The 106106-nt window shown below is 40.4% G+C and overlaps 5 protein-coding genes across 7 annotated transcripts; 2 read left to right on the top strand and 3 right to left on the bottom strand.

Moving 5' to 3' along the window:
- Positions 1-2508: 2508 nt before the first annotated feature.
- homer2 (homer scaffold protein 2) lies at positions 2509-33935 on the top strand. 2 transcript variants are annotated; one of them, XM_070918684.1, is made up of 9 exons: positions 2509-2850; positions 13374-13530; positions 21852-21983; positions 22261-22353; positions 23086-23225; positions 26332-26488; positions 27077-27187; positions 30219-30299; positions 31991-33935. In XM_070918684.1, exons 1-9 carry the CDS (start codon positions 2846-2848, stop codon positions 32177-32179), a joined length of 1065 nt encoding a protein of 354 aa, XP_070774785.1. In that variant the 5' UTR covers positions 2509-2845; the 3' UTR covers positions 32180-33935. The 2 variants fall into 2 exon arrangements, with proteins under 2 accessions (XP_070774785.1, XP_070774865.1); XM_070918764.1 differs by lacking the exon at positions 2509-2850 and adding an exon at positions 5991-6010.
- Positions 33936-36325: 2390 nt separating this feature from the next.
- On the bottom strand, positions 36326-51031 carry LOC139282470 (WASP homolog-associated protein with actin, membranes and microtubules). The gene is made up of 11 exons (XM_070902205.1): positions 50438-51031; positions 48617-48790; positions 48184-48334; positions 47368-47537; positions 45637-45844; positions 41528-41712; positions 40830-40916; positions 40602-40697; positions 39298-39700; positions 38626-38768; positions 36326-37729 (listed from the first exon to the last, which is right to left on the bottom strand). The coding sequence occupies exons 1-11, from the start codon at positions 51011-51013 to the stop codon at positions 37574-37576; spliced, it is 2349 nt and encodes a 782-aa protein (XP_070758306.1). The 5' UTR covers positions 51014-51031; the 3' UTR covers positions 36326-37573.
- A 1072-nt stretch (positions 51032-52103) lies between these two features.
- On the top strand, positions 52104-58511 carry LOC139288027 (fibronectin type III and SPRY domain-containing protein 2). The gene is made up of 12 exons (XM_070909267.1): positions 52104-52379; positions 52774-52869; positions 53211-53444; positions 53596-53618; positions 54049-54170; positions 54865-55029; positions 55188-55322; positions 55518-55671; positions 56354-56487; positions 57122-57254; positions 57344-57520; positions 58249-58511. Exons 1-12 carry the CDS (start codon positions 52104-52106, stop codon positions 58496-58498), a joined length of 1899 nt encoding a protein of 632 aa, XP_070765368.1. The 3' UTR covers positions 58499-58511.
- A 159-nt stretch (positions 58512-58670) lies between these two features.
- On the bottom strand, positions 58671-66783 carry LOC139284944 (KH homology domain-containing protein 4-like). Its single transcript, XM_070905333.1, has 14 exons — positions 66649-66783; positions 65376-65646; positions 65151-65270; positions 64945-65018; positions 64516-64568; positions 64161-64366; positions 63017-63225; positions 62571-62631; positions 62239-62296; positions 61791-62026; positions 61224-61328; positions 60518-60603; positions 60315-60433; positions 58671-59901 (listed from the first exon to the last, which is right to left on the bottom strand). Exons 1-14 carry the CDS (start codon positions 66675-66677, stop codon positions 59771-59773), a joined length of 1758 nt encoding a protein of 585 aa, XP_070761434.1. The 5' UTR covers positions 66678-66783; the 3' UTR covers positions 58671-59770.
- A 4251-nt stretch (positions 66784-71034) lies between these two features.
- On the bottom strand, positions 71035-90521 carry pde8a (phosphodiesterase 8A). Of its 2 annotated transcripts, XM_070920553.1 has the most exons (21): positions 90483-90521; positions 86863-87053; positions 85604-85660; positions 85338-85392; positions 84964-85052; positions 84677-84755; positions 84115-84255; positions 83321-83409; positions 83115-83166; positions 82977-83019; positions 81241-81318; positions 80967-81037; positions 79278-79442; positions 76184-76232; positions 75887-76022; positions 75574-75772; positions 74168-74385; positions 73113-73278; positions 72005-72154; positions 71740-71869; positions 71035-71141 (listed from the first exon to the last, which is right to left on the bottom strand). In XM_070920553.1, exons 1-21 carry the CDS (start codon positions 90507-90509, stop codon positions 71035-71037), a joined length of 2292 nt encoding a protein of 763 aa, XP_070776654.1. In that variant the 5' UTR covers positions 90510-90521. The 2 variants fall into 2 exon arrangements, with proteins under 2 accessions (XP_070776654.1, XP_070776731.1); XM_070920630.1 differs by lacking the exon at positions 84115-84255.
- Positions 90522-106106: the final 15585 nt, after the last annotated feature.

Below are 106106 nucleotides of genomic sequence, written 5' to 3'. Positions count from 1 at the left end.
TACCCACTTCCATGCCCCCAGTGCCTGTCTCTGTCTCTGTCTCTGTCTTGGTCTCTATCTCGGCTTCTGTCTCTGTCTTGGTCTCTATCTCGGCTTCTGTCTTGGTCTCTATCTCGGCTTCTGTCTCTGTCTTGGTCTCTGTCTCGGCTTCTGTCTTGGTCTCTGTCTCTGTCATACCCACGATGGCCCCCTCTCCAACCCCGGTCTCCTCCCCAACCTCGGCCTCCTCCCCACCCACGACCTCCTCCCCACCCACGACCTCCATGTCCATGATGGTCCTGGTACCTAGATGGAGACCGATATAAATTAACAATCAATTTTCACCCACTGGTACAAATGCATGCATAACATGGAACGTGTAATAAGACAGTTAGAAATGGAGTTACACATATAAAAAGGCCAAGAAATCTGGTTTCTTCCAAATAAATCTATCAATCTTCACTAGGTTTCTCTAACCTCTCATCCCAATTAAAGAAACCAGATTTCTCCTTTACATGATGGTTAAGAAATCAGGTTAGTGGACAAAGTTGACAAGTACCTGGTTATTCCTCAAGTGCATGTAATAGCAGTTAAGTAACTAAAGATGACTTCGGAAACAGAGTTTCTGTGTGTTTAGACTTGACTTTTAGTCTTATTTTTTTTATTTCTTCACTTTAATATTGTGTCTTTATTTTATGGCTGTTGCTTTAGTCTTTTATCGTGAAGTACTTTATAATGTCTTCTATAGAAAGATGCAATATTAATCAAACTTTCATTTGTAACCTATTAAGATGGTTTTAGCCCCACAATATACCACAATTACATCTCCAAGATATATATAGCGTCCCTTAAAAAAGGAGCACACCATGTATTTCACAAATAAAAGCCTGTCTACTAGTCATGGGGAGTGCTACTCAGCCTGTGAAAACAATTATAAAATGGCTCCCATGGTTCTGGTGGAGCTTTTGTTAAAACTATGAATTATTATACCTAAACAAACCCCCTGGTTAGTCAACCTTATCTGGAATAGAAAACAAAGGCTAACGGTAAAATTACAATCTAATCAGTCCATTGTAAAAGAGCCCTTTTAAACCAAAACATTAAACAGCATGTCTCATCCCTCACAAGTTCCGCAACTTCATGGTGCAACACTAAATACCCCCTTTAACTGTAATATAGCCTTAAATACCTGCAGAATACATTACAGTGTTGCCATTATCAAATCATATCACTAACTCTACAAAAAACTGCTCCAAGACCACCTGGTTATCAGACAATCTTTCGTATTTACCATTGCAATAAAACATACAGCATTAAACCTAACCATGAAAAAGTATGTAAATTACATATCATGAAGTAGCTATCTCGGGCCCATTTTGAGAGCTAACGTTACATTACCTGTTATCCCTGCCTCTATGGTTTCCTCCTCCACGACTCCTCCAGTCCTCCACGATGGGTGGGGGGTCAGCTGGCCGGTTCACATACTGCTGGTATTCATGGTCCTCCGCTGAATATCTGTGGCCAAACAGTTCCTCGTAGCTCTGCGGCTTCTCCGTGGTGTCGGTCATACTGCAATAACAGATGAAAAGCTACAGAAACACTGGATATCACGGCAAAGCTGACAACACAGCTATAACAGTTACACGTTTTTATTTTGTTTACTGGCGGATAACGTGACGTCTGTTTTTATGTCTCGTGTTTGCTATGTCAAAATTTCCCATGCGGAACAATACAGTTAGCTTTAGTCAAATATACATACAAACAAATTAAGCTAGTGTTAAAACCATTTTTAACGCCAACTTTGAATACAGACCTTTATTTGACGTGAATATTGTTGTCACACTAACGTTCATATCTAGTGAAACGACTTCTCTAAGGAGATCCCAATAGTAGCTCGTCGCTGAAATGCTTCCCCCGGAACAAATGAACACATATTAATGGTTCCGAGAGCGCGCGCACCTGAAAGTGATTGATGGCTGTTACCTGCCAGTTAGACCAACAGTCATTGTCATATCGTTTAACCTCTTTTATTTGATACCAACAGTCGACTTTAAACCCAAGTTATAGAGATATATTTTGAGCTTAAGATGCTAATGAGTGGCGCAGCTAATCGCATACATTTGCTATAACCGTTATTTCGCTTAGTTTATGAGAGAGTGCCAACTGCTGAGAACCATCGCAGTCACTTTAAACATGTAAGTAACGTTACACCTGACTTTAGAAAAACAATAATCGTTGTTGGTCGTTTTGTAACAGCGTGTTTTTTAAAATTTATTTTCGGTATTAGTTATTTCGTGGTTTCAGACCACAGTTTTGGGGACAAAAGTCCGACTGAAACCGCACAGACACCACAGGTTTATGAAGTGTGGGCGGCTCAGACAGAAGCGTGAGCAGGTGGAAGCCGCTCCGTGTCGCTGCTGCTGCCCTTTTAATGAAACACAATCCCGTTGGGGAGGAAGAAACTCTGCGCAGCGAGCAAGCAGGGAAATGCAAACATTAACTTAATTCATCAGCGCCGGTTGACAGACACCGAGGAAGAAGCGGCCATTCGGAAGTGGGATTTAATCTCTTGCGTATCTGAGGAGGAAAAACAAAGAAGCAAAGAGAAGAAACTTCCTGAAATGACCAGGGTTCTGCGAGCCTGAGCTTGACAACCCGGTGATTCGAGTTTACGAAGAAGTGCTCTCATATTTCAGTTGTCTCTCAGCAGCAAGAGGACTTGTTCGAAGCTGGCGGACGGGAAACGAACTCTGTGGACCGCTAATCATCTGTGGACTTTGACTGCGTTTTGAAACACAATTTTCCTCTCAACCCACCGCCAACAGAGCATATATATAAAAAGGAGTTGTTCCTCAAGTCAGCGGCAATGGGGTGAGTAATCCAGAAAGCGCTGCCCTTCAGAGCGCCTCTAATGACACCTGCACTGACTGACATGTTATGCGTGTGTGCGGTGAAAATACGGCAAAAATACCTCTACAACTGTCCAGTTTACCTGTCAAGCCTCTGAATAAACGTGATTATCATAGTCGCTGTTCCCCAGCGTTTGCCTATGATATGTTGGGAGCTGAGCAAGACCCTAATTTACTTTTATACAGCCAGATTATTTGGCAGTGTGGGAAATTTTAAGAGGTGCCTTCAGCTGCTCTTCGCTGTCTGTGAGATATCCCCATTTGTAGTAGTAATGCTTGATGCCATATTTCTAATTATTATTCTTAATTTTTTAATAATATTTGAGCAGATGGGTCGGTCTAATTCCTCTTTTGAATACTTCAGCTGTCTGTAGGAATATGGTTTTGAGAGTGTTGTGATATGGTGGTGTCAAAGTCAACACTGCCCACAAATAAGGAGAGATGGTACTTCTGGGAGTGTGTGTATTTGTGTGTGTGTGTGTGTGTGTGTGTGTGTGTGTGTGTGTTGCTACAGGGCTGGAGGTAGTGGTGTACTCCCACAGTTGTTAACAGGGTACAGTACATTATTTTGCCTCCATAGTCTACTGTGGTGTGAATGTTGACTCTGTGGCTCAATGCCATAGTTATGCAATCACCGGCCCTCTTCACATCTACATATATTACTGAGTTTTCTTTCTGGAGTACCTGTTCCTGTTTGCATGGCTTTTATTTGACTTAGAAATGGCAATAATAACAGCTCAATGTAATTAATTCCTTTCAGATTCAAACCTGTCCCTGAATAATTTATGTAAACTTCATGAATGCTTCCGTTTGCGACATTAAGAAAGATTTTATTTCTGTACAAATATGAGGCAAGGTATGAATAATAACCCGCATTAATGTTCAGTAATTAAGTCACTATTATTAATTAAGTGCCACCCCATGCCACAGTGCTTGTTTTTCCTCAGTAGATGAGTTTTGTTTTTTTATGTGTAAGAAACCAGTTCAACAGTCCTGACTCCTTCTCAAGAGTTTGGCTTACTCATCCGGCAGGTTAACTGAAAGGAGTCAGTGGTGTTCATGTGTCATGAAACTGGCCCAGCAGACCAGCAGCAGCAAGCCAGGAGGTCACACCTACTGACAGAGACATGACAACTAGTTTCCCTTATACATTCACTGGTTTCAGTCTGTGCCAACCAGTAGTGTCACTTGACAGCTGAATACTTTTTTGGAAGGCGGAAACAAACGGCTCCCAGGAAATTTCATCTGGCCCGCCATTTTGTAATGGCATATCTAACTGGTAGGATTTGTTTAGGGTTGCAACTAATGGTTATTTTCATTCTCCATTAATCTTCCAATTATTTTCTCAATTAATTGTTTGCAGTATTTCACAAGAAGATTGTTGAGCCCATTCTCAGATATTTTTGCTCAAGAAATTACAAAAACTGTTAATCGATTGATTAATCGACTCATTGTTACCAGAACCTAAGGTGACATTGCTTTTTTTGTCTGACCAGCAGCCCAAAATATTCAATCTATTTATCATAGAAGATCAAGAAAATCAGCAAATATCCACATATAAGAAGCTGGAACCAGCAGATGTTTGACATGTGACTAGTCAATTGATAATAATTATAATGTCTAGGGCTGCAACTAAAGAGGGATTTTAATAATCAGTCAAAAAAGTTAATCATAGTGTTTTAGAGTCATTAAATTGCAGCAGCACTTTAAAAAAAAAAAAATTCAGTTTCCTATTGAATAAGACAAATAAAGCTGGAAGTCATCACAATTAACAAGCTGAAACTGAGTTGTTGGCACTTTTTCTTGTAAAACAACTTGAAATTATAATTATTGCCGACTTTTTCTCTAAATCGATCAATTGTTTCATCTGTAATATTTTTAGCTCTAAATGTGTTAAAAACTGTTTAAATAATAAACTTTATTTACTCAAACAAAAGTGAAAATCAAGATTCAGTTCACATGCGTGTTTAATTGCACATTATATTACCTCCTGATTACACTTGGTAATGATACAATGTGTCCTGCCCAAAGTGACCAGTCAATAAAGATAAAAGTGTGTGTGTGTGTTTGGCAGTAGGAACGATAGATCGCTTGTTGTGTTTTTTGCAGGATTTTTTGCAGGTGCGCCTTTGTCCCTGAAGCTCTTGGCTCCTGAATGGAGTTATAGATTAACTATAAATCACACACACATTAACACCCTCAGTATCTTGTCCCTTTCCTACCATAGGTCTGTGATCATGTGATCTATCAGTATCCTCTTGACCTTGACACATTTATTATTGATCACGACATTTCCACATGCTTTATAGTGCACAATACTGTATGTATTAGTCCAAATTATGACACTGTATGTGTGCAGCATGCCCAAAAAATCAAATATGTGTAATTCAAGATTACTAAATTAAAATAGGTTGAGGATATTATGATAATAACAGTGGGAAAGAAAGTGATGGTAATTGTATTTTTAAGCACAGTTTCAAGGCTTCTCTGGAATTATTCCAAAATAAAGCTCAGATTGCCTGAAAGCTCCTTCCCACTGAATAAGCAGTCACACAGACAGCAATGCAATCAGCATATTGCTATTTAAACTAAGCCATGCTGGGAGCAGCCCTAACACAGGGATAGATGATAATCTCCTGGCTGACCAGAGAGTGACAGCTAAAGGCTTAACACTCATTGATTAGGCTCTGTGACATGTGACGTGGCAGTGGGTCTCTTGGCTGCCCGGGCAGGAGAGTGGACTGAAAACCTAATCTGAGTGTGTTCTCTGTCTGTGGTTGAAGGCTCGAGGTGAAGGTGTAGCAGTGTAGTAGGGGAGTAGAAGCAGGTCTCACTGTTAAAGAAACATGGGTAAATGAAAGGGGACAGACTGACGGCGGATTGGACATCTCCTCACCAGATGGTTGAGGCCTAGGAGGCCATCTGCTGCCATGCTGTGCTTCTGTGGAGACTTCCTCACTTCCTTTTTCTCCGAGCTCTCAGATTAAGTTGGACTCTGCATCCTATTCCCTCAGTGTGATGGAGGAGGACCTGCTGTGGTTGCTGGTTTGAATCTGGCCTTCTGCCTTTGTCGCATGTGATTCTCTCTCCCTCACCAGTTTAATGAGCTGTACTGGCATGAGGTACAGTTCAGTAAACTGTAAGCCAAAACAAGGGTAGTAATAATGAAGGTCACCTTTAACAATGGCAGTTAAAAACAGTATCATACCAATATAGTAAAAATGTAGAATAACAATGAAATTAGGCTGCAGCTAATAATTAAATGAATCATTGATCAATCTAGCAATTATTTGTTGATTATTTTCTTAGTCCAGTTGTTCCTCACCTGGGACATGATGAAGGGAACAAAATATGTCTTATTAATAAAAAATCCCAGTCGCTCCTTTACTTATTAATAACGTTTCAGTCCTCAGACATCATGAATTTTACCTGATGAAGTTCTGTGGACTGGAACGAATGTTAATAAAGTGGGCACAAGGGATCGATATCACTCGTGTGTGTGTGTGTGTGTGTGTGTGTGTGTGTGTGTGTGTGTGTGTGTGTGTGTGTGTGTGTGTGTGTGTGTGTGTGTGTGTGTGTGTGTGTGTGTGTGTGTGTGTGTGTGTGTGTGTGTGTGTGTTTAATCTGACACCACTGTCAATAAGACTTTCTGGAGTGTAAGAAGTTTGTTGTAATGGGTAACTATCTAATGAAGCTGAAATGCCAAAAACAAACATTTAAAATCATTAAGAATACCAGTCATGAAATAGGATATTTGAAATGGGTCTTTTTTAAATGGTAAATTAATTTGTGCTACACAGCATTTCAGTATAAAGTATGTGTCTCACTCAGCAGGGATCTTAGAGTCCAGGTTATTGCATGCTACAGTATCTGTGGGCAAACCTGCCCTTCTTTGCCCTCCTGACATCATTAGTAGAGCACCGTGTTTATTGCGATAAAAGCCCAGGTGTTGTAGTGATGATCCCACAGAGCTTTCCTCTCCTGCCTACTTTGCTCATTCACTCAGACAAAACACTGCTCTCACTAATAAGGCAGCTCTGCTCCCCAGCAGTCCTCGCAGGTTAAAATGATGGAGAGCCTCATCTCTGTTCATCTGACATAAGAACAAGATACGGCTAATGAGAATTCAAGTTATTAAATTCAGTTTTTTCATGTTCACAAATGAGTGCCATTCTAGTCGTCACAGCACATTTGTTTCTAATTTGCCATTTTCATACCTACATGCCAGAGTCACGGGATCTGTGCACCTTGCGACCTAGATATGAGTTTCTCATTTTCCCTCTTTGACAGATTTGGGAGAAGATGTTCTTTTGTTACTCGGCGCCACAGAAAAGTCAATTGTAAGTTACTGCATTGCTGTCAGCCCCAGCAGAGAAAGTGAGGAAGGATAAGTGTCAGTGTTCCTCCCCCTACTGTACTGTAGATATTTGACAGGTAATGCAGCTTTTGTTACTTAAGTTCTTTGAGTAGCCAGAAATGCAAATTCCTTGTATTTGTCAGACCACTTAGGTTCAAGGACAGCATTTTATGCTGCAAGTAGTATAATGATAAGAAATTGATGTAGCCTGGTGATTGTCCTCCTTTAGTGCCTGTCTCATTGAGATAACTTGGCCGTCGTGAATTTGACACTTGAAGTGGTTGAGTAATGTAATGTGTTCACTGCCCATACATTATGGACATCAGCATGCTAAAGAGACTTCTAATGCTCCCAAAGTTGTGCTTTTTTGTTAATAAGACTGTTGTTGCTGTATGGAGTGTGTTTTCATTAGGTCACTGACAATGTGGAACATTTCACTGAAAATGGTTCATGTTTGTATTTTGCCTCTGGAGGATCCAAAGGGGGAAAACATATTTCTAAACATGCCAGTGACCTTATGAAGTCCCACTGGCAGAGAGGCGTTATCTCGCTAACGAAGAGATCCTATTATAGCATTATAGGCTCATTCATATCATTGTGCCTGTGGGTCTTCACCCAGTAGTACCTGGATGTACAGTTGACTAGTTTATTAATCCTCAGCCCATTTCACACTCCCAACATGGTGTAAAACCCAGACATTGTGTGTTGATGCTATCTCTCTGCTGACCCATTTAGAGGGCGACTTACCTCCGTAACAATACTGCCAGTTAAGAAAAAGCCTGCACTTACTCCACTAAAGAGTTTCACTGTGCAGCGACAAGTCAACTCATCGCATAAAAGGAACAAAAGTAATCAAATAGACGGCTCTATGTTTCATTTTTGAGCGGTACAGCATTGTGAAATTCATCCCTTACACTAATTTATGTATATTTGCGTCATTACATGTGCTGCCTCACATGTGTGACAACGTTATGTTCACTCTCTGTAGGAACGTGAAGAATGTTGCAGTGTGCATATCTGAAGCTGCTGAGACTGCTGATTCCTGTTAAACGGCTACAGAGCCTGTTTGAGATTTGACATGAAACTGTTTGACCTCTGATTCCCAAATCACTCATCAATATCCAAACCGCTGACATGTGTCTCTTTCATTCAGACAGAGAGGATGACTGATTGATGAGGAATGTTTGTTTGGGGAATGAGCCTGCAGTGGATTCTTGAAACTCAGGAATGTGGACGAGGCTGTTTTCTAATTCAAAAACATACCTGAATTCCACAGGTGTAGCAGAACACAAATGCAGCGTGACTGCAACCTCTCACATTAAAATCACCATTCAAACTCTCAGTCAAAGATAGAAGCCGGCTGCTGTTCTTCTACCTCTCAGGACACGGTGTCATCCTGCATCATCTTAAAATGTCGTCTTTAAGCAGCAGGATTATCCCTCTCTCAGCAAACTTCACTTTAACTCTGGAGAATATGATGTTAAGGTAAACCCCAGGTGGTGATCAAGCTAACATTTGAAAGGATTTAAGAGAACAAGAGGCAGGCAGGCTTAGTCGTGCATCACTCACAATATTGCTGCTCCATATTCCTGGCAGCCTTTTATGAACACGTTTCCTCCTCAGAATTGAAATAATAGTTGGATTTTGTGTGCCATCATAGCTTTTAGTGATTATAGATTGATTAAATGAAAAAAAAAATCCATATTTATAGGTACAGTGCAGAGCTTTCCCTGCAGGTTAACTTAGTCCTCAGGTATCCGGCTGTCAGCACATTCCTTCGTTTTTAATTTATTCTTTTGCTGGTACACAACACGATTGCTGCATCAACAATGTGGATGGGCCTGAGGTGGGTGTGTAGGTGTACGTAGGCATAGACAGTGCGGACTTACTCAAACCTGCTCCCCCCCACACACAGTAACACACACACACCTGTAAATTATTTAAAACACCAGATGGGGACAGAGCACCCGACAGTCAGCGGGAGAAAGAATTTAGCGGTCACAAAGTCCCAAATGTCGCCTTCTTTTTTTATCCAGTAAAATCAATCAACCTAATGCTTTTTAGCTCGGAAAAGCAGATCACTGGATTTCACCAACAGTTGTGTGAGTGCATCCATGTGTTCAGCAGTGGCCTTTCACTTCTCTTCCCCTGCCAGTGTGAGCTGGCTCCAGACACCACCACTGCAAAGGTCAGCGTGTGTGTGCTCGCGTGTGTGTGCGCTTGTGTATGTAAAGCGACAACAGTGATCTGTATAATGGGTTTTGTTGTTCCCAAAACAGATGAAGACTGAGATTAGGCTTAAAGGGGACAGTGAATTTATTAGGCTTTCATTTCTGTGAGAACCATAATCCCAATGGAAGTAAAAGCTTTATTAGCTCATGAATTTTTGCTGCCTGCCTGCCTGTCTGACATTATTGTCACCTGGACCTCATAGTAGTACATTAAAGTAATACTGAACTGAATGTCCTCTTGACAACTTGCTTTTGCGAGTTGCCGTAATGCATAACAACAACAACAATGGTACCATCTGTACCCTGTTAATGAAACCTCTAGCCTCGCCATACAGGAGGAGGATGTGTTTATGTTTCAGCTAGCTTTAACAGCCGTTTGGAATAATTTTAGTGACTTTTTAAGAACATGCTCTCAGATGATTTGGATTTAGGCTTATTTTTCTGCACACATCCCTATGCTCTGAAAAATGCAATATTTGTAATGGTTTTTTTGTGCATGAATGATTTTTTGCTGCGCCAAGCAAAGTGTGGCTGTACCACTGTGTCCAGCTCAGCACCCTTGTGCCCACTTCACACATTTTGTTGAAACCCTTCATGTCATGAAAGTAAACGGCAGGCCAGGAAGGGAAAGCAAATAGAGGAAGAAAGAATACTAGAAAGCATCAGGCTTTCACAAGGTTTACGACACAAAACTAATGTTGCAGAAAGTTGCTGGAAAAGGTCTCTCCTGGGAGCATGTTTGTAACCAAGTGGGATTAGTGATTAGTGATCTGTTATGTCAAAACGTTTTCAGTAGCCCCTGATCTGAAACATACAAGCGACTTTACAAAGAATGAGGCCACCTAAATCTAACTAATCATTAATAAGAAGTGAAAACTGAAAAACAAAACAAGACAAGACAAAAAACTACATGACATCACACAGCATAACCAAGACCACCAGCCTTAAGGGCTGTTTATATCAACATTTACAATGGAAAAAGTTCAGACCAAAATCTGTTAATTTCAATAGAATCACTGCGATCAGTGGATTTACTCACAGAGGCAAATTAAATACTCATGATCATCATCATTCACACCAAGTTCAACTTTGCACTGCCAATTGAAAACTGTCACGACAGTGCTGACTTTTGAGGGAATGTAGAGGGAGTCTACAATAAAGTAAGTTATAATATTGGTAAACCTTTTTAATTTTATATAAATACATGTCACCATACACATTCCTGTCTGTCAACAGTTAACAGAAACATAGTAATGCGCCAACAATGGCAGTGAGGGTCGAGGGCACGTCGACAGCAGGGGGCAGGTAGCAAGCAAACATGGATATAAACAATGCATGGTTCTTAAAAATGTTCAAAAAACATTATTAGGAAAGAAATACACTCTGCACATTTTTTAGGATGCACACTGTGTTTTGGTGACAAACACTGAATATAAACATAAGCTTTGTTTTGAAAACTCCAGAGTGCATGTAGTCAATACATCATGAATCTTCCAGAGCTACTTACATATTGCACGAGGACACATGAATGACTTTCCCAGTGACACTTTTTGGTGTGACCTGGCACTTAGACCCATAGAGAAGACAAAGAAGAACATCCAAGAATATCTTTTCTAAAAATAAGAAGAGACCAGGGCGACTGGACATGCAAAAGATGCCAGGACAAACCAATAAAATGTATTAATTGCGTAGACATCAAGATAAGAAGACAAAGAGGAACACACAGAAACGCAGAGGTGATTTACCAACTTTTCCATGTAGGCTGTAAAGAGGATTGTTGTACTAAGCAGTGTCCGCCAAGTAAACTTTGCCCTGTCTGAAAGACGCATTCACTTCACATTTTGATTCCCAGCGAGATAAGTGCTTCCCATCTGTCTCCCCCATATTCTTCATTTACATCCATTATTGAGTTCTTGAGGTGTCCTCTGATCCCTCTCATCCAGCCACTCCACTTAATTATCCCTCGCTCTTGGAACTTTGTAGAAGAGCATCAACCACCTGCCCTCACCCTTTTTAAATGAGAATTTCCAGTGGCTAATTTAAACCCGTAGGGTCCAGTCTTTGTAAAGCACTTCCATTAAAGGGAAGTGCAACTTGCAAAATGTTCTTTTTGTGTCAAGTGCCTGTATAGTTTGTATGGAACTGAGAATATGCGTGTGCTGCATGCAGGTGTGGTTATTTTTACCACAAGCTGCACTTGAGCGATGTCCTAGAAATATTCTTGGATGTGACAACGTGGCTGTTGAATCTGGTAAAAGCGAGAAAAGTAATAAACAGACAATTCTTGTCTTTTAAAATGTCTAACAGTAGTGAAGCTAACATGGATTTTTCTTCTGTCATTTTTTATTAATCACAACTAACACAATAGCTGAAAAAAAAGACCAAGCTTGTGGCCTTCATCAAGATAAATATTCTCAACTGCACAATCATACACTATACCAGGCCAGTTGTGGTAAGTGTATAATATATAGTACGCTGTGCGCTTTGATGCTTTAAACAAAACATAGAAAGAGGAGAGGATTTTGTGAACATATTTCACAACAGCTTTCAACTCTCGACATCCAAGTCAGGCTATGGTATTAGTGTGTATGTGTGTGTACAAGTGATAGAGAGAGAGGATAATCACAGTGTCTAGAGAGCGAGAGAGATGTCTGTGTGTTTGTGTATGTCATGCAGAGGAGGAGCATTTTCACTGTATTTTTTCAGTCTGCAGTCATTCAAGTTTAACAGGCGGTCTGATCCTGCTCCTTCATCCCCATGTTGATGCTCTTCTGAATCACACGGGCAGCGAGCTGCTCATTGCCGGGAGGCAGATTACTTCACCCTCTCAAAGATAGATGACATGATCACAATCATTGTTGAGTTGGGGTTTCATTGCTAATTCCATTCCACTTTGGTAAAATACTCATATTTGTAGCTTTTTTACTTGAAAATGTTTGTAAGTTAAACCAAAATAGATTGTGTAAGGGACTTAGAAGGATTTGGATTCAGTAGGAAGATTCGATAATGTATTTGGATTAGATAAAATGACCAGATATGGCAGTACCACTAAGGACAGAAACTCTGCTTGAGTCATGTGAATACTGGCTAAAATTGGTCACTGACATGACTGAGGAGCTCAGCAGAGTTTTCATTTACTTATTCCCTAGATGGCAGGAAGTCATGTTAACATAATATTTCCAGACACAGTTGTAGTTTTCTCTATAAAGGTGATGCATCATTGGTTTTATTACAGGGTTCATTTCAGGGGTTTAATTGAACCATTGAGGTTAATAGCCTTTAGATTCCCTTAATCCTCCATAGTACTCGTATATCACTCATTACTGTGTTGGTGTTGGAAGAACAAAACAGTCAGTGGCTGAAATAATAACATGATGTTAATAAGAACTTTTATTGAGATGCAGATCACAATGATGGCAAATGTATACAAACATTGGTGTTTTTTTGCAAGACAACAGCGAGTCTTCTCTTGTTTGCCTGTGTTACCACAAGTAGATAACTGTCTCGACTGTATTTGGTGCACATGGGAAATCTTCCATTAGACAATGCAGAGTGCACAGTCTCACACAAACACCTAGATATGTGTTACTGTCACCTTTGGGAGGGGAGGGGGTGTTGATGTGCTAATGGCTTTGGGTTGCTATAAGGATTTAGGGTTTGTGTTACATTATCACCTGCCCGTCCATGCTGAGACTCTCAGGTGTCGGCATCTCTGGAGACGCAGCACAATGTCTCTGCAGGCATGATGTGATGGAGAGATATTAAGAACTCAATACACACTGTAACTGTGTGTGTTTGGCTAAATATTGCGAAATGTGGCTTTTTGATCTGTGGATATTGTCTTGCTCTGTGGTCCGTCTCTCATATAGTCCCTCTCCACTGTCCTCTGCTCTCCAGGGAGCAGCCGATCTACACCACCAGGGCCCATGTCTTCCAAATTGACCCAACCACCAAGAAGAACTGGGTTCCTGCCAGCAAGCAGGCTGTCACCGTCTCCTATTTTTACGACAGCACACGCAACAGCTACCGCATCATCAGCGTGGATGGATCCAAGGTATGTGTGTGCGCATACTCTGTGTGTGTGTGTGTGTGTGTGTGTGTGTGTGTGTGTGTGTGTGTGTGTGTGTGTGTGTGTGTGTGTGTGTGTGTGTGTGTGTGTGTGTGTGTGTGTGTGTGTGTAACCATATCAGAAAGAGATGATGGGAAACATTTACCTGCTCTCAGGAGAGACAGTTGAGGCTGAGGAAGAGCACTCAAAGCCAGAACAAAAGGAATTATGAAGCATATTAATGTTACATGTGCAGCATCAACCTAACCTGGACCTTTTGATATTTTGGTGCCCTCCTGCTTGTGATGTGAGGAAAGTCATCTATGGCTGCCTGTTTTCCCTTTAAGCATCTGACTCGTTAAAACATTGGAGGAAAAATGGATCGAAATCAAGGCTTGGCGATATGATTTGAAATCAATATCATGACACTAATAAGGATATTTTTCCATTATCAAGATATATATGTATGGCAAATGTATGCAAAATCACGCATTAAATAATAACACCGTCGTTCAAAGCAATGGACTGTGTTCTACAATCGTGCAATACATGAAACCAAACTCTTCATATGTGTAAAACAACAACTTAACAATAACTTAATCAGAATCATTAATCAAATCATTGTTTAGTCTATAAAATGCCAAAAAATAGTGAAAATCCAATCCAACATAGTCAATTTACATTTGTAGGACGATAATGATATAGAATCATCATCATGACATGATTTGGCTAAAAGTTCCAAAATGGTAATAATTATCACTCAGCCCTAATTGTAATGTTTATAATATAAGATAATTGTTGTTCCCATGCAGGGAAATTAGTGTCACATCAGCACAACCTGAAAAACAAGAATACTACATATATTGTGACCATCTGCTATATGCATTAAGAAGCACAACAAATAAAAATACTATAGATACTAGAGCATATACACCATACATAATATACAATTTATAATGACAGAATATGTACACAACTACACATATTCATGTTTAGGCTCACAAAGCATCACTGTATATGTGATTTAACCTGCTGTGTAGCTAAATCGGCCTCCATTAAGATAGATATGAGTTCATGAAAGGCTTGCAAATATGCGTTCATAGTTCAGCACAGGACAGAGCAGTAATATGAATGTTGAAATCAAAGTCTGAACATCAGCAAACTTCCCCTTAACAAGAGCAGTCAAGAGCTGCATACCTGTTGAGTCGCAATTAAACTCCATTATCTATAATTTAGTGTCATCAACAAACAGCCAACAGTAGTCATACTTAATATGGAGCTTTTAAATAGTGGTCCTATTGGATCAGGTTTTCTTCTTTTCAGTCAAATCCCTCTGCACCGATTTTCTAACTAATTTTATGTTTTTCTTTTGAATTCTGTATCACAAATGTGTGTTGAAGAGCAAGGAATTACTTGGTTATAGAACAGGAACTGCATGTGAACATTCGCAGTGTCTTTACAAGTAAAAACAGCAGACTTATTTTCCAAAATGATTTTGATTTGTCATCACAAGAGCAAGTGAAGATTTAATCATGCATGTGATAATAGACACCATATGAGCGTGCCTGTATCTCATATTCACACCTTCTTCCTCTGCTAACTGAGAGAGTAGATTATGTGTTTCCATGGCGATCAGAGTCTTCTCTCTGTGTGAAAACTGGAGGAGGGTTATGACAGCGGTATCCCTCTGCTGACACTGCCAGGCAATCACCTTTTGGTACAATCTTAAATCACACAGATTACCTGCAGAGCCGCTTCAGAGACTGAACGGGTTGACAGTTGTTTGGATGTGTTTATGTCCTCATAGTTGGTTCTTTTACAGCACACCTCTCTGTTTGGGCCTGCTGAGTTCAGTGTTAGGATTACCAACCTGACAGCTGAAGGGTGGGTCTCACAGGAACTCAACATAGACATCTGAATGTAGAGTATTTGCACAGCAAGCAATTTCTACTGTAGCTAAGGGGAAGCTCAGTGACAAAAAAATGCAAACCGCATATGAGATTTTAGTTTTGTGTGTCCCTTTGACCGTCTGGCTCGAATATAAAGAGCTTCTGTTGTGATTTTTAAATAAGGAACACATTTTCCTGTGCAAGTCGGAGCTTTTCACTGAAAACATCTTTTTAGAATATATTAAAATGCATCATTTGTCTGTTCCTGCATAGCATTGTTGAGTCAAGCTCTGTTAGCTTCAAAATAGCTCTCTTCCCACAGCTAGAAACCAGAGAGGCAAGACTCTAATCTGTTATGTCATCAAGCAGCACTTATGGAGCTACAGCCCTGACAATACTACTTGTTTTTTCTTTCAAGTCCCTTATCAAAAAATCAGTTTTCTTAGTAACAAAGAGATTGGAAATCTACATTATTTCTGGCTAGATGCATCTATATTTTTGTATCACTATATCCTCGAGGCCAGGGGTCCACTCTCTGCTCTCCCACTCCTGTCATCCTCTGTGTCCTCCTTTCTCTCCACTCTCCTGTAGCCTGGTGTAACAGAGCAGTATGTGTCATAAAATGTCTGCAGGCAGCAGCTATATGTAAGTTATGAGGATTAAAATTGACAAAATAAGATGTTTTCTCAATTTGAATAGAGATGACTCCTGCTGATTTCAATTTGATCCGTTCCCAGTTAATTTAAGTAAGTCAAAGTGATGTCGGCATGAGCAAAGTAACCGAAAGCGAGGAAATGTTGAGTCATATCAAATAAATGTTAAATATAGGTTCTAGTTTGTACACTAGCTGCGAGGGAGACAGGTCTGTCTAGAACAATAGTCTGTGCTGCTGTACACACTAACTATGACAGACCGTCAGCTTATATTCGTCCATCCGTGATGGCCGGGCAACTCGCCGCTGATGATATGGCAAGTTGAGGACCATATCAGCACTTTTGACTCTCGCTCATCCTGAATCGTGCTTCTCATTCAGAGATGTACCAAGCAGTATGACAACGCAGTGAAGGGTTTTCTTGCTGTACTTTATGAATTATTCCAAGTGTGATAACTTCCCGAGCGAACATGTAAAAAACTTTGCCTCGTGTTTCTCTCTTACATCTTATTCTCTCTTCAACCACCTATTATATCTTTATTTCTTACTACTTCTCTCACAGCCAGTGTCCAACATTTTTTTGGCTCATGTGCCGAGGGCAGGTGAGCTAAAAGACAAGTTTCTGCCAAGAATAAGAATTCAAATTCCAGCATGAGCTTGTTAAATGTGTTGGTAGGTTTGCCAGATGTTCAATTTTAAACTAGTTAAATGTATAATCCATTATTACAACCAAGTTCCCTGTGTTGTCACTTTGCTCCCCTATAAAATTGTGGCTGCACCCCAAGTACACCGTGTAGTTTCTCTACCTGTGTGTCATAAGCGTTAGCTGCACTGGGGATGAAGCTGAATCCAGTATTTGCCCCCCACACTTTTAATTTGTAGTTAGGGTGAATCACTAAAATCAAGCTAGATGAGTACTTTACTGTATATCCATACATCATGATGAGAGAATGCTCTGGGTCGATACAAGTCCCAAAACAATCATCCATTAGGATTATGGTGCACTCACACCAAAGCTGGTGTGCTTATAAACAGTGTTGCATATCACTATTTCATGAATGTCATCTAAAGCATGATATGTATTTGTTAACTTCTTCCAATGAAAATGTTGCTGTGCATCAGCCGACATTCAACACATCAGGCAGAATCATGTTTTGTCTTGTATGCTGTAATGCTGTTTATTGCGACTGAAACTGCCCATTCGTTCTTGAATTATAGATGTTAGGGCAAACTGTAGACTGCAGAGGAGGCGACATGCAGACCCTCCAAATTTCAACAATGCTTAGTGGAGCCCTGTGTGTCAAACAAGCTGATTAGTTGATCCAATGTCCTGTCCTGGACAACTTTTTCAATACGTTTATATTCACATTACCCATGCGTGTTTGCTTATGTGCAGCTTAGTTAGTCATGAAACTAAATGTAATGTTATGTAAGAGCCTTAGTAATAGGAAAACACATTTGCACCCCGGACTCCAAATAAGTTAACCCCATTCCTCCTTTCGAAAACCAAACCTGCGTCATTGCCACCAGGGAACACTGTGTTTTCACTGTCCTTGGTATATGGTGAGATGAAATGCATCAAGTTGTTAAAGCAGTTGGCAGACATACAAAAAATATTTAACATTTCTTCATCTACATCACACCTCTGCTTGATGAGCAATCACAATCTTCCAGTTTGCTGTCTGCTTTGATGAGGGGACGCAGTAACCATCATCTCTGCCAGTTCCTCCTGTTCATCATCATGACCATCCTTGCTGCCCATTTGTTGCCATTATTTTGATATACACCCTTCACAATCCAGGCTTTGTGCAGGACCTCACTGAAGTCTACAATTGTTGACCACAGTAAAATAGTTATCAGCAAGTACAGAAACACTGACCCATTTACTTTTTTTTTTTTTTTTTTTTAAATAAACACAATATTTAAGTAACATTAAACATTTAAGACTTTTCCTTCAGACAGTAAAAGTCATAGAAGTTGATAAATTTCCTTGGTAAGCCTGGGAAACTTTAACAAACAAGTGATTTTTTTTTTTATAGGAACACAGCAGAATTTCATATTTTATTTGCAGTATGTGCAGGTTTTCAGCTGCCCAATGTGGTATATAAAGACATGGAAAGGTCATGTAATTTTTAGACAAGACACTTTTATAATATGTGGAATGGAGTCACAAGTTAGCCATGGATTTTGGCTTTCTAGAACACCAAGATTTTTCATCATCTTAAAAAAGGCTACCACTGTGTGTAGCGGTTGTGTCTTTTCTTCCTCAGCTATGACAAAGTCTTCTGGCATTTGGTGCTTGACAAGAGATCACAGCCCTTTCCCTCCCATGTTCTACATCTTCTATCTTACTTACTGACTGACTCTGCAGATTCTGTGCGCTCTGCAGACACATAATCAGCAGAGGAAGATTTCTCCTATAACCTCCTGGCTGTCTCTGAGTTTCTAACTGACCCTCAGGCCACTGGCTAGCCGAGCTTCGCTCTGCACCTCATGTGCCACTTGATCCGCAGCCCGGCTCACCACCGGCACAGCTGCCAGCGTCACTCTGCCCTCCCTCCTTCTGTCACTCCCTCCCACTCTCACTCGCTTGCTCATTGAGTCGTACAGTCATACATGCCAGCATACAGTCACAGGGCCCACGAAGATGGGGGCAACCAGGTATTCCTGTGTGATCATTAGTTGGGATTCCACATCATTTGTCTATAGTTATTTTTTTTAATTTGTTACTTATGTTTGTGTAGGTATTCAGCCATAATACAGGATCAATAATCTGTTCAACAGCCTTGTTAGGCGTAAGGCTGGGCAGTATGGTTGAATTCAGTGTCACAATATTTTTCTTTTTCAATATATATCACAATATTAATCATGATATGGCAAAACTATTCAAAATTACATAAAATAATGAAATAGTTGTGTCTAAAAAAAGTAAATAATGCCCATCACATTTTTTTAAAGGCCAAGGTGATGTCTTCAAATGTCTTGTTTTTTCCAACCAACAGTCCAAATCCCAAAGATATTCAAATCATAACAATTCAGAAGCTGGAAATAGGGGATGTTTGGTATTTTTGTTGGAAAAATTACAATTGATGAAAACAGTTACAGATTTCTCGCCGATCAAGTTAGTTGACTTCATTCAGTTCTACATCAATCAAAACGCTTCACATGTAAAATAAAAACTTCAAAGACACATTTGTTAGCTTTTCATTACTATTAACTAACACAATACAATTCCTCTAGAAGTTAGTCATCAGTGACATTGAATTATTGCCCAGCCCTATTTGTGAGTGATGATGTTCGAGTTTTGAGTGAGCTTTAGGTGTTCAGAGCAGGTCACTGATGCAGGCTTTAGGTCTGTAGTTTGTGGTTTCATTATCCTGTTACACACCACACAGAGGTGGCAGGTTCACGTACTCACTGAAGCTTTACATTATACCTTTCCACCTATACGTTATTGAAAAACAGGCTTATCTAGTCTTATTTTACCAATTTCATTCATTTCTACAGAGACAGTTACATTAGTAAAATCTAGCGATATCAGCCCAACAAGGTAGAGGTTAACTACCTCGGTTCAATGTTAAATAGAACTTAACATAACAAGTCTGTCAACAAGCAGGAGTTCTGAACATGATGTGTAGAGAAGGCTCTGAGTTTCTAGCAAACAAAGGAGATAAAATTGAGAAGAAATTTGGACTCTAATTGGCTGATTGACAACATATGATAACTGATCAATTTGAGGGTAATCTGCGTCACTTTTCAGAAGAAAACAGTGTATTTTGATTCATTTGACATGTTCTAATGTTTAAATGGTTGGCTACGCATGTTTACCGTCTGTTTACCTAATTCTTTTGCTTTATCCTGCAGCAACGGCCCAGTTTCTCCACAATGATCATTAAAGTTTCATCTTATCTTAACACCTCTCTTTGAGACAGCGCGGTGAGCTCTGTTAAAAATTCACTAAGCTGCTTGAGATGAGACATGCGAGTGTTGTTCAGGCTTTGACCGAGTTCCTCTTCTGAGGAAATTAGGTAACATTTGTTTTGATGAAGCCTCTGAAAGAGTGATTATTTTAAAATCAGATTACAGGCACCTTGGTAAATTGCCACTCTCCTTAAAACCCCTTGATGCGGGAATGCAGCCTGAATCTGAGGTTGCAACTGTAATCTTTCCAGTATGTGACACTGATGATGTTTTTTTTAGTTTGTGTATGCGCAGTGATCTCTCACTTTAGGAGCTGTTAGCATTGTTCTTAGTTGGACACAAATGTCTAAGAAGGTATTGATTGTGTGCTAATGTGCTCATTTTGTTAGCTCAGTCTCTGATTTTTAGGTCTCTGTGTCCAGTAATGATGCAGTGAAAAGTGTTTTAACACCTCAGCCACTGAAAAGATGGAGAGAGAGACGGTGGGGGCGTAGAAAAGGACACGAGTCTGTCAGCAATTTGAATTCTCGAATCCTGTGTTCAGAGCCATGTTGCTATGAAACAAGGGCTGCACTGTGATTAAACTGTCTTCTATTGTTTCTTAATTGTTGGGGTAATTTGCGCGTGCTATTTTTAAGTTCTAAGAGATTGGGTTTGTGTACATGCACAGTAGTAAATTAAAGCTGCTTGTGTTTACATGTACATCTAGCTGTTCATATAGGATTAGACACGTCTATATCAACAATAAACACACACAAATCAGAGCCGTCTGAAATACTGTTTGAAACATTTGTTGGTTTCTGCTGTCACTGCCTTGTGCGCTAGTTACAATTTTAGACTGCAGCAGATGTTTTCTGGCAGCTGATTTACTGCATAGCTACAACAGGTGAATGTGTAATGTAGCAAATGTGGAGCTTGTAATTCGACTACTTAGAGGTTAGTAGGTCAGCAGTCACCGTGTGTGTGTGTGTGTGTGTGTGTGTGTCTCAGTGTTTATATTTTGTGAACAAATCTTTATTTGCAATTTTGGAACAAAATAACCGGTACAAATAATTCAAATGTAATGCTTGCACTTATATACCAGCCCCTACTCCCTGCGGCCTCCCATGGACTGTGTGACCATAATGAATTGAGTGAGGTATAATGTGTGGCGTTTCTTTGTTCATGACCCATGTTGCTCAAACTTTATTTGTGCTGTTTCGTGTGACCACATCTCCAAAGTGGAGGATTTTGCATTATTAATTTGGGCAGTAGACAGCCCAAGTAATACAATGTTATGAAAGTATGTCTGTGATTGTGAGGCAGCAGCCGTCTTTGGACTAAAAGCCATCCAGCACCCTGCATCACAAATGTATATTTAATGTCTTTGCTTTTATTGTATAAAATGTATTTCCTGCTATAAAGAGGGTAGAGAAGATAATTACTCTTTGAGTACTTATCAAAGATTGCTGTATACAACATTGCTTTGTGTTGTTGAGAGAGGCTCTCAAACCTGCATATGAATCTGAATCTGTTTTTATGAAGTGGATCATCAAAAATAATAAATATGCCAAATGTAATCAAACTTGTCAGTGTGGGCATCTTGAAAGACATGGGCAGGGTATTACAGATTTACTCTGCTATGAATGGAGCTACAATAGGGGATTGTCCTTTGCTAAATCAATAGGACTATTCATCATGTGAATTCAGCAGCTGGAGCTCCTTCTCTAAAATGTCTTCGCTGAACGAGACACAATTTTCAAAACCCAGCAGCAGGCATCTTTCTGAGGGAGGCTGCTCCTCAGTTGGACCAGAGACATATGTTGGAAGTCTAGTCTGTTGATTACCAGTATGATCTCTAATGATAAGTGGTTTTGTCCTAACAGGTGATCATCAACAGTACCATCACACCCAACATGACGTTCACCAAGACATCGCAGAAGTTTGGCCAGTGGGCGGACAGCAGGGCCAACACTGTGTTTGGACTGGGCTTCGCTTCAGAGCAGCAACTGGCCAAGGTGAGAGGAAACGTTTCTGCAGCATCACAACAAGTCACAAAAGCATCCATATAGCTTAGAGTCAGTGCACTATTTGTTATTAATATAACATCAGATGGGGAAACCAGGCAATCATAAACGGATTTAAGGATATATCTGATTCTTAAATCCTGACTATCACTAGTGATAATTGGTTCCATGATCTCTTAAAACTTTTTAAGATGAACTGAAATTCGATGACATCTCAGTTTGTGTTGCCACTTATCACAGCCCTTTCACGTCTCTCTTATATTTTCAGTTTGCTGAGAAGTTCCAGGAGGTAAAAGAAGCAGCCAAACTAGCAAGGGACAAATCTCAGGAGAAGGTGGAGACGTTGAGTAATCACTCCCAGGTAAATGACATCTCTCTGCTGTTTGAAATTCTGACTCTGCTGTTCCTTCACAAACGCCAAAGGGTACAGATGGTGTGTTTAGAACTATCTTCTCTGGCATAGTCAAGTACTCAAATAGTAAAGTTCAAATATTTATATGAACACAGGTCTATGAAGCTTGTGTTGAATATTACATTGCAACACAACAGAAATCAATAGTGTGAATCATCATGAATGACAAAGGTCATCCTCAGCTACTTGCTACCCGGCAAGCACCGCAGCAATTAAGAGGATAAGAAAGTCAGCAAGAGTAATAAAACAATACATGTTTCGCTGTCCTACACACATGATCTCAAATCGGTGATTCTGTCAGTAAGTAAACAGCATTGATCGAGGTAGATCCAGCCGTCACCGCCCGGTCACCGGCTGCCAGGCCCGCTCTCTGCCTGCACTGACTCCAGATGGCAGGAATCAAGACTCAGCTCTGAGACACAGAAAGCTGCTGGGCCATATGACATGATAAATACTGGCAACAGTTTTTTCCTCACCCCTCTGCTGTCATAGCTGACGTGTCCCGGGTGTTTACAGTGTTTCACCGAGAGAAGCCCAGGGCCAGGGCCCTTTCTTCACAGTCAGAGCTGGATTTATGAGACTGATTTGAACCCATCAGACCTTTTAGAAAGCTGCAGGTAAGCTCTGACTGAAACAAAACCTGCCCTGAACCATAACAAGTCTCCCTTCGTCCCCTACCAGGAGTCTGGACGTGAGACGCCCTCATCCAACCAGGCGTCCAGCATTAATGGGACAGATGATGAGAAAATCTCTCATGTCGGTCCGGAGGCTGCTGTGTTGAAGAGCGAGAACGATCGTCTCAAGAGTGCCGTAGAACAGAGGTAAGTTTTCATTTCATGGAAACATCACAACCTCTTTTAATGTGACGTATATCGAATTTGCTCTTAATGTGTTTCCCCCTTCATGATAAATTAACATAACATAACTACATGTGATATATCAATGCAATATTTAAATTAGATTAAACACAAAAGTTTACATCAACCTAAACGAAGAAGGAGTATGTTGGGTTTTTTTTGATAAAAAAATGCCTCCAATTCTAACTCTGACCCACATTACACATAATGCTGATGTTCTCTTAGATTGTTCTTTCATTCTGAAATTGTCTCCTCATGACCAAATAAATTAAAATTCACACACAAATTAGTCTGCGGCTGGTGATTAATCAATCAAACTATTTATATAGCACCTTTCAAACAAACAAATGCAAATTCAAAGTGCTTTAGAAGTGATAAACAAAACTAAAAGATAATACAAGCAATAAAAATATTGAAATAAAATTATGAAATACTATACAAATAAATTGATTATAGTAAAACACTAAAATGTTCATAAAATAACATAGAATAAAATGATAATGATCAACAGTACAATGTTGATAGAACAAATAAAAATAAATAAGTAATGATAAATAAAGTATAAATAATAAAACACTACATAAAATCCAGAATAAATACAATTGTTTCAGCTCCTCCCTGATCCTCTGAAGGCTGTTTCAGCGGCTTGGAGCGTAATAGCTACAAGCAGCATCAGCAAATGTTTTTGTTCTGCTTTGTGGAACAGATGAAAGAGAAGAACCAGAGGATCTGAGGGGTCTTCCTGGTTCATAAACCAGAAGCATTTCTGAGAGGTTGTCTGGTGCAAGGCCATGTAGTGCCTTATAGACAAAATAATTTAAAAAATAAAATAATTTTAAAAGCAATAAGAAAACTAATAGGTAACCAGTGTAAAAACTTCAAATTGGTGTAATGTTTGCTCTCCTTTTGATCTTAGTCAGCACTCAGAATTTTTAATTAATTGTAGCTGATTTATTGTATTCTTTGTTGACGAGCAGGGACAGCGTTACAATAGTCTAACCTGCTAATTATAATGCATCAGTCTCCCTGTGTTGCTCCGAGAGAGAAATGGCCTCACTTTGGACTCTTCAAATGATACAATGCTGTTTTCATGACACCCCACAAATTAAAATCTGAATCAAAATTCAGTTGAGTGCCAGTGTTTTTAGTTTGGAGGCCAGTTTCTTTCTCTGAGCCTTTGAACCAATGACCACTACTTCTGTTTTATTTTGGTTGTGCTGTAAAACATTCTGTGACGTCCAGGCCTTTACATCTGAAATACAGTTTACAAGTGAGTCAGTTGGCCTGGTGTCATATAGAGCTGAGTGTCATCAACATAGCTGTGGAAGGAGATGCCGTGCCTCCTGATGACACTGCCCAGGGGTAGCTTGTACAAATTAAATTATGATGTGTAAGCTGTATAAACTTCTTATGGAGTAGCGACAGAAAATGCATAGATGTATCTGGTTATTTGAATGTACAACTAAAAAGAGTGGATACTGTGTAAGGAGTCATGTATCAATGCTGCACTCACTGTGTGACATCTGATCACAATGCTTCGTCAAAATCAAATATACTACACATAAAACATGCTTATTTACCACCTTTCATCCTCACAATCATTCAAGTTATTTTCTAAAGTTAAAAGGATAGCAATTTAAAGGTATCTGACACATGGGTTTTACTAAAGCATGTGGACAATTTGACGTTACCAGTGCATATCATTAATTTTACTGAGTCATCCAAAAGCTCTCACAAATCAGAAAAACGCCCTTCAAGGGGCATCATATAATTTTAACTCCAAACACAGCAGCTCCTCATCGCTTTCACACGTTTTTTCTTGTTCTCTAATTGTCTCTGCACCAAACTGTGCTCAAATGTTCTCCCTCTTCATTTTTATTGCTGCTGGGATGATATCACATCCCCAAAGGGCTCAGAAATCATCTGATCTAATCTAAAGAATGATGCTGCTTTGCTCCACCATTTGATTATCTGGCCTTTTATAATCCAGATGCTGAGTGTATAAATTGGTAATTGCGTGAAATGCCAGCTGTGGTTCCAGATGGGATTAAAATGACCTCAGGGCATCCAAGTCAACTAAAACGACAGTGAGAAAAGTTAGCCAGAATTAGTACTGGGTAGCAAAACAAAATCCCTGACATAGCTGATCCAGATGGGATGAAAGACCCTGAGGTGAAGAAAATACCAATTAGCAGACCTTCCCTGGCAATACTTAAGACTTCATACACACAAGAAAATAAGAATTAAATGAACATCTGCATGAGTGGCGTGGATAACGCTTTATTTGTACGGGTCCAGTCATTTCCCTAGAAAGGAACTGAGATATATATATGGCTAAATATTTCCTAAATGGCTTAGGAAACAATTCAGAAGATACGGATTTGTAACCTAAAAATGTATAACATTGTGTGTTTAAAACTCAGATTCTAAACAAAACGTTGTTAAAGCAAAGACGTTGGTTTCATAGCAGTGCACCAAGCTTACATGTGTCGTTAAACATCTGCAGGTTGTAAAACTGTTTTGTCCACCATTGTTCCCTGTCTTTGTTGGCCCTTTTTCATGCCTTCACAGGGCTTTGGGGTTTTGTTTAGTGGAAGTGTGTCACAGCAGTGAAACAGCCGAGGACTGCAGAATGCTGCGGTGCAAGTCTGTCCACATTTGATGGAGAGCAACACACTTCAACCCAGCCATGCATAAGGAAGGGCACAGCGATGCATACTAAGCATACATCACAACCTCTCCAACCTTATTGATAAGACAGAAACACACACTGAAAGAGTGTGAAAAGATAACAAATTGTATGTTTGTGTGGATCAGAGCTGCAGCTCATTAGACCTCTGAGACTTCTCCCACTTATTTTTTTTTATGGTCTAAATATCTCCTGACAGTGTGATGTACATCACTGCTAATTAAACAGTTATGACTGGAAGGATTTTGTAGCATTATGTGTCATGTCAGTGGGCACAAGCCCCAGGCATTTCAACACTAACCTGTCTAAGTTTTTCTTCCGTTAATAACTCTCCTGGATTTCTCCCTCTCTCTCTGTCTCTCTGTCTCTCCTGTCTGACAGCAACACCAACGCCAAGAAGTGGGAAACAGAGCTGCAGACTTTAAGAGAAAATAATGCCAGGCTGGTGGACGCACTGCAGGAGTCCTCAGCTAATGTAGAAAGCTGGAAGAAACAACTTAGTGCCTGCAAGGAAGAGAGTGACACGCTCAGGGAAAAGGTAATACAGTCATGCATTCCTACAGGGAAGTTAAATGTACGCAAATGCATCAATCCTGCTGGCTGAAAAGGTGTCAAGTTAGAAACTCTGTTACCTCTTCTATAAAAGGAACAAAACTGGACTCAAATGAATGGATTCTCTGTCCTAGTTTGGTTAATCTATTACTTAAAATCTGTAAAGAGGGATGAGTGAATCCCTTAACAAATTTGGATAAATCTCAAGCAAGTTTGTCGAGATTTTCCGCTCTAGAGCAAAGTACTGGACATTTTATTAGCTTCTGTGTTGCCTGCACCAGAGTCTCAGCTCTAAGTCCACTATAAATAGAATAATTTTAGTTTCATAATCAATGTGGGCTGTTACTACAGCTGGGCTGGTGTGCAATGATTTTTTGTAACATGCTGCAAGTCCAATTGCTAGTGTCAGTTTTCAAGATGCCACCACTTAATATGCAGCATATTTAGGATTTCACAAATACCAATTAACAGATGTATGATGGGTAAACAAAATGGGAATATGTTCCAAAAATCTGTTGACCACTTTTCACAGTAGAAACTTCTCCGTCTCCTCTTTCTTTCGTCCCATGCATAGATTGCAGAACTAGAAGCTCAGTGTAATGAAGCCGATCAGGAGAAGCAGAAAAACGCCCAACTGACTGTACGAGTGCAGGAGCTGGAGACTGAGCTACGCGACAAAGAGCAGGTGGGACATCTCCATTACATTCATCTTGATGCAACAGGGCCAGTGTTGAGAGCAGGGTTGTCTGTAAGAGTTGGTAAAACAATGTTTTTTTGTAACGTAGGTGTATTTTTCCATCAAAGTTTATAGTTCACTCAGTCTCCTTCATTCTTTCTTCATCAAAGAAATCACAATTTTCAGGCTAACACTCCCACCCCTTCACCTCCTAAAGTTATAGATCTACTTTCTCTTCCTCCAACACTTCAGTGCATCTCTTCACTGTATGCTAGCTCTCCGCCTCTTGTTCTTACTCAGTACCACCCCTCTCCCTCAGGAGGTGATTATACCTCAGTAGGAAATGATAGGTTTTGTTGTGGGATCCTGGGTTTTGTATGGATCGGTCTTGTTATTTTCGCCTACCCAGCTAAACTCAGACCTTTACAAGCCCACTGTTGATTTTTTTCTCCCAATTTCCTTTTTTTCTTACTTTCTGTGCTGCATATTTATTTTCAGTAATTTTCTTGATATTTGCCCTGACTAGGTACAATTGAACTCTACTGTGAAAATAGTCAGACTGGGGGACTGTAAATTCATCCACTGACTTTGTCTCTGGTCAGAGCAGCAGGGAATTTTGGCCCAAATACCATTAGCGGCATCGCCTTATGTCTACTGCATCAGTCATCCATAATCCAAACTAGCTGACTGTCAGCTCAGCGGAGCCTAACGGTGCCGTTATTTCTAATGAGAATGAGGATGAGCCCTGCACGGACACACAGTCTTTTGACCTTTGCTCATTGCTGGTTAAATGCTGTTTCTGTCTGCAGACAAATGATCAGGACTGACTTCTTTTCTACAGTAGAGTGACTGTGTCTCCCCATCAACATCATGAAAGAAACAATCAGCCATGTGTGAAGCAGAGGAAAATAAGAGGAAGAGTAGGATCAGAATACATTTCTGTTTCAACAGCAAAAGACAGTATTTTAGTATTTTTTCTGTTCACAGTGGCTTTTCAAGTATAGGATGTAGGATATCAGGCCAAGTCCCTTTTATATATATTCTACAGTATATTTTCTTGAAGCAGGTTATAAACCTGGACACTGCAGGAAATCAAGCTTTACACTCTCTCTAAAATGTATATGAGGGTTGCAACTAATGTTTTCTTTGGTTATCAAATAAAAGATAGGAAAATTAAGATTAACTGTTTTGTCAATAAAACACCAGAAAATCACATCACAATTTCCTAGAGCTCAAGATGATGACGTTTTTGTCCGACCAACAGTCCAGTTACTATTAATTTACTATAATGCGAGGAAAAGCAGCAAACTCACATTTGAGATCCTGAAACCATCAAATGTGTGGCATTTTTGCTTGAATGAAATCCGTATAGTTGAAGATACATTTTCTGTCCATCCACTGATCGTTGAAGCTCTAGTCTTCACATTGCTTTTTTAGTCTGATCAACAAATCAGGAGATATTAAATGTACACATTGAAACAGAGACGAGCAGTACGTCCACACATCTCAGTAGCAGGAACAAGAAAATGTTTGATACTTTTGTCTTATAAATGACTTAAATGATTAATCAATCCTCAAATATGTTGTTGATTAATTCTCTGTTGATTATCTAATCAATTAATTATCTAATCATTTACTTTGAACTGAACGGCTTATGACAGTGTGGGAAAAAAATAACATTTATGACTGTGCTGTGTAAAGACCCTTTTAAATTCCCTGAGGTAAACTGTGTGTCTGGGATTTTCTAGTTTAGCACCTGGCAGCCTGAGTATTAATAGAATATATAAATCTTTTCTTCGAGAGCAGTATATCTTACACAACAACAGGAAGGAAGTAGTTCAAAGAGCTGGAGCTGATTTTGAAAGATTATAAGCAAAGAATCACGTCCTCTGGGGGCTTCAGCGTTTCCACAGTCCTATGCATCAGCCATAATGCTCCTGACACTGACCTGAGGGGCCTGCAGAAGGAAGTCTCATTGTTTGCAGAGCACTGATACAGCAGACAGCCCACATAGGCTCATCTGCCGAGTGACTCACCAGCTTCTAGAAATACACATGCTCAACTCCTCCAATTAAAAACGTGCTTATGAATTATTAAGCGTTGAGCGTGGTGTTGACCCCAGCGCTGGCCAGCAGTGAACTAACAGAACAAAGCTGCTGCAGGTGACTGCAAAGACTCGGCCAATTATAACTTGCCGTGGAAGTGCTTGAAGCTGTAACGTCTGCTATGAAACTGTATGTGGTGAGTTTGGCTTAAAGCAGGAAAAGGATGACATTTTTGATAGCGATAATATGTTTAATGGAGTAGAAAACAAAGTAAGTACAAAGGCAGAAAAACTGAATCGAGGCATCTTCAGTATTCATTCTAGTCTGTGATTACTTTCTTTACCTTTGACATCTTTGTTTATAGTTCCTTTATTCATAGAGGACAGCACACGACCCGGGTCACGGTGTGTATCGACCTTTTAATGCTTTTTCGGTACCACCTAAAATGTGTCTGTAGCATCTAGTATGAAAAACTGTCATCACTGATGTGCTTATTGGCTTTCTTGTCGAGAGTTAGATGAGAAGATCGATGCCACTTTCATATCTGTCCAGTGAATGTGAAGCTGAAGCCAGGAGACAGTTAGCTTAGCTTAGCATAAAGACTGGAAACAGGGGAGAGCGGCTAGCGTGGCTCTTTCCAAAGGTAACAAAATCTGCCTACCAGCACCTCTAAAGTTCATGTTAATCCTCATGTTATATCTCGTTTGTTTAATCCAGGAAGTCACTGCTCCTGGTCAATAAATAATCTGGCACAAAACCCCTCGTAAAACCACAACTTGTTGGTTTTACATTTTGTTTTTTGTACGGATTAAACAAACAGGATACAACATGTTAATTAGTGAGCTTTAGAGGTGCTAGTCGGTAGATTTTGTTACCTTTTGGAAAGAGCCATTTGAAAAGTTTGGCTTGATTCTTAAGAAAACAATGTAGAAGGAATCAACCTGAAATTATTTGTTGGCTATTGATTAACTGGTTTCTGAATTTATTTTCCCCAGGAGCTGGAGAACCTGAGGAAGCAGGCAGAAATAATCCCTCAGCTCATGGCGGAGTGCGAGAGCGTCACCGCAAAACTGCAGGTACGTTCAAAGACCTCCCAACCCAGCAGACAGCAGAGTATAAAAGCACGGCAGAGAGCCGTATAGACCTTGAACTTACAGCACATGTGAATACACGATGGCTGTCACAGCGAGGTAACGCGCAGGCGCTGAAGCGCAAGCAGGGCTTTCAGACGGAGGTAGAGAATGAGAGTTCCTATTCACCATTCTGCCTGAGGGCTGGTGACACAACATTCCTATCACGTGGCTCACTAACGCACATTGTGGTTACTGTAACCATGAATACGGGTCCATCCCCAGCGCAACACTGAGTGGATTATTGCCTCTTTGAAAAGGTTTCCTCTTCCTCATCTGTGAAACAGAGATGCTACATCTCTGTCACGGCTTATTAGTTTCCTAGCGGCGCAGATATGATCTGTTTTGCTGACTACAAAAACAGCTCAAGTCGTTTGAGAGCTCTGCTGAGAGCTTTAATGACCAAGTGTTATAACATTTCTGTGGGTGTGTGGGTTGCGTCTGGGAGGTTAAGTTGGGTGTGAGAATCCGCTGTTGCCAAAAACAATACAGATTCACGCCCTTCACCTCCCGTAACAAAGAACACCTGTTCTTCAAGGCTGATTCCTCATTGAGTAATATCAGACTCTCTGTAAAACCAGAAGTGCCAGGCTCTGTGAATGACTGTGAGTGCCAAGTCTGACATGAGCTGCATTGATAGCAACGCTCATCTCACCCTGTTCTGTCTGACTCAGAGCAGGATTTTATCATCCAAGCTGTCATGCATGTGCCGCCTTTCAAACTGAGCAGGGAGGAGAATAAAACCAACAGTGGCATGCCTGAAGTTCTTGTGCTTCACAAAGCTCAACTGCCTGGTTTGTTTCTGCAACAGCCAGCTGGATGAATGACAGTGACAACAGAACCGGCTGAAGCAGGAGTTTATCTAACCAGCTATCCAAACTGAGGAGAAGCACAGACAATGGGATTTCTCGAATACCTCGACCCAAAATGAAAACTCAGCCACTGTCCATTCAGATAAAAGTTGATGGGTACAGTTAAACTGATAAAAATTCCTGATGCAGTTTCCACCTGATAGTAATGCGTATTCTTCTGCTGCTTTTTTAAAATGAATCCACTTATTCTACCTCTGTGTTTGTGGTCATGGCTGCCCTCTATTTAAAGACGACACCCCACGTGCAGATCAGGTTTCAGGAGTCAGCTGGAGGATACAGTCATGCAGACGGAACACCCATTTAGCACTCCTATTTTAAACCCCTCCCTTCAATGGTATCTGCGGCATTAATGTGTCATTCGTGTCGCCTGCTAGTCTGAAAGACTTGCTTCACCCTCCCAAGCTCACACAAAAAAAAGTTTCCTGTAAAACTTGGTTTTCAGTCCTGATTATGTAAATGGAATTTTTTTTTCTAACAGCATTTTGGCAAATATTCCCCAGAACTCAGTGTAAATTAATTATTTTCTCTTTTTTTAAATTGTGCCTGCATATATTGAAGTGAAAGACCAGTTGAACTGCTTTTATCTAATTTTTGACAGTAGCTGTAAGAAGCCTGTCTTTGGTTTGGCACCAGATAAAGACAGAAGAACATCCCTGTACTGCAACATCAAATGCTCTGACATTCCTCTCAAGAAAATAATTTGATTTCCCTGTATCCACCATGTGCTGCAATGTAACTACAGGTTTTCCTAATATCCGCCCACAGGCTGCAGAGACGAAGAACACCGAACTGGAGGGGAGGATAGGGAGTCTTCAGATGGACATCGGCGACAGTCTACAAAAGCAGGGCAACATGAAGGGCGAGCTGAAGAAGTTCATGGATATCCTGGATGGAAAGATAGACGAGCTGCATGAGTTCAGGCAGGGGCTCTCCAAGCTAGGTGTTGATAACTGAGAAAAGTGTCACCAAGTCGAAAGGGTCAGAGGTCAGGTACGAAGGATTCACTACAGTATGTCTTCAGGGCAGAAACTATGTGGCACCTACTCCCCCAAGGTGATGTCCACTCAGAAACTATCAGCTTTGGCTTCTAATAAACACTACCATGTGAGAAAGAGATGTTTATGGAGAGGGAGAGAGAGACTGGCAGGAGGAAGGCCAGCATGCTCCACCAAATGGCTTTTTTGCGCTGGCATTCTGAAACTAAATCAAGAGTCACACTTTGAGCTTACTTATCTGTTTCTGTGGGGAGAAACGGCTTTAAAAAGCTGGTGGTGGGTTCTTAGATTCTGTCCGTCTGTCTGTTTTCTGAAGGCTGCGGCACTTCTTCGCAGGCAGCCTGAGCTTAGAGTAGAAGAGGGGACTTAAAAGGGCTGAAATGAATAACACACAAAGACAATGCTGTTCAGCATCACTCAAGTAATAATTGGTGTTAATCCTTGCGGCCCCCTCAGAGAATTAGAGATGAAATCTTTCTACAGACTCTCCTTGCTGTTGCCTCTCATCTATCTCAGGTGTGTTATAGAAGACAGTTTGTACTCATTAGATTATATGCACATATATGACAAACGGCCGTGACACAAAGTGCCTCCAGGTGAGTCTAAATCCACCTGGCAAGGAGAACTGGCCAAGTGATGACCATCACCATAATAATAACTTGATGATTTGTTTGTGAGAAAACCTGATGAAAAACAAACATCCTCACTAATAAAATGAGATGAAAAGAAAATGCCGGCAGGCGAGCCCATCCCGAGGATGTTAATGTTGTTAATGGATGTCAGTGTGGTGACAAACTCAAAGAACAAAACAGGTGTTTGCACAAAGACTACTCTGAGAAGGGACTGCAGCAGGAATTCATCAACTCTCTTGTGGGTATTTTCAGTAAAAGCACCTTTTGATTATATTTGCATAAAGAAGGGAAACTCTCTTGTCTCAGGAGCTTTCCTTCAGAAACATCCAAAAATACTAATAGGAAGCCCATTTTGCCATGAGTGTAGTGTAGTGTTCAAAGGACTTTGTGTGTGCAATAGTATTGTTGTCCATTTGTTGAACAAAGACGTATGTCTCCAAGGCTGTTGATGTGCTTCCCTACACACTAGTTTTTGTTATGGTGGTGGTTATTTTTGGGTGAGGGGATTTGGTGCTGCTCGATGGGTGAATAATGTGAAAGTGTACTTCACTGAAAACATTTAGATGGCTTGGGCCTTTTCACTACGACCCTGTCAGATTCTTGGTTTTTCTTTTACATATTTATTTTGGTGCCTCTTTGCAACTAGTGTTTCTAGAACATACCAAGTAAATCAACCTTAACCTAATGTCTCTATAGATGTACAATAATATATCAAATATACCAAATTGTCAGGATTCAGAGGTTTTGTTTGCAGGATGGTGTCACAGCTGCTTTTGGGAAATCCATGAAACATGGTACATTTGAAATCAAAGGTACATGTTGTAATGGCATATTTACTGGGTGATACCATGATGTTATAATTCTATATTTTTTCATCACTGTTTTGATCTTGTCATAAGATTGAGATATCTATGAAGGGACTTTTTGCTTCTCTCTGTTTAGCCCTACTGTTCGTAAGTCACCTGGACCTGAACACAACATATGATCCTTCCTTTTGAACCAATGCCTCTTGTGCACTTTTGTGACTCCTGTTCAATATTGTACAATAGAACTGACAATTGTTAAAATTTAGTTTAATTACAACGCTGAGTTAGTGTCTTTCTTTTCATTTCAAGCAGTGGGCCACATTTTGGCAAGAGCTCCACACAGAGGAGAGGGGAGGTTTCCCTAATCCCCTCTTAGTCTCACATCAGTGTTGCGGGTTCTGTGTAGAAAGCTAACTACTGTTAAAGCTTACAAATATGCTGACATTGTGAAATTCTGGGGGCGTTTTTTCCTGGATGAGAAGCTGAGAGAAGGAGGTGGAATGGACCTACAGTGCCAGAGCTGCATCCCGTCGAGGCTTGAGTACAGAAGCTCCGCCACCGCACGTCTTTTTCTCTGATGTTGATTTACATAGCACTAAATATAGCTGTAATCCTAACAGAGACACGCATAACCAAAGCAGAAACAAGTGGGATTTAATCACAGTCAGTGACACGTATCAATTTCTCTGAGATCAGGACAAATAAAGCAAAGACACACACAAGCTTGTTTGAGGGATGTAAAAACCCTTGAAGTCCAAACGTCCTCACAGTACTGAGGAAATAACTGCAGGGGTGGATCAGAGGACATGTTGCCTTGGCAACTTAATCCCACTCGCTCCGTTTTTTTGGAAATAACAATGATTGACAATGAGAAGTAAAGATCCAGTGCAACCGTCCAACAGTTTATGTTTTAATTACACAAGAGAGTCGCTCGTCTTTCTCAGCCGATGAGACTCTTAATGAGTCGTTTTCTTTTTCACCTTCAGAGATCAGCTGGTTGGCACAGGAACATCTGGGTGGAAAATTAATCAAAATGCAGACTAAGAATCAATTTGGTGCTGAAATGATTAACTGACCAATTAAGTCCGTTGATGGGAAATTAACTGTTGTTGGACTGCTGCTAATATTATTTTCACTACTAATTAATCTTGATTTATTTTTTCCATGAATTGCTTGTTTCGTCTATAAAATGTTAAGAGAAATATGAAAAATGGCATAATGAAAACAGTCCCCTGAGCCTAATGTTTTGAAATTGCGTCTTTTGTCCAACCAACAGAATCAAAAGATATTTGATTTACAATGACATAAAACAGAAAAGCTGCACTTTTATTTCTAGCTTCTTCTGAAATTTAATATTGTAAACTGAATGCTACAGCCGAAACACTTAGTTGATTAATCGATTTAAAAAATCGACAGCTATTTCAATTACCTTATTAATCATTTTCACTTTTCAAGCAAAAATGCCAAACATTTCCTGTTTCCAGCATGTCAAATGTGAAGATGTCTTACATGATGGTAAACCAAACATCTTTGGGTTTTATTGGTTGAACGAAAAAAGCAACGTGAAGGTGTCACTTCTGGGAAACTGTGATCAGCATTTTTCACTCTTATGACATTTTATGGACAAAACAATCCAGATTACTGGACTTGTTCCCTGACTTCCTCTCGTGCCAGCAGCAGATTTTAGTTAATCGCATATGACCAAATAACAAAACTAATAAGATTCATCTTTGAGTGTAAACCTTTAATCTTATTTAAGTATTTTTTTTTGCCTTGTGTCTTGTGTGACTCATGTTTGGACAAAAAAAAAGAAAACTCTTACTATGTGCTCTGGATCTTGTCACTTTTCTGACTTTTATAGACTAAATTATGAATGAATTAAATGAAAAATAAGTGAAACAATCAATAATTAAAACAATCCTCACTCGTTGACTTGTATCAATTATCAATCACTCTCAAATCGATACATCAGCAGTGATGCAGCTCAAGTACCATTTCTCTCTCTGTCTCCTCTTCGTTGTGTCTTTAACTCTCTCAGCAAGGCTCATTGTGTGACTGGTGATGAGTGGGCGAGTTGGTGAAACATCATTAAGAGACTATGCTGCTCTGTACGAGAGAGAGGGAGAGAGCGATATGGCACTGCAGGCCACTACCACTGAGACTTCCTGTTGCCATAGTAACAGGCTGCGGAATTTCATGTTGACGCTCGACCGGCGGCTTCGTCTATATACCCGCCATGTGTGTCTTCCCAAAGGTGCATGACCCCGTCTTCCTCCTGAATCACCTGGATGATGGCAATAAATGACACACACAGACACACACGCAGAGCGATGGCAGCCCTGCGAACAAGGTGACGTTCAAGAGCAGCCACAACTACCTCTAGCTAGCGGCTGCTCTCTAAGTACACAGAGCTGAATAAACCCAATCACAGCTGGCTGGGGATGTCTGAGCTGTCACTGCAGGGGAGATATGCGAGAGCGACGGCTGCCAGGATGGAAATTATAATATGACTCATCATCATGTGGGCTACAAATCTGCCAAAGCACACTCACCGGGGTTCAACAGCACAGGTTGATAAGACACCTCTTTAGATGATGTGACACAGGTACAGCTAACCTGTGGAGATCCGGGAATTAAAAAAGAAATGGCCAACAATCCATGTTTATGATCTAACGTGTCTTTTATTTTTAAAACAGCAGTACAAGTGTGTTTCAGCCTCGGCCATCATCGGCTCACCTGTAACACACTGGAATAAGTTTCTTATCTTTGTAAAAGTTTTAAGTGCAGCAATTTATCTTTTCTTCTGCAAACCATTTAATGCTGTTTGCCATACAGTATTGTCAGTATTGTATTTTTTGTACATAATACATTATAGCCTCACCCTTTTAAGAGGTTCAGGTAAGTCAAGTTCTCTGTATCACAGGTTCAAGAGGTCATAAGCACAAACCTTTCCCTAAACATCAACTATAACCTTTTCTGGGGAGTCAACCATGATTAGAGACAGAGCTGTGTACATTAATGAGTAATTCCGTAATTAACAGGAAGTATTGGTTATTAAAGAAAATGAATATAGCATTCTTTGTCACTTCGTTTGTTATGGCATCATAGAGCAAGAAATAACGGATCGTATATAAATTGCATCTACAATTGAGGCTAACACATTCACACATTTCTGACATAAAAAAAAAAACGGGACAGGAAAGTGCATCCAACAGTCTGGAACACAAACAATGACGTGGACTTCAGACATGTAGGCTGTGAATAATTAACACTGCTGCACCTCCAGACATAACTACTTCCTTTGTTTAGTAATAAAATGCACTACAAAAACTACAAAACTCAGTTCGCTGTAGCCCTTTGTTGGGGTGAAGTAAGTTTAAAAAACAACTGCTCAGATTTACATTCAAAAGAAAAGTCAGATGAGTTTACACTCAGCAATGTGGGAAAATTAGTGCTCGTGACAGTGGAGTTTTGTAGTGTAGTCGTCTCTGCCTGCAGCACAGGCTTCCCCTGCTGCTGTGTGACAGTCTCACAAAAGGCCTTCAGCGAAATTCAACCATTTACACTTTGTACTACAGTGCTACTGCCTGGCTTTTCCTCTTAATGAGTGCTGGAGCACAACACTCAGTTTGGGATTTCTGCAAACCAGCCGCTTTAGTGGAGGCTAACGTTGGATTTGAGCAGTTTTGGATGTGTTACAACATCTCAAGAGCTATTTTGAAAAGACATATGTGATTACTGTTTGACGGCTTCAACAGAGTGCAATGTGTAAATCAGAGGAGGCGTAATCCCATTTTTGTCAAAGAAAATTTGATTTGGCAGCAACATAAGTTTTAGCTCAGACCCATGAAGAAAACAGAGCCGGGGTAATGTAAGAGAGAGTGTGTGTGTGTGTGTGTGTGTGTATGTGTGCTCTCAGCTGTCCCAGTCTGTACTCTGTGTCTCGTCGTCTCCTCTGTCCTCTTCGTCTGAGTCGGTTGCCACCTTCTTCATCCTCATCATGGCAGCTTTGATGCTGCGCTCCAGCTCATTGTCTCTACTGTTCGGGGCTTCTGCACGTCCAGGAACCACCTACAGCAATTTAATACCAGTTTTCTTTCATTACATCCTGCTACCAAAATTGTCTTTGCTGTGAGAAAAGATCTGTTGATTTTTCCATTTTGACTTGTCACCTAAATTGATAACAACCATTATTAATGTTATTACCTGTATCTGCTGCTGTCTAAAAGGGTCAACTGTCACATTTGCTAGTGCCGTATTGAGAAGATAACATCTGAGTGCGGTTTCAGTTATGTACCTCCACAAACTCTGTGAAAATGTAATAAAATGAAAAGCTTTGGATCTCTGACAGACAGCTGATTGGCTGAAACATCCAACATCCACAGAGTGTGTCTGTGTGTTTTTATAGGCGTTTTTCACAGAGCCATTGTTAATGTTATCATTAACAGAGATAATGCTCTTCTAAATTGCCCAAATTGTTGTCAGGTGAGCTGAAATGAACCCCCTAATGGACAACAATGAAAGATAGAATAAGATAAACCATGTTTTGTCTACACTGACAAGACTTGTTAGTAGGATCGATTCATTGTTGGTTTTGGTGTTTTTGTGGGATTTTTTGACCTTAAAAAAACACTGAATATAAATACAGAATATTTCCAGACTGGGTTTTAGTATGGCCCGACAGATACCGGATTTTTGAGGCCTACACCTTTTAAATGATTTTACAGTTGAAAAATCAACTTGTCAGTGCTCTCAAGGGCGGGGGACAAACTATGTAACATTGACACTTTTTCTAAATGACCCAATTTGGCACTTCTCTACAGCAGTTTCTAGTTACTGATTGGCTGGTATTTATACTGATACAATATATCTGTATTAAGCAAATATCCGTCAATATATTGGCCTGGCCCATTTATCAGTCGAGCTCTAGGCTTTGGCATGTTCTCTGTTCTTGTAGAACATCTCACCTTCTTCAGGGTGACTCCCTGTCGGATGGCAGACATCAGACTGCTCCTCTGGTCCCCAGCAGGGGGCGCTGCGCCGGGAGCGGGGACCTTTCGAAGCTGAATCTGTCCACGCTGCAATGAAGCCAACACTTCATCCATTGTTCCTACAGTGATACAACAATCAAAAAAAACAGACACTTACAATGATGGAAGAAGCGGTCTGTTTTAATTTCACTCCTGATTAAGCATCTAAAAATGTTAATTGCAAATTTTCACAATAAAAGCAGACTGCACAGAGCTTTCAGAGGTTGTCACCGGTGCACATTTTAATTTTTCTCTTGAATGACCTCCATTTCACAAAAGGTCAGAAAAATAAGCCATGTTGGACGTTACCGTCTCCCTGGTGCTGAGAGTGTGCATCAGCAGGACCACAACCGAGGTAAAATGCTTCCTCTGGCCTTGTGGGGGAAGTTGGGAATTTAGGACAGAACACCATGTACAGACACACACACACTCCAAGCACACTTTTCTCAGGAACAAACAAACACGACCTTCCCTTCAGTCAGACAAATTCACACATCCAACTCCTTCTGTATGGTATTTCTCCAATAAATGCAAATAAATCCAACATTTTGATGTCCATTTATTACAGACACACGAAGCAGAATTATGCTGCAAGTATTTCACTCTCACCTATATTTTGTTTGAGCATGTTCTTGGCTGGAAAAGGAGGGTCTTCTTTTTCACTGAGAGGCATTGGTGTGTCCTCTGAGGAAGGCGAAGCCTTGACAGGTGGAGGAGGTATGGCAGGGGGCAGTGGTGGGGGCAGGGGAGGAGGTGGTGGTGGTGGTGGGGGCGGAGGAGGAGGTGCAGTAGGGCAGGTTGCTGTTGGAGGTGGCGGTACAGAGTAGATTTGGACGGGGATGTCTTGAGGCTGCTGTTTCTTGGGTGCTTTATTGCGTCTGGGTCCAGGACGGACAGAAGGGGCAGAAGAGGGGCCGAGGCTGATGATGGACAGCGGCTGGGAGGGACACGGGATGTCTGAAGGAGAAATCCTGGACTGAGGAGTCTTCAGTATGTACTGGCCCTGTCGCCTCTTGAACAAGATGAGAGAAGAGGGGAAAAAATAAATAAGGACATTATCTTGTCTAATGTTCTGAGAGAGACGGGCAAAAGACACAAGATGACGCCCACATAGCAGTCTAATGTTCTTTTGTTTTAAATAGATCTCACAGTGACTTGAGATTAAACTGAAGTGACAGAGGGAATGTGCACAAAACACACACACACATCTAAACCCACGAAGCTGACACAAGGAGAAAACAAATCCTCCTAATGTGCTCGAGTTGGACGATATTTTAAAACTCAAAAAGAAAACAGAAACAATCTATAAAATTGGTTGGTTGACCAAACAGTCTCACATGGACTGGTCCTGGTCTGGGTTGCACCAGCTCTTTGTAAATCCATCACTAAGTTTATCTGTAAAGTAATTTCTAAGTTCTGAGTAGCTACTGGCTTGTTTCAAACTAGTGATTTATTGAATCAGGCTGCACCAACTCAAGAGATGTCGAACAAACAACATATTAAACTTAACTGCCATTCATTTGTAAAAGTATGTGTGACTCTCGTTCATTCTCTCTATTTAGTCTCTACTCCAGATAGCTTGTACACCAAACCACAACAGCTCTGTTTCCAAACCAAAGGTTTTGGAAAACAACATTTACTGCACCTTTCTGTCGCTTTGCTGTGTGGCAAAGCTCTGGCCCTTCATGCATTTAAAGCTCTGCTGTAAGCTCACTACTATAAAGCATGTCCACAACCATCGCACTTGGTCATCAGAACTTCCTCTGACGTGGGGGTTGAGAAGTTAATCAGTGAATTTTAATTTTGAGGTGAACTATTGAATTAAGCAGGTATGAAGCAGCAGCCTCTGGGGATTTATTAACAGAAGAGGAGCTGCAGGGGGAGGCGGAGCAGAGACAATGAGAGAGCCTGACCTCTCTGAAGGATCGTAATCTGCTCAGAGTCTTCTCTCGCTCCTCGTCCACCCACTGTTTCCTCCTCTGCTCCTCCTCTTTCCTCTTCTCTCGTTTCTGCAGACAACAGAGGGAGACAGTGAGGAGGTATTAGAGAACAGAAAGAATTGGATCCAGTTTCATTTCATTTGTGGCTTCTGCCGGCGCGGGAGCATGTCTGTGAGTTGTCTCGTTGCCGTGGTGACGTACCAGGTGGACCTGATGATGCTGATTGAAGAGTACGGCGCTCTGCTTGGCTTGTAGCTGCTTTTGCTCGTTGGCCTCCATGCACTGATCCTAAAAACACACACAAACGTTAACACTTTTACTTAATCCAAAAAAACCAAAACAACACAGTAGCAGTTTCACATGTACACACCACAGTCAGAAATGAGTGGGTGGTTGGGCGAATATGTCCCTCAAAGTTCAGCAAATTAAAGAGGTAACGAGGAGCAAATAACACCTCACTTAATTAGGAGAGGACTTTTTTTAATTCCACAATGTTCCTCTTTTTTTACTGCATTGGTAAATAATCCTGCATGTGATTCTTGTTTCCTGCAGATTACTGGAGGTGATTTGTGGAAGCCTCTAACCAGGGGATCCTTCCCCCTTTGTTCTGAGCAATAAAATGCCTTTTAATCAGACAACACACAGCCAGCAATAGGAGAAAATGCCAATGGCACCAACTGTGCTTAAATTACTCTTTCAGCTAAAAATAAACAATATAGTAAAAACTATTTAAAAAAATTGGGGACATGAAGGAGATAGAAAGTGAGAAAATGGCACCATCTTCTTTCATTAACATTTCCAGCTAATTCCAATCCAATAATATTCACAGATCAAGACATTTTCCCTAGAAAAGGATGTCTTCTGAAAAATAAATGAATGTCGATGGTACTTGTCCACACCTTTTTGTTGCGGAGATACGCTCGCCGGGCACAGATGTTGCCTCTCTTGGTTTCCAAGGTCTGTAGGCGTCTTTTGAGCTGACTGACAGCCGGAGAGTCTGCTTGGTGAATACCTGTGTGGACCATGCTCCGCAGCTCATCTGGATCCTCACACACATCATAGTACACCACCTCCTCCTTCAGTTCTGAAACACAAATGCAGTCTAATCAATCAAACTCCCCGTTACCTGATCAAAAGTTCAATTCTTAAATCTTGTGCTTACATTCTGTATTCAGCAGAGATGATGTGATGCTTCAGATATTCTATATATCTTTGGAAATAACCTTCTCTGTTGTCACCGCAATCTCTCAACTATGTAAATATGTACTATTATAAACTACGATGCAAATTATGTACACCTTTGTACACTCATGTGCCAGACAAACAAGCCAAGGAGGTGCAGCATCACAACAATGTTGAACAACAAAGTTCACACAAAGCACAGCGGAGTGTGTCCCGGGTCTCACCCTGATAACAACCATAGATGTCGTGCAGGTTATACTGTGCAAGCACTTAAGAAAATGAATTACTTCCTGTTTTGGTGGTAAATTTGCTTCTGAAACGACATGTCAACAGGAAAACTAGTTTCCTTTATCAGGTTATGAGGTTAAGAGAAACCTGATTAACACACAAATAAAGTATTAGGGAAAGTATTATTGTAGCAGTCTGTTAGGTATTAAGGGAACATTTTAATTAATGACCAGCTGCATATAAACTGGAGGTTTTGGAGTAAACTGACTAGTGCAGTTCATATAAATGCATTATTTAATTTCTTGACTTAATGCTTTATCAAATGAGTGTACAATTTATTTTGTGTATTGAGTGTACATATAAACTATGTTTACATGCCAACAAGGAACCAGGTGATCTGCATATTATCCTGTCAGTTGTGAGTGAGAAAGAGTCTCCGTTTCAACCAAAAGTAGATTTCTAATAAAATATATTCCATTAATAAAAAAAGTCCTTGCCTACCGCTGAGTATTTTATTTACAGCATAAACTTTGAAATCTCGAAAGGCTCCATACAGTGCATCCGGAAAGTATTCACAGCGCTTCACTTTTTCCACATTTTGTTATGTTGCAGCCTTATACCAAAATGGATTAAATTCATTTTTTTCCTCAAAATTCTACACACAACACCCCATAATGACAACGTGAAAAAAGTTTGAGATTTTTGCAAATTTATTAAAAATAAAAAACCTGAGAAATCACATGTACATAAGTATTCACAGCCTTTGCTCAATACTTTGTTGATGCACCTTTGGCAGCAATTACAGCCTCAAGTCTTTTTGAATATGATGCCACAAGCTTGGCACACCTATCTTTGGGCAGTTTCACCCATTCCTCTTTGCAGCACCTCTCAAGCTCCATCAGGTTGGATGGGAAGCGTCGGTGCACAGCCATTTTCAGATCTCTCCAGAGATGTTCAACCGGATTCAAGTCTGGGCTCTGGCTGGGCCACTCAAGGACATTCACAGAGTTGTCCTGAAGCCACTCCTTTGATATCTTGGCTGTGTGCTTAGGGTCGTTGTCCTGCTGAAAGATAAACCGTCGCCCCAGTCTGAGGTCAAGAGCGCTCTGGAGCAGGTTTTCATCCAGGATGTCTCTGTACTTTGCTGCATTCATCTTTCCCTCTATCCTGACTAGTCTCCCAGTTCCTGCCGCTGAAAAACATCCCCACAGCATGATGCTGCCACCACCATGCTTCACTGTAGGGATGGTATTGGCCTGGTGATGAGCGGTGCCTGGTTTCCTCCAAACGTGACGCCTGGCATTCACACCAAAGAGTTCAATCTTTGTCTCATCAGACCAGAGAATTTTGTTTCTCATGGTCTGAGAGTCCTTCAGGTGCCTTTTGGCAAACTCCAGGCGGGCTGCTATGTGCCTTTTACTAAGGAGTGGCTTCCGTCTGGCCACTCTACCATACAGGCCTGATTGGTGGATTGCTGCAGAGATGGTTGTCCTTCTGGAAGGTTCTCCTCTCTCCACAGAGGAACTCTGGAGCTCTGACAGAGTGACCATCGGGTTCTTGGTCACCTCCCTGACTAAGGCCCTTCTCCCCCGATTACTCAGTTTAGATGGCCGGCCAGCTCTAGGAAGAGTCCTGGTGGTTCCGAACTTCTTCCACTTACGGATGATGGAGGCCACTGTGCTCATTGGGACCTTCAAAGCAGCAGAAATTTTTCTGTAACCTTCCCCAGATTTGTGCCTCGAGACAATCCTGTCTCGGAGGTCTACAGACAATTCCTTTGACTTCATGCTTGGTTTGTGCTCTGACATGCACTGTCAACTGTGGGACCTTATATAGACAGGTGTGTGCCTTTCCAAATCATGTCCAATCAACTGAATTTACCACAGGTGGACTCCAATTAAGCTGCAGAAACATCTCAAGGATGATCAGTGGAAACAGGATGCACCTGAGCTCAATTTTGAGCTTCATGGCAAAGGCTGTGAATACTTATGTACATGTGATTTCTTAGTTTTTTATTTTTAATAAATTTGCAAAAATTTAAAAAAAACTTTTTTCACATTGTCATTATGGGGTGTTGTGTGTAGAATTTTGAGGAAAAAAATTAATTTAATCCATTTTGGAATAAGGGTGTAACATAACAAAATGTGGAAAAAGTGAAGCGCCGTGAATACTTTCCGGATGCACTGTATACTCAGCAGCCTCCTTTTGATTCGCAGCATCTCATTTTTCTCCGTCCTCTTTATTTTATCTTTCTTTACTGAGCAGCAACTGGTAGAGGACACCTTCCTTCTCTTTATACGCGAAACCAGCAAAGGTAAGGATCCACAGAGCCAAGTCACGACAGACACACACACGGGCAGACACACAGCATGTACATACACACGAATTGGAAGCAAACATCCAAAGTCCCAGGAGGAGCAATTAGGGAAATATTTACATGAACAAAATATTTCCCCAAAGAAAACCCTGTGCACAATAAATGAGTGACCAGAAAAACAGGAACCCTGGTACATCATACCAATACAAAAGTCCTGTAATAAATATGTGAAACATTTTGTAACGTGTAACTTTTAATTGTAATAATATATAATTATTTAATCATATGACACTGTGTTAAGTGTAGTGTAGTGCAGCAATGTATTGTGTACGGTGTGTTTAGTATTTTTGCTCAAAAGAGGTGGACCAAATAATAGAGACCTTGCACTTTGGCCCACTGATTTGGCCCGTTTATCAACATGGTCAGCAGTCGGAGCTGAGGAGGCAGTGGCTGTGACACAAAGCTCTCGGAGGCAATTAAGGGACTTTAACCCTTAAGCGCCCAATTTCCACAATTTGCTTCAAAATAGTACTCCTTCTCTGAGTCATAACTCAGTCTGACATAATGCGCATATTTTTAGATTCAGTATGACTTACACTTTCCAAATATATCATTATATCTAATGTCCATTGCGAATAAACATCCATAAATCCACTTGGGAATCATAGAAAAAACTCCAGAACTTGCCTTAGAATCACCGCGTTTTTAAGTTTTCTTCAGTATCAAAGTTATCCAGTTATAGTTGTCTGTACATCCATGGGTACATTGCAAGCAGTAACCACTAATAGCTAATTCGGCATTCTTTTAATGGTGCCAATTTGGCAAAATGTGAACAAAAACAGGGCTCAAGATGTGGCTTAGGAGACCTGACCCTTTTGGTAAGCTGGTATTTATTGCAGGGCATTTACAGTGCAAAGCATTTCCTTGTTGAAGTGTTTAAATGTTTGCAGTCATTCACTCTATTAGTGCATTAATTTAAATACAGTGTTCAAGCCAAGATGGCAATTTATGTGAAGACCCTTAGATTCCAGTTACAATTTCACAGTATGATGCAACTGCGTGCCTTTTCTTTCTGCTTCGCTATATACCTTTAGTATTATGATTTCTTAAAAAGGAAGTTATAAAAGGAGTGCTTCATACATCTTTAAATGAGTGTTGCTTAAGTGTTTTTGGTGGACTGTACAAAGACATCCCTGTCTTTCACACTGATTACATTTTGCTCAATCGGTGGTATGTTTATAACCTCTTCTTCCATAAATCACAAGTAGCCTACACATGTACCTTTAATCTGCCGTCGCAGGGTGTCTATCTGAGCCACCAGCAGCTGCTCCTCATCCTTCAGGATCTCAAACTTGGTGTCGTACAGTTCTAGTTGGGTTTCGTAGAATTGCAGCTCCAGCTGGTCCACTGTGTCCTGTTGCTGGCCGTCCTCAAATGTAGACTCAGAATCAGTTCTCTGGCTCTTGACTCCGCCAGACAGGCTGCCTAACTGCACTCCAACAACAGAAAAATGTCATGTCAGGCCCATTAAAGCATCATACTGTGCATACCTATTGCTGACCATCTTCTAAAGCATAACATGTTTTGATTGATTCAGCTGGTGGTTTATTAATTGTAACTTGCAGAGACTTGAAACTTGGTACACTTATCTCTCAGAGAGATGGTGAGGCAGTTGCAAGCAGGGACTATTTAAAAAAAACTCTTCTTGTTGTGTTCAAAGACACCTTGAATGAACCACAATTAAGAGTGACTTGTCAAACTGGAACTAGTTAGTGAAAGAACGTCCCCCACGTTATCTTTTTCATGACATTCATGTTTGTTATTGTTTGCCTTCTGGGTTTGATTTTTTTTCTTTTACACAATTGCTTGTTAATGCAGTGCTTTTTGACAGCTGACTCAGATTCTGGACGTGGGAGTGTCCTTAAACATGACGGTCTTGTGACTTTTTTTTTTTGACAAAATAAAGAGCAAGTGTCTTTAATCTGTGTTTTAATCTCTGCAAGTTGATTTTCATACTGTGATAAAATGAGCAGAAACAAATGGCTACCTGCACGATAGGACAGTAATGTTAAGTATGCTTGATATGATATGAAGTCTGTGAGCTGACACATTCAAAGCATACGTCAGAATCAGACTCAGAATCAGAAATATATGTACTGTATCCTTCGTATACACACACTGACACTAGAGCTGTACAGGGTGACTTGATTTTAGATAACATACAGCTCATTCCAAACACACATATATTGTATATATACACACACACTAAATGTAAAAGGCGTCATGCTGTGACACCTGCAGGCACATCGGGACACTCAACAGAGCCACCAGTTATGTTGCCACCAGCGTTAAGATTTTGCGTAGGTGTAGCTTACTGATCTCATTATAAACACTCACACATGGTCTCTGTAAAGGCTCGTGTTGATTTCTCAGTGGTAGATACTGCCGGCATCGTGAAACCTGATTTTGTGAAGAGCTTAATCGGATGAATAATGCAGCCGCATGAAGGTGGAGGTGCTGAAGGAGCTCTCTGGTCTCTTCCAGAAAGCTCAAATGCGCAGCACGACACCCTATAGTAGCAAGTAATTCACTGCAGTTTCCCCAAAACACTATGATCCTGACTTTAGAAATACCCACCCCCCGTACTCACAGCATATATAGCTGCCATGTTTTGAGTATGTACACACACACACACACAGATGCACTCACTTATTCATGAATGCAGGTTTTGGGGGAGTAACGAGGGGATTCTCTGTGTTTTTAGAGAGGCTTTATAAATAGATCAAAGGACTTTGGCAGCCAGAGATTCACATCAGACTGGAATACCAAGTGAAAGATACACTAGAGCAAGTACCTGTTACATCTCCACAGACCTACAACCACTACAAAAGCAGTGTCAGCCTTGGCACTGGAAAGAAATATCTGAATGACAACTAAACCCTTACAACTGAGTCGAATACACCATTATGGAATGTGCTAAGTGATCACAGCACCACTAGCAAAGACACACACCTTCCTTCTGATGCCATCTTTCTTGCGATTCAGGCACATTTCTTTAGTTCTCATATGCTGCAGGGTTTCTTTGGCCAACAGGAAGCGTAGTTTCTCCAGTCTGGGAGCTGCAGACGCCCAGGCAGCAGCTCCAAAACGACACTTATCCTCCTCCATCTGCTTTAACATACCTGAACATGCACACAAGGGTCCGTTATGTCTGCATCACACAAAGCACATATATATCAACATATAATACTGTCTACATTCCCTCACTTGCCTCTTGCACATCTAATGCATACATTTTTTTCAGCAAGAGTTCTAACGAACCTCCAGCAAACAGGCATACGTGTGTTACTTTAAATAAATGGTGGGTTTACAGGCACATACATATATATACACACACACACACACACACACACACATATATATATATGCGGGTTTTTTCGAGTGTATATCCATATAAAATGTTTGCTTTTTGCTTCTGGATGTTCTCTTCCCTCACATCAAGATGGGAATCCACATAACGCCAACATGAAAGATGGCTGCCAAACAAAGTGATATTCCTATCCAATTTTCCCTCCTTCCAACACACAAGTGTTAAGTTTATCACACAGTGCAATAATCTGGTATATTATTAATTTGAAGTGAAGACAATGTATATGTTGTGTGCACTTCTGATTATTTCAATATTTGATAACATCATAGGTCATAAATATGTTGCAATGCGACTTCTGACTGCACTTCATTTCCTGTGTGCTGATGAATGACACATAAAAGTCATTCATGAATTCATCCACACACAAATAAGAGAAATAAACACAGGAAAACGTGTACCAGCCAGAGCCTTTGAAGTCTGTGCAAAGTAGGTGACAGTGATGTCCTGAATTGAGGCGACAGCATCTTCTGCTTTCGTTCTCCACTCCTCCGCCTCCTTCTCCAGAGCTGCAATTCTCTTAGGACCCAACTCCTCAAACTCCAAAGACTTCTGCAGAGAACCCAGTAAGCAACACATTGGACAACTTTACACTCAGTGATTAAATGCAGACTTATGACAGATACTTAACTCACATACATATACATTCAGCTTTTAGGCTTTTAGAAATATAGTATATATAAATATTACATTTTCACTAACAACAAAGGCTACACGTTAGTGGTTTACACAACAGAATATATTCAACACTTATACAAAAACAAATTGCAAACTGCATCCTCTTTATATAATCATTTGCCACATCCCAGCTGTTAAATATATGTCTGTATTTACCAGGATCTCCATCTTGTAGAGGCAGGCCAGCTCTCTCATGTCCCTGAACGGCTGGAGCAGATACTGGAAGAAGGTGGTGGCCACAGTGACCAGGTCCTGGTAGGCCTCGTCCTCGTCCTCGTAGATGCTGAGCAGCGCCACCATTCGGTCTGCACAGCCATGACTCTGCAGCAGCTGTAAATGTGGAGGGAATAAACACCATTACCTTTGTTGATTCTGAGCCCACAGCTTACATCACTTTTCATATCTCAGATGAATTGGAAAAAATCAGAAATCTCTACAGGATAACTGTTTTTCGTAGCTAAATCAGAGCACACTAATATAACAGTCGATATAAGTCCTTTCAGAAAACAACTTTCATAACCAGGAGGGCTGAAGGTCAACTGGTAAAGGTTAGTGGTTCAATTCCACTGGAGTCAAACAAATTTGTCTCCTCAAATCTGGTACTAACAAACCATTTCATATCAGGGGTTTCAAGTGATGACACATTTAGACCACAGACCTTGTTTGCACCCAGGTCAGCTTGATCAATAACTGAAATGCTGTTAGGTAAAGGATAGAATGGGGTAAGTTGATGTGAGTAACAATGGACAAGAAGAAAGCAGCATGTGATTTCATCATATCTAAATCACGAAGATACACGAACCTATACAATATGATTCCCTGCCCTTTTATGTATTTTAGGGGAACAATATAAGATTTAGTCTACGATATAATACAGATAAAATACAATAACACCTAAAACATTACAGTTAAACCTGCTCTTTGACACGGTCTCAACAAAACATCATATCATGTTCATAAAGGTGGCATTTACTTTATCACTATTGTACTGGATTGCATTAGATGTTACTGATGCTGTGTACACTGACTGCTTTTTTCCAGTGTCTCATATCTGGCTATAAATGTGGAGTTGGATACTGTCATTACACTGAAAGGCATCTCTCACCAATGTTATTTACTTGTGTAACAAGCAGATGGAGGGTCAAGTTACATTTCCGTGTTCAAATCCCTTTAATTCAAATGCATGTCAAAGGGGCAGGCAAAAGCCACTGGCTGAAAAACAACATCAGTGCTGGTGGTGTTGCAACATCTAGAGCTTTAAAAGTAATACACAAACAGGAAAGGTTTGCTGTGTCATAGTGGGCCTGCTTTCAGGCTTGTAACACCACTGTGTGGTGCTAGTCCTGCAGGGTAACATTCAAAACATTCATAAACAGAGAGCTTACAGGAGTTTCCCAAGCTTCACCATATCCTCAATCCCTTTTCTTTTCTTAAGGACTTCTTCTATGAGTTTTGAATGTGGTAGAGGTGTAGAAGAAAACACGAACAAGCCGAAAAAGAACATGAGTCTATTGATATTATATGAGCAAAACAAAACATTGGCATAATCTTCGGTTTCATGGCATTTTCAGTGCTCTATAAATGATTTAAGTGCAGTATATATTGTAAATAGACAGATAAAACACATGCAATACATCTTAACTTCATAAAGGTTATAATGTTCAGTTGTTTTGTTTAAACTGTTGGAAGTCTATCCTCATTAACATAAATTAAGTAAACAAAATGTTAATATTGTATTGCATTATACTGAGGTGTCTCAGTATCATCACCATAAACTGAAGCCTCTAAAATGTCAATAAAATAGAATCAACACCTTGACTTATGTTGGCAGGATTTATTGCAAGGTCACTGTATTAGACTGCATTGATTTTTAGCGAGGTGTACCTGATGATAACTGAGTGTATATAGTTACAGTACCCATGACACGGATGTGAGCACCTGTGGCTCATTTAATCCCACAGCTGTCACAGCCCTCACCTGTCGCAGGTGACCCTTGGCCCTTGACATCTCGTCCTGCATGGTCTTCCTTTTGAACTCCTGTAGATTTTCGAAGTACTCCTCAACATCCCGCTCATCCTGGGTGAATAATGTGTCGAGAACAATCTTTCGTCCGCAGATGTCAATGGCCGTGCTGAAATATTTTTCGAGTTTCCGACACGGTGTATCAAAATCCCTCTCATCGTCGTCCTCGGGACCCGACCTGCGATTCAAGAAGAGCAAGTCCCAAATGTTGCCGTCTTCGAACTCTGACAAATCCGGGAAGCAGGCTGCCAAGATGTCTGCCACACATGTAAACTGCTGATGGATATGTTTCAAATCGTTAACGGAGAAGAGTCCTGCCCAGCTCATCTCATTGTCGGCGACGGCAACTTCGGCTTTGCGTTTCTGCCGTTGTAACGTCCGGTTGTGGCAGGTGACAGCAAATTTACACTCGATGACATTCCACTGTACGATGAAGCCCAGCTTAAACGTCTCGGTTTCTTCAAATATGTTGCTTTTAACGGCCACCCAGCCCTCCAGACTATCTAACCGCTCACACTCTACATTATTCATCTTTAAAAGAGATGTTTCACTTCGGCCTCCGAGAAGCTGCTGGCTCTGTTTACAACGTCCGCCATTTGCGTGACGTAAGCTGCCTTCAAGCTCCTCAGAAATACTCGGAACTATCTTAAAACGAACGTTAACGGTTTCACAAAGTGATAAATCTACCGTTAAAAGACTATCACATTTACTGACTATAAATGTTGAGATAGAGAAGACGATAGAAGCCCCGTAGTTTAGCTAAGAAATTAGGTATAACATCACTTATATTATTGATTGGCGCAACTTTTAGTGTACAACAGGTCACTGTTGCTTGACATCATGTCAGAGTAACAGCAGAAAAAAAGTGTAAAGTCTAATTTCGATTACCAAGCTGCTAAAAGAGCAGATGACGTAATAACTGAAATATTTCTGATTTAAAAGCGTTTGAAAGACCTCAATTGGGAGTTTACGAGGACTCATGAAGGCACCATGAAGTCCCTGGTATTGTGTTCAACTTTGACCTTTAGAATCACATGTTCGGGGATTTCCAATTCATAATATCAAGTTAATTGATATTGCTGATACCGAAACTGGCACTAATTACAAGTTTTTACAGTGTAAATAAAACCCAGGCCTCCAATTAGTCTAACTTGTTCGTTCTATTCAATAAATAGCCAACTTACTGCATGGGTGTTTGACATGCCTATGAGCAATCTGAGTCCCATCTATTTTTGTCACAGTTTCTGGGTGAGGGTGGGACTGCTTACAGAGTTGCCTTGTCGGACATAGCGGCTGACCTGAAATGGTTGTTTAGAACAGACTGATTTACTGAATTATCCAGGTAAATTTGCTATCAGCTGCTCATTCACTATTAATAATTGAATTAACAGATTGCACAGACAAGTTGCTTGGTTAAAATATGAGTAGTTTTGAGCTCATATTCTGTTGTGTTCATTCTGTTCAGCTATTATTTGATGCAGGATTTTTTAGAATTTTACACTAAATGGTTGTTGATCTGCAGATCAACAGAACTGATGTAGAACAGAAAGGGCTAACATGAAAACTAACATGAAATTATAAATTCATTGTAAACCTCTGTCTTCCCACAGTCATTCTTCTCATGGACCTGTATGAGATCAGAGGAGGCATACTGGATGTGATAGCAGAAGAAGCTGAGCACCAGGAGTTAAGCAGAGAGTCGACCACCATGGAGCCCTACAATGTGGTTTCAGACAGAGGAGGGAGGGCGACCCGAGATGTTTCCACCTTTCAGAGGTTCTCTGTCGATACCAACGAGTCCCTTCATTTTGAGCCCTGTGAGGACAGCCCTCCATCTCCCACTGGGGCAGAGGATGGACATGACGAAGATGACGTGTTTAAGGAAGGAGAAACCGAGGTGGGGAAACTAACACAGCTTTGACCCATGATGTTCGAATGAAACATTTAGTGATTTAAATCACTTTTATCAAGAGGATCTTGGTGAAAATGGCTGCATAAATACAGAACCAGCACCATTAGAAATGCAAGGGTTAATGGAAAAAATAAGCCCTTAAAATCCATTCATTTCCCTTAAAATGGCCATGGCATTACAGGACTGTGGACTAATCTATAATTTCAGATTTCTTTGTAGCTAATTCCCAGAAGATGGAGCTGTCTGCATGAAAGCTTTTTTTTTTTATCAAGCCACAGATATAAGCGGAAAATCCTGACAGCACAGGCTGAAAAATAGTATGTTACTGGTTTAAAATAAAAAGAGAAAGGGCAGAAGTATGACTTTCATCTGTTTTCAGAGTGAGATCATCATAATCAGGAATCGGTTGCAAGGGAAGGTTGCTGAGATGGAGAACTTTGCAGGTCATCTGGAGGAAATCTTTCTCACTGTGGAGGTAAATGTCACACTCAAAAGACTTTTAGTTTATTGAAACAGATTGTTGGAATGTGTTCTGACATTGAGTTATGGCTGTGTGAGCATTTGGGAATACTTATTTTTATTATTGTTTTGTTTTTGAACTGAAAGGCAGAAATAAAGTTCAGATGTAACTGGAAAGTCTATGTGTGACTCCCAGAGGGCCCGAACTCAAGATTCAAACACATCCATTTCATTCATTGCCTCCCTTGATCTGTCATCCTCCCCTCCATTTTCCTTTTCTTTCCATGTTTTATTTAATGCATGACAAATGTGTAAATCTCTAACTGCGCCACTATGATCATATGAACGTATGTACAGGAGAATTTTGGCCGTCAGGAGCAGCACTTGGAGCAGCACTACAATGACGTGCTACAGACGTTGTCTCAGCGATGTGACGAGAGGGCGGCTGGACTGGAGGAGGAGAAGAAAGGCAAGCTGGAGGCCCTGTACGGTCAGCTGCTGGCTTGTGGTCGGGCGATGGACGCCTCCAAGGAGCTCATTGAGGCGGCCCAGGAGATCTACCGCAGCCAAGACAAGAGGCTTTTCCTGAAGGTGTCCTGGCTTGTGTGTTTTTTCCAGTTGTATACATGATGATGAATGGCTCAAGTAGAGGATTTTCCTGTCATGGTATTGATGTATTGATTAGTATTTCTACATTTGTTGACTTTGTTGTTCAATTGCTTTCTTTGACCTTTATTGACAGACAGTTATGCCCACCATTAAAAGGTAATTATGACGCTGCTCAGTGAGTATGTCACATGGTGTGACACTGCAGTGTGATTTCAAAAGCCTAACCATTAATGGCCATTAAATCATTGATAATTGTGTGTCCAGGTGTTTTTGCCCCTAGTTTCAGACTAATATTATGTAAGTAGACACATTTTGACAGTAAATTCTTGGCCTTGGAAAAAGTAGTTTGACATAAAAATCCTAACTCAAGGTCCACTTACTAGCTTTTTGCAGAGCATTGAGACAGTTCAGTTTCCTTGAATTTGAGCAATTAAGCAAACTCCATCCACTGCAGAAGACCACAAAATGCTCCAGGATAAGCTAGTAAGTGGACCTTAAATACAGTTTGACTTATCGAAATGAATGGCATGACACAAGCTTTATGTTAAATCTTTGTACTCAGAGCTGTCTCTTTCTTCAACACTAGCATCGAGGAGTTTGCCAAAGAGGAGACAGACCTCACGTTGGCGACAAGTCTTGAGTTTAACACACCGCTTGCTGACCTGTCAGATGTCAAAACCATGATGGACTCCATCAACGTAGTTCCAGGTCTGATACACAAACCGTTCCTCCAGTTCACCTACCTGTAGTCTATAATATAGAGGAGTTAGTGGTGTGGTGGTTGCCCAGAGACCATTAATTAGAAATTTACTAGCTTTGTGTGTATAACAATTTTTATTGAGGTTGGCAACAGAGAGAGAATATGATGATTAGACCCCATCAATTTGAAGCAATCTTCATTAAACATAGACCCACATAGGAGATGGGACAGGATCCCCCAGAGTCTAGACGCTGGTAGTGGTGGAGTAAAGCCAGCAGGTGGATGTTGGAAACTATCAGTTGGATCTCCCTGAACATCCTGGAGGTGACAAAATTACAGGATTACAATGATATTTAAAGAACAGTATCTAAGGACCGATTTGACTTAAGGAACACGGGCCGAAAGATCATAAAGAAATAAAGGCAAAATTAGCTTTTCATCAGTGTATTATACTCTTTCATATTTTAATCAGTCATTTTTAATCAACTGTTCTGTTTGTGTTTAGGCAGGAAGGAATATTAAATTAAATACAGATAAGAATTATAATAAATAAAAGCACATAGTTGTCAGTGTTGAGCTGAAACTAGCTGTGATTAACTATTGCTTTTTATAAAACTGCTCCTGTACTGTCATCCTAGCGCTTTTGATGGCATGACTTAATAACAAAACCGGGTTAATAATGTTTCTCCAATGTAAAAACAGCTCCATCTGCCCCAGTAATCAACCCCCAGATGCCCAACTCTGCCACCCAGACGTCCCTGCGTGTGTGTTGGAGCTTGTTCTCCGACGACACGGTGGAGTACTATGAGCTTTACTACAGACCAGTGCTGGAGGACACACCAGCAGACAGCACCTGTGCACCACATGGTATAACACGGAGACACTGACTGCAGATTAACATTGCATGATAACACCATCTACTGTTGAAACAGTATCTACTGATGTGGGAATCTTCTGATTTTCTCTGAAGGATATGGTGACTTTCTTTCAGCACAGCCAAAATTAAATCTGTGCTCGCTTTTCAGTAAGCAAGGTGAAAGTGAAGGAGACCCACTGCACTGTGACAGATCTGCTGCCCAACGCTCAGTATGAACTGTGGGTGACGGCTACCAACACCACAGGGATCAGCCCAGCAAGCGAGAAGGCCTTATACATGACAGGTAAATAAATGTCCCACTCCTACATTACATGAGGCGTCATTAAACTTGTGACAGTCTAAATAATTGCTCAGTTGTCTTAGGATGTCCCCTAAAATCACTTTCAGGTTCTTTTTTTTCTATTTTGTTATAGCTCCAGCCTGACATGATTGATGTCAGAGAGAATAAAGTCTAAATTGTTGATTCGTCTCTCCCTAGTGCCGTCACCTCCAGTGATCAAGCAGAGGGAGTGTTCGAGCTGTCCAGAGGCGGCTCTGATCCGTTGGGAGTCAGGAAACACCAACCCTGTAGACTCGTACACTGTGGAGCTCAGTGAGATGGCTACGGATGGCACACAGAGCGGAGTCACAGAGTAAGAACTGTGTTATTAACAGCAAGATTTAATTGTGCTTTCCTTGAATTGTGCCATGATCTGAGTTCACACACAAAGATATAATGGCTCAGTTAAAGCAGAAATGCTGCAGTGGACGTGCAGAGCTTCAAAGATGATGCACCCCATGATATTTGTCTTCACTGGCCTGTCCTTAAATTTAAGGCTTTTGCTTTAAAACATCCATAAACAAGCCTGTGTTAGTGCTTGCCTGGGATTTTTGAGGTCCCATGGTTATAGAGCTGCTGAATCAAGACACACTCTGTCCTAGAAAATCTATTCTTAGCTTCAGCTCCTGCAGCACTGTTAGCCTCAGCTAGAATACTGTCCTCGCATGTGGGGTCATTTCCATTTTTCATCTGGTCACTTCAGACAACAGTCAAACCATGTATTTAAATAGCCTGTGTATTTTTACATAGATGAGCCTAAACTGTATTAACTCAACAGGGTGCATGGTCCAAATATGACAAGGTTCCTAGTTAAGCACCCCATTTGTCCACCTAGTGTTTCAGACATTGTGAGACAAGATGTTATTTCAAGTGTAAAGCCTTGTTATTTCACTACTATGGTATGGAAATACAGGCCAATCCATTAAGTTGTCATCACCGTGCATTTCATATGTTTAAAAAGGAAGTGATATCAGCCTCATTGGTTAAATCCCCAGGTCTATAGTAGCCGTGCCCACCTGTCAGTGTCTGATCCAGCTGCAGACAGGACGGCGTTACCTCATCTCTGTGAAAGCAGTCAACATCGGCGGGCCCAGCGACAGGAGTGACGTCATTACTGTCTCCACAACAGGTGAGAAGCATCATGGATCAGCCTGCTCGTGGTACTTTTGGCCAGTGGTGGAAGAAGTATTCAGATTATTTACTTAAGTAAGTAGCAATACTGATTTATAAAAATATCCCATTACAAGTAAAAGTCTTTCACTCAAAATTTTACTCAAGTAGAAGTACGCAAGAATTACCAATAAAATGTACCCAAAGTATCAACCGTAAAAGTACTCATGAAAAATATCCTGTTATTTTATTGGATCATTATTACTGATGCATTAACACAAGGGTTCCCAGCCTTTTTTGTTTGACCCCATAATTTCCCACAACTGTAACTATTAGATTCATCTCACGAACCCTTGTGTGGGTCCAGATTCTCAGACTGGGAACCACTGCATTAACATGCAAGTGGTCAAGGCCTGGCTAATTTTAACTGCTTCATATTTTGTTGGGTACTTGCATTTCTAACAATGCATCTTATTGAATGTACTGATCATATTTTTTATGTTTAAACTGAAAAGAAAAAGTTAAATAATAATAGTGGGGTAGAAGTACAAAGTAGCTTCAAATGTATAAAACACTCAAGTGCCTTCAGTAAATGTGCTTTCCATCACTCATTGCTCATTTATATGATGACTAAAGTGTGTTTACCTGTGCAGGTACATTCTTCTATCTCCTGGAGGACAGTGCCCATCCTTGCCTGTCCATCTCTGAAGATGGCTTCACCATGTTTTATGGAGATGAGGAGCTCCCAATTAGCGCTATGGCCTCAGATGATAACACCTTTACCAGGTAAAGTATACAGTGGCTACTTGTGTGACAGAAATTATTACCCTTTGAGTGTGGATACATGTAAAATAAGAGTGCGTGTGTGTTCACAGATGTGTAGCTGTCCTGGGTGATCTGATTCCAGTGCGAGGCAGGCATTACTGGGAAGTTGAGGTGGATGATGGGACGGAGTTTAGGATCGGAGTTGCATACGAGGACACCGAGAGGAACTCGTACCTCGGAGCCAACAATACCTCCTGGTGTATGAGACACATTCTCACTCCATTCAGGTAACAGTGCACCAGCTCTGTTAAAAAAGCATCACTGTGGATATTATTCTTCTGCTTAAAGTCTCAGAGACCCCAGCTGTAAAACATAAATACAGTTGTTTTTCATATGCTCTCTGTCTGTGATTGGTGTTGACAGTACTATTTGTTAGTCCTCCCAAATAAGTCTATTCTGTTATTGGAGTTTTATACTGGCTTTCATTTTCACAGGACTACACAGACCACATAGATGCAGATTTTTCAGACAATCTGATCCTCTGAGGGACTACTACTGCAGTTCATGGAAACTGGGCCAAGGCTATATTTTTAGCCACCAGAAATTTTCCTTTCCTAAGCAAAAAAATTGTGCATCTGCTCTATGCCCAAACTAAGCCCATTGAAGGTAGAAGAGCCCACAGTTGAATGTTACTTTATAAGTGTTGCTATGGCAACTCTTCTTGGAACAAAGCAGGACAGTTGAATTGTCACAGTTAGCAGATCACACAAGCCCCTGAATGTGGTTTCCATTGTGGGCATCTTCTTGGGGATTCTGCCTACGCGCAATTTACAATCACATTTCTCATTTTCTTTAATCCGCAATTTGAAATCCTGCTGTTGGCTCATGATGCAGCATCTGCTTTACTAATGGCTGACAGAGTGGGAAAATGATCCCAAACAGGAGAGAAAAAGCTTTATATTCAGAACTTCTTTGCCATCCACAATTTTAATGTTGCTCTTTTCCTTTTCTTTAGGCATAAATATGAGTTTCTACACAGTGGTTGGAGTCCTGACCTGAGGATTACAGTGAACCCAGTGCGGATAGGAGTGGCGTTGGACTATGAGAGGGGAACTCTGTCCTTCTTTAATGTGGATCTGGAACAACACCTTCACACCTTCCACTGTCACTTTCGAAATTACGTCCACCCCTGCTTTGGCCTGGATAACCCAGGAGCTCTTACTGTGCACAACGCCATAGAGGCTCCTGAGTACACATTCATCTGACCCCAGCGACTAGATCTACTAAAATAAAAGTTAAAAAAGTGAAATAACTGTTTTTAATACTTACCAAAGTTGTGGGTGACATCCCTAGAAAACCCTAACATTGTTAACACTGAAATGAATAAAACCCATCTGCTGACCTTCCTCAGCAGTGTGGGATCTAAAGACAATAAGGGGTTTTCAGATGTTTTTATTATAGTATTCCATGGGAACAGGCATACACCATTTTCCAAGATAAGAAAAAGTTTCACTGAATTTTACAATATGTATTTATACCATCAGCAACTGCAGCAGACCAAGTGTTTAAATTCAAAAAAGGAAATAAGGGGCTTGTTTTTGATTAACAAAAGATGCTTTGAAAAATGAAATAAGTGTTAAGAAAAAAAAGAAATCCACTTGTTTTTATACAATTGTATTCACATAAAGGAAAAATCCACCCTGAATACTTTCACACTGTTAAAATTTGCTGTTTTGTTTAATAGTGGTATATATTGTTTAACAGAAAGTTTCTGACATTTAAGAGATTGTTAAGTGCACGTTTTAGAGTCAGACCCTTAGAGTAAAAAAATAAAAATAAAACAAGGGAGAAAAACACTGTAGAAAAGGTTTGTATTTTCTAAAATCATATCCTCGTAGCCGCAAGATGTGCTGCATTTTAAGTCACGTGGCTACAAACATATGCACAATTAACTAGTTGGCAGGCTATCTATATTTACATTTGCTATAAAGGTGGGCATAAAGTGACTAAAACCCAACAGGTTCCCACCTATAGTGAGAAGTTATAGAAAAACATACTGGGAGATGCATGAACAAACTAACTGAAACAGAAGTACACAAAACAAAACCTACACCAGGACATGAAAATATAAACCTTTTGTTTAGGAGAGCACCAAACATCAAAAACAAGCCTGCTTACTACTAATCTTCTGTACTTTGCACTGCTGCTATATGAAGACAACCCGACAGTCAGATTTTTTTATTTTTAAAAGTGCCTATCGGATATGAATGGAAAACCATGCCTACTTGGATAGAGGGAAAAAATGTCAAACAAAAGCATTTAACATTTTGCTTGGAAAGCGGTCAGCAATAACGGATTCATTCTTTGTAGTAAATTGGGTAAAACATGGCAAAACTCTGGTGTAGTCCTAAAACAGTGTATGATAATGCAAGGGTGGATTTTTCCTTTTATGGGGTTTGAGGTTGAAAATTGTGATGATATACTGAATGTAGACTTTGGGTCTGTGGGTATCCTGGGCAGTGGGGATGGGGCAGGGGTTAAGAGTTATCGGTCTTACTGCTGCGTGTCCTCTCCTCCTCTTCATCGGAGGAATCTCCTCCATAGGGCACTAACCCTGATGCGTCTTCGTCCACTTTAGACCTCTTCTCGCACACCTCCTCTTGAACACCTGTAAGGGCACAACAAAAACAGAGACAGAGAAAAGTAGAAAGGGGGGGGGGGGGACAAAGAGAGAACAAAACAAAAAGAAACCCATTGAGGAGCCCCAAGTTAGCGATGGTTTTTGAGTTCGTTTGATCCACAGCCAGAGGAGGGAAGATATCAAATGAAACGGCAGCAGAGCACACATCCATAACAGGCAGGTCCGGGGACACATGTTGAGAGAGAAAACAAGGGAAAGACAAAAAACATATACAAGAAGAACATGTTAGTGGGTTCTACCAGTGGAGAGATTCACACAGGTCTCCACTCCTCCCCGTTCCTCCATGGGGGGAGATGCCATTTCATGCAACAGACAACTCTACAAAAGAAATGTCTGAGTACTCAGGCTCTCAGAATATTAGGAAATAAAGAAATGCATACCCAATGGTGCGGCGCTGACAGGCAGACTGGCTGGATCTTCTGTCACCGCGTCTCTCTGCCTTTTGCGTGCAACAGGAGCCGGAGCCACAAAGAGAGGTGGAGGCGGAGGCATCAGAATCCTAAAGAGAGAAAAACATCAATATCTACACCACACAAGATTCATGAAGAATAACATGCAATAGAAATGACATCTATCAACAGACCTTTCTACTACTTTCTCCTCTCCAACACTGGAGGCAGGAAGGTCAGAATCCTGATGAGCAGGGCCCTCTGGAGAGCTGCTGGTAGGCTAAACAGAAAAGTACAAAACATTTAACACAATTAAAAACTTCAACATGTAAAGAAAAGATCTGATCCATAAGAAAAGCATTTGTTAGCATGTGAAAACCTTTTCAAATCCTTAGGGCTAAAAATAAACCAGATTGTTTTTCATTTGAAGAAAAAAAAAGTCACAAATTAATTTAAAATTTCAGGAGAAAACTGGAACATATAAACCAAAATCTAGGTGTGAACTAGTTTGAGTTTATTGTATATATATTCCTTTAAAACAAAATGTTTTGCCCCTTGTGTGTCATCCTGCATCATATGTAGACAGGCAGTATGTCAGCAAAGGCTACATTAACAAGCAAGATTAGAAATATTCTAAAAAGCCATAATTTAGGTGATTTTAAACATTTAAAAGATGAGTCATGACTAGAGAAAGATGAATTTGACAGAGCCTTAAGTGCTTGCGAGGGTTGATTGTTAATGTTGGGAACTAAAACTTCTCCATTATCTATGAATGATGAAGACCACACAATTAAACTGTCAGCAGTAACTCAAACAGAATGATTGAGAACTCAAAATTATTGAGTGACAAATATGTTAATGTTAAATTGTGATATGTGCAGGTGTTACTCTTCAGCTAACCTGTCCTTCCTTAGCCCCCTCCTGGAAATGACGTTTGGGACTTCCTGAGTCAGGGGGGGTGTTTAGAGATCCTTCAGGCTCCACCTTCTCCTTGCTGCCAGGATCCTTAAGTAGAGCAAAACCAAAACATACACACAGATGCTGAAGCAGGATTTAAAAAAATCCAACTAAAAACTCCTCAATGTATCCGGATAACATTATAATATGGATTAGTACATAAACAATGACCCCACAACCTTTTAACCTGGAGTTTAATGAAGCTTTTAATGTGTGTGTGCAGATTTTAACTGGAGCTGAAATTTGAAACTGGTCAATCTCTTACATAATTGACTAAATAATGCCAACCCTTTGCTGGTTACCGTTTGTAAAACATGATTTTACCTGATTAGCTAGCTTTATATCATAAAATGAGTATTTGGGGTATCTTGGTAGCTGATCAGATCGAGATAAAAGGCTATATTACATGCTAGAAGTATTTTTAGCATTTTACAGTCTAAATCAAATGGACAAAATAACTAAAACATGAATGCTGAAATCAATAATTAGTGGCAGACTTTGGTAATGTACCTGGACGAGATAGGGATGCGGTTTCCTAGGACACACCGGATACTGAACCATTGCCTGAGAAGATGGAGGGTTTGTCGACATGTTAGAATGACTTGGGGGACCATTTGCATTACTCCAATAACCACCGGCTCCTGGGTACGCTGAATAGCCGCCAGCATACCCATTTGCTGGGTAGTTATACCAGGACCCCTGGTTAGAGTAATTGCTATTAGGTGGAAATCCATGTGCTGCGTATGCTGAAATGAAAGTATAGAACGTGGAGTTAATAGCATATATCACAAGAATCAATAACGGTGTTTTGACAACTGTGACCTACTATTTCAACCTATTGTTGAGCCACTAAAGACGTCAAGGGAGGATTAATTACCACAAGAAGAATGCAAGCAGCTAGTACCTGATATTTGGTCACCCTGTTGGAATTAGTTTCAAGGCGTAAAAGAATACTCACGTTGTGTTGAGCCTGTGGCTGTGTACATCGACACCATACGGGCATGTTCAGCTCTCACCTGGAGAATAGGAGAAAACAAAAACTATGTAAGGAGCTAGACAACAATCCACAAAGGCTGTGTTGATTTATTTTCAACAGTTGCGTTGCATTGTGGGTAGGTGCAGAGCACGTAAAACCTATCTCTGGAGATCAGGTGGTTCACACTACCACTTTCACTTTAGGAGGTGGGTATCAGTGAAAACCATATGCTTTAATGGTTTCACCTTCTTAAACCTCCCATCATTTAATTAAACTCCACAACCTTATCTGTGGTGACAATATCATATACTTACAGTTTCCAGCAGACTCTCAGTGAGTTTCTTCGCTGCCTCCAAACCAGTTGAATTTGGGTGGCTGTAATACACATTGTTAAAGATGATGAAACAGACTCAGAACAGAACTAACAGAGCAAATAGAAGGTTTTAGCATTCATATGCAAGCAGAGCTGGCTGTTTCAGTCACAAATTAACCAAAAACAAAACCATACAACGTGGATTTAAATTTGGATTGACTTAATTCAGACAAATAACTTCTTTGCACCAAGCATGTCAAGTCATATCCTGTTATGATTCAGGAACAACAAATGTGCATATTTAATCCATTGCCTACTTTTCCAGTCTGTCAGCTTAAACAGTTAGGCTTATAGTGCTACCAGCACAACCACACAAGAAAGTTGAATTACAAACTGAAAAGGGAACTGAAGAAGTTTGCCAGAGGTGAGCATTTGGAATGAACATACCTGATGTAGACATAAAGAGGCTCAAAAGACTCCCGTTTAGATGCTTGTTCAATGTACCCAGAAGTTTTTCCCCTGAGAAAGACTCGAGCCCCCGTCTCAGTCTGGATGTGACTCAGGTACGAACCTCCTGGACCCTCAACCTTTTCATTCACGTTGAACGAGGGCAATGCCTGGTCCAGACCCACAAAAATCTTTGTGTGCACAAAACTCTGAGGATAACGGAATATTTTTTAGTCATAATTATGTCCTACACATCAAGTTGTTTATTTACATCTAAAATAAGAGGTAAAACAGCTTTGTAAGCAGATGCAGTAATCCAAGGCTTTTCCCTGTAGACCACAGATGTTCTGTCTGCTACTTAATTTGGGAGGTGAGTATCAGTGAAGGCAACATGGTCTTCATTTGCCTCACTTTCTTTACCTCCGTTTGTAAAATCCTCACTCTGACACAATGAGAAGCCACAGACAATGTATATTCAAACACACAAGTCATGAGCAGCATAATGAATTCTATACAAAATAATCCAATTATCTCCTGTGCCAATGTTACGCATCCAATTAATGACTTTATCCATGTTGCTACCTCATGTGCCTGGGGGTACTGTCTGCTAGCCATCTTTATAGGCTAAAGATGTCAAAAATACATTTTCATATATTTTCTACCACTTTTTTTGGTAACATGTTTAAGACTTTGAGGATCTTTCATTTCAGGATAAAAACTAAAAATGTGGTCATTGATTTTGGGCCAACATAGCAAACTCTCATCTAAATCAGTTCTATGAAGCTAACTAGCTCTATCAACACAGAATACACTTATTTATTGTGAATGGACACAATGACAAAAATTGCAACTACTGAGCACAGTATACAGCTGATTTGTCTGTCACTGTTAAACATGGCAAAGATATATAGAAACAAAGTCAGATGACTGCTTACAATGTAAAGAGAAGTAGTGATTGAACTAAATAATTCACTGGTAGTTTAAGTCTGGGTATGAAAGACATGCCTGACGTAAATCCCTCCTAGATGGCGCAGTGCAAATATTTATGACATGGTAACATAGTAATGAATCCCCTGGACATTAAAGATGTTTCATCACCATCTGTAGTGGGGTGAACTTCAACATTGACATCACTTCTGCCTACCCCTGAATGAGGAGCTGCGGGCCGATGTCCCTGGCCTGGCACTGAGTTGGTGTTGGGCATCCGTGGCACAGGTGTGGGAATGACGGGGCGAGGAGGCTGAGGGTAGAGTGTGAGTGGAGGCATTACAGGCACCTGTTGTCCTCCAGAAGCTGCCGAGGCCCTCAACACGTTTTCAGAGATGATCTCCTTTATCCTAATAACAGCCTCTGATATTGCAGAAAAGTCAACAATGTTTGGATTATCAACCATATTCAATCCCGTGCGACAAAGAAAAGGTTTCAGAATGGTTACGACATTACTGAATGACATTACAGACAATGCAAGACTCTGCATATTGAGCAGATTTGCTACTTACTATTAACCTGATCTTGGTTCTTTCCCTGGACGTGCAAATACAACGGTCTTTGTCTAAAAGAAAGCAAAGATGTGTAGGGAAGCAATTATTGAATAGCTTGCAACAACTGGTCAAAAATACATATATTTTTTTTAACTGGATCAAATAAATACCATATACCTAGGTCTACCAAGTTAGCCACTCTTATCAGAATGACGTGAAACTTAAATATATCAAATATTTCTTTGACAGGAACAAGATCATATCTTAGTTAGTGATGCCCGGAGCTGATACCAAGGATAGGTGTGCCAAAGAGTCATAGACAAACAGTTTTCAATGTGTAAGATACATATTCAATCAACATTTAGGTAAATATAAATATAAATGTAAAGTATTAAAGGACTTGGATTGGGAAAACTTGATCAGGACATCTATAGTTTTGATACATACCCTGCTTTACCCTTGTCCACTTCAGCCATGTAATGACCTTTTGTTGAGATGACTGCTCCGCTAAACTGTCGGATCTGAAAAATAGGAAATTTGACATAAGATGGATTTTTAGAAAACATGTTTACATGTTTAAGACTTTTCTTAAACTGTCTTAACTAGTGTGTGGTGTGAAAAAAGTAACACTGCCGTGGCCACTTTCCACTTACCTCCTCCTGTGTCTTGCCTTTAGTAAGAAGGTCCCTGCTATTTAGGGGTACATCATTTATGTCGACCTCTGTGACCACCATCTCTTCTGTAGTGGTAGGCACAGGCACACTTGGAGGGGTCTAAAAGACAAGTGAAATGACAAGGAAAACTGTAAGCTCTCTAAAGACTGCATAAACAAGACATATTATACAGTGATTTGCTACAGCTTTTTAAATCATGTGCACCTTTGCAAGTAACGGTGGAGGAGTCAACAGCTTTCCTTTTGCCATTAACATGGCATTTATTTTAGCAGCCATGGCCGCAGCCATTTCAACTCCTCCCTGAGGCGCTGGCTGCTCTCCTTGTGATGGCTGGGAAACTGTGCTGTTTGAACCAGCGGCGCTGACGACTCCCGATAAAGAGACAGGGTGGGCTGCATTTTCACTACTCCTCTGCTGCCTTACATCTACATTCTGTTTCGGTTGAGCTGGCTGATCCCAGCGGCTGGTTAGGCACCTGGGATTAAAAGAGAACAAAAACAAACAAAATATTTAATGAGCATAACAATTCACTTTTACTACACCATTTTATCAAGAAAAAATGCATACATTTGACTTGCCATTTTAATCTCTAAGATAGTCTGTTGGATCTTAGATGAGCGGCGAAACATCAAGATTAAAATTGAGACTTCAGTGCCTTTAACTAAATACTTCAAATGGTAACAATTATGTTACCTAGATAACAGAGTCATCACATCAGAAACCGGCAAGGCTTGTTAACTGTGGTTTTGAAAATGAAGGAGGGGCTCGGGGAACATATTATAGCACCCTGCATTCTTTGTAAGTCCCTGTATCGTAGTCTAAACATACTTATACACATTGATGTTCCAAAAAAAAAAAAAAAAAAAATCAGAAACCCTTGATGGAGCATGTTCAATAACGTTATTTCAAACGACACGGGGATCGTTTGTGCATAACGTTCGTATACTCCATTAAAAGATATGTTATCTTATAGATAAATGGAAGTTTTGAAAGGTCTTTCGTTGATAAAGCATTTATTTATCGTCTTTATAATGAAGCTAACAACACCGTTTGTATTTCGTGCCGCGCTTAGGTAAATGTTTGTCAGCTAAGCTAACAGCAGCAAAAGTTAGCTAGCGTTAACTGGCACTTAAGCTACTGCAGGGCTAGCTAACTAACTTAGCAAGGTACGATACTGTTTTTGGACGTTCGTATTAACAACATATACAATTAAGACTTGGATGAATGTGGTATTAACGTAATTTGATATCATACATTCATGTCAGCCGCCTGGTGTTGACTTTTAAACGCACAAATGATAACTCGTAAGCTAACAGTCATTAGCAGGCCATGAACATGTAAGCTAGGGGACGGTAAAGCTAACCACTGTAGCTAATGTTAGCTTAGCTGGCTAGCTTACTGTTCGGCTCGTGTTAGCTCATAACGTTACTAGAGTTACCGAATTTATTTACAACGAACAAACTAAACGGAAACTTACGGTGTTTGTCCAGTCAGTCCCGAAGACATAGCACCACTTCACTAATTCTGCAGTAAAATTAAAACAGTTTCTAATATGGTTGACGATGAACGACGGTAGCCATCGGTCTGCTCTCTATGGCGCCGGCGATTTTTTTCTGACGGACCTGGCGGAAGTTGAGCTATTTCCATGTTATGTAACCCAACACTATCTGATCAACACATTTCAAGCAAGCACTGAAATGTATAAAAACCAAACAATTAATTTGTGATTAGACCTATGGTGCTTTTTCTTTTATATGCTATTTTCAGTATTGTACTTTGTAAACAACTTGATATTGTAGTGGCCAGATTGTTTTCCGAATAAAGGTAAAGTTAAAAAAAACAAAAAAAAACCTAACACTATCTGGAAGAGTCTAACAGGCAATTCATAAACATTATAATTGAACATCCTTAGAAAAGAAAGGTCACCTATTTTAGAGAACATAAATCACATATTGTTTTAACTTCATACAGGATTTACAGCCAAGCTATTGAAAATATAAGTGTAGAAAAATCCCATAAATTATTTTCAGGAGTACCATGACCAGATTAACTTGCTAGGGGGCCATGGGGCAAAACTGAGTTGCTGGGCGCTAAAGGTACAGTTACATTACACTTCCGCCCTATCAGTATTCGCTTAGTCTCCTATTCACTTTACCTGAAGACCACACAACAGAACAGTTGAATTTAAGCATGTGTTTCCTGTTCTGTGCAATCTCCAGCCAGCTCCCACAGACTCACAGACTCAAATTCACCTTTGTTCAACTTTTTGGTTTGGTTTTGTTCATTGACAACATTCTAATATATTTATAAAAATATGATAACATAAAATAAAAAATAATGCAGCCCCCTCATTCATTTCTTGATTTTCTGCATTTTCAAATAATGTTAAACGGAGATAAAATACATATCATCCAACAAACAGTCTGTTTGCTCGAATAGTATAGCATAAAGTGTGCATAATAAATGAACAAACAGTACATATCTATGTATATACAAAATAGACTGGAAATTAACTATTTGTATTAATCTGTATTAAAGAGGAGAGAGACTGGCCTCATAAGAAAAGTGAAAGTTTGTGTTGTTTGCTCAAATGTGTAAGACGACCTACTGTCTATGCTGACAAGGACCTCTAGCAGCAATGTGAATTATTGACTCTGTCAAGAACAAAGGTGGAAGCTGAATGACGGCTTCTTTAGAAATGTAAAACCTTGAAGGGAGGAGGTTTGGGGTGGATAGATGGGTCAACAAAGTGATTTAGACATAGGAGACCATTGTTTATTTCCCATTTCCTACCAACAGCCAACATTGTCTTCTTTTAACCATGAGCACAAATGTTTCCTAACCTTAACCAAGTCATTTTTTAAAACCAAACCATGATCTTTCCCTAACCCCAAATGGTTTTCATGCCAAGCCTTGAAGCGAGAATATGTAACACTGGAAAGAAGAACACATTCCTCATCTTCCACAAATGGAAAGTTGAATTCATAAGCAATAAAACACACCCATGATCAATTCAATACACTCAGGGGTTTTAGCTGCTACAGCCTTACTCGGTCTGGTATGACCAGTAGATTATGGTGGCTAATGTTAGCCAACGTTAGCAAACTTAAGGCCAATATTGCTGTATGGCGCACTTTACTGAGTCACTTCGCTGACTTCATGACTTGTTTCCACTTGTGCTACTATTACATTAGTTTAGCATTTTAGCTAAATGAAAAAGAATAGTTTAGGCACAGTGACCAAAGTTACATAGTCTCGCTTTAACCATATGTGGCAGAACAAAACAAATGTTACTGTCATTTGTAACGGTCTGTATGCTTTACTGTGTTCTTAAAAAAATGTTTTGAATATTTCTAAATGATGAATGAAGACTGACCTGGAGGAGATGAGTGAGGCTGTTCCTACAACTTGTTCGTAGTTGAGATCTGGTATTCTACCACTCAGTGTTGAAAATTGACAGATTTGTTTGATGTGCCATCTCAGTGAAATACAAAATGAGTTTCACTTTGTTTTCTACAGTCCATTTTAAAGTCGGTGCAGTAGATCTACAAGCCAGGGTCTCAGCAAGTCACCATGTAGTTTGAGATGTATCTTTTGCCAAATCTTGTTTAAAGTAAAACAAGTAACTTAAAGAGGTAGTTTGACAGCTACACAGACGCAGTGCAAATATTCAATACATTTAAAAGGCATATTGGAGGCTAATAAAGGATGAGTGAAAAAAGACAGAAGAAGATGACACAAGTAAGAGGACAGACTTGCAGAATCATTGCAGGAAATAGACTGCAAACTTATAATTGACATTATTTTATTTTTCATTGAATAGTTTCTAATTTTTTTCCGTGCCTTCAGACCAAGATGTGAATCAGAAGGAACAAAGAAATCCCCTGATTGAGTGTACAATTCTGTCATAAGAGAGAAACAAAGATAACCGTGGTCAATACATCTTATTAACCATCATTTGCTTAGCTGTTATGGCATTTATATACTGTTTAAAGAGGAAATATTCTTAATAAGCAACAATCTTTAACATATATTAGTATCCTAATCTGAAACCAGCCTTGAACAAAAAGCTGTTCCCTGGGTCTGTGCATAAGGATGTTGGACAAGTGGCCAAAATAGAATGATGTTTGATCAGAAATCAATGCAAGCTGGCCTCTAGGAGACTGCTTAAAGACAGTGATAGACAACTCTGCGATCCACATCCTTCTTAACCATTTAGTTCTCTGTATACATGCTCTGTGTGACCATCCAATTCACAGGTATTCAGATAGCTATAATGGTTGATCTCATTTGCTGCAAATCCAGTGTAAAATTCATTGTCTATAAAAATATTGAGATTTACTTGAACATAACCTTCTGACTATGTTATAATAAAAACTCCAGATGTCCGTTGCAGTTGCACAGTGGGATGTACTGTATAAATATTGTATAAAATAAGGCAGTCTTTTCAGTAGGATAAACCAGATACAAAAATTTCTGGGAGAAAAAATTTTCAAGTCCAAAATGTTTTCACATATTTCTGCTGTTGTCAAATGTCAAGCGGTTTACAGCATTAAACCAAGAGTAAGGGATTGTTGCAACAATGAATACACCCACGCACCCACACCTACAACCCAAACACGCCCACGCACGCACGCACACACACATACACACGCACACATGCACGCACACACACACACACACGCACACGCACACGCACACGCACACGCACACGCACACACACACACACACACTCCTGATGATCAACAATAACAGCTTATTCTACAATGCAACATCCCATCCCTGGACAAATCACTGAGACGTAGACATTTCTAATATTGTTTACAGTGCAATACAAAAGTGTTCATTCAAACTGGTACTGTACTTTTGATAAGAAAATAAAAATGTTTAATATGGTAATGCTTCATATGAATAATAATTGTGAATTTTTGAGAGTTATAGTAGTATTTCTCTTCATCAGCTTTGGCTTTTCTCTCTCTTTTTGAACTTCATTTTGTTCTTATTTATCAACTAATTCATTTATGAATTTTAATATAGAAAATATGGAACATCTAAGAAAAATTAACATACCAAATCATCTGTAATTAGTTACCTATGATCATGATGTTGAGGTGTTTGTCTCTCAGCAGTGGTCTAAAGTAAAGATCCACTCCCTGACCCCAAAAGAACCCCCCCCACCCCCCGACATGTCTCTTATGACAGCTATGTGTCAACTTGGATGTGTTTCTGAAGGACACATGAATATATTGCCAAAAACAAAAAAAAACAAAACAAAACAAAAAAGCAGTGGAGTGTTCTTTCATGGTGTGGCCTCCAGGGGCAGAGGGTGCAGTCCTGCCTTACTGCGAGCTCAGGGATGGAGGTCAAAGGTGGTTGGACACCTTCATATCCAGACCACACTTCCATCCACTCCTCCAGTGTTGCTCGCTCCTTCAGTAAACAAGCAGTTTTTACTCAAACAGCAACTTCATGGGCAGACAGGAGAGCCCATGTGATAATTAGAGGACGGATGCTTTGCCAGGAGGCCTGTAAGGACCCTCTCTCAGTCATGTCACTTGACCAGCTACACTGCGATTGCCTGAGAGGCACGAGAAGTTCATGAGGATGCTTTATGTCCGTGTCTGTTTGTCACAGTTCTCATCTGACGGGGTTGAAAAGCCAGCAATGTCACTGCTGGATGACTGCCCTGTCAGGAAGTCCTTCTGTGGTTTCTGAACGGACGGACATGTGGACGCTCGGCGTGCTACAGAAGCAGGAGAGTGAAGGCGAGGAGGCCCTTTGGCTGGCAGGGAGAGAGATGCCCCAGCACGAGAGAGGAGGGCTGCCCCGGACTGCAGAGTCCCAGGGCTGGACACTGCAGCGCCTACTCTGGAGGCGGTCGCAGGCTGTGCAGCTTCCTCTCATCAAGGCCTTTCCAGTACTTGAAGTTGTTGTCCAAGTGCTGCATGAGATTGGGGAGGTCTGCAAAAGCTGGAAAGACGACAAAAAGAGGTCAGGTTTGACTGTCTGTTTTTGATGACAGTGTGATGTGTTTTTTAAATCGACACCACTATTTTAATAATACATTTTTGTAAAATACCAATTAGTACCAATCCAACTTTTTCTTTGATTCCCAGTACTGATCTCTTTTCCCCAAATTTAAAATCTGTGTACCTCACAGTGTATAAATCATTGGATTCATTTCTATGTAAGGTAGCACGAGGCCAGGGATTGCTGTGCCTGCAACTCAGCTGGTGGCCCACCGTGACTTAATGAATGTAACTGATTACTGAATTTTATGACGTACACAAAGAAACTGTATCTAATGTGGCTTGGTCATGTCCCGGTCGATACTCGATCCGCTTGATAATCATTATCTGCACTGATAACGATCCGGTGTATCAAATCGGTACATCCGTAAGACTCATGTAGGTTTAAAAGATGATGATACTTCAGTTGCTGATTTGACATTCAAACATTCTGCATGCCACTTGTAATTGTCTTCTTTAGCCAGTAACAACTAATAGTATGCAGATTTATATAACAGTGTATGTATCTCTAGTGTTTGCGTCATGCTGTGCAGTCTTACCATCCCATGCATCAAACATGTCCGTAATGAAGTAGTCTATGAAGGAAATCTGGGACTTTGGGATGCTACACGTGTTTCTGTCAAACACAGGCATAACCACTGGTAGACCTTGTCTCTTCTCCTCGTCCGTCTGTACCAGAGACGACAGCACAAGTGATCATCACGCACAATAAATACATAAATTTAAAAAAAAACAAAAGACACAGTGCAGCTGCTGCCTTCTGGATCTATCTCCCCACACCATCAACATCATGTTTCTAATTACCTGTGCAAAATACTCCTCTGAGATGCGTCCAGCCCATTCTATACAGAGCTCCTGAGGCCTGCATGGATTGGAGATGTCTGCACACTTAATCAGCATCCGCTTGACTAGGATGCGATTCTCGGGGGATGTCAGAATGCTTTTGACAGATTCCTCATCACTGTTTCCCTAAAAAAACAGGAGCAGACCATTAGCATACAAATACCACTGACATTCTGCTTATTAGTGGCAATAGACAGCTCCACACAGACACAGCAGCTGAACAACTTGGTGTCTGTACATAAACCAAAGTGGCTAATAAAGGTTTTTGTTTTCTTTATGGAAAAGGAGAGACTGTGTATAGCGTGTGTGTTCATTATGAGCTCTTGCAACACTGGCATGTAAAAGAGTACAGCATGGTGTGTGCAGTCACATGATTTACAGCCTGTCGTATATTTTCAAGATTGAATTCACTGACAATTATGTTAAGCAGAAATACAAACAGTCTATTTTGCCAAGATGAGTGAGGTCTCTGTTTTATTTAGACCATCAAGTCTAAAGGTTAACTGAATGAAAATATAAGTGACACAAAGGCCAAAGAGCTTTTCTCTAATTATTTGTGAGGTTTCTTTTTATATCAACTAGACTTAAACCAAACCCAAATGTTTAGTCTGTTTAAACTGACACGTTCTGAAAGTGGCTGTATTCAGTATGATAACTGAGGGGAAAAAAATCAACATTGAATCATTTATTCACATCATTCCTGCCTTTAAAGGGCAAGACAACTTTTAAATGTCTGTGTTGAGCATTCCACACACAGACGAGAAAGATGGTACCAAGTTGTAAAATTCTCTCCCCACAAAGATATCTGTGCCCAGGCAACAACAGTCCACGAGTCCCCTGAACCGGTATCATCATCTCTCAAGCTCTTAAACTATTGTTGCTCGCATTCTGTTGGACTGAGTATGATTCTGCGACAGTGTGTGACAGAATGAGATTACAACAGTTGTGTTTATCTAGTGTCTGAACGCTCCTGTGTGTCCTTCCTGCTTTGAAACGCAACACTGACCTATTAAAAAAATAATGCTAAAATTAGTACTACTATTTCTACACAGGTATGAAATATAAAAACATTTAAAAGCGTGATTTCATTTTTTAATCTCACCCCGTTCTCCTCCAGAGCAGCCAGTGGCTTGTTGATGCTGTTGACAAATTTGTTGACATGTTCAAAGTGTTTGGTCATCTCAGTTGCGAGCACCATATCAATGATCGCCTGTCGTAGTGTCCGATATTCATTCCTAGAGAGAGAGAGAGAGAAAGATGGACAGAAATCAGACGGGTGGGAGGGGAGAGCAGAAAAAGAGAAAACAGAGAGAGTGAGATGACAGTGTGGTAAATAGCATGAAAACCCGTGTGAACGGTTTTCCCCTTCTGACTGCAGTGACAGTGGCGATGAATGGATGCTTTGTTCACCTTCCCCCTCTGAGGGTACCAGCGCATGTGAGCTATTCTGCTTTGGGACTCAAATCACATTACTACCCCGCCGCTGTCAACACACACACAGTATTGCTTTCATATGCAGACTTAGCTTATCCTCTATGATGCTTCAGGTGATGTCTGTATCACAAGCAATCTCTTATGAGAATTTCAATACAGAAAATATGGAATTTAAAATCTTACATGGTGATATATATACATATATATATATATATATATAGTTTATCTTTGCAAAAATAGTTAATAAAACTGGGTTCCTGGTTCCAAATTCAAAGCAAATTCACCTAATAAGGAATAAATTAAAGGAATAATAAATCCCCAAACTACTAATAATAATTATTATTAACCTTGTGTCAGTAAAAACGATTAAAAATTTCTTTTGGAGACACTGAGGTAAATATTGGTATTTTGAGCACACAATGTACTTATTTGATTGACAGTTGGATTAGACTACTTGAGGTCTTTGTAGAAATTTGGCGGGAATTTTAGGCTTTTTCAGAAATGTTGCTACGTACATCTACATGTACTTAACTTCAACAGTTAATAATAAACTAAATAAAAATGGGGGCTATGTTTTGTGTTTGTGTGTGTTCCTGTGGTCTTCAGTTGAGCTATGAACACCCAAAGCATGAACAGGTAATGACTTCCAGTTTTTGCGGTGACCTCTTCCTTGTGTAATGATTCTCCTACCTTTCAATGTTTTTGAAGATGTTGCACTTATCATCTCTTGTGGTGATCTGGAAGGCAAGTGCTGCATGGTGGCTCTCTAGCACAGCTGTGTCATTGTAGAGGATGGCCAGCTCGCTTCCTGCGTTGCACAGGAAGCTGTTGGTGCGGCCTGGGTGGTCCACATCGTGCACAGTAGCAGCAATCAGGGCAGCCACCTCATCAATCGGATCCAAACTTTGCTGTTGGGGCAAACAACATGAAATATATGGAGCTGGACAGATTGTTTGGCATTAAAGGAAAAGGTACCACCTTGGTCTGTTATCATGGGTGAAGTTAGGCAGTTCTGAATGATAAACTAGGTCATTACCTTCTACTACATTCACTGGACATGTCACATCCCATTATCAACACAACTGTGCAGTGCATCCAGTTTAGCCTGCGGGCTGAACCAAAAAGTACATTATGACAGTTGTGATTTATCATTAGGGTAATAATATTTAATTTTGACCTTAATTTAGCTGCATGTGCAAGGGACCTTAAGCTTTCCCAAACACATGCAAATGAGTGATAGTAAAATGTGTATATTTCTAATGTCACCCAATATACAGTATGTAAGCATTATATAGCTACAATGAAGTGTTAGATCATGCAAATACAGAGAATCCTTCATTCTGTTGAATGTGTGGAGAACATGGATTTCTAGAGAAGTCTAATTACTAGATTATTAATAGAACTAGTTAGTAATAAAATCAAGCATATTGAACAAACAGCTAACTATTTGTAATTTTAGGCATGTTTATGAGGTAATTTGTTGCTTGCTGGGTAGTTTTTCATCACGTGTCACAGGGCTATAAAAAGTTACATATAGAAAAGTAAGTAAAAAAAAAGTAACAGTGTGTGGATAATCAAAATAATACCTAATTTTTACATTAATTTGCAACATAACAGTCCTGCTAACCTGTCTGCAGAGTTCCAGGTATTCATTAACCTTGGGTGATGTAACTTCACAGTTCACTGGCTAAGCCAATGAAAGATCACTCCACTGAGATCAGAAATAGACAGTTTGGTAATCAGCTTAGCTAGTGCATGCCCTAAACCAGTTACTGAGCCACTGACACACTTGGGCAAAACCACGACTCTCTTGGATAATGTAGGCTCAGACGGGACACATGACACTCAAGACTGAGCAGAGAGCTGTGAGTGATAGTAAAAAATCACAATCTAACACATGCTAATATCTTGACTTTCAGCAACATATTGTTATGTTTTTATCCATACAGTTTCACATCTATGTATTTAGAAAGCATTCGTTTTTTATATGTAGCAACATTCAGAAAGCAAAACTTGTGGTATGTTTTTCCAAGTTTGGCATGTATCTATTTTAAATACTATGCCTTATTATCAATTATTACTATTTGTTTGTTTACCTTGACCCTCTCCTTGCAGAGAAAATATGCCGTTGCATGCAGGACATCAGCTGCATGAGAAGAGTTGTGGTAGGAGTTACTGGAGTGGTAGTTAGCTTCAATCACTTGTAGCCAGGAGCGCAGAGTGGCCTCAGGGCAGTTTAGGAACTCGCAGACCCCAAATCGGGAGAAGATCTTCAGGCCCAAGTAGGTCAAAGGCCTGCGGGAGGATTCAGCAAGGTTTAACAAAGACTCTCATCCCAAACTCTCCCTCCACACTAAAAGAAATTAGACGCAGTCCCTCCAGTAGCCCTTAACTGTGTTGTTGCCTCACCGTTTCACGGTTGCAGCCTCCAAGTTGACGATGTCAAAGTCCCAAGAGTCCTCGTTCTCCATGGTCTGGGCGATACGAGGGGGGATGTCATTTAACGACAGAGGAGTTATCAGGTGACTGGGGATGTGGTGGGGCTCTGTGAGCAAAAAGAAGAGACAAGAAATGAGGCATTCAGATAAAGAGGGGGAGGTCAGAAATGTGTTGTTCACTGCCTTTTGGAGGAGCCACAGAAGAAGAAATAACAACAGAGCATATAAACTTCATATCATCCCTCCTGTATGTTTTATGTAAACTTACGTTTCGTGGAAAAGATGTATTCATTTCCTGACAATCTGCGTAAACCATCCTGTGAACATGAAAGAAAGAAAGAGAGTAAAAAACTGACATAAATACAGTTCATAAATTCATAATTTATCCTTTTTGAACAGCCACATTAAGGAGTTCAGCTCAGTGTTAGGAGCACCAGCGTCACTTCTGTCAAAAAAAAACTGCAAGGCCCTTCAAAATAATTTGGACAGTGAAATTGTTTGGATGCTTTGGATTCAAATGTCTAACTGAGACATTTAATCTCACGTCAGATCAAAAATAAAAGTCCTCTGTGCTAAATAAAGCTGCTAGGAGCACCAAGACAGACACAGACATCAGATTGGACTTTAGAGTACAGAAAGCTGGGTGAGACCAGTAATGTTACTGTGACTTGCACATGGAGCCAGCCATCACAGCTGTTTCATCGACCCACAAAACAAGACGAATGATTAAGCCACAAGTCAGGGGGAATTTCCATCAGAGAAGTAGATAAGAAAATAGAATTACTTTTTGAACACCTCAGAGCACCAGGAGTATCTGGACAGATTAAGGTTACGTCCAACTAAATTGTCATTTTAGTTACTTTTTAAAATTTCTAACCATGAATTTGAATAATAATAATTTGAACCATGACTAGAATAATTCAAAACAATTCATAAATCAAATAATTTTCCCAGCAGAGAGACCCCCATCTGTGTTTATCATACACCAATGTGATTTCAAAACAGAAAAAAAAGAGCTGGATTTTTGATCCATCTGAATGCCTTGTTGCTGCATTTTGACAAAGTTGCAGAAGGAAATTCATTTTGACTGAGGCAAGAGCGAATTACAACAGTATAATAAATAAGACATGGATTTTCCTGATTTTTCATATTAACACTTCTATGAATGTTCTTTCATCTGTGCTATGACACAATATTTTGGAGGCTATGTTACGTTGACACCTCACATCGTTTCCCCACTAGCATACAGGGGGAGTGGAGCGATGAGGCGGCCAAGCTGAGCTTACTAATGAAACCAATATGCAGTTTAGAAAATGATTACCATATGTATGAAGTGTAATAGTTGTGTCACAAATAACACCATGATAATTTATGTACACATGTCATATAATCTACAGTAAATTATTCCATTATGACATTTGTCTTCCTCTGGGCAGTGCTGCATGCTGTGATAGTAAATGGGGCTCATCAGTGGGGTAACACTTCATCACCCAAATAATCAAACACTGCTTCTCAGTGATTAGAAGTATAATGATCCGGCTCCTACAGGACTGTGATTTGTATCAGCTGTGAATGATAGACTACGTGTTAAGAATTGGGAAAGTAAAGGTTGATCAAACTATTTTTAGCCACACTAGCGGAGTGGCGAGTACCGACAGTCGGTTAAATCAATCAACTTTCAACACTAAAATATTTTAACAACTATTGCTCACAGTAGCTGTTCCTCACAGGACGAATTATAATAACTTTGTTGACATCTTAATTCCTCTGGAGCCATTATTAGGTCAAAAATGTGTCCAATACTTTGGACAAACATTCCCATCAGCCTCAGCCGTACTTTGTGTTCAGTGCTAATTAGCGCATGTTAGCATGCTAACAGGCTAAACTAAGATGGTGAACATGGTGAACTACTGTATATACCTGCTAAACAACAGCATGTCAGCATTGCCACTATGACAGCCTCCCAGAGCCGCTAGCATGACTGTAGACTCTTAGTCTTGTTTTATGTTAGTAACAGCCATTGCGAAACTACTGAAAAAATAAATATTCTTTAAATGTGTCTCTCAAAACATAACTGTGACAGAAGCTACAATTAAAATCATTCTGACCTAAAAATGTATTGTTATATGGTATAAAACTATGTCCTCAGGCCATTGTATGTCATAAAAATGTTAAAAGATAAAAAAAAAAATAAAAATAAAATAAAACACTGTGAGCATTAAGGCTTCCTCTTCTCTCAAACAACATTTTTGCCACTTGTCAGCTATGCAAATGACAGGCTAATATCACCCAGTCATTCTGGTGTAAGATATATATATATGTATATATATATTGGGCGTTAGTGAGTACATGGGTGTGTGTTGCAGAGTGAAATGTTTACTTCACAAGTGAAAAAGGAAGAGGAGACTGGCTCATCTTTGACCCGAGCATTGTCTCATGGTGGCGCTGCCTCTGTACACACTGGTTATTTTAAGACTTTCTCCCCAGAAAGATGACAGCTCTTCTCTTAATCACTGAGTCTTCTGAGTTCAGACCGAGCACGACTCAACACAACAAACCGGAAATGCAAAGCTGAGATAATACATATGCCATCAGGCACCACATAAACCAATACGATTGTACATAAATAGTCATCTAAACCTGAACTCACACTTCACGGTTTTCTGGTTTCATCAGCCTTTATCACTTATGCAGAACAAATCTTTCTGGGGACAGACATGTGTGTAACTATTCTCTGCCTCTGCGTGTCCAGTGTGTACATGTATAAGTAAAGCCATGCTTATTCATCTGATCCAAAGAACAGGATGTTTCCAGGCCTGTGGAGTCGAGAGGAAGAGGTTCATGTGAGTGTGACTGTGTGCAGAGTCTGTGCAGAGAGAGAGAGGGGGAGGCAAAGGGGGGGGAGAAAGAGAGGGTGGGGTGGGTTTTCCTCTCCAGCCTACAGGAGCACAAAGGACAATCTAACACTTCCTCTGGGGTTGTTGCCAAGACTGCCAACTTGGCACTCTTTCTACTTCTGTACTTCACCATTGCTGTCTGTTAATCTCTCTCTCTCTCTCTGTCTGTCTCTCTCTCTTCTTCCCACAAATATGAACAGAAATCCTCACAAAAACAAAAGTCCCCACACACAAACACACACACTGTGACTCTCTGTTTCTTTCTTTTAACACATTATCACGTTATTTCATAGTGAACGCTTCATTAACATTCATGTAGACATGCGTGTTATCACTGTGGCATTCTGCACAACGCTCTCACGTGTGTTATCATATGGGAGTCAATCCATTCGTAGCGGAAGGAAGCTGTTTGGGTGTTTCAGACTTCTCGAAGGACCCTCGTGCTCTAAAAGACATGCTGCTTACCGTCATCAGCCCCCCTACGAGGTCATTCGTATGGGGGTCTTCATCCTTGGTGCCCAACTGTGGGGAGTAGAGCTCAGTGGTCCTCAGGATCTCCAGTACCCGATCCAAGGCCTCTGCCACGGGCATTGGACTGCTTTCCTGCGCTGCATTGATGATGTTGATTACCTGGATGACAAAATAAGTAAGGTAATAATAATATTAATAATATTAATAATATTTATGTATAAAGCACATTTCAAAAACCAACTAAAGTTTCTGATAACTAATAAAAGAAATAAAGACAATTCAGGTAAAATCAAGTAAAATCTAAAGTTATCCAATAAAAGTGTGTTTCAAATAGCCCCACTTTATCCAGGCAGGTCATTCCAAAGCCTCTGGGCCCTGACTGAAAAGGTATCTGTCCCCTGTAGTTTTAGGCGTACACACTTATAAGAGACTAAAAAGATCACAAATATACTAAGGGCCACACCATGAAGCGCCCTAAAATTAACCAGTGAGATGTTAAAATCAATCCTGAAACATATCGTGAGCCTGTGTAAAGAGGTTCAAACAGGTGTGATGTGGTGATCTTAATTCTGCTCATTCACTTTCTTGCTAAGGGTTAATGAGAAGATCAATTGTACCACTCACATCTGTCTGTTAAATATAAAGCTACAGTGGAGAGACGGTTAGTTTAACTGATCATAAAAAAATGGAAACAAGGGGAGACCGCTGGCCTCGAAAGTAAAAAAAAGTAATCCACCTAAAACTCACAAATTTACAAAAAGGGAACTGAAAAAATGACAATTTGTGGTTTGTCACTGTGAGGTTGCACGTCAACCACCAGGGACTCCCGAAAGTTACTGCTCCCAGCCAAGAAATAGTCTGTGACACATAACCCCATGTAAAACCACAAATTGTAGTTTTTATATTTTCATTTTTCACAGATTAAACTATCAAGATATACAGATGTACAAGAGCTTTAGGGGTGCTGGTAGGTTTTTTAGCCTTTGGACAGAACCAGGCTAGTTGTTTCCCCCTGGTTCCAGTCTTTGTGCTAAGCTAAGCTAACCGACTGCTGGCTCCAGCTTCATATTGAAAGGACAGATATGAGAGAGAGATAACAGTATATGCCAAAATATCAAACTATTCCTTCAAATAAAAGTTGCACTAATCTAGGCAACGGAAAACGTACAGAGCGATTGAACTTGGAGGCTCTGGAAGTTCAAACAATGGGCACCTATGGCGAGGTCAGCAAGCATGTGCAAGAACACAAGTTCTCGCTAACTCAAATACACACACAGTACCAGCAGTACTATCACTGCTTTATTCTGGAGAGGATGATGCCTACAGGGACTGACTACACAGTCAAATGATACAGCAGTGGAACTGCAGTGTGTCATATGACCCATCCCTGGGGACTTTCTCTGTTTCCGACTATCCAGGCTGCAGACTACATAAACCACTGAAACAGCAGGTCATTCTGGTCCAACATGCTTTCCTATCTTGTGCATGAAATGTGGCATTTTATCAGCCTATCTCCTCTTGACATGGTATGTGCGGCCTCTAGCCTCAGTGTAAGTAGCTGTACAAGAAGTGCTCATGGCAGTTGTGGCAGTTTCATAACTCAAGAGTTCAGTCATGAGATGCAAAACATCAGTACAAAGTGCTAATCATATGATGGATGCTGGGAGGGGATGATGAACCCACCTTGGTGATGGGAGCCTCTATAGTCATGGAGTGGATTCGGGCCATTGAGGAGTGCCTTCGCTGTGAGCTCCCTGGCAGGATGAGAAAAAACCCAACAACCCAACATCCCCGTATTACAATTCAACAAACAAAAGGTGCAGTTTTACAAGCACAACACAAAACGAGTGTGTTTGCGTGTGTCCAATCAACACTTGATGCAAACAGACAACTGGGGAGGTTTCATAAGCTGACAGAGAGCCCAGAGTTTCCATCATCTATCTCCCTTCACTCTCACCATCGCTCCCCCGAGACGTCGTGGATCTTACGTCCAGAGAGCCTTTCCTCCGGTCTTTGTGCTTACTGGATTGGATGTCTGGGGAGAAGAAAAGACCTTACATTAACACGCGCACACACAAACACAGTTCAGCTGTAGTGACAAGGCTGACTTTGGCCCCCATCATAATATCCATGAGATGAGATGCCTTAATCAGTCCAACCTGGTCTGTTTGGGATCACTATAACTACTTATTGATTTCTGCTGTTTCTCACAAGTTTTATATTTTGAGGTTTTAATCCAGAAAGATTGTAATAATTGGTCAAAGTCAGGAACAAAATGTGCAAAAGTGAGACTAAAGACTTACCCAACAAAGTGAAATATAATAATTTTGTGTTATCAAACATTCATGGCATTCAGCCTCAAGCCCATTAGTTCTATTGAGGATGTACCAACTGGGGCACTGTACTTTAAAGTTATCATAAAGGTAATTTTCTTGACTTAATCAACTTGTCCTCAACAAGTCCTGTGTGCGATTTGATTTAAAGGGACTTTTACTGTAATCAGGGTTGTTTTGTGGGGATGCAGTATAAAGTGATAGAAAGCCACAGAATTGGGCAGGAAACTTTTCTTTGTTTCTGAGTGGGCAGACAGTTCTGTCATGGTCATACTGTATATTTCAGTTAGAAAAATGACAGAAACCTGGACATTTCAGTTGTTCGAATTTTCTAAATGTGCTTTAAATGTAATGAAAGACGCCAACAATACACAAACAAAATGTTTAAGTAGATTAAGAAACAAAAGAAATGAAAAACACATTGAAAGGCCAGAGAGAAGAAAAACAAAGATTTTAATACATTTTTCAAAATGGCAAATGACTGCTGACTAAACAATTTTGGTTGGGTTGTTGCATGACATTGGAAGCATAGTTGACCTTTAGAGCCCCTAATCAGAAGACCTAGGGGATGGAGGGGTGTTGTATAAGAGTTACTGTGAAATATACTGTGCTGTAAGACCATACAAAGCTTCATAAACAAACAGCAAGATTTCAGAGTCACTTATTTTCAGTGAGCTGGTGAAAGGACGCCAACACAGGAGAGATATGATCCCTGTTTTGTTTGCCTGTCAGGAGCCTAGCTGCTGCATTTTGAAATCACTTGCAGCTGTGAATTGGCTTTACGGTTGATACCACAATACAGCAAGGAACAATAGTCCAGTTTAGAGGAAATAAAAGCGTGGATAACTTTTTCAAGGTAAACAAAATACAGAATTCATTTCTTTTGAGATATTTCTCAGCTAGATAAAGCAGGATTGGGCACTCTGTTAGTCGTCTGTTTAAAATGTGGGTCATGATTAAAGTAAACAATGACTTTCTGGCATGGTGCAATACATTTGCTGACATATTTCCAAAGTTTTAGAGATTACAAAGCTCAAGTTCCCAAATGTGACTATCTCCAATTTATTGTTATTAACTTCTAACAAATATTTGGTGTTTGCAAACAATCAGTTAAAATTAGCCCTGTGTGTCGTCTGTGTAACACTGGAACTGAATGTTGTGCTTCCTAATGACAAAGACAATGGACCTTGTAACAGATCACAAGTGACATAACTTCCATCACTAATGCTGCCCAGCAGAGAGAACCTGAACTGCTCAAATCTGCAAGACTTTACAGTCGAATTAAGTAGAGTTAAGACCGAGTCTTGCACCTACAGTGGGCATTTTTATGGAGCAGAGAGAATTTCAGGATGGATCTTACCTGTCTGAGACTCTGCCTGCACACGTTCACTGGTTTTATCACTCTGCATGGACGGAGAAGAAAGCCACATTGGTACATGCATGCCAGAAATCTCCTTTCATTCATTATTAAGCAGAAAAAACTGGAAACACATCTCACCTTATTATTATCGTTTAAAGGCCAGCTGATAGACACATAGTGTCTGATTTTTCTGTGAATGACAAAAGCCAGTTAGTACAGCAGGAAAAATAAAGGGATACAATCATTATTGATCCATATATTATAGTATAATTATTTAGTTACTGGAAAGGTAATTTACATTTAGCAAGACTGAATGAACCAGGCCTCAACATACTGTCACTCACCCTCCCTGTCCAATTACAGGTGTGATCTTCACATTTTGCTGAATGCTGTCTCCATTCTTCTTTTTGGCATAATAAATCCCCTGCCACTCCTGGAACATAAGCCAGAGCCGAGAGAGAGGAAATTAAACTTACAGACACATAAACCCTAACCCATGTACAGACATAGGAACATATTTAGGAAACGTTCATCATAAAAACGATTTTAAAATGTCCTAAAAGTGGGTGTGGACTGGGCGTAGCATGGTGGTGTTTGTGGTGCAGGCTAGGTGGTGAGCTGTTCTGGGTCAGAGTATTTCAAAGAGCAGCAAGTGGCTTTAATGGGTAGGGGGAGCGCTCCTGGAGTCCAGTGGGCTTGTTTCATGCCCCCCCCCACCTACAGACTGCTGTGGCAGCTTAAAAAGACCCTTCCTGCTGTTAGCCCGTCTGGGACTGACCTTTGCTCTCTGTGTAGTAAGATTACAGCATGGCCATCAACCGCTGTTCTCATGCACATGAAACAGGGCTGCTGGATGGCCAGTGGTGCAGACTTACAGCACACATGGATGCATGTGCACGCATGCATGCACAAACACAAAGGCAGGAGCAGATATCTACAGCACTTACAAGACTGATCTGATTGTGATGCCATCTACAATGACAACTATATTACATGTTAACACTATACATGTAAGAGTATCAACGATCACAAGATGGTGATCATTTATTTCTTGATGAGATTCCTGATTAAGTAAACCACACTGACAATTGGCCTGAAATGTACAGTGTAAATGATGAGATTAATGAATGCACATTACCTTTCCTTTCCGTATGCAGGAATTTATTGTTTCAAGGAGATCAGGCTTATTCTTCTCACTTTTAGGCACTTCTATTATTTCCTTCCCTATTAGCTCGCCTCGTTGGTAGCCCATAATGGACTCATAGGCAGGGTTCACGTACTGTGAAGGAGAGGCAACAAGAGCGTTTGATCAGGGATGGTGATCGACTGTTCAGAAAAATCCACAATGAGTTCAGACACAGTTAAGACGATGACCTCTAACGACATATGAACCTTGCCAAACAAAACAATGCGTTTTCAGAGAAGCGGACACATTTGTTGCTCATTTCATGGAGCTCAAAAACATATATTTTATGTGAAGACATAACGTGATAACGCAGGCTACAGTCCTTTGACTTTAACAAAAGGAGCCATTCAGAGGGACAGAGACCGCAACTATCACTTCTGAGATCTGGGATCATAAGACATGAACTAAAACAGGAGAGAAGGAGAGAGAAAGAAGGAGGAGGAGGACGGAGAAAGAGATGAACAGTTGATCACAATAAAGCAACAAGAAGTATTAAAGTTGATTAGAAACCCACCTGAATTACTTGATCTTCAGAAGTGATCTCTACGGCCTCTTGGCTTTGTTCTAGAGCTGTGAAAATAGCATTTCCAGCCCTTGTGCAGGTAGAGAGACAACAGAATCATTGTTAAGATATGCGACAAGCATCTATTTATATACATTATATATTAGTGTGAGTTAAAACGTATTGAAGTTGAATTAAAAAGTGAATAATCTTCCTGATGATTGCTCTCAGTGCAACAGCTTTAAATAAGGGTACTATGAAACTAATCTAAAATGTACACTGCATTGTACACGACTCACCTCAGTTTGAACTGCGCCCGCACCTCTCCATGCTCCAACTGTAGCAGCTCATTATAGCAGGCCATCATATTGGCATTCTCCACATATCTCTGAGGAGGAACAAGCAACATGGATCTATCAAAGACAACTAAAATCCCATTTTCACATCAATGCATCCATTATAGGATATGCTATAATTCTGCTAATGCCATGAGTAACAACGATTCAGGTAGAGGGAACTCTGTGCACATGTCTCCTGAGCAAACAAGAAGGATTTACAATCTGTACTCCTGCCTTACAGTGAGTGTTGACAGTAGGGATATAAAATACAAAAGAATAATACAAATACAGGCAGCAGAAGACACATACACAAATTCACACACAATGTCGCTCACCCTATTAAAGCCGGCATTGATCAGGGGCATCACAGAGGCTTCCTCTCTGTCTGGCCTTCAAAAAGAGAGCACATGTTAACACCCAAACATCACTATAACACATGCTTGTTTAGAGAACATATGACAGGCTGCAGGCCTACAGACCTCAGCTGAGTCAGGCATTTTAATTCTGACAATACTCCGTTAGCTACTTAAAAAGACAGTAAGGAAAAGGACAAGAAAGGGCAGAAAAAGAGAAGGGGGGGGGGTCAGAGAGTTGTACGTACCTTTTCACAACAGCGACTATCACAGTGTTTTCTGAAGAGTTGACCGCTCTAATTGACCTGAATGTAAACAGAGGGAGCCTTTTAGCCAGTGAGTAGGCCGGTGGAAAAGCCCATGGCATCAAATCAATGTATTTTTCAGTTTTTCACGCTCCGATTCTCCCAGGCAGGCAGAGCCCAGTGGTGGAGCTCTGTGAGCAGGCCTAGGCCTCTGAAAGAATGCAGTGTACAGGGCCACTCATCCGCCTGTGGTTTTCCCCAGCCAGTGGTCATAAAGGCCCTTTAGTTCCCCATCGGAGCCTGTGCGTGTACACTGAACATATGGATTGGCCAAAATGAATAGGGTTAACATACACGCTGGGCAGGGCAAATGAATGTTTGTAAATGTGTTTTTGGTTTGGGCAGAGGCTAAAGATAGAGGGTGGTATGGGCAGGCACCGCTCACTTCTCATTGACATGACTCCACTAGGTAGCATGCAATGGAAGCTAGTGAGCCCAAAGTGAGCTGGCCATTTACCCCCGCACACATTAGTCACAGCCCCACGTGCTACCAAATGTACTGTAACACATGAAATGGTGTGCTATAATTGGTCCTATCAAGATCATCTGGTCTGGATTATGTCATTGGGCTTAGATGACAGTCACTAACAGAATTCAAAGTCAGTGTCCACCACATCAGTGATTCCCAACCAGGGGCACTTCTGCAGTTGCCAAGGGGTGCGAAGAAAGAAGTGGAGTAGCTCAACTAATTTGAGAAAATAGTAATTACAATTTGATTTAAAAAAAAAAGTCGAGTTAGCTAAAAGGAATGGAAAAATGGCTGAAATAGCTAAAAGTAGTGTATAAATGGTGAAGAGTTAAAAGTAATGGATACATGTTTGAAATCATTAGATAAATAGTTAGCTAAAAGTAAAGGATAAATGGTGATGAGGTAAAAGGTTGAAAATGTTCAGCTTTGACTACTACAGTGGTAGTACGAATGCAAACAGACCCAACAGCTACTGACACTGACAGTTCAATTGTTTGAAAACATAATTTTAACGACATACACTTGTATATAATTAATAGTCTAAGCATCCAGCTTAAAATCAGTTCAAATGTACACAATGGGGACATGACGGGTGTTGGTAAAGGGGTTCTTGAGTTCATCTGACAGGGCTGTGGGGAACACCAGACAAAAAATAGTTGGGAACCACCAAACTACGTCATTCTAGAAATACAACATGAGTAGAAGTACATTGATGATGAGAGAACTGTCCTACCGGCATAGTGCTTCAGCGTCAAAGTGTCTGGAATGTCTGTGGTCAATGATGACGAGGTCATGATGCTTCTCCAAGAAGCACTCAAGAGCCGACTCGGGTGTTCGTGCCATGCTGCACCTGAAGTTGGCCTTCTCGCATGCCCAGCAGAAGCCATTACTCTGACTGTCCTCTTTGGCAAAAACTAAAAGTACCTGCAAAAAGAGAGATGACAAAGGACATATATCCAACTGAGTCATTTGTATTCTTAAAGTAACCTCTTGCAATGTCATACTACGACTACTACTACTACTACTATTACTACTACTACTACTACTACTAAAATATATTACTCATCTAAACGTAATTGTTAAAGATGGCTTTGCAAAGAGCTAGAGATACATAGGGAGTGTAAATGTCTAAATGAAGAGTGGATAAAAACACTGGAGAAAAAAGACAGACAAACATCAGAAAAATCTCACATGTAAACAGGTGTATACAAACAGGTATTAAGAAGTGCGTTAAAAGATACAGTGAAGCAGTCCATAGTGGACTTAACTTTGGAAAAGTCAGCAAAGACTGAGGGTCTCAGGATGATTTGAAAACAGTGGCTTGAAAACAGAGCAACTAACGATTATTTTCATTTTTGTCCATTTATCTGTTGATTATACATGTATTCATAATTCAACGATTAATCGTTTAGTTTATAAAATGTAACAAAAATAAACAAAAAACAGCCATCACCATCTCTTAGAGCACAAAGTGACATCTTATAATTGCTTGTTTAGCTTGACCAACAATCAATATTTCAAACATAAGAAACGGAACCAACTTATGGATAAATGACATGAACAATAACTTGATTATCAAAAATGTCGTCAATTAACTAATCAATTAATTGACACATTGTTTCAAGAATCATATACTATTGGTAATGTAAAGAATACATAATTTTGGCAAAACAATGTGTGCAGTGTTTCAGTAGTAGTATCTAACTTGTACCTGATGGAGAAATGCCAAATTTATGGACATGTGGTCTTTTTGTTAGGTTTGTACTGAAGCTAGAGTATTTAAAACGAGCTGTAGATATTATTTATTGGAAAACATAAGAGAGCTACACGTCTAATTGATAAGTAGCTGTGATCTGATTAGGAAAACTGGCATAACTAATCATAATTGATCTACCTCCACTGTGCGCTATGGAATTGGTTCATCAAGCGAGAGCTTCAGTAAAATGTGGTTTTGATGCGTCAGTGTATCAACTGCTCTGAGTTGTCAAGTCATCATTGGTGCACTCACGCTCATTTGCGCCTGTCGTCCTAATCAGCCTGCAGTGCAGGCTTGACTGTGACCTCAGGCCCTCCATTGGACAGGCTCTGATTGATCAGGCTCAGCTCGTACTCGGGTGCGTCAGAGATTTTATTGTCCGCTGCCATGATCTATGACACAATTAGTCGAGGTGGCCATGACTGGCTGCGGCCCCTCCCACTGGTCTGCCAAGGCTGTGGCAGAAAGTGCTGCTGCTACCGTCAAACCAGCCATTGAGAGCACGCTCCCTCTCTGCCAGCATACTTTCATATAACCCCTTACTTGCGTAAATACTGGACCAGAGATTTAGGCCCGCCTCCAAGAGCAGTGCTGCACTAAGAGTAGATTCATGAGTCACACTCTCAAACAGACGTCATCTCAAACTGTTGGCAGGGAGCAGAATGAACGTAAAGAAGGGAAAGTTTGTTCTGTAGTTTTAAGTTTGCATCACACCTGTAAAATTGTGTTAGGGCACAAAGACCTGACTTTGTTGAGAAAACTGGAGTCACTGTCCTCCACACAATGAAGGGATAGAGAATTGGTTGTTTTGACAGTTGTCCTTTTGATTCATTCTGACGGTGTGGCTTTATTTAAGGCCTGAAGCACAGAGCCTTTACGCCGAAGAGGGGTGTTGCTAATGCAAACCATATTCCACATATGAACAGTTTCCCTACAAGCGGCAATAAGTGTCCAGGTCATAAATACATCACCACTGAGTCCTGCAGCTATGTTTGGTACGCACAGGGAATTAGATCAGAATTCCACATTGGGATGTTGGTAGAAAAGTCAACATTCCCGCAGAGGTGGAGGAACGGCGTAATATAGGCTGAGATAAGGTCTTTTCAGATGCCTGTGCTCAGACTAGACAGATACGCCTCGCTCAGTAACAACACCCAGTCGCAACAGACAAAAAAAGTCTCAAAGTAGATTAAAGCAAAACTGTTTTTTCTTTTAAAGTGAGGATACAATGTTTATGCTCCCAAGAAACAGAGGGAAAAGGCAGAGAAAGTAGCAGAGAGAGACAAAGACAGCAAGAGCAGGAAAAAAAAAAACTAGTTCGAAAGGGGTAGTGAGCATTTTGGCAGGGTCTGATCGCTCTGTCTAGAAAACATCATTGTTGAAAACAGAGAGGGCCCAGCCAGATCCTGTGAGCCGCGAGAAAAGAGGAGGAGTAGGGAGAAGGAGGGCATGACAGGATCAGCTGTGAGTGACAAAAACAGGAAGGGGATATCTCTCTACCTCGTTTTCCTACTGTGGTCACACTGGAGCGCATCAGACAATAAAGCCGAGTCTGTGCATACAAGGCGTTAAAATACATCACGTCTACTGTACTGCCTTTCTTTGGCTTGCACTGACTGCATATCATCAGTTTAGCAGTTGTTGCGGTTTTATTTGAATAAAGATCTGTATTTGACTTGAAGGAGCCGTGCACCAGGGCAATTATTTTCATGTTTTGTCTTTGAAATTTAAAATTCCCAGAGCCCAAGGTGACGTCTGCAAAGGTCTTGTTTTGTCTCACCAGCAGACCAAAACCGTAAGTGTTCAGTTAACCATAATACCTCTCAAAGAAAAGCAGCAAAACCTCACATTTGGGCAGCTGGAACCAGCGAATGTTTGGCATATTTGCTTGAGAAATGAATAAAACGATGAATCGATTATCAAAATAGCTGATGGATAATTTTCAGCTCTGCAATGCACCCTTGAAACCAACTTTTGTACAGTCTCTAAATACATTTAAAATTCCTAAAAAGCTGACTCCAAGTTTTCACACAACAGCAGCAGCACATGTCAAAGGAACAAGCACAGTAGCAAACTGTATAATGAACCATTGAACGTCAGAGAATGTCCTATTTGCAGTGACGAAACTGGTCCATGGATCCTCTGTGCAGCTCTTCCATAACGTGCATTGTTCATTATGGTATGTTCTTGGTCATAAATGTTTGGCCTTGTTGCCTTGACAACACAAGGCTGCGTCGCACACAATACGTCCATTAACAGTTGTTTTTTTTCTTCTTCTTCTTCTTTGAATGTTTGCATGGGGACTTTTTTTCTTTAATCTCTTAGCGAGGTGTGGTATCTTTGAGAAATTCAAGATTAGTTCTGACTGCAAACAAAAGTAGGTGACGTTTTGAAATACTAACCCTCGAAAAATGCTACCAAATATTGACAGTCACACCAAGTTTAGCTCAATGGCTCAGCTAAAAGCCCCTTAAATGATATGGACGTGAACATTTCACTGGAGCACTTCTGTTGTTCCACGGAAAGCCTTCAAGCACATAATGCATTCAAGCACATAAGCATCAATCATTCAGATGTTTGGCATTGTTTTACGATACCTGAAGTGGGTCTTTAAATAACTTCATTGGTCCAAATTGCACCTCTGTTAATGTGGTCTGAAAGATAACAAGAAGAATACAGGGATTAGAAAACAGTCATGTCATAAATGTGATATTTTCTCAGTTATTTCATATTGTTAACATTGTTCTGAACAGATCCCACAGCTGTATGTGTAAAGGTACTATTATTAATAATTAATAATAATAATAATAGCAAAATCAACCAAGTTTTCTATGTCTTTTCTTCTGCCTTTATCAAAACCCAATAAAGTATTAAAGAGGTAATTCTGCTCTTTGTCACCAACTGATGGTGACAAAATACAGAAATGACCATCAAGCATTGTTAACTCACCAAATAAGAAAACATCTCATGTGTTTCATATGTTACATAGGTTACTCATGAACAAATATCTCGATTCACAGACAGAAATGTAAAGTATGTTAGTTAACATAGACCCCGGAGACCCCTTTCATGAACAAACTGTAATGAAACTCAAGTAACACACTTCTTTGGGATTCTGGAGGGGTAGTGCTGCGTAAAAAGTACAGTCAACACCAATCACAGACATAGAACATATAACAATCCATTGTATTTAACCATGTTTTAAAGCTGGGCCTTACTTTATTAGAGTACTTCCATTTTCTGCTACTTTATACTACAACTCCACTGCGTTTCATAGGGAAATATTATAACTACATTTATTTCACAGCTTAAGTTACTAGTTACTTTACATACAAAACATTTGGTCATCTTATAAACTTTTGTTATAGATTAAACTACCTAAAATAAAATAGTTGAAATTAGCTCCACCTCAGTTTCTTACACATTGTTGCATCAGAAACAAAATTCAATAACATGATATAGTTTAACACTTAAAAGGACCATTTCTCTGCATCACAAGTACTTTTACTTTTATACTTTAAGTACATTTAGCTAATGACAACAGTGTTTCAACAGTAAAATGCTGCTTACACATGACTGCATCGGTAATAATAATCTGTTAATATAATGTATATATAACACCATGAAATGGGCCATTCTACAGTACTTTTGCTTTTGATACTTTCAGTAAATATTTTCTCTTCGGTGAAGATTCTGAATGCAGGACTTTTATTTGAGCATTTTGTTATATCATTACTTTCACTTAAATAAAGGATCTGTATACTTCTTCCACCACTGACTGAATCACCAAAAACAAATGCTTTGTAATTAAATCTCCAGATGTCTAATTTGACTACACAGTAGAGTTGTGAAAACAAAAATAAAAAAGTTTTTTAAAAAAAAGACACAAACAGCTTTTCAACTCATTACACTTTCCCTACATGAGCGTACTCTTTTCTGTCTGCAAATAATTTAGCTTCCTTCCTGCTAAATGGAACCCAGCTCAGGGGTTAGTAACCATAGCAACCAAGCCCCTTGCGGACCGCCATCCCTCTAGAATTCCTCTTCTCCGTAAACAATCTACACATGTGAGGAGGAATACAGAGAGGAATTTTAGAGCATGCCGGGCAGCAGTAAATCACTTCTTGCTAAATTGTAAGCCTTTTGAAAGCTCCATGAAACAACAAAGGGGGGGTGGGGGGAGAAAAAAAAAAGCTGATTAGCCCTCGGTTGTAGCCAAATTGACGTCATCATGACACTAGGCCGTTTGTTGCAGTTGTCCACAAACAAGGAGTATGGCATCAGGATGGCTACAAGCTGATGCTCTGTGATCATCTGATCTTTCATAGACACGAGGACCTGGTCGCATGATGGGCTCATGTGCACTGGAGAGACAGTATGTATGTGTTGGTGTGCGTTTCTGTGGCTATATAATAGGGACTAACATATGGAAATGCCACAAACTCTTGCTTTTCCAAGAGGGTTTGACCAAACAAGACCTAGTTTTCCTGTTGTCAGATATGATTTCAATTACTCTGACCACGTATGTCAGGACAAATAACTCAGTCCTCAGCTTTATTCATTCTGATTAGAGATTCAAACCACTCATTAATTTTCCTGTGGAGGTGAAACAAAACAGTCTCTCTTCTCTACAGACTACTGCTGGGTAAATGTCACAGATGGTGGCCGCACAAAAATATACCACACGTAGAGAATCATGTTTCCACTGTGATGTGCCGTTTGTTGGTGAGCTAGTTGAGGTCAGGGTCTTGACGTATGGAGTTTGGCCACAGAGCCTCCAGCTAGCTGAGACCTCGCAAGAGCAGGACGCAGCGCTCTGTCTCCATCCAGGGAGACTTCCCTCTCTAACTGACACTGACACAACCAATGCAACTGCAGCTGAGGTTGTGCAACTCGAACAGCCAGCCTGCCACACACACACACACACACACACACACACACACACACACACACACACAGAGCTGAACCAGTCTGCCAGCCTCTTCGGGCAACATACTCCTCTTGTACAGTACACACACGCACACACTGCAATGAATCACTCCGCCAAGCATTTGCATCCCGCAAACATCATGCTGGCACTCAACCAGAGGCAAACAAAGCAGGGGAAGTGAGTGAGCATGTAGGCCAGGCGGGCGAGGCGCGCGGACATGGTGTGTATGCCTACGTAATCCACGTCCCGCCCTCTTGCTTTATGCTGCTGTGTTGTACCGGTCACAGTGGGATCAACTCTCTCTCGCTCTGTGCTCAGGGCCACTTGTTAATCAGACAATCAAGTTTGTTGAGGTCTGAGTTGAATGCAGTGCATTCTGGTCCTTGTAGTTTGTCTTGACTCATAATTTTCTAGTTAAACTGGGTGATAAATCAATATCACCGATAACTGATCAGTAGAATCATACAGTATCATGATGATATGGTTTTATCATGTTGGTTTCAGCATGTTATCGTTCTAAAAATGTATGTATAATTCGAATTATTACAACCATATCACCCAACCCTACTGCATTTGTAGTATCTAAAATTTCTACTTTGCAGGGCCAAATTATCCCTCTTCAGGACAAAGATGAGCCGTGGGCCCTTATTGACCTCCCCACTTCTCTCAACCTCTTTGCTTTGTGAACATACACTCAGTGGCCAGTTTATTAGGACACCTAGCTAAAACTAATGCAGTCTAATGCAACAATCCTGCAATAAATCCTCCCTTCATGAAGGTTATAATGATCAGTAGTTTTTGTATGGACCTGTTTTAGAGAGGCATTGATTCAACTCTATGGTAATTTTGGAGAATGAAGTTTGTGATGCTGTAACTAAACATAAACTGCCAACTGAGTGTATACGTGTAGTTTGTAATTAGTACATGATTATTTGACTAAGTACAAATATATTAAGGAATACGCATCATGTAAGCACAAAATAAAGTGCCAGGGATGCTGTGTTACTAAACACTGGGTCAACGGTCAAACGTAGCAGATAGCAGACACCTTCACTTTTATAATGACAATTGTATACATAAAGGTGGATCGGTCACATCATCGCCATAACATGATCCGTTCAATCTGCATCAACAACTAAATCCCTAAATCTAATTACAACCAACCAATAGCTAAACAGTGAACCTGGAGACTTGGGGCCCTCTGAGGGGCCGCTGGAATTTAAAATCAAGATAATAAAAAATAAAATAACATCAAAAGTCAATCTCTCTCTGTGAGGTGACAGTTTCCAGGCGGACGGCTTCAAACCGTCTTATGTCATGTGATAAGACACCTTTCCTCCTTGTTCAGGCCGACCTGACCACGTCAGAGCTGCTAGGTGTCCACAGTCATCCCGAGCAGCATTCAGGACAGTCTGCAGTCTCCTGCTGCTCTCATTCAATACACCTAATGTATTTACATAGCGGAGTTGCCTCTGACCCTATATCCTGCTCCCAGTGTATCCGGCCCTATAGATCTCCTCCTCCTCCTCCTCCTCCTTCTCCTCCTCCTCCTCCTCTTCTCCTCCAGCCCACCAGCTTTTCTGTCTCACACTCATAGACACACACATACACACCACACACACTGGGAGAGTGGCTTTCCACTAAAGTGAAAAACAGGAAATTGGATGACATTGTTCGGTGCGCCGACGTCAGCAGTGAGAGATAGAAAGAGTAAACAGCTTCCTCCACCCCAGAGCTGGGACCAGGATGCAGGGAATCTTGGGATGCCTGCCCTGCTCGTGCTTCTTAGGAAAACGTGCATGGCTGCTCTGTTCACTAACAATCTCCAGATCCCACAGCTCTCTCTCCCTCCCACTCTCTCTGATACCACTTCTTCAGTTCCCCGACGTCACTTTTTGTCCCTCCTTTAAACTTCTCCACATGTGGTTAAGTGCAGGATTATATGCAGAGCTGATAACACTACTGCAACATTAGACGAGATCTGCATTTCTGCCTAAGAAGGAGTCAAAGTGTCGGTCTCACAACTAGCGGCGGGGTGTCTTGGGTGCGTTTGCGCACGTGTATATGTGTTCCTGTCTAAAAGTGTGAATCAAATGGAGATGAATCAATGTTCTTCATTAGGTCTGATTAAGGGGAGCAGTCCCAGCCACAGGTGTGGATGCACACCATGTACCAGACAGACAGACAGACAGTCAGACACGCTAACTCTCACACACACTGAGCTAAGTGATGGGCTAAATGGCACAGTGACACATCAGCCTCACCACACGCTGAGCCACTCAGATAGTAGTGCTAGCGGCCCATGCTGTGTGTGTTACCTCAAAGAGAATAATTCACTTTCATGTGTGGCCACTTACATTTGCTGCCCATAGATCTGCGCTAAAGCCATCGATAACAATGGGGTTTCAAACCTGCAACCAGTTCAATGAGCAGGCTGGCCAACACCTCGACAGATCCAGTTAACCTAGATACATTTCAGCTAACTTTAAAATCATGATCACATGTTTTGGATTACTTTTTGAAAGCAAAATTACAAAAACATATGCAAGAATCATACATACTATACTGTATCGCTGTTCATCTCCAAATCTTTTCAGATAAACTGAAGGATTAAGTGTTCCTTTGTTGGTTGAGAAAAATCTCCTACTTCTCAAGATAAATAACCCCTTTTAAAACCCACTGGATTATTGGAAAAATGCACCAAAGTTGAAAACAAGGCTGTGTATCTTGGCTCTTGAAAAGTTGATGTTTTGGAGATACATGTTTTTCACTGGACAGCGCTAATGATACATAGAAATTATGATTTCGAAAGAAATATAAACACGGATTTATGTTTAGGACTGAAACAAACACAAAAATAGGATTGCAAGGTTGACATTTAGTATATTTGTTGTCACGGTAACCAATAAACTACCAGCTACATAAGGCCAACTGCACAGGACACGCCTCAAAGACAAAAAAGACAGCTAAAAATAAACTTAAACCTGACCAAACCAACTGAAAACAAGGGGGAAAAACATACCAAGCAGACTGAGATAATTCCAAGACGACTTTGTCTTGTATTGCAACAATATCCACTTTTATACAATTGACGATACACAGCATCTATGTTAATATCACGTCACGGTACAAAACATTAAATTTTACTTCAACTCATCTGAAAGGTAAATGATAGTGAAAGTGTGGTACGCGGTCCAGGGTGTTTCCGTGCCTTTCTCCAAATGCATGCTGGGATAGGTTACAGCAGACCTCTGTCAAGCACAACTATGGCTGTGTCCGAAAACATTTCCCACTCACTGTACAGGGGGCTTTATGTAGAGCTATATAGCGTGTTAGTTGTCAAAATCAATTAACACTTTTGGACACTATTCAAGTCATTCCTTTCATCCAGCGTGACGGTACTTACAGCAGCTCTCATTTAGTGACCATCAATTGTACACTACATCCGTCAGTGCATTGTGGTGTATTTTTAGTTCACTATACTGTACAGGGTGCAATAATTCTCACCAGACATTTGGAAAACACTACAAAATGGCAAACACACCACATAGAGGACCATACAGTGAATAGTGAGCAATGTCTGACACAACATGGCGGTGTAAATATGAAAATTGTGAGGTTGAGATAATGATACCTGCCTCTGATTTAACTTGAGTTGTTGATCTTCAGGCTGAAATAATCAGATGCACCATTATTTCATGGTCTTCAAACCCGCTTTGGTTCAGGGCCCAGTGTGAAGCAAATGATGATAAAGTGACAAAGTGATGATTATGTGCTAGAACTGAGAGCTGAATGTGTTGTATTTTTTAGATATCTCTCCGCAGTGATTTCATATTACTACTTACTTTTCAAAATAAAATGTCTTATTTAGGGGCCAGCAATGGCATGTATTTAATGCTTCTGTATAAATCAATACATAAAACCATTAGTTCAGTACACAGGTGCTGCAGGAATCACACACATTGTCAGTGATTAAGCCCAGACTACAGAAGTCAAGACACTAATACAACTTCACACGTTACCAGCACTTCCTGTCCTTCAGTGTCTTCCCTTTAGTTTCCTGCACACACTCGTTCATCTACATGCAGGGGCTCACACACGAATACTCTCTGTCCCTGTTACCTGGAGTTAGTTATGTACGTGTTTTATCTCTTTCTCATCATATTATTTTGTTTCCTGATGTACAGAACATGCATGTGTCTTTCTGCACTGTGGGATAAAACTGTATGTTTGGAAATCAATCTAGCTTGACCTGACAGATGACAACATTGCATTAAAAAGGATAAATAAAACATGTATGCAAATGCTCTATCTGGTCTTATTATTCTGCATTGCTTTAATACAGTAGACAAAAAGCAGTAAAAGCAACAACAAAAAAAAAACACTCCCCCACCCAAATAAAAATTAGACATTCGTCTAACATGTTAATGTAATTGCAGCTCATCCGTTTAGAAAAATAACTGCAACCGTGTGTATTCTGGCTCTGTCCACATGTCTTATCCATGGTGACCAAGCCCACAGTCAGCCAGGCAGAAGACTTTAGTTGAGTCACTGGCATGGCTGAGGGAAACTAGGCCACTGTGGATCGGTTTGTCCCAGAACATCCTTGCTTTCGCTGTATTTCTATCTCTGCCTCTCTCTTTCTCTCTCTCTCTCTCCCGCTCTGCCTCTCTCGCTCTCTGTCTGTCTATCTGGTGGAACGCACTACAGAGGAAAGACCAACCTCCTGGAACAAAAAACACGATGTCCTGTAAAGAACATGCTCTAAAAGAAATATTAATGATTTTAATGATTCAACTACACGTGTTTTTTTGTCAACACAGATGAACAACATGCCCCCTTCCACTTTCTAGGTTCAAATGTGTGCACATGACAGGATAGAATAACTGGCTACAATAAATGAGTATATATATTTTAAATGAACTCATCTATATTTTATCTTCTTTTCTCTCTTTAATGTTTGTAACCTTTCCTATTTGCACACGCCTATGCATACGTTTTCTCTATCTACAACACTAATAACTCTTCATCTGTAATTGATTTTAGTGGTCTGCTTACTTCTGGATGGTATTTAATTTGAGCTATGGCTGCAACTAACGATTATTTCCATTACTGATCTATTATTATTAATTTGTCTGTTATTTTTACGATTAACTGATTAATCAACTTCAGAAAACAGCGAAAGAAATCAGTGAATAAATAACTTGTTTTAGGTCACCAACAGTCCAAAACCCTAAGAAGAATTTGACCTGCATTTCATGTATCATTATTACTCTTTTTTCAAAGCTCATCTTTGATAGAACTTTGATCTTCTATGTTTTATTATGTCATTTAATTTCTCCAAATAATGTAAAATCAGCACTTTTAACTGAAGGCACTTAGGTATATTTACATAACTTTTTTTAAAACCAGAGTTTAAAAAATGCTTTAAAAAAAGTTCACATAAAAATCCCGTAAACAACTGCTGATAAAGACAACCCCCCCGGGGCAAATGAACTAAAAGGGAAAATCTTTTGCAGGGAAAAACATTGAATTAATCTTGGGAAAGATCACAAAAGATGGGACTACTTTTCAGGGCAGGGAGGTTCCTACTCGGCATCATGACAAAGAGTGATATAAGTCAGAGATGGAAACATTTGCAATAATAATACATAATATCATCAAGCCAGCCATGCCCAAAATCCCAGATGGTAGCTGAACACTGAGGTACATGAACCCACTGAGGCCCCCCAGTACCTGAGTCCACTATGTAGATACTTAGGTGAGCATAATAACATATTTAGTTACTGTTATTGCTTTTGTATTCACCTCTTAGCTATCTGAGGTCAGTCAAAGATATCTCCACCAAGCCTAAACAGACACACAGACCAACATTCTGCAGCTTTATGCCCGACTGGGACTTCATATCATATCACAAGACACCCGTCAAGCCACGTAAACCCAAACATGGCCACCCTACAATCTGCCACGACATCACATCTCGTACGCATCTACCAACAGGTGGCAAGGTGGCCTGCAATGTAAAAAAACACTATACTGAAAAATGTGGGTTTATGCTGAGTCTCACATTGCTCCTCAATCCTCAAATTTGTGTTCTGTGTTCCACTTTTCCTTTAAGGTGCACGAGAGAATCATAGCTGTGTTATGATTTCCAGGATTATTTACATCTGGCCAAATTCATATTGCACAGGAGAGGAAAGTGACAGTGAATTTCTGTCCTGGTGTGTAGCATTACCTCAAGAAGCCAGCAGCTGCTGACTTAAGCCCTGGCATGTTAAGTAACGGTAAGTTAATGATTTGCTTGCAAGGCTACGTGCTGGCTATACATGCAGCTGCCACTTAATGTAGATAACTCTGCAGCGCAAAACATAAATCATGATGAAAGTAGTTCTCCAAATAATGTAATCTACAAAATAAACTGAAGCTTGACCCAAGAACACAAATAATACTAATAATAATAATACAAAATAAAGAGAGAAACACAGCAAGCTAAAGTACTCTTTCTTATACTGAATGTGGTGAAGTATTATAAGTTACTGATGCACACTTCTTCCACACACTGTCCCAAATACAGAGATTTCTAATCAGTCACGCATACAAGTGCACACACATGCACACATACACATTCATTGTTTTTCGAGCAGAGCTTCCAGTGTACGCCCTGACCTTTATTCTGTCTGCAGTGACATCTCTCCTACCTCACCAGATAGTGCGGAAATTCAAGCATACGGGAATGTGCGCACACACACACACAGAGGGAAGACACCGAGTAACTCACAGGAGACAGAACTTGTCCTGGAATTCAGTCCCAAACGCCCTTGAATGACGTCCGCAGTTTAAAAATACAGAGTTTGCAGAAAATGGATAGGTTACTTCATCCTTGGTGACCTGTCCCTGTTTCTCGCTGGTGTTCCACAAGCATATCACATAAAAACCATCAGATGTGAACTGCTGCTCCACTGAAATCTCTATCTAATCCCTGCAAGCCCGTCCATACATACTGTACACAAGAGTACAGCACACAAGAACGCAACATTTTATTCTACTCCAACAGAGAAAGTATAGTGCATTGCTGCAACTGTATAGTGTTTATATTTTTGACTAAAATGTGTGTTTCGATTATATATATATATATATATATACACGTGTGTGACATCAGAGTACATGCTGCTTTCCCTCAGCTCGTGACGCTACCTGAGCCTGCATGCATACCCTGTGTCCATAGTGGCGCGAGTGTGTATATGATCTGTGCGTCACTGTGCCAAGGAGAGTAACCGAGGCCTGGCAGCGGAGCAGTTCCTGCCGACAGGCCGAGTGACGGGGGTTAGAGACTAGCGCTCAGAGCCCTCACACACACCGGCCTACAGGGATATGAGAAGAAGAGCAGGAGCAGGAGAGAGAGATGCACTCATTAAACATGGAGAGAAATACACGAGGCTGTTCGCTACATCGCTGCATATAAGCTAGCTGCCAAACTGTGGTGATGACAATGAGGCTGGGATTTCTGAGGTTTCAAATCAAAAAGACAGATGAGATTTTAATGAGATCACATCACCCTATGTCCTCGACTTTTATGCATCTCCTGCGGCTGTATTTATCTAAATTTGTCCTTTTTTTTTTCTCCATCTTTTCAAATTACTTGTTTGAACATTGTAGCTGGAGTGTGTCCAAACTGTGATCTCAACAAGACCCTGACCACTTTTATTATCTGGTTTTGAGAATCCAACAGCAATATGAGCAAAATCCAACTTTCAAATCTTAGTATGAGATCTCCTGAGCCTGGCGATGAAAGCCAGCATCTACAAACTGTACATGGCTGGTTAAAGGGGTAATGCAGCCATTTATCATTGCACTGACATAAAGTTAGGGGACTTATAAGAGACAGATGGTCAAAATGAAAGCAGCCGAGATACGAGCATTTTTGGCCCCTGGTGTGGGTCAAGCTCCAAAAACTCTGGATCCTACATTTCCCATGATGCAATAAAGTATTCCTAAATGCAACTTCTTTCAACTTCAACACCTCCAACACCTCCAGAAAAAAATACAATTGTTTTCACAGGCTGTGTAGTGCACCTCATGAAGAGTAAACTGAACTTCATGCGTACTAATTTAAAAAGAAGTATGTAGATGATAGAAGTCCCCTGTATCTACCACCAGTGTGTTTAATCAATTAAAGACAGAAGACAGATCCACGAGAAGCTGAGCACTTTCTCCAATGTTCACCTTCAAGGTATTTCTGTCCTTATCCAGATTACCCTGAAATCCCCATAAGACCTGGACAATCCTAAGCCATCCAGCGCTCTGGGGCAGCCCCTTACTAAAACCTCCTCCTCTTCCTCTGCCCCCAGCAGCCTCCTTCAACACCACTTTTACTGTTTCGCTTCCCCTTTCATTCACACCCTCTCATCCCAAATAATATCCAAATTTTACTGCATATGAACACACCAACGAATACTTATGATCATGTCTTTATATTTTTCTTTCACTGTGTCCCCCTTTATTTATTAGCTATAAATCTTGAAGCTTTCTCTACTGCTTCTTTGCCTGCCATCAGTGTCATTTGCACTGTAAACCACGGGCAGCTGTCGATCAGGCGTGTGCAGTCCGCATTCTCCTTCCTCTCTTGGCTCATTCCAGGTAAGGTCAAAGGCCAATAAAGCAAAAGGACAAGCTAAAGGAGCTTGGGAAGTCTAAGGTGGGACACTGCCTGGTCCAGTGACACTACAGTGCACTGTAATCTTACCGGGAGCCTTTCCATTGCAGTCAGCCACTCCTCCTTCTCAGTCGAGCCAAATACATGACAACAAGACAGAGTACAAACAACAAGCTACACAAGAAGACTGTCTGGCCTGAATGAGAGATCATTAGTCTACAGTAACCTTGTTGCCAGAGCCATACCCAACTGTACAATCTTAATTACCTCACCGGCCCTGTGGCCTAAGGAGAGGATTAGAATTAGCAATATGCCCGCATCGGCCACACCACCCCTGCTCTATCTGCGTGGCTCCACCTCTCCGCGATAGCTTAGATGTTTTTTGAAAATATCAGAAGTGGTTCTCCGGCGCTCTTCAGATGGCTGCGAGAGCATTAGATAATCACCGGACTCCCCCTCCTCTTCACCTGCTAAAACAGGAGCACTGATGTCACCGTTGCATGAGGGATCAGTGAGTGACACGAGCTGGAGCACCGGGCTTGGCACACAAACTATATTTGATTTAAACTCACACACACCCACACCCACACCCACACACACACACACAGACACTGAATGGGGATTTGATGACAGCATGCCAATACACACATTCATGGAAGTTTGTAAACACACACAGACATAAAGCCCAGATTATTTTTGCTAAATATCCTGCTGTATTATTGAAATAAACGGGTTATGGGTAGAAAATAAATGCTTAGAGTCGTAAACCAAAAAATATAGTAGTAAAAAAATAAAGGTTAAACCAGGCTGACAGCAACTTTGTGTCTGAATAACTTTTGTTATAATATTTTATAAGCAACTGAACACCCAACTGTGAAATTTCATCCATACTGAATACTACTGAAATATTGTGCTGAAATACTTTACTATGGTTTGAATTTCCCCTCTCTGAAATATTAAAATCAAGTTTTTGTATTTGCATGGTTCTCAAAGTAAAATATTTTTATTTGCTATACTGTGTTATTTGTATTTCTACATGAAGTATTCAGTACGGATTACATTTCACAATTAGGTATTCTTATAAGATTCAAATCCTTTCGGCGTCTTTGTGCTTCCATACTAACCCTGACATTTAATTTTTAAAGTGGAAGTTTTCTTGAAGAGGATATTAGCAAAGTAGGACAAATTTTAAAATGTTGAACGGTATTTCTATAAAATACAATCACATAAACTCAACACTGATGTAAACTGGGAATTAGAAAATGGAGAAGTACGATTGTAATTCCATCTTTAACACATTTGATGTTTATAGATACACTGACAACTCAACAGCAAAGCTTGTTGGTTTTATACCAAGATTATAATTTTCCACCCGGGGATCAATAAAGCAATTCTGATTTAAAGCCCATTTACAACATCTAATGTTCCTTTTAATTCTCATTTCCCCTTTACCCTACCCAGTATTTTTTTGTAAAATTCAAAATACAAACTGTATGATCTCAAACCTAACTTTTAATTAAATACTGAATGAGAGGACATGAATCTAATAAGACAGTCTGTGAGGAGAAATGTTTTCGAGGGATTATTTTCTGGTAAAGGCTTCCAATTTTCCTGTGGGTCTCAGATGATTGACACTAAGTAGAGAGTGATGTGACGTAGCATTGATATGAAATCACTCAATATGGATACAACAAAAAAAAAACAGAAAAAACAATACCACACAACCTCTGACAAAACAGAATTTCAGGCTGCACGTTCACCGTTTATGGATTATTTATATTATAAAGATTATGTGGAAGCTGTTAATGTGCAGAAATTATGTTAATTAAAAGCATCTGCTTTAAAAATACATTATTTGTATAATGCATAATATAAAATCATATTTCATTGAGTGACAAGCAGCTATTCTGGTCACACTGCGCACAGTTAAAACAGATGACGTGTGAGGAATGCAACCAGGCAGGCGCAACAGGTATAATAAATGACACAGGTGCTTTTGACGAGCAGGAATGTTTAAACTATTGATTCACTACTATTAGAAAATGATACATATGTTCAGCTCATTGTTCCTCATGTACATGTCAATTGTTTTACATTGGGCATGTACTCTCATAGTTTCCACTGAAACATTTCCTGCTCTCTTATGGCTTCCAAAATGCCATCTAGATTATACGTTTGCTCCTCCACATATCACACCACATGCGATGACTGAATGTGCTCGCTAACAACTGCAACTGGCTCAAAAGAAAGGGATGAACATTATTGTTGCCAATACGTTGAATTGGGTATAAGTGAGCATTTTCAATACAAAAGACCGAACTTTAACTTAAGTAGCATCATCCACCTTGAGTCAACTTCATCAAGTCAAAGCCAAATTATATGGAGAAGTAAAATCCTCCTGAATAATGATAATAAAACGTGATCAAAGATGATTATTTTAACATATAGTAAATATTAAATCAAATCAGTAGAAATTTAGTCTTTTATTTTCATTGGCTTCATCTGACCAGATTATATTGGATATACTCATCTTGACCTATAGATCTCAGTGAGGAAAAGGCGTTTTTTTTTCACATCAAAGGCACAAATGTTACAGGCCAATAGATACATGTATACATTTAGACTTGAATTTCTACAGAGAATGTTTGATCATGATTGAGCTGGGCGATGCAGACAGGCTCACTTCCTGCTTCTGCATCTTAGTCACAAAATTAATTTGCATGTCACGGCCAAATGCGTTTGGAGTATTACAGTTCCATTACAGTTAAGTAGCAGACTTAACTTTCTTTTGCATATGTTGAAGCCTGATCTTTGCAGGCGTAAAACGTCAAATTTGCAAAGTGACCAAGAGAGGGAATTAACCAGACTATTTGATGTTGTTTTTTTAGTATAATAGCCAGAACGTGAATTGTTGCACTGAGCCCTTAATGTGCACTTGCAACCACACACCTCACACTACAGGAACAATGCGCACCATCTGTGCTCTGCCCCGTAAAAATTGTAGGGGATATAACAACTGAGGGTACAGTATATCTTCAGAGCAAAAGGCAGGACACACTCCAGAGAGTTTTGCGTCATAGCTGTGTCCATTAAAACAAGGAAGGAGACAAGCACTGCTGGCTTAATGCGGCGTTCAGCAGGTGAATGAGTGGCTTGCGTGTTTACTACAGCCAATAAGCTGCAGGCCTGTTCACTTAAATCCAGTGAGGCTCTTGTCTGCTCAGCGCTTCTTTAGTGAAGAAAGGCAGTAAAATGAAGTCAAAGCCTCGGGAGCATTTTGATTCTAATATAGTTTCAGATCAACTGCCAAATTTCACAGTGAAATACCCATCAGGTCCATACTTTAATACTAAATCTACTAAACAAAATATTTCAACGTACTGGACTGTACACAACCTTTCTTCAGTTTTTTCTGGCTACAAGGACAGTTGTTTGTCGGAGCGTGAAAATGGCCAAAGTACTAAAAACATGCCTAAGGACACTGACACTGTGACACTATGCAAGAGAGATGACTCTCAGATGAACTTTGCCTTTGGAGGAACAATGATGGTATGTTCTGTACATGGTGTACTTTTCAAAACCACTCTGAAGTGTGGGATTAAGACCTCTGGGACCTCTTAGTATAGAGGGTATGCACATGACATCACTGTAGTATCTGAAGGGTGCATTCACATGAAAAAAGAACATTTAAAATATGGCTAAAGCAGTAAATAGTTGTGGTGCTACCAACTGAACAAATAGACTCAGAAGTTTTTTTCAACGAGACAATTGGTGATGAAATGTGGATATATAGGAACATGTTCTTTTTTGACTGCTGTGACTCCATCTAATTCAACATTTTGGGAAATGCAAAGATATTTGCTTTCTTGTTGAGACTTAGATGAGATGATCAATACCACTCTTGCATCTGTACGGTAAATATGAAGCTACAGCCAGCTGCTGATTAGTTAGCTTAGCATTCAGACTGGAAACAGGGGGAAACAGCTAGCCTGGCTCTGGCCAAAGGTAACAAAATCAGCCTACAAGCACCTCTAAAGCTCACTAGTTAACACGTTTTATATCTTGGTTTTTTAATCTGTACAAAAACCGAAGTGTTAAAACAACAAGTTCTGGTTTTATGGAGACTACCTCAAGACTCCAGGAAGTCATTGCGCCTCGACCAAGAAATAGTCCAGCACATAACCCCCCCCCCCCCATAGAACCACAGCATGATGATGTTACACTTTGGTTTTTGTACGGATTAAACAAACACGTGTTAATTAGTGAGCTTTAGAGGTGTTGGTAGGTAGGTTGGTAGGTGTCAAAATAAAAGTGTACAGTATGCCAGGAAATTCAATTTCTGGCCAAATGTCATCGTCCACTGACTGTCTGGTATGTCGTGCGGATACTTTTTGATGGTGTAAACTTGAAGATATTCATACAGTATGTCTTCCTCCAGGATCAGAGCTCTCTCCATTGGTTGCAGCTATAGAATATTTTTTCAAAACTTTTTCATCCCCTCTGCCATCTCTCAACTACAACACTCAAGAAAACTCAGAAGAACCGCACACCTAGAGGGCCTTCGACACAGGACTGTTCTCTATGAAAGATCACCTCATTGTCCACTTCAGCACTCTTCCTCACACCGATAGTCTCCAG

The sequence above is a fragment of the Enoplosus armatus genome, chromosome 1, assembly GCF_043641665.1.
Source record: "Enoplosus armatus isolate fEnoArm2 chromosome 1, fEnoArm2.hap1, whole genome shotgun sequence".
Taxonomy (NCBI): Eukaryota; Metazoa; Chordata; class Actinopteri; order Centrarchiformes; family Enoplosidae; genus Enoplosus; species Enoplosus armatus.
Note: the sequence above shows the minus strand (reverse complement) of the source record. Positions and strands in the feature narration are given on the sequence as shown.

What these genes read in the sequence shown, in the direction of transcription:
- homer2 (XM_070918764.1), top strand. Translation starts at nt 5,991, where the DNA reads ATGAGCTGTACTGGCATGAG. An exon ending in TCAGCGTGGATGGATCCAAG is followed by an intron (nt 13,531 to 21,851) that starts GTATGTGTGTGC and finishes TTGTCCTAACAG; the next exon opens with GTGATCATCAACAGTACCAT. An exon ending in GTGACACGCTCAGGGAAAAG is followed by an intron (nt 26,489 to 27,076) that starts GTAATACAGTCA and finishes TCCCATGCATAG; the next exon opens with ATTGCAGAACTAGAAGCTCA.
- LOC139282470 (XM_070902205.1), bottom strand. Translation starts at nt 51,013, where the DNA reads ATGAATAATGTAGAGTGTGAGCGGTTAGATAGTCTGGAGGGCTGGGTG. An exon ending in CCAAGGGTCACCTGCGACAG is followed by an intron (nt 48,791 to 50,437) that starts GTGAGGGCTGTG and finishes CCACATTTACAG; the next exon opens with CTGCTGCAGAGTCATGGCTG. An exon ending in AGCATCATCAGGTCCACCTG is followed by an intron (nt 40,698 to 40,829) that starts GTACGTCACCAC and finishes TGTTGTCTGCAG; the next exon opens with AAACGAGAGAAGAGGAAAGA.
- LOC139288027 (XM_070909267.1), top strand. Translation starts at nt 52,104, where the DNA reads ATGGACCTGTATGAGATCAGAGGAGGCATACTGGATGTGATAGCAGAA. An exon ending in GAAGGCCTTATACATGACAG is followed by an intron (nt 55,323 to 55,517) that starts GTAAATAAATGT and finishes GTCTCTCCCTAG; the next exon opens with TGCCGTCACCTCCAGTGATC. An exon ending in CACATTCTCACTCCATTCAG is followed by an intron (nt 57,521 to 58,248) that starts GTAACAGTGCAC and finishes CCTTTTCTTTAG; the next exon opens with GCATAAATATGAGTTTCTAC.
- LOC139284944 (XM_070905333.1), bottom strand. Translation starts at nt 66,677, where the DNA reads ATGTCTTCGGGACTGACTGGACAAACACC. An exon ending in GTGGACAAGGGTAAAGCAGG is followed by an intron (nt 64,569 to 64,944) that starts GTATGTATCAAA and finishes GCTTTCTTTTAG; the next exon opens with ACAAAGACCGTTGTATTTGC. An exon ending in CGCATCCCTATCTCGTCCAG is followed by an intron (nt 61,329 to 61,790) that starts GTACATTACCAA and finishes GCTCTACTTAAG; the next exon opens with GATCCTGGCAGCAAGGAGAA.
- pde8a (XM_070920553.1), bottom strand. Translation starts at nt 90,509, where the DNA reads ATGAAGTTATTTAAAGACCCACTTCAG. An exon ending in TAGAGGCTCCCATCACCAAG is followed by an intron (nt 79,443 to 80,966) that starts GTGGGTTCATCA and finishes TTTGTCATCCAG; the next exon opens with GTAATCAACATCATCAATGC. An exon ending in ATGAAATCACGCTTTTAAAT is followed by an intron (nt 72,155 to 73,112) that starts GTTTTTATATTT and finishes AACAGTGATGAG; the next exon opens with GAATCTGTCAAAAGCATTCT.